The sequence below is a fragment of the Camelus dromedarius genome, chromosome 9, assembly GCF_036321535.1.
Source record: "Camelus dromedarius isolate mCamDro1 chromosome 9, mCamDro1.pat, whole genome shotgun sequence".
Classification (NCBI taxonomy): Eukaryota; Metazoa; Chordata; class Mammalia; order Artiodactyla; family Camelidae; genus Camelus; species Camelus dromedarius.
The window spans coordinates 20,444,916-20,559,414 of NC_087444.1; the positions used below are offsets into that span (position 1 = coordinate 20,444,916).

Consider the following 114,499-nt stretch of genomic DNA (forward strand, 5'->3'; position numbering starts at 1 on the left):
GACTTTTCCATCAATATTTAAGAGATATTGGCTTGTAGCTTTCTTTTACTTCAGTGTCTGCCTGGTTTTGATATCAGTGCAGTAACGACTTCATTGACTGAGTTATGAAGTTTTCCCGCTCTTTCTATTTTTTGGAGGAAAGTTTGTGAATCATTTGTGTTAATTCTTTCCTCAAGATTTGTTAGAATTCATCCATGAAGTGATCTAGGCCTTAGCTTTTCTGTACATGGGAAGGCTTTTTAATTAATAATTTAATATCTTTACATATTATAGATTTATTTAGATCACCTATTTATTCTTGAGTCATTTTAAGTAACTTGTAACTTTCTAGGAAATTGGTCATTTTTGTCTGTGTTCTCTAATTTGTTGACATACAATTGTTCATAGTATTTGCTTATCATCCTTTGCATTTCTGTAAGATTGGCAGTGATGCCTGGTCTTTCATTCCTGATTTTAGTCATTTCAGTCTTTCTTTTTCTCTTGCTCAGTCTAGCTAAAGGCTTGTCAGCTTTACTGGTCTTTAAAGAACCAACCTTTTGTTTCCTTGATTTTCTTTAATGCTTTTTAATTCTGTTTTACATTAATTGCCACTGTAGTCTTTATTATTAAAAAAAAAAGATACTTTTTGTCTCTAATAACTATTTTTGTCTTGAAGTCTATTTTGCCTGGTATTAATACAACCATTCCCTCTCTTTTGGGTACTGTTTATATGTAATATATTTTTCCAGCCTTTTACTTAAACCTATTTGTGTCTTTGAATGTAAAGTATGTCTTTTGTAGTGTATAGTTGGATTGAGGTTTTTCCTCCACTTTTCCAACCTCTGCTTTTTTATTGACTTTTCATTCCATTTACGTTTAAATAATTATTAATAAGACAGGATATCATTTGTCCTTTTGCTGTTTTTTTTTTCAATATGCCTTAGGGACTTTTTGTTCTTCTGTCCCTTCTTTTGTATTAAATAGATATTTTCTAGCATAAAATATTCCCTTGCTCTCTCACTCTCTCTCTCTCACTCTCTGTCTCTGAGGAGAGACAGACAGACAGAGGGAGAGATGTAAAAATATAGAGATATATATACACACTTACATACATATGTGTATGTGTGTTTTACCTTTTTTCTTAGTGGTTGGCCTGAGGATAATAAGATCTTAACATAAAACAACCTAGTTTAGATTAACACCCTGCATTTTTATAGCACATTCTCATTTACATTTCTTTATTTAATTCTCAGAAAGGAGAAAATAAAAACTTGTGGTGCTTCTCTAGGAGCAAATTATAGCCACTTGAGAGAAATCCCTTTCTGCTTCCCAGAGTATAGATTTTCAGGATGATCATAATACTTTTGTATGGATTCGCCAACTTCCAAAGTGCATTCACATACATCAGTGATTCTTAAAGTGTGGCCTAAGGATCCCTGAGTTTTCCTGAAACATTTTCAGGGGTCCCCAAAGGTAAAACTCTTTTCATAATAAGACCAAGATGTTACTTACCCTTTTAACCTCTCATTCTTTCACAAGAGTCCAGTAGAGTTTTATAGAGGTTACATAGCATGCGATATCATAACAGATCGAATGCAGAAGCAGGTACAAGAATTTACTGTCTCTATGAAGTCAAGCATTAAAGAGGTTTGCAAAACTAAAAGAATGTCTTTCTCTCTAAGTTGTTTTCGAGAATTTGGTGGTATCTCATAAAATGTGTTCTTTATGCTAATATAAAATAGTTTATTACTATTAATTTTAAAGAAGTTATTTGTTTTAATTTCTCAGTTTTAATTTATAATATGGTAAATATAGACAGATATAACACATGTAAACAAAAACTTGTTTGGGTTCTTGATAAATTTTAAGAGTATAAAGGGGTCCTGAAAACAAAAATTTCGGAGAGCTGCCGACAGATTATCTAACTTAACCATCACAACAGCACCATGTGAAAAATCAGACACGTTCAGTCCCTTAACACTATGGCTCCTTGGATGAGAAAACTGAGACTATGGGCCTGAGACTATGCCTGGGAGGACTGGCTTTGATGAGAATGTGGTCAGTGATTCTAAGGCCAGCACCAAAATGGTTAACTGGAATGACTGAATAGACACTATCTAGGAGTTATGACCTCTGGATGGCCATTGACAAGGTTGACCTCTCCCATGCTTTGAATGCTCTCCCTGCCTTGGTTGCCATGACGCTACGTTTCTAGTTTTGCAAATGGCTTCTCTTCTTCAACTTGCCCCTTAGCTATGGCTATTACCCAACAGTCTATCCTCAATCTCTTCTAGTCTCACCCCATGGTCTCCCTGGATGAGCTCACCCACCATTACATAAGATATTTCCCAAATGGGTCTCTCTAGCTTAAAATCTGTCCCTTGAGTTTCAAAGCTAAGTACTGAATGTGTCTACCTGGACATCCCTCAGATGTTTCAAACTCATATGCTCAAACTTCCCTAATCACTAGGCATTCAATATACTGTTCTAGGCACAAGTAACGGAACAGGGAACAAAACATAGTGCCTTGTCTTAAGGAAAGAACAATCTAGTAGAGATGATCAATTTGTCCAAAACCAACTTCTGAATTTTGGATCTGGCTATTGTTATCCACATTGGCCCAGTTACCCAAGACTTCTCCTTCTTCCCCATCCCCTCCATCCAGTGAGTTACCAGGTTTTATGCATTCTATTTCTGCAATGTCTTTCGAGCCTTCACTTCTCTCCATCACTACTGCAGCTTCCTCAGATGAAGTGTTCCTCATCTGTCTTATGAACTATCGCCATAATCTCCAAGCCAGTCTCCTGGGCTCCTGTCTCATCCTCATCAAATTCCTCCTTTACACTGCTGCCTGGGTGATCATTTCATAACCTCAGATCTGCTTTCCTTGGTACCATGCTAAAACTTCAATGGCTCCCTCTTCCCTATAAAACAAAACCTGAACTCACTAGCCTGATTTGCAAGGTTCTCTAGGAACTGACCTTTGCTTCACTTCCAGTTGCTTCTCTGAATGTATCCAAGAATTCCAAATGGTGTTTCTGATGGCAAATATGCCCTCCCTAATCACCTGGTCAGCCTTCATGACCCTTCAAGTATCTTCTCCTCTGTTAAAATGTGGATGAACTTCCCATGAAGTCTTAGTAATTCTCTCTTTTGGTCTACCACTGTATCTTGTACACGTTTCTGTTCATTGTAGTATTTATCACAATGTATTATCATATTTCTTATTTCCCTGGCTATCTCCCCCTCTGGACAGAACACTTTGATGGCAGGAACTTACTCACCTTGGTATCACCAGTCCAGGTGCAGTGCCTGGCATAGAGTGGGTATTAAATACATATTTATTGACTTAATGTTGAAGGCCTGTAAAATATGGATCACATCCAAATTTTTCCCCATTTTCTAAATTTACAATTCCCTTCCCATTTTCCACCCAATCACCCAAACCAAAAACCTGGGTATCTCTATTAATAAGCACCACACTCTTCCTTATCCCCTATAGCCAGAGTCACTGAGCCCAACTTACTCTGTCTCTGTAATCTCTCTCCAGTTTGTCAGTTGCCCTCTGGCACCACCTTTGAAAAAGTCACCTATCCCTTATGAACACTGCAGCCATATTTTCAACCTCCAAAATTAGGACATGGACTTTCCATGACACCACCAGATACGAGGTATTCTGAGAAACAGATGTAAGTTCTGAAAAAGTGGAGTTCTTTAAATGTTTCCATGATTTCCAAGGACAGCAGTAGAGAATATTTGAAATCAGAATGCTACTAAGAATTCAGGCTGGCCAGTCATTTAGCCTTGATAATAAGGTTCCTGGGCCTCTGCTTTAAGAGTCTCAGACCTTAAGCTATTATTTATCATCTGAATGACAAAGGACAAACGTACAGGCAAGAATAATTAAAAACACAATGTTGTAAATACCAGAGAAGCAAGAAGGTAACTGAGGAGAGAAATACAGAGGAGATGTGACCTGAGCTGGGCTTTTAGGTCCTTGTAACAGAGGTGTGCCAGCTACCACCTGAAGCTGCCCACGTGGAAACACCCCAGCTCCAGTCCCCACTGATGGAATTGGATCCTTGTCTACCAGCCACGGTTGACTAACCAAAGAAAGTTGACTCAAGGCCAGTTCTTCCTTGAACACTCCTGCATCTCTGTCTCGGACCAGCATAAAAAGATGAGCTGTTCTGATTCCCTTCCGGAATGGAACATCTGGCAACACAGGCAGTTGCTAAAAGACTTGCCGCGGGCATTAGCTTCAGGTAAAGGTAGGGCTGGAGGTTTCAGGGCAAATCAGAGCCAGAGTAGACAGAACCAGCTGTCAGTAGAAGAACCAACGATCAAGGGAAGCGGCAAAAGCAAAGGAAAAGAGAGACCTTGCACCTGAGACAAGAGTGGTGGAGCAGCCTGTCCCGGAAGCCACCTCGGAACTTAAAGTCTTGCCTTTTCCAGTCCAAATCTATATGGGTAGCCTACCAGCTACTCCTTAACCTTCCTTTCCTGGTGATTTTTTAAAATGCTGTTCCTTGCAACGTGAGAGCTAAACTGAAACACATTCAACCAAGCAGAGTGGAGGGGAAGAGAATTTCAGGAGCCCAGGTCAGCATGGATGGAGGCACAGAGATTGAATTTCTCATGGACTGCTCAGGGATGGGTGGAGAGGGATTTTTGGGGGTTTTTTTGTTGTTGTTGTTGTTGTTTTGTTTTGTTTTGTTTTGTTTTAACGTGGGAGATAAAAGTGACTGGAACTTCTTGAATTTTAAATAAGCCAAACTGGTATCTGGTAAATGAATGTAGGCTAAGGCCAGAAAATATATGCCTTTGAATAACAGGATCAAGACTTTAGACTTGATGCCACAGGCAACAGAAAACCCCAGCAGTTTGGAACAGGAAAGTGATACCATTGGTCTGGTACTTGCAAATCAGGACGTTCTTGGAAAACATTCCCTTCACCAACACTGAAGCATGCTTGCCTGGTCCCGCCATGATGGACTGAACACGTGTGGGTAACATATGGCCAAGACCAGTGGTTGGGAGGCAGAACTACTGATCAGGATGGCTGGAGGGAGGCAGACAGCCTAGAAGCTAGGAAAGAGAGCCAGAGACCCCCAGCCTGGCACAAAGCTATGGGAAATGCTGTGACGCTTCCTGACGGACCAGCGATAGCTATAAGATCAGTGAATGCCACCTCCATGTGCTAACCCATGCATGCTCAGTTCTAAATGGGCCCATTATGACAAGGACTGCTGGGACCTTTATGGACTTCCATGTGGAACCCAGATGTCAGCTGTCCCCTCATCCTTTCAACCAGGCATTTGCAGCAGCTGTCCGTTTCACACCACGTCAGCATGGACTTAGGTCTCAGCAGCTCCCCCCTCAAATCCACTCACATCATGTTAATGAACAGAGGAGACTCTCCCGACAGTTTCATGAGGAAATACACATGGCACAGCCCACAGCAAACAGTTAAAAAGAAGAAACAACCAGGGATCATGTTCTGTAAAGCCCTCCTTCGCTGGACAGCCACCAGGGGTCTCTTTTTCAACCCATCCCCCTGGTCTAGTCTCCTGGGTCCTCTTTCTCCTTCCCAGATTCCTCCTGCTCTGTTATGCAGAGTCATTCTGTTCTGCCTGAGCTGCCATTCCCCCAATTTGCATACTGAAGCCTAAGAGTTCGCAGGACCCACCTTCCCTGAAATGACAATTGAGGTTATAAACAAAGCATCTGTTGTTGCACAAACACAGCAATAAGCATATGGATTAGTAGTTTCCAACCTGGCACCAGCTGTGTTTCCTCAGGCCCCATCACTTCGCTCTCTGGGCTTTTGTTTCTTTCTTTCATCTAAAAGGCATAGGGGGTGCAGTCTGGGTGAATCCCATCTGCAGCCCAGCTCTCGGTTTGGCCTCTGGGTAAGAGTAAAATGAAAAGACCAGGGTTGGGGGGTGAAAAGAAGCCAGCTGTATAAACTGGGCCTTGTGTTGAGGGATTGGCTGCCGTAGTTGGATATGGGGATACTGGGGGCTAGGGTAGAAAGGATAGGGAGGATGGGGTCAGGCAGGGTCCCGGTGGCAGGGAGAGTGAGGTGTGGGGCTGCCAGCCTCCGGCAGGCAGGATGCTACCCAAATGCAGAGCACGGAGGAGAGATGACTTTGTCTCCGCAGCCGCCCACGCTCTGACTGCATTAAGGCTCACACTGGGCCCACGATGACTTTTTGATGAAGTGGACGCAGCATCCTGCAGTGAGCAACAGTCGCAGGGAAGAGAAAAGCTCAGCAGAAAGCACCCCCAGCTTTCCAATATGCTCTTCTCTCATCTGCTTTCTTTTTAAAGTGCGTTTTCTGGATGCTGATTTCATTCTAAGCTATCTATAGCTTCTCAGTAAGCGAGAATGGGGGAAAATCCAACAGCAGTGACAGCCAAGAGGTCAGTTTCTGTGGGAACACCTATGCATGTCTACTGTACTGGGCAAGAACGGAACAAAGTCACTTTTATCTCCAGCTTTCCAAAAGCCTTTGTGTGCTTTAGAAGCTGGTTATTATTGCATTATTAAAGCCCCAGTGAGCCGGAGCCAAGGCATGGATACGCCAGAGCTGTCCCAGGCAGCTTCAGCTAGTTCAGACTTCTCATCCTGTGACCTAACCTGACTCCTAGCTTGCCATCCATAGCATCCCAGGGAGGAGGGAGCAGGAGGGAGAGGCCAGGCCCTTGGAGAAGGTGCCTTGGGCTTCTAACCAAACTGGTCTGTCCAGTTCTCAGGAATCATTTCGAGCATAATCCATTTTGCCAATATTGTGTTTCTTAAAGCACCCGCAGTGTAAACTGGGGAAGAACTATTGCGTAAGGACATACATATCTGAAACCAGATTTTCCCAGGTTTCAGCCAGCAGGCTGTGCAGAGGTGGTTGGGAGGGCAAGGTGTTCAGCTTTATGTGTGTCACTGGGGGCGGGGGGTTGGGCTGGGGCATAATTTGCTGAGTACAGATTTGCTCTAGTTTGTCACAGATGCCTACTCACCTGTGCGCCTTGTCTTCCATCCCAACCCCTCCTCTCACAGAGAAGAGGAAGCCCAAAGAGGCAAAGGTGACTTGTCCAAGGTCACACAGTGACTCGGTGTCCTGCTGTGATATCCACAGCCTGGACACCTGCTGAGCATGCGTGGTGCTCATTCTCCAGACCTGCAGGCACAGATGCCCTTTCAACAACAGTGTCAGTTTCACCTTGGTGTTTGGGCAGCTAAGCCCCTAGAAGGCACAGACTGTCTATTTCAAGGGGCCTTGTGTGGCGTGCAGCAAGGCTCAGACACGGGTTGGAGCTTATGCTTCTGGACAAACCCTGAAAAAAATGATCAATGTCACATCCTCCTGATTAGGTCTAGTGCAAGTATTCTCAAGTAAATACAGGGAAAATGGTCCAGCTGGAGAGGGTGCAGAATGAGAGAAAGTCAGAGAGCTGCCATGGATGGTTGTGCAGTCCACGCACTCCACAAGAAGCCTGGATGAAGGACCAAGCAGTGGCCAAAATCCAGCTGCCTTCCACTAACCGGGCACTACCCTGGCAAAATGTTTCTCATCTTTTCAGTTTCATCAAAACTTCACCTTTGGGTAGAAAAGCTTCCCTCTCTGCCAGCCCTTCCTCTGTCCTTCCCTTTTACCTCATTCCTGTTTAGTAAAAGTTGCACCTTTTTTTTGTTTTGTTTTTTCAGGTTCACTTTTTAAGCTATAATCCTCAAACTAGTTCTGCTCACATCGCACTGTTTGAAGCCACTGAGCCCATCTTCACTTGAGCCCAATCCACTTCCTGGGCATGGTCTTCCCATAATGCATCTGGCCACCTCTGTTCATGTGTCACTTCCTCCAGGAAGCCTTCCCTGACCATTACCTTTTCCCTTCACACATCTATCGTCCACAACATCCTAGGCACACGTATGGGAGCTTTCAATACATTGTGGAATGATCTATTCATAAGCCCATCTTCCCCTTAGAACTGCCCTGGCCAGTGTAGTAGCCACCAGCATATGTAGCTATTGAGCATTTAAACTGGTCTAGTCTGAATGGAAATGTGTTGTAAATGTAAGATATATACCAGATGATGTAAAGTATCTCATTGATAATTTGTATATTGATTGCATACTGAAATGACAATAGGCTAGATATATTGGATTAAGTTAAATGGCTGATTAAAATGAATTCCACCTGTTTCTTTTTATTTTTTAATGTGGCTAGTAGAAAATTTAATTTACATGTGTGTCTTGCATTATATTTCTGTTGGACAGCACTGCTTAGATCATAAACCTCTTGGGGTCAGAGACCATGTCTTATTTAACTTTGTACCCCTAGACCTGATGCTGACACACATTTGGGTGCTGAGAAGTAGCAATACAGTTGTCACTGTGTATTGTCACTGTCATTAGCCAATGTTTGTCTTTACCAGGATGCTTGTCTGCTCTGAGCACAGAGACGGTGCCCCACCTATCACAGTGCTTGGCAAGAGGCAAATGCAGAAAAGAAGAATGAGGTAAAGAAAATATTTTAGCTAAATATGTAAGAAGGGTTTCTTTTAATTTAATCTTGCTTTATTTCTACAGGGGGACTAGAGACATGATAAGGAAACTTAGTATGTGGGAAAAAGCCAAGTAGCTGGTTGGACGTTTCTGTTAAGACAGAGGAAGTAAGTGGGGGAGGAGGTGGTGCAGCTGTGCCCCCGTGGCCAGCCCAGCAGTCTGTTAGATGAGGGGCAAACGTCCTTAAAAGTCAGAGATTAGATGGGGGGAGGGTCTAGCTCAGTGGTAGGGCGTGTGCTTAGCACGCACAGCATGAGGTCTGGGTTCAGTCCCCAGTACCTCCATTAAAACATACAAACAAACAAAGTCAGTGATTAGAAAAACCGTTCTGGGCTATGCAAATAAACACAGGACAAAGGACACAGAATATAGAGACTAATATTCACAATGACATCATTTAATAACTTAGCCTGTCCTCTTTGGTATTGATCAGTGTGCTGTTAATTCAAAATTTAAAAATCTGTAAACTTTTTTTTGACTATGGAAATCAAACTGGCTCATTGTAAGAAAAAAAAAAATTTTTTTTAAGCCAAAACCTTGTGGAGGGGGACAGGATATAGCTCAGTGCACAAGGTCCTGGGTTCAATCCCCAGTACCTCCATTAAAAAAAAAAAAAAAAGCCAAAACCTCACAATTACACTGAAACTTTTAAAATGAAAAGTGAAAGTCCTCTGGGACCCACTCCACAGAAAAACCCAATAACCACTAATAACGAGTTGGTCTTCTTCCTTCTAGGCTTTTCCATCATTCAGATACTTTCTTTGCTCACCTTTCCCCCCCCCCCCCATAAATCAGATTCTGTTCTAAATATCATACTGCAACTTACTTTTCAAACGTATAGGTATACTGTCAACATCCCCCCCCCACCACACCATGTCAGTGTATAAAAATCTATCTGTTCTTTTTAGCTGGAGCAGATTGTTCCAATTATTGAAACAACCCCCTTGTGTCTGGACACCAACAATAAGGACACTTTTTTGCTCTTGCAAACAGGCTGCAGCAAACATCCTCAGACATGTCTTTGCAACTGTTGTGTTTCTATAGGAACAAAAACAGTTTCATTTCTGTCCTAATGAAGACTGTGCTGCTAATCAGAATAGGACCACCCACATTAAAAACAACAACAACAGATTGGGGTTTGGGGGGGGTGCAAGGAGAAGTTGTTGGTGGTAATGGGGGATGTTGAGGCTTGGTTTCAGTTTTTTGTAGGAATGAAAGAACAGTCTGCTTAGCACAAATCTCATTTTCTAGCTCAAATTCTAATATTGTTACCTTTTTTAAAATTGAAATATAGTTGATTTAGTTACAATGTATTTATTTCTGGTGTGCAGCATAGTGATTCAGTTATATATATATTTCTTTTCATTATAGGCTATTACAAGCTATTGAATTTAGTTTCCTGCACTGTACATAAAACTGTTACTTTAAAACTTAATCTGAAAGTTCAGTTTTGGATCAGCCTGTGTGAAATTCAAGAATATTCTCTTACCTGTATCCCAGAAGAACTGTAATTGGATACATCCTTGGGTCTGGCATTCACTGGGTCAGTTTCCACTTTTTCCTATTGAGGGACTTACAGGTTCTTTAGTTACACAGGTAACTGTGGTGTGAAATTCAAAACAACAGTATGTCTCCCATACTTCTGAGAAAGAAAACTTCGGATGGTAAACAGTGCCCTCAGGGTTTGTCCTGCCCCACAGGGTACACCTAGATGCCCTCCCGGATTTGCCTTATATAGGGCCAGTGTAGACCAGTCACTCGTCTCTCCTGTGAAATGGTGCCGTGTACTTTATCATCCTTGTCAGGAATAATGTGAAGCATCACTGCCAGGATTACAGATAATGTGTGTAAAGCACAAGAACAAGGTAACTAGTATTATTTTCAATGGAAACTACTAGGATTAAGTAACAAACGAGAAAGATAGAAGTAAAAGGTAGTGAGGAGAAAAGATCCAAGGCGTGTTAGTCGTCACTCTGGACAATTTCATTGCAGCAGCTTTGACACCTGTTGTCTCTGGTGCCGGGAACTAACGTCAATCATGGGGATGCTGTCTGCCGAGTTCTGTGTGAGGGATTTTACATACATCATCCTGCTGAATGCTTGAGACAAATTTGTGAAGTCATCTTTCCCCATTTTATAGATGGAAAAAACCAAGACCCAAGTTTAATGTCTAAATGGCTATCTCAGACTTATCGAAGGAGTAAGTGGTTAAGCTGGTGTTACAACTCAGAGCAGTTGTCCCCAAACCCACGCTTGTCTGGGTACCAGGCCACTGTCCACAGCATCTACTGCCTCACGAAGCCTTAACAGTTGCATATCTTCTGCACATCTTTCTCCACCTGACCCCACTCCGATCTGTGCCAGATCCAGGGCCTCCCTCTTGCCTTGTTTAATTCTCTACTGTATCAGTCAGGACTCTCTCAGCCACAAGTGGCAGAAAGTCAAAGCAACCTGGCCTAAGCGCATTGACTCATGTACACGAAAAGTCCCAAGGTTGACTTGGGCGTCAGGTATGGCTGTACTCAGGGGCTCAGATAGTGTCAGTAAGCTCTGTCTATCTTCCCTGAGCCTCTGGGTTTTAGGACTGACTTTATTCTCAAAGGGCTTTCTTCTCCAGGTAGAAACCACAGTCCATGTCCCCCTTCCCCTTGCCCAAAAAGAGCACCCTACCTCCCTCTCAGCATCCATCTTGTGTGTCTGTCAAATGTTGGTGACAATTCATATGCCGATTTCTCAAACAATCACTGTGGCTGGAGGTATGGTGTATCCTGCAGGCCAGGCCTCCATCTCAGGCCCACCCCTTTGACAAGGGGATTGGGGGTCACCTTTACCTGAGTCACAAGGAATGATTCCCCACAGAACATAGGGTCAGTAATGAAAGGAAAGACAAAAGGAATCCTCAGTAGACCAGAGGCACAGATATCCTCTGCAGAATTCTTGTTTTTCACTCAGCAGTGGCTCATAAACCCTGTCTTTTGCCTGGGGAGGGGGGAGAACCTCATACTTTGGATATATAAGGATTCCATGATGGTTTCTTTTTTGCATATTTCTCTTGCATTATTATGTACAGTCTTCACAAGATGTATGCAATTCCCAACAGACATGGTGTATCCTGGCCCCTGTTTCCACCCAATTAGCATAACAGCACTGTCATTTTTGATGCTTTGGGCTGCAATTTGCAGAAAGCTTTAATCAAAATGGCTTCCACAATGAGGAAAGTCCTTGCCCACACATGAGGAAGGGCAGCTCCAGGTTGACTGAGTCCTTGGCTCAGATTCTCTCTCTATGTCTCTCTCTGCCACCCTCAAGGTGTCAGCTCTGTCCTCTGTGCTCCTGTCCAGCTTCCAGGATGGCCACACGGTCCTGGGTACCGCACCCAGATGTGGCAACATCCTGCAGGAGGAAAGACTCTGGCTGCCCTGTATTTCATTTGCCAGAACTGTCACTTAGTTACCTGGCCTGAGCTTTGCAATAGTTGTGGCAATTGAAGTTTACATTTTAGTTCACTAGAATTTGATAAAAGCCCAAGAACTTCAGTTACACTAGCCATATTTCCATGATCAGAGGCTCTTCTATGGGACACCTCCCTAAACCAATCACTGGCAAGGAGAATACAATTACTGTGGTTGTCAGGTAAAACATCGATAATGGAGCCCGTCATTGATTCTTACTAAGTTCCAGTTTTGTGCCTTGACTTTGCAGGGGGCTGGAAATGCATGAAATGTGTGCTCTGGGCAGGGTGATGATAGACTCATATACAGACAACCACAATGACGAGTGGCTTTCATACATGCTAGAAGACGAGAACCAACCAAAGGGTTCTGGGTGTTTGGACAGATTGCTTCTGCCAGGGGACAACAGGCAAGGCCAGCCTGAGAGCATTTATGTGGCAGCAGTGCATAGGGTAGATTAGAGAGCTTACTTAAGAGGCTGTTGGCATAGTCCAGGCAAGCAGAAATGAAGGTTAAGAAAGACTGGAAAACAGGAGACACAGGTCGGATGCATTGCCTTAAGAGTCTGAGTTCCCATATGTGGAATCCAAAAAAAAAAAGAAGGAAAAAAAAGAAGACACTAATGAACTTATCTATAAAACAGAAACAGACTCACAGACATAGTAAACAATCTTATGGTTAGCAGGGGGGAAAGGGGATGGGAAGGGATAAATTGGGAATTCAAGATTTGCAAATATTAACTAGTATATATAAAATAGGTCAACAACAAGTGTGTTGTATCACACAGAGAATTATATTCAATATCTTGTAGGAACCTATAATGAAAAAGAATATGAAAACGAATATATGTACGTATATGAATGATTGAAACATGATGCTGTACACCAGAAATTGACACAAAGGAAACTGATTATACTTCAATTAAAAAAAAAAAATGAACCTGAGTTCCATAGAAAGTTAAAAACCGGAGTGACTATAAAAAATCAGAATTTCAGAATATTTTAAAGAATTTTTTTTTCCTTCAAGTTCATGTTGTAAAACAAACCATTAGGATAAACTGGAAAGGGACCACAGGACAACAGACCTCCATGTGGGATCCGAGCCCTCCTTGAGAAGTTTACCTACAATGAGGCTTTCTCCCTTTGGTCACCAGACTGCCCCCTGTATTAGTTGATGTTCATCGCGGTGTATGTTTGTTATGATGCAGTCGTCCAAATTGAGATTCAGATGTCATGTTTACATTGTAACAAGAGTGACAGGGTTTTAGTGATGCCATTTCAAGGGATGACTGGTTGCTTTTTCATGGGTGGCTTGACCCAGAAACAGTGGGCTGCCATGGACGGAAGACATGATGCCACCACGTTAGCACCAACTGATCTCTCTCCAGAGCAGCCCAAGGTAGCGGGACACCTCTTCTGGTATGTGCAACTGCAGTTGCTTCTGCTGGAAACTGCTGACGAAACTTTTGGCCCTCCCTTGACCAGGCCAGTTGGACTCCCTCCTTCTCAGTTTGCCCAGACAACACCCCCAGTCTCAACCTGGTAAGTATGTGCCACACCCAGTCCAGCTTGCTGAGAGCTGTAGCTCTTTCTCTTCCGTGAACTAGAGATCCCCCTTCACCATGAAGTCAATGAAGCTTAACCTTCAGACCCTCTCATTGGCATTGACCCCTTCCAAAGCCCTGGCAGGAGTCTCACGAGTGTGTTCACATGGTCTTAGGTTTTTGAAAAATTTGCAAAAGTAGTGCATTTTCATTGCAATGGATTAAGAATGCTGCTTCTTTTGCTCAGATTCCCATGCCATCACATATCTCTAGGTGGGGTAACACTGGAGGGACCCCAGGCATTTTTGGAATCCAGTAAAGGGGAAGATGAATGAAGGATAAGTTTAGTCTGGGTTTATGAGACGATGTTTGTGTGGGTCACAGTCACTTCCATATGTAGTTTTAGTACTGCCAGCTGTCCCAGAGAGGGATGACTTTCCCAAACATGCTATCCGCCACTGTGCCAGCTCACCATCTTTGTTCTCACATACAGAGTCTGGGGTCACATGGAACTATGGACATGTCCTTTAGCCCCAGGTCCAGATATATAAAAAGAGTAGAGGAAAAATAAAGTTTGACATGTATTGATCCGGAGATAATATATGGAAATTCTTCCAAACATAAGGTATGGACTGTTAAGTGGATGATTCTGTTCTCACACCACCTAAATCAGACTAGAACTCCTCTCTTCTGTGATCAGGAAAATGCCTGACACCATACCGTATACAGTGACAAAGAAAATCAAATCCCTTGTGTTGTTATTTTTAATGGGCACTGTGAGAAATGGGATGCATGAGAATTTCTATAATCATAGGGTGTCCACTCCAAGCAGAACAACAAAAGCAAGTGTGTTCGAAATGGTTCATATGTGATAGAAACAAGAGACATTTATTCAAATTTGAATACAGTCATAAAAATGCATATGACACGAATAACGAGTTGGGAAGCTAAGAGAAAAAAGAATTTAGGTATCAAAAATAATTGTAAAAAATTGATTAACCATTCTGGGATCTTCCAAAAGGACAGAAATATCAAATTATCTTTTTCCTCCATTTAGGTGATGATATCACAAAACTTATCAAGTGAAGGGAATGAAACAGTTTACAAAGGATGTTTTTAAAAGAAAAACATCTTAAAGAAGTATGGTTAGTAAAAGGCACTAATAAGATTGATAATAAGAGTTAAAACTACTTTGTTATTTTTCTGGATTTATAATATTTGTGGTATCTATCAACTTAAAATTTGTTTTTATTGAGGTTTAGGTGATTTACAATGCTGTGTTAGTTTCTGGTATACAGCATGTTGATTCAGTTATACATATATATATATTCTTTTTCAGATTCTCTTTTATTATACGTTATTACAAGATACTGAATGCAGTTCCCTGTGCTACACAGTAGGACTGTGTTACCTGTTTTATATATAGTAGATTGTATCTGCTAATCTCAAACTCCTAATTTATCTCTCTCCCCAGTTTCCCCTTTGGTAACCATAAGTTCGTTTTCTGCCTGTGAGTTTCTTTCTGTTTTGTAAATAAGTTCATTTGTATCATTTTTTTAGATTCCACATATAAGTGACATCATATGATATTTGTCTTTCTCTGTCTGACTTACTTCACTTAGTGTGATAATCTCTAGGTCCATCCATGTTGCTGCAAGTGGCATTATTTTATTCTTTTTATGGCTGAGTAGTATTCCATTGTATATATACCACACCTTCTTTATCCATTCACCTGTCAATGGACATTTAGGTTGCTTCCATGTCTTGGCTATTGTAAATAGTGCTGCTATGAACACTGGGGTGCATGTATCTTTTCAAATTAGAGTTTTGTCCAGATACACGCCCAGAAGTGGGATTGCTGGATCATATGGTAAGAATATTTCCAGTTTGTTAAGGAATCTCCATGCTGTTTTCCATAATGGCTACACCAAACTACACTCCCACCCGCAGTGTAAGAGGGGTCCCTTTTCTTCACACCCTCTCTAGCTTTTATCATTTGTGGGCTTTTTAATAATGGCCATTGTGACCAGTGTGAGGTGATACCTCACTGTAGTTTTGATTTACATTTCTCTGATAATTAGCAATTTTGAGCATTTTTTCATGTGCTTATTGGCTGTCTGAATGTTTTCTTTGGAAAAATGTTTATTTAGGTCTTCTGCCCATTTTTCAATTGGGTTTTTCAACTTTAAAAATTTTAACTTATTGTGATCCTTCTGTCAATTTAAATAAACATTTATATTTGTAATAATTTTTTTACTCATAATTTTTATTTTTTTTCTGACAGAGGATCCCCTAAATCAAAAAAGCTTCAGGCTCCCCACAAAACCTGAATCCATGGCAGGTCAAGGGAGAGAGTGAGGAGCAGTAAAAGTTACTTTTATTTTACTCCTAGCCGAGGAGTCTGTGTTGCTGTGTAAGTTTCCACTCGAAGAAAATGGAATTTGTTCCCTTGGAACTGAAAAATTAGCTGCAGCCAGGCCAACAAAGGAGGCAGCGTGGAATGACAACAGACACTTGATTCGGGTTTAATTTTTGGCTTTCCAGTAGACTGAGAGAGCTTGGACATGTTACTTATCCTTGGAAGTCAGTCTCATCTGTAAAATGACAGATTTGGCTTAGATGAGCTGCAAGTTCCTTTCCAATGCTATTTCTGATTTTAACAGCTAAGAGTTGCTAAGTCAGGGTGCTCCACGACTTGCCTTGGAGCACACAGAGAAATGGCTCGTTAATTTTTAATTTGTAAGTGACTGCTGCGAAGTTTGTGGAACCCGATCATTCTCATAAGTAGGTTATGTATCCCTCATATATTAATTGCATTGTTCAATTATTTAATACATTCTTTCTTCATAACAGGGCAAAGGGAAATGTTTGCACTGCCCCTTCTACTCTGCGTAAGTGGAATCCAAAGCAAGTAAGTTTTACTGTTAAACCTATACCACCACCTTTATTTCTATATACTTTTTTAAGCTATCCTTATATTTGCAATCCTATTTTATCTCCACCAAATTTTTAGAGGGCATATGGAGCAGGGGTAATTATCTCTGATGGATTTGGAAACTGAGATGGAAAAAAGCTAAATCACTTTCCTGTTAGTTGACTAGAGGCAGAAACAACTGGTGGGGGAGGGTATATAGCTCAGTGGTAGGGTGAATGCTTAGCATGCTTGAGGTCCTGGGTTCAATCCCCAGTACCTCCATTAATAAATAAATAAAAAAACCTAATTACCTCCCCCCACAAAAAAAAAAAAAATTAGAAAAAAAAAGAAACAACTGTGAAGGTCAATATGCAGTAATAAATGTCTGGGATGGAGCGGTGGACACTCTGGTTGCCGGTATACCAGATACTGGCATATTTTGGCCAAAAGCCCTCGGATTTCATGACAGTGAGAACGTGGGTGGTAACACAATGCCTATGCAATGCAAGGGCAATATTTCTGTTGGGGACAGATGTGGAATTCATTTTAAATTTTAGAGGAAAGGCCGTTGAGACTAGCCAGTCCCTGAAGTTTAGTGGGACATTGTCCAGAAACCCCTGCCAGCCCCAGGGCACAGCTAAATGTGCTGGCCGAGCCACTAGCAACCGGCAGATAGCGCAGAGTCTGTAGAACAAGATAGCACGTCTGCACGCGGGGTGGCTGGCCTGCACCGGCTCCTTCTCCCCGACCTGTTCTCCACTGGGTGCCCGAGATTAGGCGGTTTATTCTGGGCAGCGTCGGAGAGGCCACACGAAGAGGACATAGGCACGTCCTGCAACTGTGCACCTCAGCACACGTGTACCTGTTCAGGGGCCTCTATTCAAATATTGATGGCCAGCAGCTTCGTCACCGAGGCTGCACAGCCACCCTTTCAGTGAAATAGGAGCTCCCTCTGAAGCAGGCTCGTGCAGACGAGAGCAGGGCGTCTGAGAAGTACCCCTATGGGAGCCCAGTCTGGGACAGATCCCGGGTGCGGGACAAGACCCTCTGAGATGAGTTTGGGATTGGTTGTCTTGCAATAGTTGCGGGCTATTTCCATGTATCCATACACATAAACCACAGAGACAGACGTCCTGAACACATTTTCGATGTGTAGGTGACATGGCACTGGACCCTGGGTCTGAGCCTATCAGTGAGCTGGCTGTGGACTGTCTGGGGTGTGTCCAGCCTGATTGTCCAATCGCCGTCCTCCATGACTACATCAGGCCACTGGAGACACTTGAAGTCACCAAATGCAATCAGAAGTTCAGCCCTTTTAGCCAAAATCAGATCCAAGTGTAAAGTGAGACTTGCAGTATCCGACTGGTGGTTCTGGCTTCTCAGAGTTTTTAACGGAGAACACATTTTGGTTTTATTAGCCACCCAAATGCTGCTTTGTAAGGATTCTTTCCACCTAACACTTAATATCTCTGGTGAAATTATTTTTGTGTGTGTTCCCTGTACATCTGTGTTATTTCCTGGCTTTTGTAAATCTACAGCTTCCAGAAATAAAGAAAGGGATGGAGTAGGAAAAGATAATTTATGCTTAATGAATGCCGTCTGGGATGGCAGGTCTGTACAATGTATATGTCTTTTATAGCTCCCTCCAACCTTAAGAGGTCAATATTAGAATCCCCATTTTACAGATGAATAAACTGAGGCTTTTTAAATGTTCTGCAGTTTGCCCAAGTTTACACAGGGAGTAGATTCTGGCCTGCTCAGCCACTGAGACCCATCCATCTCCAAAGTGCACATCTGTGAGCCATGTTTACAACAGCTAACAATTTATCAACTCTAGGGACTCTTTGGCAATCAACAAATGAAATCCATCTGCATTTGTGAGTTGCTTAAAGGTTCACAAGTCTGATATTTCACCACAGGAAGGCAGACTCATAAAATATTTCATGTGGTAAAGCTGCTAATAAAGGCAGGACCCTAAGAACTTGCAGTTAATTATTTTTCTAACTGTTCCTCACTATTAGTGGACCTCGATCACTATTTCACTAGCAGCATAAAGAATCTGGGAATTTAAATCAAAAACTTGATTTTCAAAATGTTTAAAAAAAAATACTTGCTTTTCTCCTGGACTGTCAGATGATCTTAGTTTTGTCATTTAACTTTGCTGTGCTCTACATTCCTTCTCTGTAAAATGGGCACAATAAATTATGCTAACGGTGTAATGAGACTATATACCTGAAAGCTCTTTGAAAAGATTATGTGGGTGTCTTGGCTTCTGTCTAAGTAATATTAGCAAGGTGTGAAATAGAGGCAGACTTGGATAATCACAGCTGGTGTTCATTGCGTATTTACTGCGCACAGGCACTATGCTAAGTGCCTTAGGGTCATTTCATTTAATCCTCCCGACACTATGAGATGAATACTAGTATTATCCCCATTTTACAGAGCGGAAAAACAGGCACAGACAAGTAAGAAACTTTCTAAGTTACACAGGTAGAAAGTGGCAGAGTCAGGTGGGATTCCAACCCAGTTAGTTTCCTTCCAGAGCCCGTGCTGTTAAGCACTACGTTATACTGCCTCCCAATTATAACAAAACAACACTCGGGGCATTTGTATAAACAACTAGGTTAATTATCAGAGAGTAACCATTTGACCTACACGTTCTTGCCAGAAGATTCCAGTTAAACCTATCCCTGACTAGGCTAGCATCCTGGAAGACAGCCTCGTTAGTCTCCAGCGCCAACAGGTAAGGTCTCTGTTCTGGGGGTTCCTGATCAGTCTCACCTCTTTCTTCCCTTCAACCATAATCACCCTCTGGGCTTTCCCTCTGCTGATTCTCAGTGTCCTGTGGTATCTACCCACACTGTTTCTCCTGCCTGAGACGTCCTTCCGGACCCCAGGATTAGGCTGCCTGTCTGCCTTCCATTGACCCTTAAAGCTCCCTGAGCTGCCGTCTGTCCTGGCCAGGCCCCACCTAGTGAAATCCTTTACTTCTGCATCTATTTCCCTGTGACGTGCTTGTTGAGGGCTGCCCTGCTTTTTGGTCATCTTTGTATCTTTGGCACTGCATCCTGCCCACATTCAAATTTGTCCATGGCGAGTCTTTAAAAATTGTTAGACAATGGTACCTTGGATTGGATCCTGGAACGGGTGAAGGACATTAGAATGGAAAAACAGGCGGAATCCAAATAAAGCCTGTAGTTAGGTTAATAGTACTGCATCAGCTTTAATTTCCTAGTTTTGAAAAATGTAGTACTGTTGTATAAGATGTTTACATGAGAGGAAGCTGGGGAAGGTTACACGGGGACTCTCCAGACCATCTCTGCAACTCTTCTGTAGATCTAAAATTATTTCACAGTTTAAGAATCAATCTTTAGATGACTTTCAGCATTGTATTTAAGACCATCCTTTTGGAGTCAGACAGACCTGAGTTAAATCCTCACTAAACCATTTACTACATATACTGTGTGATCTCAGGCGAATCAAAGTCACATGGTCCCTCCAAACCCCATTGTTAAAGGGCCTGGGACTGTGGAAACAATACATGGTAGTTGGTTTTGAATGTTATATTCATAATATTTGAATAGCATATTCATAACACCTTTCATAATATTAACATATTATTATGACAATTTATCAAAAAAAATGGCCCAAGCTTTCTTTTTCAAACTTACTCCCGCTGCACAGCTCCCAATACCCCTACGCACCCTACGCTTAAGCCACAGACACTCGTCTGCTCCACAGGTGTGACCGGGTGTTCTGGCCACTGTTCCAGCTCAAGATTTATAACAAGGAATGAAACAGATAAAAATCTCCGCCACAAAGAGCTTACATTCTAGTGGAGAAAGACAGGCAATAAATTAGTAAAAGTTATAATGCTTCGGTTCTCAAAGTGAGTCCCAGACCAGCAACATCAGTATCACTAGGAACTTGTTAAAATGCTCGTTCTCGGGCCCCACCCCAGATCTCCTGAGTCCAAGGCCAGTTGTAAAGTTTCAACAAGTTCTCCAGGTGATTCTGGTTCGTTCTCTCATTTAAGAACCACTGATATGGTAGGTCAGTGATAAGCAGTGTTTTAGAGAAAACTTAAGCCAGAAATGGGGTGGTAGGCTACGGTAGGGAGAGGGGTAGGTTACAATTTTAAATAGGGTGGTTAAAAAAGCCTTACTCCAAAGGTGACATCTGCTCACAGACATAAAGGTGAGGGAGCAGGCCTCCAGGATATCCAGAGGGAGAGTGTTTTAGGCAGAAGGAATGGCAGGTGCAAAGGCACTGAGGCAGAAGCAGGCCTGGGGGCCTGTGCAAGGAACAGCAGGGAGGCCAGTGCAGCTGGCCTCAGGTGAACAAAGGGGAGAAAGTGGGAGGAGAAGTGGGAGAGTCATGGCACTCCAGCCTGCAGAGGGACTTGGAAGCCACTGCAAAGAGTTTGACATTTATATAGTGAACTGTGATTCTTTTAAAACATTCTGCCTTTTCCTATATAGTCTAGAGGCCCCTGCCACCCTCCAAACCCACCTGGCCAGCCCCTTCCCTTCCTTAGGCTTCCCCATCCCATGCTGTCAGAATGAGCCTCTCCCATCGCTAACTTCCACGGGCACTTCGGTTTATCCCAAGTTACAGTTTCCCTTGGCCTGTCTTTTGCCCTATTGAAGTGTGTCCACCTGAAGTGTAAACCTCATCTTTTTCATCCTTCATTCCCACTACCTATCAAAGTGTCTGTGCTTTGCAGTACTACAGAAACATTTACTGCATTTCTCTTTAGCCATCAGGATGGAAACCAACCTAATATTGGCACTCAGTAAGTATTACAAATGCTGCTGATAATTGTGCAGTTCCTTCTATCAGAGATCATAAGAAAAGGAGCTCATAGATTTATTCTCAAGCCACCAAAGCACTTTGGATGTAGCTGCGGCATTCACCCAGAATTGGACTAAAACTGGCGCAGTCACTCTTTCCAACTGCTTCCCTTTGTGTCTGATGGCCTGCCTACCTAGTTCTGTGTTGGCTCTGTCTCTGAGTGTTGCCAGAGATTTACATCAGTTTACTGCTAGCCTTGAACCAAAATGGACCAGGATGGGGGCAGCACCAAAGGAAAATGGGTGTTAGAATGAGCCAGAGCTCCAGCACCCACAGAGAGCGCCTCCTTCCTTTCTCCTTTTCTCTTTCTTTCTCTCCATCCTTCCTTCCTATTCTTCCTTCCTTTTTTATTTCTTTCTTTTGTTTTCTTTCTTTCTCTCTCTTTCCTTCTTTCTTTTTCTCTTTCTTTCTCCTTTCCTTCCTTCCTTCCTTTCCTTCCTTCCCTTCCTTTCTTTCTATCTTGCTTTCTTGCTCTCTTGCTCTCTTTCCCTTCCTTCCTGCCCTTCTTTTTCTTTCTTTTTCCCCCTCTCTTTGTTTAAAAATCATGAATCCTTTTAGTATCTGTTGAAGCCTATGGGCTGTTTCCAGCTATGAAGTTTTCTAATGCATAAAATAAAATATATAAGACTAGAGAGGAAACATTTTTACTGAACTATAATTGAAATTGTGTTAAAAGCTATCAGGATATTTAAAAATTAATTCATTGCCGTAATATTTTCACCTCTTTATTAGTACATTAAATAATAAGGTCTAGAGGCAAGTTCAGTCAGTGCCAACATTTTGACATAATGATGAGCATGGAAGATATTTGAGATAGTCACAACTGTAACATGATATGAAATGATCTGAAATTCCTGTTACTGACATAGTACAGGTACTGCTATCACTCCAGTGGGTTGTGACTTACATTCATGACTGAAGGAGATGCCAAAGTCTAATATGACTCTGACTCTAATTGATAGAGTTTAGTGGGAGGAAAGTTTTTTTGCCATCCTATTTTATTCTGTATACTGTGCAAAGACCCCTTCATTGACCCAGAATACAAGCTGGGATAAATTACTTTAGTTCTCTAAATGTCAGTATCCCTATCTATAAAGTAATACTTAAAAGATGACAGTTATTATTATTATTATTATTATTATTATTATTATTATTATTATCATTATTATCATTATTATTATCATTATTATTTTAGCTACAGTGATAGGAGTTAAAGACTTCTCATAAATACTCTGGAATATACTCTGGGTCACTTCCTGGGCACAACCAGAGTCAGCTCTATAAGCTGATCCATTTGGCAGTCATCTTTTTAAGCTGAGGATTTCTATTCTCAAAATCTCTCTTATTGGCCTGAAGTGTCACCCTTAGAGAAGCACACATGCCTTGGGGCTGAGAGACTTTCAACTTCAAGAGACTCCTAACCAAGAGTAAGTACTGATGAACTGTCACCCTGAACGCCAGCCATGCCCGCCTACAGTCTCAAGTTAGGGAGTGGGACGTGGTCTAGCCCAGCAGCAGAGGTGGATGGCTGAAAAAAAACAAAGGTGATACATTCTCGGGGCAATCTGTCCCCAATTCACTCTATTTCTAGAGGACTCTTTACAAAGACCAAATTTTTGCCAAGTAAGATCATTTTTAGTCTTCAGCCATGGTCTTAAGGGGGATTTTCCCGAAACTCAGCGCTGTGTTTAATTATACCTTGCATGTGCCTGTATAAGCCTGTATTCTAATTCATTTCCCAGTTAATTTCCATCATAAAATCGTATTTTAACTCTTAGTGACATTAAATTAATTTTCAAGCACTTGAGAGAAAGGAGCCAGCCCCTCGGGAATTGCTCTCTTGATGGGCCCTGCCATTTCTTCAAGCTCTGCTGTGCTTCCCAAGTGTGGGTGTGTGTCAGAATTATCTGAAGAATCCATTAACACCCAGGCTGCTGAGCCCCACCCCCAGAGAGCCCGATCAATAGGCCAAGGGTGGAGCCTAAGAATTGGCACTTCTCAATTGCCCCCAGGTTTCTTTGTTTCTATGAGCTCAGAATTAGTTTATTACTTAACCAGAGGCATAATATCATCTTTACAGGACTACTGAAAGGATTAGAAAAAGATAAGATAGGTAAATATTCTCAAGATACTAAACCCCTAACAGAAATTTAGTAACTATTCATTCCCATGATGGGGCATTGTTGTGGAGAGAAGGACTTACAGAAATGATGCCAGAGCAGTGTTTCTTTGTCCCCACCACCCAATTATAAAGGACACTTAAATGTGCTTACACATATTTAAGAAATCAATAATCTAAGTTATAAATAATAAGTAGTTCATTTGTGTCTTTTCTTTTTTAAGATTTCACATATAAGTGATATCATATGGCATTTTTCTTTCTCTTTCTGGCTTACTTCACTTAGAATGACAAGCAGTCTCTTTTTTTTTTTTTCCTATTTTCCTTTTTCTTTTTTTTTTAATTGACATGTAGTTGATTCACAATGTTAGTTTCAGGTATACAGCAAAGTGATTCAGTTATACATCTACATACATACATATGTACACATATATTTTCAGATTCTTTTCCATTATGGCTAATTACAAAAAATTGAATATAGCTCCCTGTGCTATACAGTAGATCCTTGTTGTTTATCTATTTTATATGTAATAATGTGTGTCTGTTAATCCCCAACCTCTATAGTTTACTATTTTCTTTTTTTAATTTTAATTTTAATTAATTAATTTATTTCCCCAACAGAGGCACTGGGGATTGAACCCAGGACCTCGTGCATGCCAAGCACATGCTTTACCACTGAGCTCTACCCCACCTCACTAGAGCAGTCTTGAAGAAACAAGAGAAATTAGCCAGGGAAGAAGGGAGTGAGGGATGTTTCTGGCATAAAAAATAGTGTGCAAAGGTGGGGGAGCATGAAAAAACCCATAGCTAACTCAGAAAGCTGCCAGAAGTAACATTTGGCTAAAGCAAGTTCATGGGTCATATATACATATACAGGGACCAAGGGCATCCTCTGCTATTCTTAAGAGTTTCAACTCTCTTCTGAAGGAGATAGAAAACCATTGAGGTTGTTTATAGCAGGCAGTGATGTGAAGTAGGGACTGCAAAGGGGAGGAGTGGGAACAGGTCGGGGCTGATGGCTAAGTTTCTCTCTTGAGTTTATAAGTAGGTGATGGTGATGCAACCCACCGGAAGTACTACAGAAGAAAGAGCCGGCTGGGAGACGATCACGAGCTACATTTTGGATGTTAAATTTAAGGTAACTATAAGACACCCACATGGGCACACTAAGGGATAGTGAGATATGTGAATCTAGATATTTCAAAGAAATCTTGAAATATAAATTTAGACGACCTCTGCCCTTAGGTGGAAATTAGATCCACAGGAATGGATGAGATAGCTCAAGGAGTGTGTAGCATGAGAGAAGCCCTGAGGACTGAATTCAGGGGAACAGCCCTGTTTACGAGCAATCTCTAAGGGAGCTTAAGTCAACGTTAATGCCAGTCAGCAGAACCTCTGTTTCCTAGTCTTATATTATCTGTATACAAGCAAACTCTGGTTTAAATGGACACTGAGGTCAGCCTTGATCATTGGTACCCACAACATCCAATACAACATTTAGCAGTAGAAGTAATGCAAGGAAACATCACCACCACGGTCCGTAGGGACCATGCATGGAGTCAGAAGGGAAGGCACGGGCTGATAATAACAGCAGGTGAATGTGATCGTCACCAGCACTGCCCACTCCTCATTATCCAGGTGCCACAGTCCCTAGAGTAGCGAGTCCAGGAACAACTGTCCCAATTGGTCATCCTCTAGAGATGGGTCTCTTCCCCAGTGAGTGAGACCCCTGGATTTGTCAAAATTCAGACATCACCTGCTGGGAGACGGACATTGTGAACTGAGTCGTCACAAAAATAAATATTTCCTTTCCTCTTCCTTAAGATAAACAAGACCCACATGAACCCTATTTCATGCAGCCAGAACTCTCCTGCCAGGTTTGGTCAAACCACCACAAACCAGCAGGATCCCGCATCAACCCAGCCCTGTGTACTCGCCTTTCCTGCCACAGGCTTCTGAACAGTCTGACCTACGGGGAACAAACGCAAAAGCCTGCCCCGCCAGCCCAGGTAGGAGGAAGGTTAAGGAAAGTGGGCTAGAAGGGAGCCTGGGCTCTCTTTGGGTAAGAACAAACAGCAGAGGACCAACTGGAAAAGTTCTCAGGCAGAAGGAAAGGCTCTCTTATGTAGGAGGTCTACAATTAGACCACAGTTCAAAGGTATCCGTGTGTATCCTCAGCTCCCCTTAAAAAAATTCACTGCTTACAAAAATCTAAACCTATCAGATAAATTGGGACAATTTCAAGTATCTTTTCCTCTGTCCTTTGCTTAAGAGTGACTTTAAGTAGGAGCTCATGCTCTCTCGTTTTAGGGAATATATTATGCAAAAAAATGAGGCACACCTGCATGGGGGCCCAGCTCTCCTCCAATAATTAAGGAGCCTCGTCATCCTCAAAGATGTTTTCTTGGAGGAAGGGGACCTGTGGCCTCACTCCCGAAAGAACGGAACTCCATCCTGATTTCACAGTGTTGGGCCAGAGGTGTGGAAGTTCGGGAAGGGGACTGAGGCTTTGATAGGATTGTCACAGGCTAGGAAAACACAGGAAATGTTTAGTCGGGAGGAACGAAAACACAGTGTACGGATGGAAATCTGATCTCTGTAGGCCTATCTTTATTACAGCTGGGGTGGGGAGAAGCAAATCTAAAACCAGCAGACTGTTAAAAGAGAGCTGTAATGGGGCAAAAAGCCTCCCTTGAGACGGAACCCTCCTGTCCTGCATTCAGTAAACACCTGCGCCGGCCAGGAGCCGAGGCATTCGGGCTCTTAACTACCTTGGGCTGGAACATACCCTTCTCACAGGCTGCACCTGTGAACTTTCTGGAGGGCTTTGTTGCAGTTTGTGATGACTCCCAGGAATGTTAAGGCTTTAGCTCTGGGTCTAAAGAGACCATGTCCCATAGCAGCGTCCCATAACAAAAGAGAAGATAGAGGAAAGCCACAAAGGGCCTGGATCCAGAGAGGAGAGCAGGAGTGGGTGGGTGGGGGCTTAAGGGGAGTCCAGGGCCCACGTTCATTTCTGAACTTCCCTCTGAAGCTTCCCGCGTGGGCATGACCACCTGTTTGCCATCAAAGGCTGAAATTCAAGCAAGAAAGGCTTCTTTGCCATGTTATTTTGTCAAGTAAATCTGTCTACCCAGAGGAGAGGTGCTCTGACAAGTCCCTGTATTACCTGCGATGGAGGCGGACAGGAGCTGCTCTCCCCAGGACCAGATGCCGATTCGATCCTGATTAGCTGAATTAGGTAAGACATTCACTTTGGTGGGACTGGAATGGTTTGTTTTGTTTGATTATTTGCATGCACAGGATATTTCCCCAAAGAACTCCTACCCTGGCCACCATATCCAAGCCCAGCGGCTCAGACCGCATCAGGGGCCGGCGATTCTGGTTCCCTTGCTTGCTCCCCTCCTCTGGCCCCTTCTGAGGCCTCCTTGCCATCTCTCAGGACCCCCACACTCCTCCGCACTCAGTTGGGAGACACTGAATTGACCAATATCACTGCGCGTCGTCTTGGATTCCCTGGAATGATCAGGCTCAGTGCGCAGAGGGGCTCAGTTTGCAGCAGAGCCTCGCACATTTTAGCTGAATTGTCAGAGCAGGCCTCCGGCTCCACGGTGCCTTGGAAGGCCTCTGAGAACCTTCCCTTCAGTAAGCTGGCAGCTCCCACACCAGGGGCTATGGGTGGTATCTCGTCGCTACACTGTTCAAGCCCCAAATCAGTAAGAGCCTTCTTGGACTTCCTCTAATATTCATTGTCAGCACGTATGAATAACGCCTAAATTACATAATTACACTGCTGAGCTAAATTAATCTTCTCTAGAATGAGTGTATCCTTAATACTTACATCAAAAACTAATGAATGCGTTCTTTTTAATTGAAGTATAGTCAGTTTACAATGTTGCGTCAGTCTCTGATGTACAGTGTAATATTTCAGCCATACATATACATACATATACATACATATATTCATTTTCATTAGTTACTACATGAATGCATTCCGATTTGGGAAAAAGAGAAAAGGGTTGCCTTATTTCCAAGCATCTTGTGTCAACAACCCATTTTAGTTTCTGTAATTACTACTCCTGAATAATTTAAAGGCAAGGTCACACATGTCACTGAAGAAACCTACAATTAATGTCTAAGCATCGGCATTAGATTCTCTAAATTGACTCAGATTGTTCTTAAAAGGGTGGTGGGGAAGAGAGAGCGTGACCTAATTTTTTTTTTTTTTAGAAGAAACAGCCTGCTGTGTTTTCATAATTTTTGTTGATGAAGAGATAAGCACAAATTTCAGATAAACTCACTGATTAAATGACACAGCCATTTTATAGCTGGATATCGCCAAGGTTTTGAAAAAGTTGCAGTGACACGATCTACCTGGTAGATAACAGAAGGAATGTCAGACGTTATCAGACCCTATAACCGCGTTCTTCCTACCCATAAGGAAACTGAAGTCCAGGTGGATAAGAAAACATTTTTCGTATCATCAGCCTAGCTAGGAGGCAGACACAAACAAGAACCTCCGTGTTCGTGGCTCTAAATGCAGTGGTCTCATGTAGTAACAGCAAGGCAGGCAGTAGACATCTCTCAGGTCTGCTGCTTTGCTTCCGGCGCAATTCAGATAGCATTCATCAGACACATTATCTGCAGCTAACAGGGAAAGCCCGCATGGGTTTGTATCCTGCACACATTTGTTATAAAAGGAATGATCCTTAGACTTTCAGATATCTCCCTCATCTCTTGGGCCTCTGTGGACCAGCTGGATCAGAGTACTTCTGAAAAGTCGAAGAGAATGGAAGGCAGGACAGAACACAGGGGTTGGACTGTAACGGGAAGGAGGCAGTGTGGTGTAGCCCGGGGGTTCTTAACCCCAGATGCACGAGAATCACTCAGAGAGACGTTTTAAAGTACCAGTGCTGGGCTACACCTCCAGAGATTCTGATCTGTTTGATCTGGCCTGGGGTCCAGGTACCGGCATTTCCCCAAGGCTCCTTTGATGGTGTGTGTGTGTGTGTGTGTGTGTAGACAGGTCTGAGACCCACTGCGGAGCAAAGTCTTGCTGTTGGACAGAGCTGGGCTAAAAACCCTTGATCCTGAAACACATACCTATTTTCTCTTGAGTTTCCCTCATATATTTAAAAAGAAAGAAGGAAAGAAAAATCCTATCCCACTGAGTAGCTATAAGCATTAGATGAGTATATAAAACTTACTAGTTTCTCAGTAAATTTGACTCTCCTTTCTCCATTTAAATGGCAATAGCAAAGAAGTAGCCCCAAGGCAACCAGCAAAAGAGAACAGGAACGAGGGTAACTTGAGGGGCCTGACCCTGTGAAAGGTGCTTGGAACAGGATCAGTATATGTGAATTCTTCTCTGCCTTCTGCTTGCTCCTTTTTTTTTTTTTTTCCTGAAATAAATATCAATGTAAATCAATGGCTGGGCACACTTAATCCCCCAGGATGCGGTCTGTCCACTCAATGATTTGCATTACTTGGCTCAGGTTGGGCAGCTTCCCTGGACCTTCCAGTTTGTATAGGTTTTCTGCTGCTCATTGTTAAGCCATCAGGGGAATCTTTTTAGGAGCTAAAGTGAAGGCAGAAGGAGACTGGCTCAGGGCTCTTCTCTCCATCAGACGCACTTTGTGCCTCTTCTAATTGCAGGAGGCGATTCTGTGCCAACTCAGCCCTTGTAAGACATCTCAGTGAGTGTGCAGATAATTCAGCATGGCCCTTCCCAGGGGCATCAGGCACCACTTCCATTCTCGGAACACACAGCACATGGAAAATTCTGGTGCCACAGGAGGCAAGGCATGGAGCTAGAATACGTAAATTACAATGATCAATGCCTTTGAATCTTGGAGCCACCCTAGTGACAAAAGCAAATATTATTCTCCAGGCTTGGTTTTTCTTTATTCCATGTGTACTTGAAAAGCTGCAGGAGGTAAAAAGAAAAAACAAAAAAAGAAAGCAAAACAAAAAACCCAGGGCTCTTGCATCCTGGACCCTTGATTTCCGCTGGCCACCCTGCCCCAGACCACTGTTTGGCGTCAGCCCATGTCCAGTGATGGCATAGTGGGGGCCCCCTCCAGGCAAGAAAGCCACCTCTTGTGTCTTCTTCTTGGACCTGCCCTTGAGTGGGGCTCCTCCCCAAGCCCTGGCCAGCCCTCTGGTTTGGGGTTCTTTTCCATTACCCACACCTTTTGGTACCCACCTTTTCCCCACCCGGTGACTGGGTTTCCCAGTGTTCCAGCTGCAGAAATCTACCTCAAGCAGGAAGCTTTGTCCCCCAGACATGGTAGTCCAGCTCAGGGAGGTGGGGGGAGGCTGGCAGAAGCATGGTGTGTGGAGGCGGTGGTGGGTTTTGCTGCAGCCCCTTGCTAAGGAACTGCCAGTCCGCCATCCAGCTGCCTCCTCCTGCCGTCTCCCTTGTTGGGTGACCCTCTGCCATCGTTGTCTAGAACATTTCAATGGGCAAGATGGCACCAGGTACTTTCCCAGGGGTTCCTGGCCCATCTCCTTCCTTGCACCCAGCATTCCTGGGCCCTTTCTCCTGCAGTCATTGAGCACGTCAGCCATTCAAGCATGGAGCTATTTTTACTAGAGTGTGAAGGATTCTCAGGACACAAACTAAATTTAGCAGAGGGTAAAGTTCACATTACATGATCAGTAGGGCACAGGGTTAAATCATTAAATAGCCTGTTTTTCAGTCTTCCTGGTTCACTCCTCTACAAATGGGCTTTTCCAGTGCTAACCCTTCCCCTATCAGTTCAGCCTACAGGGACTTCAAGGCCTTTGTTTCCTGAAAGAAAGGGGATTCTTTTCTTTTTAGGCCTCAGGTCCCTCCTCCACCTCAGATGGGGATTTTCTTATGCTCAGCAGAACCTCTAATTGAGCAGATATCTATAAGGAAATGTTTAACGGAAGCTTTTCAGGGTTGAAAAATCGCCTAGAAATCCTTAAGAATGCAAACTACCCACCCAGTGGCTCAAATTGACACTCACTGACAACGGGTAGTTGACTTTTCAGGCCAAAGTACTAAGAAGGGGTTCCGTTTGAGGGTGCTTAAGTCAGCATGAGAGTGGAGAGGAGAGCGCTAAGAGCTAGCTCATCGCAGGAGAGGAACAGGAGAGTAGGTCCAGGACTAGGTGTGTAACATGACAGGAGGCCCAGCCGGTCCTTCAGCCGCAGGAAGTGCTGCGTCCAGGCAGCCGGCGCTGCCAGCCCTGCGCAGGAAGTGCCCCCACTGGAGTCACCTCGCTCAGGGTGACAGCCCTGCCTGGGGTGGCCTACATCCAGTGACTGGTCCGGGTTGGATACAAAGGCCCGGCCCCTTCACCTCGACTCCGGACAACCCCAGAGTAGCATCCTTGCTTCGGAGCTCTGGGGGGTCAACAGCATTTCGTGGAGACTGCTTCACCGCCTGGCTTCCCCTCTGCCTCTTGCACAGGTAGAAATCTCCAGAGCCCTTCCTAATGCAGTTCTGATGGATGTCCATCTCGGCCATCAATTCCCGGGGCACCCAACCTGCGACAGTGACCAGAAAAACCTAGTAACGAGTCTTCAACTATGGGACATCCTCATGATAAATGCTCTTGGATTGCCCCGTGTGGCTACATCGCTACAAACGTGCTGTCAGCAGACCCGGCAGCATCAGTGTCCCAGGTGAGGGGCAAGATCTCAATCCCCATCCCAGACTGACAAAGTCAGCGTCTCTATTTTAACACGATCCTCAGATGACTTATATGTATATTAATGTTTGGCGAGCACTGGCCAACATGGTAATCGGATGAGAAGTGATCCAGCAGGGGCGTTTCCTGGTAGCACAGAAGTCTCCTGACCCAACGAGAGTCACCTGTTTTTAGTTCAGAAGCTGTTTTTCCTATGAAAAGGAGTTAAACCCACTACTATGCCACAGTCCAATCACCAACGAAAGGGCAGAAAACAAAGGCAGTCAGCCCACAAACTGCTCAAGCTGGGAAACCAAGCTACAACATTAAGTAAACAAGGAAAAAGCAGGTATGTAAAGTAAGCACCAGGCTTTCTAAGAGTGCAGAGCAAAGGTGAAACACTTCCTTGCAATTCGACAGATGAACTTGGAACACAAGCAGTGACTTCGAACTTTCCCAAAAGACCACAAGGAAACTAGTATGAGAAAACCACCTCGTGGGCAGGCACACGCACACAGCTGGGCAAGGGGATGAATTCACACGCATTCTCTCGGCCACACCATCTGAAGAGTTCCACCGCGTCTCCAGTGAGAAGGAGCTAGTTTATATTAGAATGCAATAGTTTGTTGTAGGGAACATGCCAAAATGTTAAGATGTAGTGAAATTCTTCCCTGGTTCTTGTTTCACTGGGAGGATTCCATCATTCTCAACTGATCCTTTTGTGCATCTGAAGCACAGACTAAAACACTGCACTAAACTGTCTCTCTGGACTTCTTGAAGGATGGCTGTCTAGACTGAGTTTGACCTCTATATGTCTTCCAATAAAAGCCCTAGAACACAGAGTAGGTGAGAACAGGTTAAGTGTTGTCCTAAAGAATGTTGCTTCACTGTGGTTGATTTATGTCTGGCTGTGGTCTGTTCTCAGTGAAGCAGGGAAAAGGGGAGATGTCAGGTGACCGGAACCCCTGAGGGGAAATGTCAGTGTCTGCAGATGTCAAGGGAAGAGGCAGAGGATCCAGTTCTGGATGAAATGAAGTAAACACATTCCACCTTGCCTCTCCCGCTGAATGCAGCTGTCAGACCTGGACAGGAAGTATGCAACAGCCTATATAAGGACCCTGAAGGGTAAACGGTGGCAGGGGGCCTGGGGAGGAAGACCAGAATTTGACGTGCCACTGAAACAGTTGTGAACTTTCCACTTGTCCTCCATGCCCCGAGTTTGGATGCGAGGCAGCCCCCAGTCTGGAAACGAGCAGCAGGTGTGGATGGAAAGCACTCCCTCTTGTCCTGGTTCCAGGGGCAGTTGACACTCAGAGACAGTAGGGAAGTCCCCTGTTCTTCTTTGTTCTTTTCTCCGGTCTCCCACGCCCCAACACCCAGGCGATCACAGCAGTGGCAGTGAGAGTGGCAGCAGCAGAGCCCACAGGGGACCCTGCCTCTCTGTTCAGAGAAGCTGTTTTCCCAAGAGAATGGGAGAAATCCATTTCTTCCCTCCTCTCACTTCTCCCTGCACCACCGGGCGCAGTCATGGGAGGGGTGCAGCACAGCAGGGGAGACAGAGCACTAGCTTTCTGTCCGGAGGGTGGACAAGGGGGACCACAGAGTGCGGGAAGGTACTAGGGAGACGGCAAAAAGGGAGGAACTCGTGGGTAAGTGGCCCCATAATGTTGTTCATAAACTCAGGCTCACTCCTGTGCTGTATGGATGCGGATCTGCTCGTAATCAGCACACCAAAGACAATGAGGACAGATCTAAGGGGTAGACTGCCGCCCAGGTCCCAGAGTAACCCCCCACCCCCACCCCTAGTGCTACACATGTAGAGAAAACTAGCCGCAAAGGCACTGAAAACAAAACTGATATTGAAACTACAGCTTATAAAAGGCTGGCAGAATTTTCAGCCTGAATCCATCTGGGTTCATACCCTATTAAAGTATAAATATTACCCTTTATATAAGATGTAAGTAAAAACCAGGGTCTCAAAACATAATATTCAAAATATCCTAGATACAATCCAATATTACTCAGTGTGTTAGAAAACCACTGCTGCTACAACAAATGACTCCAAACTTAGTGGCTTAAAATAATACATTTGGGTTTTTTTTTTAAGTTCTATCTGTCAGAAGTCCAAAATCAGTTTCACTGGGCTAAAGTCCTGGTGTAGGGAGGGCTGACTCCCTTTGGAGGCTCTTTGGGAGAATCATTTCCTTGCCTTTTCCAGCTTCGAGAGACTGCCCTCATTCCTTGGCTCATGGACCCCTTCCTCCAACTTCAAAGCAAGCAACATAGCATCTTCTTGACCCTTCTTCCATTGCCACCTCTCTTTCTGATCAGAACCAGGAAACATTCTCTGCTTTTAAGAATGCTCATGATTATATATGTTCCACCAATATATCTCCCCATCTCAAGATCCACACCTGATAAGCAATCTTAATTGCACCTGCAACCTTAATTCCTTTTGCCACATAATATAACGCATTCACAGATTCTGGAAATTAGGATGTGGACATCTCCAAGTTTATTCTACCTTCCACCCTCAGCGTGTGAAGAACCATCAAATATCAGCTCACCTGAAAATAGACAATCAGCAGATGCCTGCACTAAGGTGATGAAGATGTTGGAATTTTCTGACAAGGACTTTAAAGCAGGAATTATAAAATATTCCAAGAAGTAAAGGACAACATTCTTGAAATGAATAGAAAGAGAAACCCTTGGCAGCAAAGCAAAGTATATAGGAGATCCAAATGTAAGTTTTAGAATTAAAACACGTAATAATTGAATTTTTGACATTTAAAGAAAATGATAAAAGGCCTATCTATGTAAGTTTCATTGCAATATCCTCCAGTTCTCATCTTAGGAATTCATTAATTAGTCTTTCATTCTTTTTAGGGAATTTAGCATTTTATTCATTTCCCTTAAGGGAACCCAATCATCATATTCAGCATCACCTAGTGTATAAGTTTTCTACTGCTGCATAACAAATTACCTCATATTTTACCATCTCAAAATAACCAAAATGTATTACATAGTTTCTGAGGATCAGGAACCCAAGAGTGTCTTGGCTGGATGCTTCCGGTCAGGGTTTCTCATGAGGTTGTAATTAAGATATTGGCCAGGGCTGTAATCATCTGAAGGCTTGACTGGGACTGGAGGATCCACTTCTATGTCCCTCAAGGAGCTGTTGGCAAGAGAATTTGGTTTCTCACTGGCTATGGTCAGAGGCTCAATTCTTTATCACACAGGCCTTTTTGTAGGCATATGGCAACTGGCTTCCCCTAGAGTGACTGGCTAAGATGGAAACTGTAATGACTTTTATACCCTCATCTTAGAAGCGACATACTCTCCCTTCTGCTCTAGTCTATTGGCCATGTACACTGACCTTGGTACAATGTGGTGGGAGACTAGACTAGAATGTGGATACCAGAAATCAGAGTTCATTGAGGGCTGTCTTGAAGACTTACTACCACAATTAAAATTTCCCCCCTCAATCTCCCCTCCCTGTCTAAGTTCATAGACCTTCTAAGAACTTGTAAAGTGTAACTCCATCCCTAGAGCACTACTGGTGAATTTAGGGGTCCTGGAGCACCCAATCCTTCATCCAAAGGAAACCATGTGCTCTAATAGGAAACTTCAGTTCACAGAGCCCCAACCTGCTCCTGTGAACAAGGGAATTTTGATGCCTCTAAAATGTGATGATTAAGAAGAGCTGAGAAAACTGCATATGTAAATAATTGATCAAAGCCAAAAACATTGGGGATAATCAGGTGCCTCAAAAAGAATCCCTTCAGCAAAGGATCATGTCATTTGTTCCCACCCCGTAGCCCAGCCTTGAATCTTCACAAGTCGAGACAATCACCTCTTCTCCCAAGAGGAAATTCCCGTAAGTGGTGGAGATGAGGAAGTGGAAATGCTTGCCAGCTTGTAGATCAGCATGAAGGCTACAGGACTCATCTGTTACTGAAAAATGTTAGAAGGTGATCAATAACATCTGGGGGTTAAAAGACATCTATTTCTACGCAAAAACAAAATGAATCACTCCAAGGTACAGCGTATCTGAGAATTTGGAAGAGAATTTTCTGATATGTAGATGTGCCTGATTGCAAAAGATGTGTATTGTATTCTTAGGCGTATATTTGAATGTATCCTGTATAATGTAGGTTTACCCAAATGTGCAAGTCTTTGGTAATATGTAAATATGATGGAGAAATAAGAGTTGATTCATCACAGGTAGAGCAACGCTTATGCAAATGGCGTTGATTAAATCAGTGCTGTGAACTTAATAGAAGTAAAGTGCCTCGGGGCTTTGAATTTGGCCCTGTCTCATTCAACTTTTTCATAAACTATGTGGACAAAGGCAAATAAAAATGTGCTTATTGTATTTTCAAGTATTATAAAGTTAGACAGGAGAGCCAAGAAACTGAATAATAAAATCAGAATTCCCAAAGGTCTCCAACAGATTGAAATGACAGGCCAAAACCCACGGCATAAAAATGAGTGGGAAGGAAATGGCATAAAATCTGCCCAAGTACAAAAAAAAATTGAGACATGGCACAATACCAGTTAATGCAGGAAAGCTTTAAGCAAACTACAAGCTTAATATGGGTCAGCAGTTTGCCAATTCTGCCAAAAAGGCAATGCAGAAAATTAATCTGCATTGTAAAGAATAGGAGTGCTCAGAACTGGGGAGATCTTGATCTGATGAACCGTTCGCTGTGAATATGTAGATTCCTGGAATGATTGACAGATCCTATATCATGTGTCCCTTCTAACTCCAAGATTATACAGTTCTCTTTTTATAATATGCCCCTGAGTGACCAATCTAGTAATTCTATCAAAAAAAAAAAGGAAGTGAGTTTATTTTACTCTTTTCTTTAGTGATTCAAACAACATTTATTGAGAAAAAAATATTTGCCAGGTACTCTGCTAAAAGCCATGAACACAAACATGCTTGGGACACGCATATTTTTCAGTTATTTATCCAAACACTAATACAGGTGCTGATGTGATGGGATTTGGTCAATGTAGTCAAAGTTCCAGATCAGCTGACTTTAATACAGATTATCTGGGTGGACCTGACCTAATCACATGAGCAATTTAAAAGCAGAGAGTTTTCTGTGGCTGATAGCAGAAGAGTAAGTCAGAGGCTCAAAGCATGAGAAGAAGGGTTTGATGCACTTTGCTGGCTTAAAGATAGAGGGGGGCCACATGGTAAGGAGTGTGTGTGGCTTCTGGGAGCTAAGCTTGGTACCCAGCTGAAAAGCCAGCAAAGAAACAGAGTCTTACATCCTCTAGGAGATGAATTCAACCACAAGACTCAGCCTGGAAGAGGACCCCAGAGGAGACCCACAGCCCCAGTCAACACTTTGATTTCAGCCCAGTGAGAACCTGAGAAGAGCATCCAGCCCCACGACACCCGGACTTCTGATCTGCAGAAACTGAGGTAATAAATCTGTGTTGTTGTAAAATACTAAGCTTGTGCCAATTTGTTATTCAACAATAGAAACAACTAACACGAGATAAATAAACAGCAGCCACACAGTGAGATCAGATGGGGCAAATCTGCCGTGTATGTGGTCGGTTGTTGACTCTGGACCGATTTTCCGCCTTCTCTTTCCGAAGTGCATCTCAGTTTTGTTCACTGCTCATCCATACATACACTCACCACCACTACCTGTGCAAGTGTGGGCTGATTCGTCTAAATCAGGCTTTCTTGATTTTGGTACAATTGACATCTTGGCCTGGATAATTTTATTGTGGGGGAATGGTCTGTGCATTGTAAGGTGTGTAGAAGCATCCTTGGCTTCTACCTACTATTTGCCAGTGACACACACTCCTCTGACTCCCAGCAGTGACCATCAAATATGTCTCCAGATATTGTTAAATGTCCTGGGCATGGGCAGGTGGGGAGCAAAGTCACACCCAGCTGACAACCTTGTAAGCTCACCCACCCTGCTAACAATTGGTTCAAGAATAGGTATGTGATCACTTTGGGAAAATGAGCTGAAAAAAGAGGTTTGGGGGGAAATTCTAAGAAAATCTCATCCATCAAGGAATGTCACTGGATGTAACCCTGTTTCTCTGCCTGTAGACATTATTGTGTACAGATTGAGTCCCAGGGATGCTGCAGCCAACCCTGAAATCTACCTTACCTTTAGACTTCTCATTACGGGTGCCAGCTTCCTTATTGTTCAAGATAGTTTGAAATTGCTGGAAAGAGTTCAACGGATATTTGGTTTTTGCAGTCGAGAGTTGCCTGGCTGGTGCCAATGTACAAGGTGCTTTTGAAGCTGAGGGCGGGTGCACTTCAGGAAGCTGAGTCAAGAAATAAAAAGGTGAATCTGGGAGAAAACAGTCACAGAGGGCTTTCACACTCTGTTTTTTTTTTTGTTGTTGTTGTTGTTTTTTTAAGAGACCTACTCCCTTAACAACTGTCAAATATGCAATGCAGGATCATTAACTATAGTCACCATACTATATGTTACAGGACTTCTTTATCTTGTAACTGGAAGTTTGTGCTTTTTGATCCCTTCAGCCATTTCACCCACCCTCTACCCCCCACCTCTGGCAATTACCAATCTGTTCTCCATAACTACAAGCTTGGGTTTATTTATTTATTTATGATTTCCATATACAAGTGAGATCATACAGTATTTATCTTTCTCTGTCTGATTCATTTCACTTAGCCTAATGCCCTCAAGTTTCATCCATGTTGTCACAAATGGCAAGATTTCATCCCTTTATTACAGCTGAATAATATTCCATTGTGTGTGTAAATATATATGTGTATATATCTATATGTTTTCATGTTTTCTTTATCCATTCATCCATCCATGAACACTTAGATTGTTTCCATATCTTGACTGTGGTAAATGACACTGCAGTGAACATGGAGGTGCATATATTTTTCGAAGTTAGTGTTTTCATTTTCTTCAGATAAATACCCAGAAATGGAAGTATTGGATCATATGGTCATTCTACTTTTAATTTCTTGAGGAACCTCCATACCATTTTCCACAGTGGCTGCACCAATTTACATTCCCACCAGTGATGCACAAGGCTTCCCTTTTCTCCATATCCTCACCAACACTTGTTATATCTTACCTTTTTGATAACAGCCATTCTAAAAGGTGTGAAGTGATATCACATTGTAGTTTTGATGTGCATTTCCCTGGTGATTATTAATGTCAAGCATCTTTTCATGGACCTGTTGGCCATCTGTATGCCTTCTTTGAAAAGATGTCTGTTCAGATCTACCCATATTTTAATCAGATTGTTTGTGTTTTGGCTTTTGAGTTGAATGAGTTCTTTATATATTTTCAATATTAATTCCTCATTAGATATGTGATTTGAAGCTTTTTTGTCTCATCCAGTTGGTTGCTTTTTCATTTTTTTGATGGTTTCTTTTGCTGTGCAGAAGCTTTTTAGTTTGATGTAGTCACACTTATTTATTTCTGCTTTTGTTGCCTCTGCTTTTGGTGTCAAATCACATCATTATTTGATCCTAACTACACCAGAAGAATGTACTATTACCATCATCTTATGTCTCAGGAAAGTTAATGCTTGTCCATCCTTACAAGGCAATGATGAGTCAAGATTCAAACCCAGGTCTTCTGATACCAGTTATATTTCCCTCCGTGTTTCCTTGAACAATGACTCCTTCCTGTCATCCTCCTGCTCAAAAATATTCAACATATTCCATTGTGTCTAAGAAAAAATCTCAAATTTTTGAGCTCAGAATTTAAAGTTTTCCATAAACCTACCTCTACTCATCACCCCAAAATAAGTAAACTCATCACTCCAGCTCATCACTCCAGTTGGGTCTTTTCTTGGGTATCCCCCATCTATAGAAGTATAGAGGACTGCTGTTTCTTCTCCACTTGTTTTAGCCCATTCTTTTATAAAGTCCAAGTTTATTCCTGAAATTATGCAAAATAGCCCAAGTTTTTCGTGAGGTTTCTTCCTCTTTCCTCTCAGAGCATCTCCTCAGCACATGTCACCTAGATGATCCTGTTTCACCAGATGGGGCTCTAATTATAGTCATCATAATTCTAAGAATTTGGTCCCCACCTGCTTATATGGACCCCATCAGCATACAGCTTCTTCTCAGGACCCCTCCCTCAGGTCTTCCTTTTGGAGAGCTTCGCCCCCGTACCTGAAACCCCTCTTACTCTGAGAACTCCAACATCTGGACCAAGAGTGCTGCCTTCTCATGCCCAGATTACCTCTAGGAAAAAGCTCAAACTTTTGAACTAAGAATTCAGTTTTCCATAAACCTACTATGAGTCTCAACACTCACAGTCCTCACATGGCCAGCTGTGGCAGTCCACACTGAAGAAGGAAGGATGTGTTTCCTGATCTAGGTCACCCTTGGTTACTTGGAGGCCAGAGCAGCTTGCCTGGTGCCTCTGCTCACCCATCCTATCCCTGAAAGACAGAGCCCAGCAGAAACAGCTTGTTCAGCCTCCTTCTGCAGCTCCTTCCTAACATGGCTCAGTTCAAATGGACAGTAGCCCCATGCTGCTCCCTCTCTTCTTTGTCTCTATTTCTAGACATGGTATCAGCCGCCAGGTTTGGACTGCTTACTCTAAGCGGCATTATGCTAAGCACCCGACAAGTTACCTCATTTAATCCTCATCCCCACCAGATGGGATAGGCATCCTTATTCTACCTGTTTTACAAAATGGTCCCTTAGAGCTAAAATAGCTTAAGTAACTCGCCCAAGGGCACACAGATTATCAGAGTCTGGACTCAGTGAAAGTCCTTGCATAATTAACACATATATGGCTCTCAAGGTACCAAAGTCACAACCTCTTCCTCAGTCTTTGCCAATCAAAATCAAAACCCCCTTAAAAACAAGCTCCTGCAAGTTTGCACTTGGTCTGCAGATGCGCTCAGACCCACGACATACAGTATTACAAGTCATCACTGACACGGACTGAATGCTTACTATGTGACGGGCGCTATTCTAAACACTTTGCATTGTTGATGCATTTAATCCTCAAAACAACCCTGTTAAGTAAGCACTATTATTATCCCCTGTTTCACAGATGGAAAAAAAAAAAATAAAGAAGGCACTAAAATGTTGAGAAGCATGCCTGAGGTCACACAGCTAATAAGTGGCAGAGCTGGGGTGAGGACACAGGCAGTCTGATGCCTGAGCCCACGCTCTCACACCTGCTACCAATTACTGAGCATCTGCTATGGGCCAGGTACTGGACTGGGTCCTCTGCATGCACTTTCTCTAATCCCACCTCATTCCTGCCAGAGACTGATGTCCCCAGGTTTATAACTGAGGAACCTGAATGACAGATTAAATTAACTCGCCTAAGATCTTGCTTAGGAAATGTAAACATCCAAGTCTCTGCTCTGTTGTAAAGTCATTTGCCTTTTCATGCACACGTTTCTTCTATTGCCCCAAGCAGTTCCCCTGCTCCAACTTCCCAGGACCTCTCTGAGAGCTATGGCTCAGGTCTGGGCATAAATAGGAGGAGGGAGAGAAAAGAAGGTGGTGGCTGCCAGCTGCTGCTTCAAACAAAATATATCCACATTTACAAAGGCACCAGGTCTGCTGTTGCCTAGCAATGGCTTTCTGCCTCCCAACCTGCTCCACCCATCCTTACCCACCACACAGTCCACACACCCCTTGGCCCCCAGTGTCCTCTGAGACATCCCCCTTCAAGGCTGCCTTTGTTCATTTTAACCTGATTTGCTAGGCAAATGCTTGCATCTTGCAGGGAGTCCAGGAAACACACAATTTGGATCGCAGATGGCCTTCGAGCAGGCAAAGCAGAGCTGTCCTCCCTGCACGGCCCATACCTTGGTGCTCACAGGGTATCTAAGGCTGTGGGAAGGAGAAGGTCTCATTTCAGGCTCTTTGTCATATCCCTGAAGGTTTAAAAAAAGAGTTTTGTGTTTCACATATGTCAGGTCCTTTAAATAGTTCTTTGAAATAAAAGTTTGATTGGGATGGAACTAAAGTAGACTGTCTGGATTTTTTTTTTTCATCTTATCTCCCATGTTTGAAGTTGAGAGCCTCTTAAATTTAAACTTATCTGCAGTTCAGCCAGTCTAAAATGCCTTGGGGCTATTTTTGTCCTAGAGTCTTAAAGGGAGGTAGGACAAGGCAGAATACACAGTTCTCTGAGCTGTTCTTTCAAGCATAAATAAAAAGGGACAACAGTACAGCAGCCCCCTGGCAAGCCCAGAAACTTCCAACTTCATGGTGAGAAGGTGATGCTGACTGACCGGAGAACTAAGGCTGTATTATCCCTCTCATGGGCCCCTTTGCCATCCTGGGCCCCTTTGTCCACCAAAAGAAAGAAAAAAGATTAACAATTGTATTTTACAATTCTGCTGGTCTGAAGATGAGTATAAACCAGACTGAATTCATTCTGTACATTTATTACTTTTATTATGCTCTGTTCATCTTTTTTTCTGATTAAAAAAAATTAAAACATTTTCATGGACCCTGAAAGGATTGTGGGTCCAGGCCACTGCAGAGCTCTGCCTGATGAGTAAGACGACCTGCTAAGAGCACACCAGCCTGCGCAGCATTATTGGGATTGGTACCCAGCCCCACGCTCAGAGCAGAGAGGCTAGAAAAAGTGTGAGGTGTGGTGCCTTCACTCAGGAGGCTTGCAGCTAGCTGGGCAGAAGAGCAAAGGCAACAACAGCAATCCCTCAGCCACAGAAACTCACCAAGAAAATCATCAAGGCCCCTTCCTTACTTGGTTGCATTCCCATTTAAACAAATAATGCATTGTAAAAAGCTGATTGAGAAAAGTCCAGAAAGGTGGGAGGTGGCTCTGGCAAGCATGGTGATGATTGGATGTTGGGGTTAAAGAAAAGCCAAGGATCTCTGGGTCATCTACATAGACAGGAAATACAGACAGAGGAATGGAGTGGAGGAGGCAGCAGTGATTCCAGTGTAAGGCAAGTTGAGCTTAGATGCCCTTAGAGACCAGGGCTGTTTCACTCCCCACTGGAGTCCTAGCTCCCTGTGCGTGGATCCAGGTGGAGAAATCTAGTGACGAGTTGCTTTTATGGATCTAGTGCCCAGAACAGACATCTGGGCTGTAGTTAGACCCTGGGGTGTTGCAGCAGATGCTGGCCTCTGACATGCACTCTCTACCTGAAGTCTATTAATATGAACACCTGCAACTCCCTGCCTGTTCTGCCTTCAGGAATAGCTTCGGCCCATACACAGGACACACTGGTATTGCCAAAGGGTTAATGCCCCAGAGCAGCCCTCAACCAGTGATGGAAATGAGGTTGGTAGATCAACAACCCAACTTCTTCATCCTTAAGTTGGGATAACTCTAAGGCGTGATCTGTATCATCTCCCAGAATTCTCCAGTGAGATTGAGTTTCTAGAGCTTTGGTTGAAACAAAGACTAGAGACATCCTGGCCACACCTTTTTTGGGTATGAGGCTTCTTTGGGTGAGGGGCTATGTAGCCAGCTCCAGGAGCATGTACATATGGAAAGGAAGAGTTGAAATTCTTAACTGATAATAGTCAACTTCTACCTAAATACTTATTGCTTACACACAGAGAGCTTGCCAACTCAGAGACAGCTCATTCTATTTGCAGGTAGATCTGGTTACTGGAAAGTTCTTTCCCCAAATGAAATAACATAAGTTTTTGACTTCTGCCTTTTGGTTCTACTTTTTATTAATTAAAAGCTTTATTTTAGTTAAGAAAAGTTTATAATTCAATGATTTTTAGTATGTTCACAGAGTTTTTCAACCATCATCACAATCAATTTTAGAATACTTTCATCACCCCAAAAAGAAATACCATATCCATTAGCAATCATTCATCAGCACCCGCTAATCCTCCTAGCCCATCCCTAGTCCTAGGCAACCACGAATCTATTTTCAGTCTCAATAGATTTGCCTGTTCTAGACTTTTCACACAAATGAACTCATATAATATGTGGTCTTTTTTGAATGGCTTGTTTCACTTAGCATAATGTTTTCAAGGTTTATCCATGTTGTTAGCATGTATCTGTCCTGCATTCCTTTTCATTGGCAAATAATATTCCATTATGGATAGACCATATATATAGTTTATTAATTCATGAACTGATGACCATTTGGGTTGTTTCTACTTGTGGATATTATGAAGAAGGTTGCTATGAACATTTATGTACAGGTTTTTGTGTGGTTGTGTTTCAATTTGGTGGGGAGTGAAATTTCTGGGTCACATGGGAACCCTATGTTTCTCTTCTTGAGGAACTGCCAAACCGTTTTCCACAGTTACGCTCCAATCAGCAGTGTGCAAGGGCTCTACTTTTTCCTGATTCTTACCAGCAAATGTAACTTTATGTCCTTTTATTACATGGAACATAGTGGGTATAAAGTGGTATTTTGTGGTTTTGATTTGCATTTCCCTAATAACTAGTGATGCTGAAAATTTTTTCATGTACTTATTGGCCATTTGTATATATTTTTGGAGAATTGTCTATTCAAATGCTTTGCTCATTTTTAATGAAGACATTTGTCTTTATGTTATTAAACTGTAAGGCTTCTTTATATATTCTAGATACAGATCCCTTGTTAGGTAAATGATTTGCAGGTATCTTCTCCCATTCTGTGAGTTATCTTTGCACCTTCTTGATTGTGCTTTTTGTAGCAACAAACTGTTTAATTTTAATGAAATCCAATTTATCTATTTTTTTCATTCATTGTTTATTCTTTTGGAATTGTGTCCAAGAAATAGTTGCCTGATTTAAGGTCATGAAGATTTACTCATGTTTACTTCTATAATTTTAGTTCTCCCATTTAGATCTATAGCTCATGTTGAACTAATCTTTGTATATGGTGTGAGGTAATGGTCCAACTTCATTTTTTGGCTATCCAGTTTTCCCAGTACCACTTCTTGAAAAGACTAGTGTTTTCTCCATTGAATTATCATAGCAACTGTGAGGAAAATCAACTGAGTATAAATGTGGAGGTTTATTTCTGGACTTTCAATTCTATTCCACTGATCTATATGTCTATACTTATGTCAGTACCACACTGTGTTAATTACTGTAGCCCTGTAGTAAGTTTTGAAATGGAGAAATGTGAGTGCTACAACTTTGTTCTTCTTTTTCAAGATCACTGTGGCCATTGTCAGTGCCTTGCCTTTTCATTTCCATATGAAGTTTAGAACTTATTTGTTCACATTTGCAGAAACAAAGCACCACAAAGGTATTTGAGATCTTAAGTAGGATTGAGAGGACTCTGTAGATCAATTTTGGGAGTATTGCTGTCTTAACAGTACTACATCTTCCAGTCCATGAACCTAGGATGCCTTTCCATTTATTTACATATGACACCCCTTTTGTTAAATTTATTTCTAAGCATTTTATCTTTTTAATGCTATTTTAAATAGAATTGTTTTCTTAATTTCATTTTTTTTTGGATTGATCATTGTTACTGTTTAGAAATATAATTCAACATAGATATACAATTTGTGTTTCGATGTTATACCTGCAATATCATTTATTAGTTTGAACAGTATTTTTGTGTATTCCTTGGATTTTCTATATAGAAGATTATAACGTATACAAATAGTTTTAATTCTGCCTTCCAATATGGATACCTTTTATTTCCTTTTCTTGTCTAATTGCTCTTGCTTAAACTTTAATTACAATGTTGAATAGAAGTTGTGAGAATAGACATCCTCATCTTAGAGGAAAGCTTTCAATTTTTGAAATTAAGTATAATATTAGCTATGGGTGTTTCCTAGATGCCTTTTTTTTTTAATTGAAGTATAGTCAGTTACAATGTGTCAATTTCTGGTGTACAGCATAATGTCCCAGTCATGCATATATATAAATATATTTTCATATTCTTTTTAATTAAAGGTTATTATAAGATATTGAATATAGTTCCCTGTGCTACACAGAAGAAATTTGTTTTTATCTATTTTTATATATAGTAGTTAACATTTGCAAATCTCAAACTCACAGATTTATCCCTTCCCATCCCCTTTCCCTGGTAACCATAAGATTGTTAATTATGTCTGTGAGTCTGTTTCTTTTCTAGATGAGTTCGTAAGTGTCCTCTTTTTTCTTTTTTCCTTTTTTTTAGATTCCACATATGAGTGATATCATATGGTATTTTTCTTTCTCTCTCTGGTTTTCTTCACTTAGAATGACAATCTCCAGGTCCATCCATGTCACTGCAAGTGGTATTATTTTATTCTTTTTTATGGCTGAGTAGTATTCCATTGTATAAATATACCACAACTTCTTTATCCAGTCATCTGTCTGTCCACTTGTCAATGGACATTTAAGTTGTTTCCATGTCTTGGCTATTGTAAATAGTGCTACTATGAACATTGTGGTACATGGATCTTTTTTAATTAGGGTTCCCTTTTTAATGATAGCCATTCTGACTGGTGTGAGGTGATACCTCATTGTAGTTTTGAGTTGCATTTCTCTGATAATGAGTGATATTGAGCATTTTTTTCATGTACCTATTGGCCATTTGTATGTCTTCAATGGAGAATTTCTTGTTTAGGTCTTCTGCCCATTTTTGGATTAGGTTATTTGTTTTTTTATTATTAAGTTATATGAGCTGTTTATATATTCTGGAAATTAAACCTTTGTCAGTAGCATCATTTGCAAATATTTTCTCCCATTCCATAGCTTGTTGTTTTGTTTTGCTTATGATCTCCTCTGCTGTGCAAAAGCTTATAAATTTAATTAGGCCCCATTTGTTTGTTTCTATTGCCTGGGTAGACTTCCCTAGGAGAACATTGCTAAGATTAATGTCATATAATGTTTTGCCTATGTTTTCTTCTAAGAGGTTTATAATGTTTTGTCTTATATTTAAGTCTTTAAGCCATTGTGAGTTTATTTTTGTGTATTGTCTATGGTCCCTCATCAATGTCTTTTATCAGGTTAAGGAAAGTATCTTCTATTCCTAGTATGTTGAATGTTTTTGTCATGAAATGTGCTGGATTTTGTCAAATATTTTCTCAGCATCTATTGAGATGATCATGTAGCTTATGGCCTTTATTCTATTAATATAGTGTATGAAATTAATTGATTTTCATGTGTTAAATCAAGTTTGCATTGTTTGGATAGATCACACTTGATAATGATGTAGAATCCTTTTTAGGTTGTAGGATTTAGTTTGCTATATTTTATATAAATATGTTTATATTTATAAGATATATTGATCTGCCATTTTCTTCCTTCCTTCCTTCCTTTAGTAGTGTCTTTGGTTTCCATATCAATGTAAACTGATGCTCATAGAATGAGTTGAAAGTGTTTCCCTCTCATCTATTTTTGGAAAGAGGGTATAAATGATTCATAATAAGTATTCTTTAAACCTTTGGTGTAACTCATCAATGAAGCTATTTAAGCCAGTGTGTTCTGTTGTAAATAATTGCTGGGGTTTTTCTGTTGTGCTTTGTTTCATTTTGTTTTGTTTTTTACCTGATTCAATCTCTTGTTTTAGGTCTATTCAGATTTTCTAGTTCTTCATGAGTTAAGTTTTGGTAGTTTGTGTTTTCCTAGGAATTTGTTCATCTCATTTAGATTATCAAACATTTTGCCATACAGCTGTTCATTGTAGTCCTTTATAATCCTTTGCATATCTGTAAGGTTGGTAGTGATGTGCTCTCTTTCATTTCATTTTCATAATTCTTTTAATATTTTATTTATTTACTATTGTATTATTTAATTATTTAATTTTGGCAGTGGAGGGGAGGTAATTAGGTTTACTTATCTTTAGAGGAGGTACTGGGGATTGAACCCAGGACCTCATGCATGCTAAGCATGTGCTCTACCACTTGAGCTATTCCCTCCCCTCATTCAAGTAATTTGAGTCTTCTCTTTCTTTTCCTCCTTGGTAAGTCTGACTAGAGGTTTGTTCATTTTGTTGATCTTTTCAAAAAACCAATTTTTGATTCTGTTTATTTTCTCCAATACTTTTCTATCTTCTATTTCATTATTTTCCACTCTATATTATTTCTTTCCTTGTTTCCTTTGGGTTTAGTTTGCTCTTCTTTTTCTAGTTTCTAAGGTGAAAAGATGGGTTATTGATTTGCAATCTTTCTTCTTTTTTACATTTATAAATTCCCCTCTAAAACACTAGTTGCACCAAGAAGTTCTGGTATGTTGTGTTTTCATTTTCATTCACCTCAAAATATTTTCTAAATTCCCTTGTAACTTCTTCTTTGACCCAATGGTAATTTAAGAGTTTGCTGTTTAGTTTGCACGTATTTAAGAATTCCCCCAAATTTCTTTCTGTTATTACTTTCTAATTTCATTCTCTTGTAGCTAGAGAACATATTTTGTATAATTTCAGTCCTTTTAGATTTATTGTGTCTTGTCTTATGGCCTAGCAAATGGCTATCCTGGAGAATGTTCCATGCGTACTTGAGAATATGTATTCTCTGCTTGCTGGATTGAGTGCTCTATAGAAATCTGTTCAGTCTAGTTGGTTCACAACATTATTCAAGTCTATTATTTCCCATTGATCTTCTACAAGTTGTTCTAGCCATTATTAGAAGTGGAGTGTTAACATTTCCAAGTATTATTGTTCAATTGTCTATTTCTCTTATTAATTCTGTCCATTTTGCCTCATGTATTTGGGGGCTCCATTAGGTGCATGTATGTTTATGATTTTTATATCTCCCCAATGGATTGACCTCTTTTCATTATAAAAGTCTTTCTTTATCTACAGTAACATTTTTTTATTTTAAAGTCTATTTTGTCTGAGATTAGTATAACCTCTTGTATAAGTTTCCTATTGCCTCTGAAACAGATTACTCCAAATTAGTAGCTTAAACAACACAAATTTATTATTTTATAGTTGTGTGGGTCAGAAGTTCGAAAATCAAAGGGTTGGCAGGGCTGCGTTCTTTTTGGAGGCTCTAGGGTAAAATCTATTTCCTAGCCTCATTCAACTTCTAGAGGCTTCTTGCATCTTTAGCTTGTGGCCTCTCCTCCATCCTCATGGTCGGCAGCATAGCATTATGAAATCTCCTTCTTTCCTCCTCCCCTGCTGCCCCTTCATCTCCTCTGCTTGTCATCCACACTCCTGCTTCCATTTTATAAAGACCCTTATGATTAAATTTGGCCAACGTGGATAATACAGGATAATCCCATCTCAAGAGTCTTAATTTAATTACATCTGTAAAGTCAATTTTGCCATGTAAAGTAGCACTTCCACCGGTTCTGGGAATTCATATTTGGGCATCTTTGCAGAGGGGCAGGGACATTATCCATCCTACCCCACCACTTCAGCTTTGTTCACCTGCTTACATGACACATCTTTTGGTTTTACTTTTGACTTTCCAAAATAAAGAGTCATGATATTTCCCCTTTTTCTTCGTCCAGGTGAATCAATTCCAGTGACCATTAACCATTCCTTACATGACATGATTTTGGATTTTTCATCATCTTGAACTTTCCATTCTTGTATGCCTTAAAGATGTTTGAATAATAATCACTGTAAATCAGTAATAAACACTTGCTGAATGCTTGCTTTGTGCCAACTGCTATGCTAACCTCTTGACACAAATTGTTTCATTAGGCCTTACAGTAAACCTGTAAGACAGCTAATATTATCTGCATTATGTGTAAATGAGGAGACTGAGGCATAGAGAGGTTAAAGAACTTGCTAGGGTTTCTTAACCAGCAAGAGGCAGAGCCAGAATTTGAGCCCAAATGGTCTGACTTGGGAGCCTCCCTTTGCATCATTTCTTAAAAATAATATACCTATTCCATTAAATTCAAGTAAGATCTGATTTAAATTTAACCAAAAAAAAAAACCCAGCACATATGATATGATACAATTGTGCAAAAATTATTTTTCTCCCATTGCCTTATTATCTCTCCTTCTGGTTGTCAGTGTGAGTAAAGTAGTATCTAGAATGATATTCCCCAAGTGTTGACCATGGTTGTTCTGAATAATGGAATTTGGGAGATTTTTGTTTATGGTTTCTTTGCTATTGTTTTTATTTTATTCTCTTGACTTTTTATGTTCCTTGTCTCCTTATAATAAACATGTATTATATTTTTTGTCTTTCTCAATGACCTTATGGAGATAGAATTCATATACATAAAGTTCACTCATTTCAAGTGTATACTTCAATGCATTTCAGTATATTGGCAGAACTGTCAACTATCACAACAGTCTAATTTTAGCACATTTTCATCATCCTAAAAAGAAATCTTGAGCCCATTTACAGTCATTCCCAACTTCCCCCTCCCACTCTATGCCAACACTAATCTACTTTCTGATTCTATATATTTCCTTTTTTGGATTTTTTGTATAAATGAAATGATACAATATGTGGTACTTTGTGTCTGTCTTCTTTCACTGAACATGTTTTTGAGGTCCATTTATGTTGTAGCATGTACTGGTACTTTGGTCTTTTTTATTGCCGAATAGTGTTCCATTGTATGGATATATGCTATGCTACGTATCCATTTATCAGTCTTTAAAGTTAATTTTTCAGCCTTAATGAGGTATAATTGACAAATATATATATATAGTGAGGAGCTGGGGAAGGTAATTAGGTTTATTTATTTTTAGAGGAGATCCTGGGGATTGAACCCAGGACCTTGTGTATGCTAAGTATGCTCTCTAACTGCTTGAGCTATACCCTCCCACTTAAAATAGTATATATTTAAAATGTACAATGTGATGATTTGACATACATACAGTTTGTGAAATGATTACCACCATCAGATTAATTATCACATTTATCACCTCACATGGTTACCTTTATTTTTTAAATCCACTCATCAGTTGGATTGTTTCCATTTTTTGAGTATTGTAAATAATGTTGCTACGTGTATCTCTGTAAACAAATTTTTATGTGGACAGATACTTTTATTCCTCTTGAACAGATACCTAGGAGTCAAATTGCTGGGTCATAAGGTAAGTCTATGTTTAAGAAACTGTTTTTAAGAAACTGTCAAAATGTTTTCCCAAGTAAGTGCGCCATTTTACATTTCCATCAGCAATTTATAAATGTTTCAATTCCACGTTCTCACCAACACTTGCCATTGTTCATCATTTTTATTATAGCTGTTCCAGTGAACGTGAAGTGGCGTTTCACTATGATTTTGATTTGCATTTCTTAATAACTAATGTATTGAGTTTTCTCATATGCTTATTGGCTATTTATAAATCTTTTTTTCAATATGTATTATCTTTACAACAAATAAAACTATTGTTTAAAAAGACTGCTATCTAGCATTGGACATAGTCATGCTGATGACATCTGACCAGCACAGAGGACAGTAAGCGTGGATGCCTATGACTCACACGCTGCACTTTTACTAATGCAGGCAACACGTTGGGCAACTTTTGTAGCGGACACATTTTATTATAGCCTCAAACTAAGCCTGCGGTCAACTAAACACCCCAGATCCTGTTCTCATTCATTACTGTGGAGCTGGGTTTCTCCCATTCTCTTTTGAGCAATTGATTTTATTGAGCTTAAATGCTGGAGCTAACATTTATCCCCATTGAATTTTATCTTGTCAGGGTAGACCCATTGTCACCTATAAAATTATTTTTTCTTAAGTCTGTCATCTCATTTTCTCTGCCTGGCAACCTCATTTTTTATGTCAGAATATCTAAGAAGGGGGATTTTTAAAAATCACTACCTTTTTGTCTTTTCAGAGTCAAAATGAATTCATGCCTTTCATAAGCAATACAAAGACAATTACAGTGCATGAAATTTGTAAAAAAAACTAATAAGTACTTCAAAAATATAACTAATGTAGGAGATCTATAGAAGTCTACCTTGTTATTTTTCATAATCAACACAGGGACATATCTCTAATATATGAAAAGTTGTTAAAAGTAAGCACCAACATTCAACTTTGCTTCATAGTGATAACCACTTTTAATGAATTTATGTCTTAAAAATGAGGTTGACGAGAAGAGAAAGATATACAATGTCACTGCAATGCAAACATTTCATATATAGGGTATTCTATTACATTTTGAATCTTTCTGACTTCACTCATAGTGGGAATTTTTTTTCTGGAGATGCTGGAAATAATTTGCTGTCACTTTATGCCCTAATTATTTTACCCATAACCCCTTTGCATCTCACCTCTATTTTTGAAAAGTCGTTTGGGTCTTCCCAAACCACTTTGATCTTTTCCCTTCTCTGAAGTTCCTATGCAGAACTGAATTCCTCATTCTTCTCAGTCCAGAGCGTATCCTCCATGGTTTACGCATGGCCCATCTTTGTTTTACTTTCTCCCTTTCACCCTCATCTTCAATTCCCACTTCCTTCCTTTTTCCAGCACCCTCTCTGGTGCATTTAATGTGTGTCCTTCCAGTCTGACTTGTGTATGTTTGTTTGGATAAATGTACATCCACAAGAAACTGTTTCTATGTCTGAGTTTTTAAATTACATAAATAGTATTGTGCTACAAATCTTGTTTTATTTCTTTAATCCTCCAACCTGTTTTTTGAGAGCTACCCATGTGCTACACATCAGTGTAGTATAATACTTCTGCCTGTTGCATACTAGTCTATCAAGCACACATTCAGAGTGTACTTACCCATATTCTTCAGGATGGACCCTCAGGATGCCTCCAAAACACTTCCATGAACATCCATGTAAACTGACTATACTTACAGTGTTCTCTATGCTGGTCACAGAAACTAACCATAAAGAGAAATTTGCAGCCTCTCCTTGCGGACAGTTTTCTCTATGGTACGTTCCCAGAAGGGAGGTCTCTGAGTCCATAGGCTCATGAGTACATAATTTCAATAACAATTACCATATTACTCCTTCCGAGAGCTGCAGTAGTTCACCTTCCCACACCAGTGGTGCAAAGCTTTGTTTCAACTCATTCTCAACAGCACTTGTCAGACTTTATGGTTTTTGCCAGTCTGATGATGTGAAGTCACATCTCAGTGATGCTCTATCGGGCTCTTCTCTGATTGCTGGTCAGATTGATTCTCTTCTGTGACATGCCTATGTATATTCATTGTTCTTTTTTTCCTATCTTTTTACTACTGACTTGTACTAATTCCCTGAACATGTTGACTGTTAATATCTTACAGATTTTAGGTCTTGCAAATATCTTCTAGGCTGTCACCAGCCACCTGTCGCTGTTAACTTTGTCTATGATGTCCCTCCTCTAACCCAAGCCTTTCATTTTTGATTGTTGTCAAATTCTTCAGTTTATTTCTTGTCACCTTGAACTTGCGAGGTTTTATTTAGCAATTTCTCCACCATCCAAGGGTAAACAGATAGTCCCCAATATTTTCTTCTATTAGTTTTATAGTTTTACTTTCACATTTTGAAGTTTTGTTTTTTTTAATGAATCAAGATAGGGATTCAAGTTTATTTTTCTCCATATAGTAAGACTACTTTCTCCCAAATTGTTTTAATAGTCTATCCTTTTACTACACACATCATATACTTCTCATAGATACATAGTTTCATTTTGAGACTTTTCATTCTTTCCATTGATTTGTTTGCTGGTTCGGCACATAAACCTCTTAACTTGAGGTGCTATATTTTTCTCAAATGTCTCATTTTCAAGTAGGATTGTTCCTTCCCTTTGTTTTTCTTCTTCAAAGTTGCTTAGTTACTCAAGAGCCTTTATTCTCCCATATAAAATTTAAAATCAGTTTATCATAGTCCCAGAAACTCCTGCTGTGATCTTGATTGGACTTGTAATGAACTATAAAGCAATCTAGGGACAATTGACACCAGAGCAATACTAAATTGCCCCAGTCATTCATTTAGGTCTTTTCTTTTTTCCTTTAATAAAGCAACAAAGCTCATTTTTTTTTCTCAATAAAGGTCCTGTAAATTCTTTATTAGGATAATACTAAACACTTTTCTTGCTTTTGTAAATTATATCATATATCATATATATGATATAATTTTATAAATTAATACTGTGTTTTCTATTTGTACTCCTGGGACCTCTTCAGGGTTGCATTTGAGGAGAGGCAGCCAACACTTGAGGCTATATTTAATATCAGTATATTCAAGTACACATTCAATGTCTCTAACCTAATGTTTCACTGGTGACTAGTGGCCCCAGTGAGATCATAATCTTCATTAATATGGCTACTTGCCCATCACATTTCACATTACTTTTCTCAAGATCTAGCCCAGTGCTGTAAATATGCACATAGACAGGAGACAGCTTCAGCCTCAGGGCACATAGTGGACTTGGAGTCAGAAGGCTTGAGTGTGGTCCTTCTATGTCTGACTTTGAACTAGGCCCTAATCCCTGTAAGTGTCTCCTTCCCCATTCCTAATGCAGGATTAAGTTAGCTGTCACAAAAAATTCAGAGGAAATAGATGTATCTTGCACAGAATTTTGCATGTAGAAAAAATACCTGCTATTTGAATCTAAAGGCAAAAAAGATTTAAATCAGCTATAGCCAAAAGAAGAGCACTGGTAAGAAAGAATTATGAGCTCCAAACACTGTTCCCAGTGATTAAAGGTTCCTACCAAATTACTCCAGCCAAGGACATCAAAGACAATTTATAATCCTGTCTCTGAAAACCAAGTGATTTCATCAGAGGTTTTAAAAATTTGTGGCTGAAAGGAGAAGCTCCCACCCCTTGAAGACCACCACTGGTGCTGGGCTTTCTAAAGCAGTCCAGAAAATGTTTACTCTGGGATCTGGTCTTTTGCGTACAGGAGAAAGCTGCTGTGGGTGATGAGACACTCTTCTGCAAAGAGATAATTTGAGCAGAATCCCAAATACATAGAGTTATCTGTATTCAAATGTTGCAGCTCTTCAAGGCATGGTTGAAACAAATGGAAATTCCCCTAAAGCTCTGTTATTGTTCATCTTTTCCACTAGGCTAGAAACTCCATAGGAGCAAGGACCTGGTCTGTCTTCTACATGTGCCTAGATTGGTGCCATGCAGAGTGGACGCTCAGTGAATGCTTTTTGAATGAATGAAGGGAGCCCAGACCCAGAGTGATAGCTCCTTTTAGTTTCCACACATCACACATGGGCATCAGCTGACCTTTGTGGCAGGAAGTGGAATAGCTGGGTGGAACTTGCTATTATAAGCAACTACTCAGTTAAGTGCCATCTCAAGGAGCACTTTGAATTGATCTTCCTGGAACTCCAGCATTAAGAACACACATTAGCCCTGACCTGACTTAACCCCTTAGTTCCAGTGACTCCACACATTCTTGAGGTTATCTTTCAGATAAACTGAATAATCTGAGATAGAGAGTCTATGGCAATAGTCTTGAACGAGTGAGTAATGCAACAAGTGACAAAGTTCTTAAAAGAAAGTTTGAGGCTGTCTCCTTCACATTCTCTTGGGCTACTCCAGCCTCTGTTCATTGCATACGGTGGGTGGGGTTGGTGGGGAAGGGTTTGTATAAAGTAAGTATCAGTTGTTCTATTTTTCCTTTGCTCCTACCCCTCTCACTTTATTTTTTGAGAGAAAGAATGAAAAGGCTAAGACTGGAAAGATGGTGGCAGGTTTCTAATGAAATCAAAATTCTTTTCTTTTCTTTTTTTTTTTTTTTAAGAAAACGATAATGCTAAAACGATAAGGCAAGCCAGTAGGGGGTGTTAAAGATAAAATTACCAGAAGTCAATTGAAATGTAATTATAGGTGATTATTGCATGTTCTCTGTGTCCCTTGTAAGTGAATTGACCTTTAAAAATGAAATTGCTCTTGATTGTTTTTTAAAATCTCATTTTCTGTGCTTCTGAGATTGTTTCCAACTGTTATGTGTATATTTTTAAAATCTCCAAATATAGTGTTATAAATAATACTTGTTATAAATAATTCCTTGGGTTATTAACTTCCCCTTATATTTTTAAAATATTCATATTGTATATATCACCACGAATAAACAAATGACATTGCCATAAAATGGAATATTATGCAGAATGGAAATAGTATTTTTAAAGGAAAATTTAAAGATATATAATGATGTCCATTATATAACCTTAGGTTAAAAAAATAGGATATAAAACTGCATATAGAGAATGTTCTTCATTTGTGTTTTTTTATGTTTATAAAATAATGATTGTGGGAGTGTGATTACAGATGAGTTTTATTTTCTTCATTATATTATATAACTATTTCTCTGTAGTTTCCAAACTGTATTCAATAAATGTCACTCTTAGAATCAGAAAAAAAATGTATTAAAACGCTCAGATATCTTTTCAATCCAATTTAATTTGTCTTTAAAGTATATTTTGAGGTAGGCAGGGGATAGCTATAATTTTTCTACTTTAAAGTGGATATACTGAGCTATCAGGAAATGCCCTGCCTCAAATCACATAATTCATGGTGGAGAACTGGAATCAGAAAGAGAAACCAGCCTCTTGGATTTGTATGAGCCCAATGCAGAGTGCACAGGGCTGGTCCCTTCTTGGAGCCTCGCAGTGGCTGGCTCTCAGGGACTGCCTTCCTGCCACACTGGTTGCACCTGGAGGAGCCCCAGAGGCTGAGCTGAGGGTCCCCTTCCCAAGTCAGCTGTCTCCAGCCTTTTGCCAGGGAAAGGGAAGAATCCTGAAATGTATCTCTGGATTATCACAATTTCTGAATAACTGGATCTATTTGGTTGAGATCCTTTCAGATACAAATGCTGTTGTCAGCGAAGGCCAACATTGCTGTGTTTCTAAATTGCTGGAAGCCTAACTTCAGAATCACCATGCTCTTCTCTCCTTGATCATCTCTAAAGAGTAAGGACTGTGTCTATTCCTTTCCATAGACTCCCCAGGAAATCCGCAATACAAAGACACTACACATTCTCAATACTCATTAACTCACTAACCATCAGCCTTAGAACATTGTACCTTGAGGGCACTAGTTCACATGCAGAACTTGGTGGAAAGTAGATGCAGTAGGCAATGTTTTATTGTCATGTGAGAGGACTCATTCATCAATGTGGGATCTCTAAATTTCCACTTGGAGAATCAGTAAGTCTTATGATTTACTTTCAAGTGGCTCTTTTAATTTTTTGAAGTGCCAAATGACAACTATCTCTTTTAGTCATGGCTCTTGATTTAAAACAAAAAAATTTGATTACCTGGGCTCACCTTCATACATTTGGCTTCAGCGGGTTCCCAGCATGGCCCAGACATTTGGTTGTTGGTGTATTTGTTTTAAATCTCGTTTAATAATTCTAATGCACAGCCAGGGGTGAGAACTACCAGTTAAACTCTGATTCTTTGCCTCCATGACATATTTAGTATCTAGATTTATCTGATGCCAAGTCTTTGGTCAAGAATGCAACATCCAATTATAAGACAGATCCCATGAGTTAGATCAGATTTAGGATTTTCCATGTGGTTTCCGGAAATGTACTGCAGCAACAGTCAAGTATTGTTGAATTTTGTTTTGTTTTGTTTTGTTTTGCTTTGGCAATTCGGAGTCTTTTATGGTTCCATACAGATTTTGGAATTGTTTGTTCCAGCTCTGCGAAAATTGTCATGAGCATTTTGACAGGGGTCACACTGGATCTGCAGATTGCTTTAGGTAGCATGGCCATTTTGATAATGTGGATTCCTCCAATCCAAGAGCACAAGATATCTTTCCATTTCCTTTTGTATCATCTTCAATTCCTTTCACCAATGTTTTACAGTTTTCAGAGTATAGAACCCTCCTTGGGTAAGTTTATTTCTGAGTATTCTGTTGTTTTTGATGCAATGAAAATGCTTATGCCAGTTATAAAATTCTGGTTTTTGAAGTGCAAAAAAAAAAAAGAAAAAAAGAAAAAGTGAATGAAGGGCCACAAATGGCAAAATATCCCTCTTTTTATGGGTGAGTTGTATTTCATTACACACATATGCTGCATCTTCTTTATGCATTCATCTACTGGTGTGCACCTGGGATGCTTCCATATCGTGGCAACTATACATAATGTCACTGTTAATAGGGGGAGTGTATTTATCTTTTTGAATTAATGTTTTTATTTTTCTGGGATTTATGCCCAGGAATGGAATTGCTGGGCCATGTTGTGGTTCTGTTTTTAGGTTTTGGAGAAACCTCCATATTGTTTTCCATCATGGCTACACCAATTTACATTCCTACCAACAGTATACAAGCATTCCCTTTTCTTCACATCCTTGCCAACATTTGTTATTTGTGTTCTTTTTGATGATGGCCATTCTGACAGGTGTGAGATGATATCTCATTGTGATCTTGATTTGCATTTCCCTGATACTAGTGATGCTGAGCAACTTTTCATGTTCCTGTTGGCCACCTCCATTTCCTCTTTTGGAAAAATGTCTGTTCAGTTCTTCTGCCCATATTTTAAATGGGTCATTTGTTTACTTGTTTGCTTTTTAATTGAAGTACAGTTGACTTTAAATGTTGTATTAGTTTCTGGTATAGAGCATGGATGGACTTGGAGGGCAATATGCTGCATTACTTATATTCCTGTAGGTATGTAAGTTGACGACTCCTGGCGTAAATCCTCTCTATTTCCTTTCCATTACACTTGTTAGTCTGGATATTTTATATTTATCTAATATCCCAGCACCTTCCAAAGAAGCACCTAGGAGAGGCCTGTTTTCTTAAATGTATAGCTCAGTTTAGAGAGAATGACTTCTTTGCAATATTGAGTTTTCCAATCTATGAACATTATTTTTGCATTTATTTAGGTCTTACATCAGTCAGAGTCCAGTGGAGAGATGGAAACCAGACCAGTACTTGAAACAGAAAAAACTTAATATAAAAATTTGTTAACAACTAGTAGGAAGGTGGATAACTACTCAAAAGGGTAGAAGTTGCCTCTAAGGGAAGGAGCCACTGCAGAGAGCAGCTACAACCTCTGGGGCAGAGGGATAGTGAATAAATGAAGATACCTGGAAACTTCAAAGGGCCGCCTTAAAAGGAGCTGAGATTCAGACCTGTTTGTTTATTTGTTGTTTGAAGTATAGTCAGTTTACAGTGTTGTGTCAGTTTCTGGTGTACAGCACAATGCTGCAGTCATACATATACTTACATATATTTGTTTCCATATTCTTTTTCATTATAGGTCACTGCAAGATATTGAATATAGTTCCCTGCGCTATACAGTAGAAACCTGTTGTTTATCTATTTTATATGCAGTAGTTAGTATCTGTAAATCTCGAACTCCCAGTTTATCCCTTCCCACCCCTTTTCCCCCTTGGTAACCATAAGTTTATTTTCTATGTCTGTGAGTCTGTTTCTGTTTTGTAAATAAATTCATTTGTGTCTTTTCCCCCCCAGATCTCTTTGGAGGTGTGGCTGCCATAGAAACATTCAGTCCACCAGTGATGGAGAAACAGGAGGGTGTGAGCCACAGGTGAGTTGCAGGAATGACCCACCACTGAGTGGAGAAGGAGGCTGTCAGAGGCATGGGTAGAGCAGCTGGTCCCAGGACTTCCATGATGGTGGGAGAAGTGGTGGTGATGGGTATCACTCACTCGTTGCCAACCTCAGGGTGAAAATTTTCCATATTTCACCAGACTTGTTTTTTCGATGTTTTTAGAGGCTGTGGGCATCACCCATGGAAAAATCAGGATAAAGTTCGCCCATAAAAATGCAACTTTTTATTATCAGTGGGGTATGATTTATGGTAAGAAGGGCATCCTTCAAAAGGAAAATGAGGTTACCAAAGAAGTCCTTGATACCTATGTTGAAAAAGGGAGGAGTTTTGCCGCTAAACCAACAGCTCTTGCTCAGAAGGCACCGGGGTCACAGATCCCACCAGCCCCTCTGCAGAACCACCCAGAATCAGTACTTCACTGCCCACCACCACTATTCCAAAGTGTGGGGATCTGATTTTCTGTACATTAAGCATGATCCAGAGGCAGGAGTTTTTCTGATGAGACTTTTCAGAGGGGCCAGGAGCAGAGGCTGTTCTGTGTAAAGGCAGAGCCGTGGATAGACAGATGTGGCAGCAGAGAGGGAAACAAGGGTGGGCAAGGGAACAAGGAGATTTGAGAGACTGTCCATTTGGCAAGAAAGATGAAAAGAAAGAGAGAGTAATGCCTCAGAGGCTACAAAATATTAGTGATTCTTGATCAATATGGAAAGAGCCCCATTACACAGAATCTGGTTTGGAAGAAGAACTTGGAACGCGACTGCTTCAGGACAGGATATTGTGGATGAAATAATCTTAGGGCACCTTTTCAAATTTAGGCAAGTGCCCCTTTATTGGATTAAGAAAAGAGATGTGAGCCAGGCCGAGCAAGCAGAAGTGAGCCTGCTGGGAGTTGGAACAGGCCACCCCAGGCTGTGCTGGCTGGCTGCCGCCCCCTTGACCTCTGTTTGTCATCTGCCCAAGCCTTACCCCAGCTCCACACCCAGGCCCTGGCCCCCAAGCTACTGCCCTCTGTGTTCTCTTCCAAGTGCTCCTTCTCCAACAGCCGGCAAAGGAGGAGAAAAGTCTGAAGATGTTGGAGCCAAGACAGCCATGGAGTGGGGCTGGGCACATCACCGAGCAGCTGGAGAAACCCCATATGGGTATGATGCCAGGGCCAGGACCCTGTCACTGGACACAGAACAGGCTTCCCAGGAAACCCTGAGCCTAGGAACCCTGCAAAAATTTTTAATTTAATTCTACCTTGATTCCATTTTGAAAAAAAGAAGAGGCTTCCTTGAACTCACTCAAATTTAAAACAGTAACGTGTGCGTTTGTCTATGTGTGTATGTATGTATGTATGTATGTATGTATACCTGTGTGTGTGCGTGTTCGGATGCAGCTCCCTTAGGTGAGTGAAAAGAGGTTGAGTGAGATTTTTTAGAATGAACCTATATGAGTACACACAGCATCATGGAAAATTCTATTTTAAAAAAGCTGGTCCTTTAAATTACATGTTTTGGATAACCCTCATCTTTTTTTTTGGAAGCAAAACATCTCTGTCCTTGAGTGGATGTTTTCTAGTGGTCCTAAGGCTCAGGAAACAGCATGGTGTGGTGGAAAAAGTAAGGGCTGGGGTCTTGCTGTGACATTAAGCAGGTGGTCTGTGATGCTGGGTACAGCAGTGCAGCCTGGCAGACTCAACTCAAAAGAGGGCAGACCAGGTTATTTGGGGTGTAGAATTCTCATTCCATAAGCTCAGTGTCCTTATGAAACCCATACTCCCCTGTGAGCAAGATTTCTGTCCAGTGCAGAACTTTCCTCGCAACTCAGAAATCACATGTTGCCTGATCACGGCCCCTAACTGCACTCAATTCCGTTGTAGACATTTTAGATTCTGGGAAATGGACTCAAAGGAAGGCATACGGACTTGCTCAAGATCACTCAAGTTCCCAGCCTTCTTCCGTTTCCTTTTAAATCTTGTCCTCGCCAACCCTTCTGCTTGCTACCAGCTCTGGCTATGCATGTAAATGGAAGGTACACTTGACCCAGGCAGCCTGGGCTGCTAGCTGCATGCAGAGCTCCTGACTCCTTTTCTTGGCATGTGGGAATCTGAGGTAGGGGAATAGGACTAACCTCATTCCTGCTGCTTGATGGTGCCTCCCTTTGGAGAACAGGGGTGGCTGTTGACCGAAAAGTTTGCTGAGAAGGGCAGGGTGTAGCATCCAGCCTATAGAGAGACCCCTGACATTCCCCTCAGGCTCCCCACCCCTCTCTCCACTGAATAGCTGGAAAGACTCAGCCTCCTGAATCCTCTAGGAGAGCAAGGTGATTTTACTCACGCATATTTTTATGACATGACTGTCCAAACAGGAAGCCAAAGAATACTGGCTTTCTGTGGTTTTTTTTTTCTTCTTTTCTTTTTAAGACAGCATGTGGCTAGGAACAGATGAGACCAACATTACTGCTATAATTCTAAATGTCTGCAGCCTAAGAAATTCACCATGCGTTGATAAAGAACGGCTTTTGCTCTTCAGAAATTAAGCTTTCTGCGCTGCACATGGACGGTGAGCCTGTGTTTAGAAGTCAGTGCAGGACCTTAACTGACACTTCCATACCTACCAGGAGCCGCTGATGAGAACCAGGTGTCCTCCTTCAAGCAGAATTCAATTACCCAGATGGCAACTGTTTCTTAATTCAAAACTTTAACATAGCCTTTTTTTTTTTCCATTATGAAAAAAAATGAAAGGGGGAAGAGAGTACACTGAATGTGAGCACTTCTGGTTGATGAGAGTAAACGCACCAGAGGGAAGTGGATCCCTGGTCCACGCCGACTCCCTGCAGCTCCAGCCTGCAGCCCAGTGCCTGCAGGATTCAGCTGCTAATTCCAGGAACAAGAGTGATGGTCCTGAAACCCAGCCTCCTCTTGGGTCTGTTCTCAGGAAGGTGTAAGAACTCGCCCTTGCCAATTACCGGTTGCATTAGCAGATGGTATCTTTCTTTTATTAAGTAAAAAGGAAAAAAATAAGAAAGCCTTTAAATGTGTTAAATTGCATTTGGAGACAATGCTTTCTCCCCCGCTGCGCCAACCCCCCCCCCGCCCCCCCCCCCCCCCCCGAGGTTGTGTTGCATCAGCCCCTGGAGTCCAGCACATGGATATTCAGGCTTCTTATCCTGAAGGCGCAAATTTTTGGCAAGGCCAGTGCTGTGTTTATTTCCCTGTCCTCACCTGCGGTTGGTGATAACCAGGCCAGTTCAGAGAGGTGCAGGGTTGCCCAACCTCTGCTTATCCGTCTCCTGCACTCCTTACTCTGGTTTCTGCTACAAGCTGGCTGTATATCTGCAGTCAGGCCCGCTGTTGGATACAGGAGGATCCTGTATGGGGGAGAGGAAGGCCAGCCTAAAGCAGACTCTGCTCTCACTCCCTCCTCCTCTAGACAAATTTTCACAGATGCCTTCATCCTTCCTTGAACCTTACTTCTCCCAGGAAGAGTAGGAATTTAAAATCATGACAAGATCATTCCTTACACTTTTTGAAGAGTTACTATGTGACAGGCAACATTTCATTGAGAATATCACGTCAATTAATCTTCATATCAGCTCGGTGATATGGTTACTGATAAAACAGACTCAAAAGCTTCATGTGAGTCAGAAAGATGCTATTGCTTGAAGGAGGTGTTTGACTGAGATCCTGTTATTTGATCAACTGTTCTGAGTCTGCCATCTTTACCATCACTGCCTCCTCTCCCCCACACCCCCTCCAGGACCGCCACCTCACCATTTCCACCATCACCTCTGCTGCCATTCCCACTACCAGATGCTAAATGTCAAATTGACAGGGAGTTGTCAAAAAAATAAAGAGCTGAAATTTGTTGGCATGGAGACATCTTTTACTTGAACGATATGGACCACTGAAGCCAAACATTCATTCATTTGGCCTCTTACTCCATTCTCTTTATCCTCTAGAGTCCCAGTCTTTATACATGAGATTGGGAGCCAGGTGGCCTGATTTTTCTTTAGTCAGTGAAGCTGCTTCAAGAACCCATCTCTGAGAGAAGGGGAAGCCAACAAAGTCCTTGGTCTGTTTAGAATTCGGTTCAGCAAAAAATTTAGGAAAACTGGGTAAAATGCTGTACCTTCCCAGTAATTGAATCACCTTCCAGGATCAGGGACTTGTAGACTAACAGATTGTTTAATTTATGTCCAAATCCCAGTTTTTCATCATATCTGGCAATTTGAAAACCTCTGGGGAAAGTAGTGGATAATTGAGATGATAATGGGGATCAAGACATGTATGTATATGCACAAAAAAGGAAGAAAATAAACTTAGCATGCCATCTGAAAGATAGATGGGGAAATGCAGGTGTCTTGAGATTCTGAATTCAATAATACGATTGGAAGAGCTTTGGTAAATGCGCTGACTGTGAAATCTTACCCCTGGATTCTGGTACTCCCAGAGAAATCTTTCCAAAGCACAAATCTGATCATGCCACCTCCCTGCTTCAAACCCTGCAGTGTGCCCTGTGGCCTACAGGATAAAGTCCAGGCCCTCAGAGGGCATCGAAGTCCTCCACAATTTGGACCCTGCTCACCTCTGCAGGCTTCTCTCCTGCTGTGTCCTCTCTCACAATCTGTGCTCTAGCGATTTTAAACTACTAGCCAGTCCTCCAACAGACTGAGTTTGTTTAGGTACCAGAGGTTTCACTCATGCTGCCACTTTTGCTTGCAACTACCCCCATGACAGAAACACGCACACGCACGCACACACGGCTCCATTTAATGAACTCCCATCCATCTTTCAAAAGCCAGCCAAAGAAGCCTTTCCAGCTCTGTGGGCAGAACTGACCACTCCCCGCTTCATGCCCCCACGACACACTGCATTGATAAAGCACCTCTCCCTGGGTTACTAGTACCTCTTTGCATGTCTTTCTTTATGCCAGATGGTAGACTATTTGAGGGTAGGGAATGTGTCTTAGTCATGGTTATATGCCAGCACCAAGCACGGTGCTAGGCTCAGAGTAGCTGCCTGATAATGGCTATTCTGCTTTTTGTTTTTGTTTTTGTCTTGCCTGAACTAGCTCTTACTTCTGTTAAACAGTGTAGAGTGCCAGAGGTAGCAGCTGGAGAGGGGAAGAAAGAGAGGGAAACTTTCTTAGGGGCCTATCAGTAAGAGTCCACATGTGGAGGTTACCCATCAACCAATGGCAGCCTCTGGAGTAAAACCTAAGCTGTTAAAAATGAATTGAGCTGGTTACTATTTTGGTCCCTGACCTACTTTTTGGTTACTTTCTACTGCTGTTACAAAAGCTCTCAGACTTTTATCAATGAACAAAGCCACTTTTTGATGGTTTTGTAGTCTCACCTGTTTAGGTAACTTTTCATTCTACGAAAGGGAAAATCTTGCACAGTCCCTGAAACCCAGTTTTAGTGCAGACTCATCTATGGAAGAGTCCTGTTCTCAGCAGGACCAGCTTCCACAAGACTTTCTCAATTGTTTTTCCATAGAAGACTTAAAGGCCAAGAATAGCAAATCCATCCACCCGAAAGGCAACACTCATCTCCTTAGTGCTCATGGCTGTGTTCCCCTGAGAACAAGAAGGGTTCCATGACACTTATCTCCTGCCATCTCTTCGCCTCCAGCTCACCCACGTCGGGTTGTAAGCCTGCCTGAAGCGATGTCTCTACTGTCTGGGTGCAGATGGAACTCCGGTAATAGAATATTTTTCGGTCCAGATTTCCTCTTTCTTGCCATTTAATTGTTGTGGACCTGGGGTAAAACACTTGGGAAACAACCAAAGAATCCTTTCTAACTGTTTCATTGGCAAAGACTGCTATTAATAAGCGCAAATTATTTAAGTGGCAGTTGCGTTGAAGGAGTGCTGAGGAAAAAGGTGGAGGACTTGACTCTGTGTGTTTGATAACAGCTCCCAGGACAGGTACCAAGTAAATGTTGACTTTTCTAAATTTCCAGGGGCAAAACTGAAGGGCTTCAAAAATCATTAACAGAAGAAAATATGTTTACAAGCATACTGAAGAGCTTTAAAAGGGAGCTAGGAGAACGGAAAAGGGAGTCAGAGAGGAAAAGTTCAAGAGTCAGAATTATTTAGCCAACAGATTTTTGATGGTCTAGGTCTGCCTAGAACTGTGCTTTCATTTATTTACTTTATTTTTATTTTTAATTGAAGTATAGTTGGTTTACAACGTTTGTTCATTTCTGGTGTACAGCATAGTAATTCAGTTATACATAAATATATATTCCTTTTCATGTTTTTTTTTTCATTATAGGCTATTACAAGGTATTGCATACAGTTCCCTGTGCTATACAGTGGGAACTTGTTGTTTACCTACTTTATATGGTAGTTAATATCTGCAAATCTGAACTCCCAATTTATTCCTCCCCACCCCCTTTCCCCTTTAGTAACCACAAGTTTGTTTTCTATGTGAGTCTGTTTCTATTTTGTAAATAAGTTCATTTGTGTCATTTTTTTAGATTCCACATATGAGTGATATCATATGGTATTTTTCTTTCTCCTTTTAGCTTATTTCACTTTGACAATCTCCAGGTCCATCCATGTTGCTGCAAATGGCATTATTTTATTCTTTTTTATGGCTGAGTAGTATTCGTGTGTGTGTGTGTGTGTGTGTGTGTGTGTGTGTACAGCACATCTAGAACTGTGCTTTTAAAGCAGGTCTGCTGCTAGATGGGAAAAAATAGATTTGCAATGGTGGGATAGATATTGGCAAGGAGGAACTTTGGAATGGTGAGAAGAGTTGGCTTTAATGCAGTGACAGTGGCAGCTAGGTGGCTTTTTGGGGTACCAAGCCAATAGTAAAAGACAAAGGTGCATGCTTAATATTGTTTCACGCTACTTCTATAGAGTGCAAGCTGGGCCACAGAGACTTCTGTCCTTCCAGATCCCTCACTCATCGGTCTCCCAAATACTTGTTTCCTATGGAAAATGCTAACTTCGTGTAGTCTTCCAAATCTTATTGTAAAGCCCTTAATTGCAAAAGCATGTTTATTCATTTCAGCAAGTACTTACTCAAAGTGCTAGCACTCTTGGCTCAAAATATTGACTTGCATCATATTTTTCATACAACTGCTGACTGTTCATAATGACTGGGCCAAGCCTCCGTGGTTGTGTCAAATCCTCCTCGAAGCCATCCACATTTGGCAGCCTTGAAGGCTGCAAACACTGAGTCTCTGGGCCCATCAGTTTAATTGTTTCCCAAGCTGGGAGCTTAATAACAGCTGATAGGATAAGAGGCAGATAGGATAAGAGGTAGAATTCGCCCCATCTTCTCTTCTGGAAGTTCCTTTTATCCTCTGCACTGCTCTGGGAGGTCGACAAGGTGCACAACAGTTCTGCCACCGTCCTGGGACTATCCAGTGCCAATCACTCCCTGGGCATCAGTTTCTTCATGTAAAATGAGGGGAGTGTTTGATCTCTAAGGTTCCATTCAGAAACCTCTCCCAAGAGGAAAGAAGCCAGTCCCCTCAAAAGGACTTCTCCCCCATTGGTCACCTGTGTTTCAAGGCAGCCCTCTCTCATCTGAGACCTCTGCCCGTCAGTTCTGACCATGGCGTCCCTTTGTCTTAATTGTACAGGCATGTCCAGGGCTCCATATTACAACCCGGCAGGGATTCTTTCCATCGTTCTTTCCCATAAAACATTTGCAACTCCTGCTTCTTTACCATACTTTTCCCCTTCTCTTATTTTTGTTTTAGACTTTTATTCCCCTAGGGGAGGTAGGTGATTAGGTTTATATATCTATTTCTGTATTTAATGGAGGTCCTGGGGATTGAACCCAGGACCTCACACATGCTAGGCAAGCACTCTACCATTGAGCTATACCCTCCCCACACGTCTCCTATTAAATACTGTCCTCAACTCCCAGCAATAAACTTTACCCCTAAAAACACCCTTGAAAAGTGCCCAGAAATGCCTAGACCTTACCACTTGGGTGTAGCATTTATAGAAACATCAACTCTAGAGGAACAACAGCAAGGCCCTTTCTGATACCCCGAAATGTTTTTGTTGAATTATATTTCTTTCAATAGGACTGAAATGAAAAACACGGCATAATCAGATGACTTGCAGATGGAGCGGGATTCGCCTCCAGAGGCAGGACCAGGTGGGTCAGAACAGGCGGGAGGAGGGTTTGTTGATCTGTATCGGGCATTTCTGTAGAAGAAACCGTCCTCTGCCTTACGGCCATGCACATAGTAGACTGATGAAGAGTAGGAATAGGGGGAAAAGGCCCTCGGTGAGGTCTTCTTGGTTATGAAAGAGGAGAGGCATATGGAAACCCGCTGTATTTGTACAGAAAGCAATGTTGAAAGCAACTGCTAGTGTCCCACCAAAACTTCCTTGGTGCTATGCTCAGAGACCAAACTTTACAAGTCGGAAAACGGCTTTCATTTTGCAGTTTTCAGGCCAGGCTTGTCTACTCACTGGCTCAGTGGCCTTGTGAGAATAAAGTCCTTGAGCCTCCAGTTTCCCTCTCTGTAAAATGCAGCTAAAGCCCTTTACCTCCCAGACTTGGGAGAATCCCACAGGATTTTTATATGTGGAAGTGCTATGCAGAGGTGAAGATAAAAATAATGGCTTTTAGTTACCATTTCTTGTCTTTTTTTTTTTTTTTTTTTTTTGCCTTTTCCCCACTCGAATAGAACTAGAGCCTTGAGGTCAACCTGTAAGGAAAGTCAGTAATCCTCAGCTGTCAAGTAAATAGCTTTAGAGACCAAAGGAAATGCCTTGGTATATCAGGGTTATGTGGTTGAATGAAAAAAATGATAATTTTATTTTTTCTTAAAAATTATTTTTATTTGTATATTTCTGGGGGGAGGTAATTAGGTGTATTTATTTTAGTGGAGGTACTGGGGATTGAACCCAGGACCTTGTGCATGCTAAGTGGGCACTCTGCCTACCACTGAGCCATACCCCTCCTCCCAATAATTTTACTTTTGAAGGGAGGAAAAGGTGATCAGCTGGCAGGGGAAGTCTACATTGTTCAGACTTTTGCTTCCTACATTTTATTGTCCTTGCTGTGCTTTTTCCATTCAGACCAGGGCCCAAGGGATAATTAATCTCAAACGAGCTGAGAGATCTTCAGCAAGCAAAAGCCTCCTGCAGGTTAGCAGTAATGGTGGATGTAGGGCATGAAAATCAAGCATTTTCTAGACCCGTGGAGACAGAGCCCTGATAGCACTCCATAAATTCCTCCTGTTGAATTAGCAGCGTTAGGAACTCAGCTCTGGATTCGAGGGCTCTTTCCCCAGCAGTCATGAATTTGATTTTAGTTTACAATTCCTCGGCTCCTCGGGGCCTGCACTGATTTAACCAAAGCCGAAGATCTCTGGCGGAGGCACCAGCCCTTAACAATGCATTCTTGGGCAAGAGGAAAGAGACTCATAGAAGAAACAGAGTAAGAACTACCCTAATGGCCTAACTGATAACACAGTTGCTAGTTTCCCCCCCACACCCCTTTTTCTTTCTTCCTTCTCTCCTTATTTCTTTCCAGCTTCACATCTTTATCTATTTGTGTTAAATTAGTACTTGAAGTTGGTAGGGCCAGCCTCAGCTTGCTTAGAACGTTAATATTTTCCTTGTTTCTTGTTGGAATTCCCAGACATGGAGTGACTTTCTCCCGCGAATCGTGTGCTTCCCCAGGGTATACTTGACATCCTGACATCCTGAAGACGTTGTTAATGATACTTGCTTTTCAACTGTTGGAGACCGTCAGCCACCGTAGCCTCTGCAGAAGCTACAATGGGAGGAAAGCCGCACAGCGCAGCCAGGCCAGGGCTCTTGGGGTTGGAGGGGCCGGGGTGGGGTGTGGGGGAGGGAGGTTCCTGGGCTCCTCACCACAGTCCAGGCCCAGGTCCCTTTGAGCACCAAAGCCTGCGCCCCAAGAGGCCTTGCTGTGCCATGTGGGAGGCAAGGAGAGGTACCAGACAGGTCCTCAAACATCTCCCCTTCAGTCGGCCCCTGTTGCTAAAGATACGCATTCCTTCAGGTTCCAGGTATTCCTCTCCTCAAAAGCGAATGAATCCCCAAACTGGACAAGCAGGATTCGTTCACACAGCAGCATGAATGAATTCATTGCACGCCCTCTGGATTGTCATTTGGGGGGTCTTGAAGCAAAAGACGGAGAAGGAGCTTGGAACCACTGGTAAGGCCAGCTCAGGCCCTGTAGGAAGTGGATAACTGGGGTCCCAGACCAGAGGAGGCATTCAGGAGGGCACCAAGAGGCTGGCTGGGGAGGCCATCCGCAGGTGGGTGCGAGGCCTGGACTCTGCAGGGCGGCCTGGACTCCGCAGGGAGGCTAAGTCCTTTCTGCCGGCGCTGGCTGCAGTCACACCCGCACCGCCCCCCACCTCCATCCCGGAGCTTCCCTTAGTCCCAGAGGAGCTCCTTGAAAAACAGAAAGGCTCCTCCACGCGAGATGCCTCTCCCCGGTCCGCGGAGATTCGGGGGCCCAGTTCGGAAGACGTACCCGCACCCACTGCGGACCTTGCGTGCCCTCCAAAGCAGGCCGGTCACGCAGGGCGGCGGGAGGAGGGGCACGGGAGCTGCAAGCCGGCCGAGTCCCAGCCGGCCAGCCAGCCGGCGCGTCCCGCAGTGGCGCGGCCGCAGCCTCCCGGGACTTGGGCACGCGCGCCCCAGGCCCCGGCGCCCTCCTGCCGGGAGCCCCGACCAGCAGCAGCCGCGACCAGCAGCAGCCGCCTCAGCCCCGGCCCGGGGGTGGGGCTTGGGGCGGGGGCGGAGCCAGGCCCGCGGCCGGTGTCAGGTTGCTCCGGTAACGGTGACGTGCCGCTGTGTGGGCGGGGCCAGCACGCAGGTTGCATATTTTAGGAAGTGAGGAGGAGGCGCGGGCTTGAGCTGCGGCGGGGTCTGGGGCGCAGAGCAGCGGCGGGAGGAGGCGGACACGTGGCAGCAGCAGCGGTAGCAGCCCCGGCGGCGGCGGCGGCGTCTGCGGCGGCAGCGGCAGCAGCGGCATCGGCCTGAGCCGCCGGCCGTCTTCCCTCATTCCCGCCCGGCGGCAGCCCTAGCTCCGTCCTCTCTGCTCCCCCGGCCGCACTCGCTCGGCCGGGAGCCGCTCTCTTCTTTTCCCCTGATTCTCTAGCGACAGGACCCGGCGCCAGGCACGGACCACCGCCAACATGGGGAAGGGGGTGAGTGTCCGGCGAGCCCGGGGAGGGGCGCGGGGCTCCCTGAGGGGCGGAGAGGGAAGAGGAAGAAGTCAGGAGGGCGACCGCAGCCAGCGGGAGGCGGAGGAGGAGGAAGCGGCGCGGCGCGGAATGGGTTGGCAGAGCGGCGAGGCTTAAAAGACGACGCACTTTGGAAATGTAGGGAGCGCAGTAATGGGGGGCGGGCGGGCGGGGGAAGGGAGCGCCGAGGACCCTCGAGTGGGGCTGCGGGCCCCCTAGTCCAAGTGCGCCGCCGGCCCGGGGGTTCCTGGAGGCGGCGCCTGGGAGCCTCGGGCCCGGGAGGAGGAGGGAGGACGGCGGCTGGGCGGCCCAGACCAGGAGCGGGCCGCCGGCGGCATCCCCAACCCGCTCCCCTCCCTCCTCCCCTCCCCTCCCCTCCCTCCGCCCGCCCTCACCTCCCGTCTCTCGCCTTCCTTTTTCCCTCCGCCCTCCGTGCCCCGAGGAAAGGCGTGCTCCTCCCCTTCCCCTGGGGCCCTCTCCCTAGCCCCATCCCTGGCTGTGGTTCCCGCCGCGGTTCCAGCCTGGGCGCTGGGGGGCTTCCGACGTGAGGGCGGCTTTAAGGTCCCAGGTTCCTTCTCCTGGAAGCGCCGGTGCTTAGCCAGTAGCTCGCAGAGGCGGCCGCCCTCCCCCCAAAGGAAAAAGCTGGCTTCGCCTTACTGCGGAGCCGGTCGGGCGGGCTGGTGCCAGAAAGGGTGTGTCTTCGCCCTAAGATGGCCTTTAAGGTATACTTTTGGGAGCTTTAATGAGCTATTTTCCGTAAACACGGGATGCACCCAGGACTGCTGGAGCAACTGGAGTGGTCATCTTCCTGGTGGGGAGGGTGTGTGTAGATTTTATTTGGAAGGATGAGCCTGGAAGGAGGACAGGCTGATCCACGAGGGCCTCTGGATACAATAATCTCGAGAAAGGACGAGAGGCGGGGTGGGAGTGCTGACCCGCGGAAGAGCGGTTTCCCAAGGAAGGAAGGGTCCACGGGACAGGGGAGGGAACGCTGTGGGGATACCAGACAACGGGAACTGTGATGACCCGCAGCTACGCCAAGAGACTGGGTCCCAGATCCCAACGGGGCCAAAGTCCAGTTGAGAAAAGTTGATACAAAATAACAGCCGAAAATATCACCTGATGAGATGAAAGGACCAGGTTGTGGGAATACTGGTAGGAGAGAATGTGCTCCATTGTATCCAGAGCTTGCACAGTGCCTCGCACTTAGTAGGTCTTTGAAGGTTCTGGGGGCAGTAGGTCTTTGAAGGTTCTGGGGGCTCCTCCATGTGGTGATGGGCGAAGAGAGAGGGTGCATTCTTTGGGGACTCTAAATGGGTTTTGAAGGAGGTCATTGAAAGGCTTGGACCTGGTAGAGAGGATTAGAAGTGGGAATGCACAACTTGTATCTTTGAAAAGCACAAAATGCGGAGGAGGGCTGGCTCAGGTCAAGTAGCTAAAGTCAAAGAGCTGAGTGCCAGCCTCTGTGCTCCCGGCGATGAAAACTGGGTTAGTGGCCTGTGCTGGTGGCACACCATCAAGCCCTTGGTCACGCCGGTAAACAGGCGCTTCAAAGCTCATTCCTTCATCTCTCCCCCCTCAAAAGCCGTAGTTCACGTCCTGAGCCACACGTGACTGATTTGGGGGGCCGTGGAGCTCATAGATATGTACCCGAGGCCTAGGAAGGTGAAGTGATTTGCTCAAGGTCAAATGGTTGGTTAGTGACACACCAGACGTCCCTGATTCCTGAACAGCCTGTGGTCTCCCCAGCCTGAATAGTCACCCAGTCCTTAACATTGCCTTATATGCAGAACTCTAAAGTTATTTTTCAGATGAGACTGGGGTGTTTGTGGTGCTGAATTAATGGACCAGAGAGACGTTTGACTAAGTTATGTCCATAGATCCATATATCCCTTTCGTAACCACACACATGAACAGTAGTGGTAAAGACAGCAACACACCTGGGTTGTGGAGGCTCAACCAAGATGTCTTATGGATCCTAAGAAAACATCTAGCAGTTAGCAAACACAAAAGTGAACAGTAACCGGTTAACACAAGCTGATAATGCCACTTATCTGCTGGTTGGTAGTTAGTATTTTGGGGACTCTGATAAATTGAACATGATACATCGGTGGTTGTGTATGTATATGTGTGTGTGTGTGTGTGTGTGTGTGTGTGTGTGGTGGTGGTGGTGGTGGTGGTTCTCCTTGGGTAAAGTTACCCCTTTTGTCCCCAGTGATTTACTGTGATAGTCCAAATGTTTAGAAGGATATTTTATGCTGAAATGTTAGGATTTTTCCACATGGGGATTAAAATGTGGGTGGAGAGGTGACTAAAGCCCTGCTGATAATTGGTTAACCAGGAAGCCTGTGTTGGCAGCTGATTTTTAAGGTCATTGTTAATTTCTTCACCTCCTCTTCCCACTACTGTTGGGGGCCTAGATTTTGATGATGATTTTTCAGGTGATTTTTGTTTCTCCTTAAAAATCGATTTCCTGAGCTTTTGGGAAGGAAATGAAAGAACAGCTCCTGCTGAATCATTCCTGGATGAAATAGGATTTTGTCCTTTTTTTCATACTGGGTGTTTTTGCCAGTGACTTGGCTTAAATCCACAACCAGGCCTACCACCCACAACCCTTTGGCTCACCAAAGGTACGCAAGAAACTCTTTTTTTCCCTCAAGTTCACAAAAGATGAGGGGGAGGGGGGATGTCACCAGGTCCTCTACTGCAGTTTTCCATTGTTTGAATATTAACTTAGTTACCAAGAAAAATCACAGCTTATGGGTAGTGATATAAAGAGCAGGGAAGAGGGTTCAGGTGAAGATTGCACAAGGGGTACACATGTCAGCAGAAATCCTGGTTGTATGGTAACATTATCAGCTGCCCTTTTGGAGCTCAACTTGAAAGTGTGACTAAATCCCCTCTGGCTGCTATAAAGCTGGTACTTTAGACTGAAAACATTGTCAGGGAGAGTCCTCAGAGTGGAATTTTGCCCAGGCCCGGCCCAAGCAAGTGGCCTGGTTACGGGAGGAACTAGTGACTAGCCCTGGGGACAAAGAAGGTCAAGGTTGCATCACACCCTTTGCCTGTTAAGTGGCCCCCACTCCCTCCCAGTTCTGTACCCTGTTCTGAGGGTGTATTCTCTTTGGGTAATTTACTGTTTGTTACTTTGTAGTGTTCTCTGCCAGTAAGTTTGTAACACTCTGGTGACTCACCTTTGGGTGGGAGGGTAGAAAGGGGGAGGTCTGCATCATAAGTCTGAGAAGATTGAAAGTAGGCTAAACCTGACACCCCCCACCCCTAAAGGGGGGGGGAGATTTTTTAAAATCCAGTAAAGTGTTGATCCAGGGACAGCTAAAACATAAAATATCCAGACCCCTGGAAATGCTGTTTCTAAATTGCATTTAAAATAAAAAGTGGTGAATTCAACATTATAAAGCACCATAGGCTTGGTACTGAACATTCTGCATTCTGAAACCCTTCTAAATCATTGTTTTCTGGTTATTTTAGCAACAAATCAGCAGATAAGTGACTTTCTGTCCAGAGAGACTCTGTTCTTTTAAGCAGAATACCGAAACTGCAGAATGAAAGAGGCTTTAAGGAATAGTTTTTGAAGGATTTTGTATGGAAAAGTAAGTAAAATTAGTTTCTTGATTTAAAACAAAAACTTAAAAAGCCCTGAAGTGTCAGTTTCCCCATCTGGCCATTAGGTTGAATACTCACCCAGGGGAAGTCACCTGTTTTGTTTAGAGAGAGTACAGAGCACGTGTGAGTGATGGTCCAGCTCTGAGGGAAGATCTGGTCTTTATGAACTGTGAATTTGCTGTTCATCAGTTAGTCCTAAGCCTTTTCAAAACTAGAAAACCATTTTTCTTTCACCTGAGCATTGAAAAGAATGGGAAATATTATGAATTACTTTCCAAAGGGCAGCTGAGTGGAAGTGTCAGGGGACAGTGCTGAGATGCAGTGGAACAGCATCTTGGAACTTTCGTCTACTTTCATTTTTCAAGTAAAGGGCTTTACATTTTTAGAGTGTGTGTCAAAGTCTTGCGAAATAAAATGGGCTTTTCAGCCCTCTGTGATGGGCGGGAGGGTGAACATTTGTGTGCCTTCTTCTAGCCGCCCAGGGCGCTCTGCCAGCCAGCAGGCCAGAAGAAGAAACACGAGTGTCAGATCAGATGGGCTCACGGTCATCAGAGTGGCTGCTTTTGGACAGCAAAACACTGGGCAGAATGTTTCCCCATCCCTGCCAGAGCTGTCCGATTCTGGATTCTGCTGAAATTACGTGTCCAGCAAGTGATAATGTGGAGGACAGAGAATTTTAAAAAGCCCAGTAACAGTCTTTTTAAACTCTCTTTCGTTTTTATATTTTGGGAAAAGGAGACATAACCTAGTCAGGTTTGAACTTTTCTCACATTGCAGTGAATTGAGTGTGAGAGGAAGTGTGTTCTTTGGCTGGAGTCAGAGGCTGTTCTTTGCATATGAGTCACCTCCTTAGTTGTGCTTAAATCTGTTGTCGGGAATCCACAAGAATTTCTTCACGTGTGTTTGACTGACTGTTGGGGATAGCACGTCCTGTCAGTGAGAAGAGAGGCACCCCAGTCCACCCCCCGACCTGCCCTGCAGTTTTTCCAAGGGAATTTTGGCTGGTAGACCCCATTCCTTAGTTCCTTTGTGACTTTTCGATGAATTATATCTGAACGTGAATGATCTCTGTATCCCTACTTAGTAACAAGTATCAGGTGTTTTCTGTTGGTGATCTGGAGAGGTGATCCTTGATGGCTTGTCCTGTCGTCTCTGGGGCCCCTGTTGTTTGGGGGCCGGATGATCAGAGTCTTAAGGTTTTATGGCTCCAAACACCTTGGTGTTTATCTTTCCAGTTTGTCATCATGGTGAGGGCAGGGCCTCACACACTCTGGGGTGTTATCCTCTTGTGTTTTTCCTGTACCCTCCACATGGTGCTTCCATGGTGCCATATTTGTTTTATTTCAACTCAGGTGACATTTCTCTAGGGCCTTGCACTGCCTTTGTCCCCTTTAGCTCGGCAGCCGTTTTACATCCCACCGTAGGCTTCAGGGTGCCAACTGAGGCATGATCAGGACTTACTGGAAATTGATTAAGTCCCCTGTTAATGCCTGTGTCAGTCATTAATCCATTGTCTCTTAAACCCTCAACTTCCTTTGAGTAGCACTAGCCAGAGTGGTCTGACAAAATGAAAAAGGGGTGAGGAGGGCCGCAAATTGGGGAAACGGGCAGAACATTTTAACTCTTCATAAGATAACCCCATTGGAAAAACAGGGTTTTTTTTTTCCCCTAAACTGAGAAAACAAAGCACATTTTTAAAGAGGTAGTAAATCTAAAATATGTTGATCATTTAGATGTTTTAGAATTTTTTTGAATGGTCATGGACATACGATTGCAGGGAGGGTGGGCTGGCAGCCTGGTTAAAAATTTACATTTGGGGAGAGGGGGGAGGAAGGTTAAGCCTTGTTCATCTGGGGCCGAGGGAACCCGCTGGCTAGAGCTGGAGCTGTTTTCTTTGCCCCCTGCCGGCTGATGGGCTGCAGCCCAAGTTTGGAGGTACTGAGCTGGGCTCATAAAGAGACCCAGTGCTTTGGCCTTGCTACTTGATACTGCAGCTCACTGCTGGCTTAGGTGAGTGAGTGAAGGAATGTGAAGGCATGGTGGTCCCTCGATCACCTCCTGTTCCTTCCTTGCCTGCCCCCAGTGCTGCTCTGGGCTGTCTTCCCTCAGCCCCAGCCATCTCTAGCCTCAGATCCCTGGCTAGAAAATTCCTTGTACATAAACTAAACTACTTAAGTCATTTAGGAGCAATTGGAGGTGTGATGAACTGGGCGTGGTCATTTCTCTTATCTTTTAAGTTTCAATTGATGATGAAATTAAAAATGCCCAAAATGAGGTGGGTTTTTTTGTTGTTGTTATTTTTTTAAGGTTTAAAAAGACTTTCGTACTGAGGAATGATAGTGATTTATATGTTAATTAAAACCAAGTTATAATAACCCATAGCGCTTTTTGCAGAGTGCCTTCACATATGCGATTGTGTTTGATAACGATTTAATAATATATCACCACAGGAAGATTGGAAAGCCTGTCCTGTAGCAGTGCCTCTGGGCAACTGGCAGGACCAGAGACCATCCCACCCCTCTGCATTCCCTGCTAAGGTGGAATTTGCCAAATTGGGTTCAGAGGTGCCGTTTCTACAAACCTCTCGGCCAGCTTTGACGTGGGCCACCTTTGGGGCAGTGGCTTGGATCCTTCTCCTGGCCCTTCTTGATAGCACAAAGCTTTTGTTTGTCTGTCAGCCTTGAAAACAGTGCAGTTTTTTGGTGTTTTGTTTTCAGGTTTGACGGCGGCCCCTCGAGTAATCAGGCTATCAGGGTGCCTACCCTGGATTCTTTTGTAGTTACACCAGGCATTAGGCTGACTGTTCAAGGTCCCATCCCTGGCACATGACAGAGCGAGAGTGACTCGGGCTGACCTTACAAGCACCATCAATAGTCCTGACTAAGGGACGTAGACATCTCAGCTCCCAAGTACCCTCTAGACTTTTATCAGCAGCAATTTCTGATGTCGGAAGAACTCCAAGCTCCCTGCTGGCCACAGGGCATTTTGCTGATATGGTGGGAAGTGTGGCCAGACATGCACCCAGACAGCACTGTCAAGAAAGCCTCTGAGGCCGGCCCTGAGGGAGGCTGGTTGAGGTGGGTCTGAAGGCCTCGGGGCGGCTTCAGCTTACACAGACCTCTAGTGACTCACCTCTGGGATGGAGGCTGCTCTCCTAAACTCCGTGCACCTTTTGATGTGTGCCTTTTTAGAAACTGGGGGATAACTTTCCTTTTCTGCACCTGTCATGTCTACCTCCCACTCCACCCCCTTAAAATCATTAATCACTGGAGAAGAGGGAGGGGCATCTCCAGCCCCAGCAGGTCCCCGGGGGGCCTTGCTCATTGTAAGGATTCAGGCTGTGTTTTAAAGGAGCGATGGTTAACCATGGTTCCTCCTGTCAAGCGTGTTCCCTCCTCCTCTCCTGGGCACCCTTTCCGGCTACTCAGATTGAGTGGTGGCACAACTCAGAGTCAGTCTGAGGAGATGAAACCCCTGGGAAGCACAGGGTGAGGGGATGACACACTGGAGGCTGTGTCACTCTGGGCAAGCCCCTGCCCTTGCTGTGACCTCCCACTTCCCAAATTAGAATGGAAAAAAAGAACCGGAACCCAACTGACTTCTTGTTCACAGCGGAGGCCTTGAGCCCCTGTTGTACCTTTCCTCAGAGACACCACGGTGGTGCCCGAAGGGTGCCATCACCTGCAGCATGGTGGGGCCAGGGGTGGGGGAGCTGATCTGACTTTTCTAATGAAAAAAGCAGGAGTTGTGTACCCCACCGCCGAGAGGAATGTGGAGGTCACTGCAGTAGACTGGGGAGACCAGTTATCTTTCCCCTTGTCATGACCTTGTTTTTTTTCAAAAGCTTTTAAAAGAATAGAGAAAATGTTGTCTTAATCCGTTTTTAAGTTGTTCCTGCACCCTCCCTCCAAACACACACACACACACACACACACACACGCGCGCACACACACACAGATTTTTTTTTTTTTTTGAAACTCTAGTCATTGAGACTGGTAGAGGCTGAATTAATACTTGGTTCCCATCCAGATGAGCTAGCATTATTCTTTTACTTGGAGGAAAGAACCAAATTATATGAGCCGCCTGATCTTCTTGACAAATATTGCCTAGTGAAATAATTAAAATCTTGAAGGAAAGGAAATTTCACTTGTGATTACTTTGTGTGTCTTTCACAAATGTTCTCATTGAGGCTCCCCCTTAAATACCATGAATTGATGAAGGAAGGGGAGGGTGATTAGGGAATCCTGAATCCCAGATACCTATTTTGTAAGTGGGGATAAGACTTTGGAACGAGTCCAAGGCCTGGCTCCTCCAATAGTTCTCGCCCCCTCTTGGAGTGAAAAATATTGAAAGTCTGAAAATAATGAAAGCACATAAGTGGCAAGGCCGAGGGATTTTCAACTCCGATTTCCATATATTGAAATTAAATATATTTTAATGATACTCAACTTGCTGAAAGAGAATTTGCGAACTAGATTTTAAAAATCAATACAAACTGGCCACATAAGTCTTTAAGAGATCCCTAGTCAATGTCTCGGAAATGATTTTTAAGTGCTGTGCTTCCTCATGAAACAGACGAAGGAAATCCCACTCAGACCATGGTTCCCCTCTGGTGGGAGCCTCACCTTTCCATTTTGTCCTGTCTTCCTGTTTGCTTTCAGCGTGCATGATGATTTTCCATTTCAGCTCTGGCACCGAGGGCTCTCCCAGAGAGGCACTCACAGATGTAGTTGCTTCACAGTGGAGAGAATGTCAAGAATGCTGACTATCTTTAGACCTGCTTCATTCTTAGCAGATAAGATATTATTGACACTAAACAACACTCTGGAAAAAAATTAATTGTCAAGGAACACGGTAAATGTGACCACACGAGTCTGCTCCAAGTGTCTCTACAATGTGGGCAACACCAGCTGACTTGGGGCAGATCTCTTGACAGTCTTAAGAGCATATTTTCAAATTCAAGTGAATACTGTATTTCTTTGGCATAGCCGTGTCAGCTATGACTGAAAGACACCTGTGCTGTTTGCTTTTTTAATTTATTTTTATTTTCAGCTCAGTGAAATTTTAATCCAGACTCACTTCTGCTTGTTGCTTTTAGTGGATGGTCATGTCCTTCTGTAAGTTAGACATGAGCCAGGGAGAGCCACAAATGAATAGAAATAGCACTGTGTTATCATCCATTATAAGTAAACTGTTCACATCGCCTTTCTTTGCCCTTCTGAGGCGATAGCGGTTGCGGGAGGCCCTTGGTGGGGTGGGGGTGCCTGCAGTGAGGGGCCTCGCCTGCTCCGGGGTGGCGCTGTGGAGCGCTAAGTTCAGCCTTTGTGTAGCTGAGCTCAGACATTTTAAACAGGAGGTGGGGGAGTGGAGCAATCTAAATTTAAACTATAGAATCAACATTTTCTCTCAAAATTGTTCCAGTTTTTAAGAGGCGTGGGTGGATCCTGTGAATTGTGTGATAATGCACATGCTTTTTCCTCCCTCCTGCTCGTGGCAAAACATTTCCAGTGACTTGCATTTGGGGGCTTTATTCTCAGACTGCAGGCTGGGGCGGGGGCTCCCTTTTTTGTCTTTCACTTTTTTAAGAATTTTAAGGACTCTTGGGCTGGCTTTTTTTTTTTTTTTTTAAAGAAGAAGAAAAGCTTAGCGCCCTTAGGTGATCCCTAAAGATGTTTAAACTTGATGTCACCACTTCTTTGCAAAGATAAGAATTTAAACATGATAAAAGTAATTAGCATGGAGGTGTTGATCAGTTAATCCTGTCAAACTTTTGAGGAGGTAGGCAGTATTACATGCTCCACCCTAGGGAAGAGAAACTTGGAACTTGAGAATTAGTGACTTGCCGGAGGACAGGCAGCTGGTGAGTGGGGAGCCCAGGATTGGAACTCAGGCCTGTCTGATTCAGAATGCAGTTGCACGTGTTGTCCTCGAAGTTAGGATGTAAACATAGTTTCATTCTTTCATTGGGGAAGATGGGAGGCCAAGGTATGGAGATTTTGACAGCGCAAACCCTCTCCCCTCCACCATTTACCCCAAGTGGAAGCAACTGGCAGGGCCCTTCTGAGGCCTGGCATGACTTTCGCACTGGTGCAGGTGGCCTGTCTCCAGTTAATGATGAGTCCGTTTGTAGTAACACTGCTCTTGAGTATGCGGCGTAAACACACGCTTCCATGGATATTGCCCCAGCCACTGTTCAAAAGGATGCTGTCCTAACATGGCTGAGATTCCTTTCCTCACAATCTTGAGTTTTGAGATGCTGCTCCTAATTCACAACCACACCGTTCCCACGTTCTCCTGTAGGTTGGACGCGATAAATATGAACCCGCTGCCGTTTCAGAGCATGGCGACAAAAAGAAGGCCAAGAAAGAGAGGGATATGGATGAGCTGAAGAAGGAAGTTTCCATGGTAAGTACTAGGAGGAAGGTGGCCTTTTGTTCTTCTTAAAAATTAATTGTCTTAATGTTTTGAGTCTATGAGCCCCTCCACCCACAAGCTATCCTTCAGGTGGAGACTTGCTTCATTTTCAAAGTAAAGAGATAATGGCAGTTGGACAGATCTCACTGGGTTGCACAGGTTAATGTGGAAAGTTTTCATTTAAAAAAAGCTATTAGAAAAATAAATAGGTAGATAGAGCAAGCTGTTAGAGAGTTGGGCACATTTTTTTCAACACTCTGGCATAACCAGAGGTCCACAGAGGAACGACGGTGGACTCCCTGGGCCTTTGCTTTTGTGTCCCTGGGTCATGTTCAACATGGGGAACTTCCGACGCCTCCAGGCTTGGAGGCCTCCCTGGAGGCAACCCATCTAGACTTTGGTCTTCAGAGAAGGCAGGTGAGGTCTTAGTCTCTAAGACGGATGGGTTTCTCCAACGACATGGGGCGGCAGTAGGGCTCCCACCACACAGCTCGGGCCGCCCTCCAGTGGAGACAGCTCAGGAGGTGGCTGTGTGGTCGCCAGGCCATTGGGCAGCGGGGAGAAGTGAACCAGCCGTCTGCCGAGGAACAGCTCGTTCTGAGCCTAGTGATCGTGATGCGTGACACTGAGACTTTAAAATCCTTCCATATCCATACGGTACCGTGTTTAATCCTGTTCTGTCTCTTTCCCTCAGGATGACCATAAACTTAGCCTTGATGAGCTTCATCGCAAATACGGGACAGACTTGAGCCGGGTATGTACTAATTAATCTGTGTTGTCCAGCGCCCTGGTTTCCCTCTCACGTTTTCCCCAGTGTCCTGGGCCTAACCTTGGGGACTCGAGGAGAATAATGACCGCCACCAGCTGACAGGCACAGAGCCAGGGCTTTTGTATGCTGTTGTGCTGTTTTGCTTCCCCCAAAACTTTTTCAAAATGGACATTAGTTCCCCCATTTTGTAGCAGGTGACGGACTGCCAGTTAAGTGGGAGCCCCAGGATCTGAAATTGAATTGCTCCAAAGCCGTGCTCGTCCCCTGACCTTGTGCTTACAGATCTTCTACGTTTGTTAAATTGAGTTGACAATTTTCAACGAGTTGAACCCTCAACAGTTCAGATTTTTGCAGTTGTATCGGCCAGCTCGTTGCAGTATGTCAGGACCTTGGCTGGTCTGTCATTTCTTTGAAACTTGTTTTTTTCACGTTTCAAAGAAACCTTTCAATAAAGCATCTGTTGTGTGCCCTCATTATCTAGGGCATTTTGATACTAACTTTGCTACAAACAATATAAAAGTAAACAGGGCTACGTAGGGGTGGAGTTTGTTATTTTCTAGACAATCACTAAAAAGTCCGGGGAAGGACTTGTAGCCATTGTTTCAGTAGATTATCCAGCTGTTCTAAGGCGGGGCGGTGAACTCTGAGAGGAGGCCTGATTCTAAGGCCTAGCAGGCAGCTAGCTCTCTGAGCATGTCACACGGGCCGTGTCACTGGAGTTTTCAGTAGATTCCTATGAAGTGTGTTCTCTGAGATCCCAAGTCAGTTACTCAAATGCTGTGGGTCTGTTTTCTTAAACGGAAAGTGGGGTTAATAATACCTACAAGGCGTTGAGGTGAGAATTAAACAGTTAATCTGAAGCACTGGGTTCAGTGCCTGGCATGTGAGACAGCCTGGATGGCTGGGGTTGGGGGTTTTATTCTGTCCGGGGATTGCACCATGAACTGGAAGCAGAGGAGGGTCTTCCTGTAACTGCTTGGAGTTCTTTTTCCCTTTCCCCCATACTCCCTAGTTAACTCCAATATGAAAATAACATGAAAACAAAGTATTTATACACACTCCAGGCAAAAATGTGTTTTATGTCTTTTTTCTGACTTGGCATTGTATCATGAAAGTGATCGCATTTTCCCCTCATGGCGGGAGCCTTATGTCTCCTGTCTGCTGTCAGCGCATCTTGGCTTTAAGGCCCATTGGAAAACAGCAGGGCTCCGTACAGTGGACCCTTTCAGGGAATACTTTTCAACTGACAGGTGTACTGGGGGCTAGCTAAAGTATGCCCATGTGTGAGCCCTGCCCTGCCCGACAAGTGTTTTAATTGCTATCCAGAGAATGAAGTTCTATACTAGAGCTTGGCAATTAACCCAATAACAGGCTGGATTCCTACGAAGATTTTTTTTTTTCCTCCTTTGGTATTTATAGAGTGGTTTTTTTTTTTTCCCCTCTTCCCTGACAAATTCAATACATAGGAAACTCAAAGCTCTTCATTTGCAAAACTGAACTGATTCGTTAAAGTTGATATCTTTTTTGGTAAAAATGGAATTTGGAATGAATCCTTCATCTGAAACTCAGAAGAGACCAGACGCAATTCAAATCTGTCCATGGATCAATTTTAAAAGAATTTTAGTCTGGGTGTTGTAGGTTCCTCTGGAAACTTGGGCTGTTATTGGCCTGAACCGTGTCTGGGAGGGGGGCCCATCATGAGAATTTTCCAGCTTCTGTGTGGGCCTGGGACATAGAGTTTTCTCCCCAGCTCCCTTCCTGCAGCTTTCCTGCTGTCAGGTAGGTGTTTTAGCTTGTAAGTCCTGGAGTAGTTTGACTTACTTATTCCTCTGTTTCTCAGGGCTTAACAACCGCTCGAGCTGCTGAGATTCTGGCCCGCGACGGCCCCAACGCCCTCACTCCCCCTCCCACAACTCCCGAATGGGTCAAGTTCTGTCGACAGCTGTTCGGGGGGTTCTCAATGTTACTGTGGATTGGAGCAATTCTTTGTTTCCTGGCCTATGGCATCCAAGCTGCTACAGAAGAGGAGCCTCAGAATGATAATGTGAGTGCTTAGTTCCTCACTGGGATCAATAGGGATGTTCAAAGCCAGCTTTGCCACTCAGTTATTTTCAGTTACCCCTGGTTATTTGATGGTTTTTAATGGGGAAAAGTAGCGTCAGCCACTGGTGCCCTCAAGGCCCGTCCATCCCTCCTTCTTTCTTTCAAGTTCTTTCTCCACCTCCTGTCCCGTGTGCAGCGCTGCTCTTCCAAGCTGGGCGTCCATCGTGCAGGTGGCTGCTGTGAACGGGCAGCTCTGCTCAGGCCTTGGCCCGGGCCCGGCTGCCCCTCCCTGGCAGAGCACAGCTTGTAATGTGGGAACATCACACGTGTCCAGAAATGTTTGGTAGCCATGCTTCAAAAGTCACAAGTTTCAAAAGTCTTCGTTTCAATAAAGCAGGAGAAATCGATTGATTTCCGTTCCCAAAGTCTAAGTTAGTGGCCAAGTGTTGGTGTGACTCCGTTTCTGACCCTCCTGTCCACCATCTCCAGGACAATAAATATGAAGATATGAATTCTGTCTTTCTGAAGCCCTGATCTCTGTTAAAAGTCTGTTTTTAATTCAGTTGAAAATGGACTGGATGTTCCCAGTTCTCGGAGAGCCGTGCTCCTAACTCGTTTGTTCTGCCCCAGCTGTATCTCGGTGTGGTGCTGTCAGCTGTCGTCATCATAACTGGGTGTTTCTCCTACTATCAAGAAGCTAAGAGCTCAAAGATCATGGAGTCCTTCAAAAACATGGTTCCTCAGGTACCTGCCACTTCGTCCTTCCCCATCGGTGACTTGACAGCCCCAAGGACGTGAACTAGTGTGAGGTTAGGGTTTTCCGAGTATTCAGTGACTCCGTCAGAGGGAGAGAGGGGTGCTTTCTCCCCCCGACCCAAAGCCAGACCTATCTTTCCTCTGCCCCAGAAAGTGACTGTCTTTTCCCTCTGAACTTACACTGAAAGCGCACCCCTGATGGGAACAGGACTGCCGCTTAGATAGCCTGAGCAGAGCAAGCTTTTGTAACTTGTATAAATAAAAAGATGAATATCTCTGTTTACACGTTCAGATAATCAGGATTACAGATGGCGTTTTGTGATTTGATTTGCTTGTTTTGACACTCTCTTCTCATTGGTATGCGTTTTTATCTGATGGAATGGTGAACTGTTTTCCCCTTCCAAAGCAAGCCCTCGTGATTCGAAATGGTGAAAAAATGAGCATAAACGCAGAGGACGTTGTAGTGGGGGATCTGGTGGAAGTGAAAGGAGGGGATCGAATCCCTGCTGATCTCAGAATCATATCTGCAAACGGCTGCAAGGTAGGTCTGACCAGAACCTCCGTGAGTCGCGGCAGCCTGAGACAAGGCCGTGTGCTCACAGGATGTGTCTTCCTCACGGGCAGGTGGACAACTCCTCACTCACGGGTGAATCAGAGCCACAGACTAGGTCTCCGGATTTCACCAATGAAAACCCCCTGGAGACAAGGAACATTGCCTTTTTTTCAACCAACTGCGTGGAAGGTAGACCATTTTAAAGCACTCTTTATCTTTAGCACGGTGTGGCGCTTATCTTGGGCACCACCAAAAAGGACCACAGGCACGATTTCCCTCTTCGTTCTATTGGCCCCATTTCTGACCACATCGGTCAAGCACAGAGCAGAAGCAGAGGTTTCTTTGCTGGCAGGAAAGCCCAGGGAGCCTTGGGCTGTGTTCCCTGCTCCCTCCCTCCAGCATGCCTCATCTGTTGGCAGCACTAATAGCGTGGGTTTGGGAGCCTGTGTCCTGCTAGTGGAGAGAACGCCCCTGCCAGAGTCCCAGCATATACCACCCAAGAGCTGGCCCTTAAAAATATGTGTGTTTCTGTCTGTTTTGTTTTGTTTTAACTCTGCTAGGTAGTCATACACATTCTGTGGCTTCTTTGGTAACATGTGGTACAATTCTGCCTCCCCCTCTTCTTAAGGCACCGCACGTGGCATTGTCGTGTACACTGGGGATCGCACCGTGATGGGCAGAATCGCCACGCTGGCTTCTGGACTGGAAGGAGGCCAGACTCCCATCGCTGCGGAAATTGAGCACTTTATCCATATCATCACGGGCGTGGCCGTGTTCCTGGGCGTGACCTTCTTCATCCTTTCTCTGATCCTGGAGTACACCTGGCTTGAGGCCGTCATCTTCCTCATCGGTATCATTGTAGCCAATGTGCCCGAAGGTTTGCTGGCCACTGTCACGGTAAGAGGCTTGGGAAGGTGACGCTCGCTCGCTCAGATCTTTGGTCTTCAGCATGAGACTCTCTGCTGCCCTTTCCTGGGGGCTGCCAACTTGGCTTTATTGCACGTGTCTGTACATGGGTCGTCTTCAAAGCCACCCGGTAGGGTTAGATGGTGGAGCAGACCCCGGCATGTCTTTATACAGAAGATAGTAACCCAGAGTATACTTTGTTTCTTAAATGATCACAAGGCCCAGAACGGTGTAGCAGAGAAAGGAGATCTTCAGGGTGAGTGGGGGAAACAGAATATGATAAATCCTAGCCATTTTCACTTTTCATAGACTGCTCAGTGGAGGAGGGCAGGGGAAACCCCATAGACATGTTACCATGATTACTTCTTCAGACTTGAGAGGAAGGTGGGAGAGATACAGACAAATGGCTTCCACGTTAGGGGGTACCAGCACTTGTGTAGAATCTCAGCCTGGTTGAGTTTGAAGTAATCAGGCTCCCGACACTCGCAGGTGTGCCTGACGCTGACCGCCAAGCGCATGGCCAGGAAGAACTGCTTAGTGAAGAACTTGGAGGCCGTGGAAACCCTGGGCTCCACGTCCACCATCTGCTCAGACAAAACCGGAACTCTGACCCAAAACCGGATGACGGTGGCCCACATGTGGTTCGACAATCAAATCCATGAAGCCGACACAACGGAGAATCAGAGTGGTAGGACCAGGGCCCACCGCACACTGCAGCCTTACCTGCTTGCTTCTGTTTTTGTTTCTTAATTTTTTGATTTTGATCATTTGGTTAAGGAATAAAGGGTTTTAGATTTTTTTTTTTCCTCTGCATGTCAGTACAAATATGGCTGAAAAATACCTAAAACCCGACTAGTTTCACTTAACTGGGAAATGAGATGTGGGGTTTCACATTCTTATGGGACTTCTAATACAGAGTTAGCGCATTCTTTTCCTCTCCGCTTGCCTCCACCAGGTGTCTCGTTCGACAAGACCTCGGCCACCTGGCTCGCTCTGTCCAGAATTGCAGGTCTGTGTAACAGGGCGGTGTTTCAGGCTAACCAGGAGAACCTCCCTATCCTGAAGGTATGCTCGGGCGTTCTGTTAGGCTGCCTTTGTAGTGCACAGATGCCACACAGGAAGCACCATCCGAGTGTTCTTTCTAATGGCACGTGGCCTTTGGGGGCTGTGAAATAACTGTTCATCGTAGGACACTCAGAATGGTCCACGGAGTGCTTTGCGATGTGTAACTTGAGTTGTGTTATCTGTAGATTGCAAAGTACTTGGAGTGCCCCGTGGTCCATACTGGCCGGTAAAGGCAGAATATACAGTAGAAACTGATCAAGGGGGGTTGGGGGATGCAGCCTTTACTGGTGAAAAAAACCTAACTAATGAAATCTAGTCTTACCACTCTTGAGTTTATATGATAATCACGTAACCTCATAGACAGCGAGGGCTAGTTTTGTGACTCGATAATCGCATTTGCATATTAGGATATAGTGGATTCCAGTAAATCCCTTAAGCCATTTACTTTCTTAAAATAGCTCAGCTATTTCTCTTGTCTTATTTGTTCTTAGCTTGCTTACTAATGATGCAGAAATAAGCTCAGCCTCATGGAATTCACATGAAATTTGAAAGGACTGAGATTTTTCTCTGTTGCCCATTACGTAAAGACGTGGTCCCAGAAAGGTCACGAGCTGCACAAGGTCTTTGAGGACGGGGACGAACCATACAAGGCCCTCTGGGCTGGCCCACTCTCAGGGAAGCTGCCTGGGGTGGGTCTGGGTAGAAACCACGTTGTCCAAGCGGATGTGGCTCAGATGGAACGGGGACGGCTTGTGTTGTGAAGCTAGGGTTCCTTTATTCCTTAGAGGAGATGAATTGACGTTGATTTGAGGAGGATGTTGTTTATCTTGGGATAAAACTTGAAATGCCTGCTTCATGTTCTTTACCTAAGAGTGGAAATTTTCTAGGCTCTGAGCACAGGGACCCACAAGTATCCAATCTTTCCTCATTTAAAAGCTCCAGAAAGGTAGCATGAGATGTATTTCTAAGTATTTCAGGAGGTTGGGGCCATGCGATGTTAATGGCATCATTTTAAAAAAGAAAAAAACACAGTGCAGCCCTATTCTGCTTTAGTAAAGCTGGTCTTTATTAAAATGATCCCACTTATGTCATTTTCTTACCAAACCTGTCCACGTTTCTTATTATCAGAGCTACTGCGTTTGGAAGCGACTGTTCTGTTAATCTGCTCATTTTTGTGTGCAGCTTGGCACACCAGCATTCTTAAATGTTTATCTGTACAAGTTGGCTGCAGCAGCTGAAAATGTTGTTAGTATGTTCAAATTCAAGTGTGTCACACCAAATATCAGTGTGTGTTACCTGAAGTGTGGGCTTTAACTAAAACGTTGGCTGATTACATTACCAATGGAGCTAATAATAGCTTTCAGTTTGCATCATTCAGGCGCAGATAATTCTGCTCAATTGAATTATGTTTAGAACGTAAAGTCCTCTGCTTTGCCCTTGACACAGGCAGTTTGCCCTCAGTCTCGAGAACCCAAGGCGTTTTCTTTTAAACTGCAGGGCAATGAAGGGTACCATAAATATTTATATTCTCCCTCTGTGTTTTCAGATTCATAACCAGGAATAGGTGGTTGGGAATACTGTTAGCTTTGAGATTTCTCAACAGGCCTGGGGAAGGTTAAAAAAAAAAAGAGAGACTGAAGTAAGTTGGAAGGGTGTGTTATGTTTCTCCCAAGGGTAGGTGACACCTTTGTGCACTGATTCAGGTGGGGAGGCTGACAAGGAGGAGGTTGGGGTTGGAGTCCTACAGGCTGTGATGCCATGAGCCACTCGCCACCACCGTGCTCCTCCTCACCAGACCCTCCTGTGCTTCTGATGGGATGGGAAGACATTCTGAGTTTTCTGCTGCTTTTCAGTGATGCCTCAGTGAAGCGTTTTCAGGGTCATTAACAGAGAGCCTCTGTTCACAGCGGGCAGTCGCAGGCGATGCCTCTGAGTCCGCACTCTTGAAGTGCATTGAGCTGTGCTGTGGATCTGTGAAGGAGATGAGAGAAAGATACGCCAAAATCGTTGAGATACCCTTCAACTCCACAAATAAGTACCAGGTCTGAAGAGCTGGGGGCATCCTGGGGTGGGCGAGGGGACAGAGGGAAGGACAGAAGTGAGCGGGAAGAGCTGCTCACCCTCCCTTTCGGACTCTTACAAGTTAAACACTTTCTAAAAATGAATTATTCAAACTTTTTATGAAGGATTTAACTGTAAATCCTAATCCTGACCACATACCGAGAATCCTAATTTATTTGAATATCAGTAGAATAAATGAAGCTTTTTTTTGTTTTTGAGGAGGGAAGGTAATTAGGTTTATTTATTTTGATGGAGGGACTGGGGACTGAACCCAGGACCTCGTGCATACTAAGCACACACTTTACCACTGAGCTGTACCCTCTGCCCCAAGTGAAGCCTTTTCTAAAATGCTTTCTGGGTCTTTTGAATTCTTGTTTGTGTTTTGGAGTAGGTGTGGGTATGTGGGGAGGGGGCTAGGTAGGGCTTTAGGTGCTCAAGCATGTACCAATCCCTTGTTCTGAATTTTCTTCAGGAAAATTCTGTCCATGAACATGTGTCAGGGATGTATGAGTACCTCACCAAGCTTGGTTTTTACTGTAGCATTCAAAGTATGCCCCAAGGTGTGAGGCACTTCAAAGTTCAGAAATGGGATTTTGGTTTGTTTTTTTTTTCCCCCGAAACAAATACTAAACAGTAAGGAGCTCAGCTTCCCTCCATGGGCTGCCATGGCCAGCCATCCAATGTTCACATCTCCACAATCCTTTTCAGTTGTCCATTCATAAGAACCTCAACACAGCTGAGCCCCGGCACCTGCTGGTGATGAAAGGTGCTCCGGAAAGGATCTTGGACCGCTGCAGCTCCATCCTCATCCACGGCAAGGAGCAGCCCCTGGATGAGGAGCTGAAAGACGCCTTCCAGAATGCCTACCTGGAGCTGGGCGGCCTTGGAGAGCGAGTTCTGGGTATGTAGATCACCCGGTAAAAAGGCCAGGAGATGATTGCCGTTTATTGGGTTAACATCTGTCTCCTGTTAACCTCCCTACAGCCTTTTTGGGCCAATCCTCCTTCTCCTTTATTTGCCCCCTATTGCTTTGAAAACAGTGCTGGAGAAACTGGGCAACAGAATCCTGCTGGTTTGCTTCTGACTCGAACTTAGACCTTTGGTCTTGTCCTGGTCAGTTCTGTTTGCTCAAAAAAAAAAAGGAGGGGAAGAAGAGTTCTATTTTCTGACTTTTGTTGCAATGTTTGTGATCTGTAAAGTTAGTGAAATTGTAATGAAATCAAAATTCCTGGGGCACCTAGATTAAAGCCATTTCCTGACTCCCATAGAATGGTTGTGAATTTACACGGGCACTTACGCCACCAGCTCATAAAGTAGATAAACAGTGAACGTTGGGCCTAGAGTGCCACCTGTCCTTTCTGCTGTCAGCCACTGCGAATAAGAAGTACGTTCACCCATTGCATCCTTGGGAAAGTGGCATTTACAGTATTTTGTAGGTTGACAGGTAAAAATTTATGTAATTCTGTTCTCCTTAGTTTGGATTACTTAGAACTGGTCCCATTCTTTGCTCATACCTGCTCCTTCATCTAACATGAAGTGTCTTAGGTCTTTGTCCAACTCAAAGTTCACTCGAAAATGTTCTGTGTCTGCACCTCCACCCTCCCAAAGGAGAAGCAAGCTCGTGAACCTGCCTGATACCACTTAACGTAATCTTCCAACAACATTGAAAGAAGTGTCTTGAGTATCATGATTCTTGTATTAATAATACAAGATGATAACCCCCTTGGGCAGAACATGTCTGATCTGCATTTATCCTCAAAGAAGCTGGCATCGTGGCCCGCATGGGTGCTCAGGGATAGATTTTTGTTAACTGAACAGTGAGCAGAGATGCAGCCTTGATCCCCCCCCGCCAAAGGAAGGGAAGCTGAGACAAATAATTACATGATTTGCCAAATCTGAGTAACTCGGCAGGTCTAGGAGCCTGAAACCCTAATGCTCAGAATCCGTCTTTTCCACATTAAACCAAAACCTCTTCCCTTGAGGCTTGGGGACAGGTTCTGTCTTTTGCCTGGTTTTTCTTCCAGTGACTGTGTCATTCATCAGTGTTCACTAAAACTCATGTGGTTATCAAAGTAGACTTTAAAAAAATATTCCAAACTCAGCATCCAGCAAGAGGCAGGTGGTCTGAATGACAAGGCTCTGTTGTCCTGCTGCTGCCTTGGTCACTGGAAGTCCTCACAGGCTTCCCGCCCTCCTGCAGGTTTCTGCCACCTTCTCCTGCCAGACGAACAGTTTCCCGAAGGGTTCCAGTTTGACACCGACGATGTGAATTTCCCTCTTGATAACCTCTGCTTCGTGGGGCTCATCTCCATGATTGACCCGCCGAGGGCTGCTGTCCCTGACGCCGTGGGCAAGTGCCGAAGCGCCGGAATCAAGGTAGTGCTCGGGCGCCCTCCTTAGTGATGTTGCCCGTGGGGTCCACGTGGCAGCTGGTGTTCTCACCTGGACTATTAATTTCTCATCTCCCAAGCTTTAGTTACCACCAAAGAAGATGGTATTTAATACCAAATGGTATAAAAATGTTGGTGTAAATTGCAGGTGTGGGATTAAAAAACAACAACACTTAGATGTAAGCAAATTAAAAAGAGCAAAAGGCTTTAAGCTTTTGAATTTTGAAATATCTGCCTTGTTCTAAATGAATGTGCTCCTTGCAGTGAATGGCAAGTCTTCTGTGTTTTCAGTTCGCTTGGTGTGCTCTGTCTTAATTCAGGTGCGGATACAGTGTGGTTTGTTTAGTGTCCCTTGTTGCTGGCTGTTTGATTTGTTTCCACTTCTTCGTCCCCATGAGTATGGAATGGAATGCAGCCCTGAAAAACTTTGTAAAAATTATTTTCCCACCACTTTGACCATAGTCTTCCAGCTATAATCATTGTGTGAAAAAAGAGCAGTAACGAGTTTGAATTCTTGCTCCTTACTGGTTTCCCTCCAGATTGGGCCAGTGTAAGGATGCTGACCGGTGATATATGGCGCCTTCGCCTACCAGCATCAGATTTTATCATTTTTTTGTTGGTTTTAGTAAATTTGAGTATTTTTTTGTGCTAGTGTAAAAGGAAAGATACTCTAAGTGACCCTATGCAGAGATGAAATCTGGGTGTTACTTTGTGTCTTCTGTGAACATGTGTTTATATTTTTGGCTAGTTAACATCTATCAGTTTCACATTTGCATTTCTTTCCCTTTGATAGTCCAAGCTGAGTCATCCTTAACATTTACTCTTGCCGACTGAGACTTCTTAAGTCATTTGCTTGGCAGCTGCATTCAGTAAATTGTCCTGTTTCTTGTTGCAGGTCATCATGGTCACTGGAGACCATCCCATCACAGCCAAAGCCATTGCCAAAGGTGTGGGCATCATCTCAGAAGGCAATGAGACCGTGGAAGACATTGCTGCCCGCCTCAACATCCCAGTGAGCCAGGTGAACCCCAGGTAAGGCAGAAACTCAGCACAGTCTGCCTTGAATGTGCAAATGGTAATGGTTGGACACCTTCAGCTTGGTTCTACATGGTTTCCTCCTAGGCTCCCTCTGGGTAGGGATGCCCCTCCAGGGCCAGGCAGCAGCCTTATTGTTCCCAGGGAGGGTTTTCAATAAGAGCAAATCGTAATAAGCACCACTTACATGGTGCTTGCTCTTCTAATTACTTGATACAGTAACCTGTGAAGGTAGGTGCTATCCCCACCTTGCAGAGCAGGGAAGCTGAGGCCAAGTCATGAAGTTCACCCAGCAGTCTGACTTCCCATCTCATGCTGTTAACCGCTGGGCTCCACTGCCCAGCACCTCGTACCCTGTCAGTTTTCAGGTCCACACTAACAGAATAAAATGGGGAAGGCACGATTGTCCAGGTAGCTCCAGCCAAAAAAGGAGAATTTTGGTAATGAAGTAAAAAATAATTTGAGACAAGATAGTTTTGTTTTTAACATTTCATTAAGGTTTAGGGCCACCCCCACCTCCCACCAAACTCTGGTCTTTCCGTTAGCTTCTGCCGCTATCTAAAACTTAGTCACGTTATTTCAATGAGTCTTACAAAGGTGGGGAAAGGAAGATGACAGATACAGGCCTGCCCACCGGTTGTTGTGAGTCTTGAATGAGATACTATATATGAAAATATATAGTAAAACACTGCTCAGGTAAACGCTTTTACCTGGGGGGCAGTGTCCTCTGGCTTTTGTGTTCTGTGGCAGTGTTCTGCATAGCGTGACAACATGCCCTCGTGGTGACGGGCACCGAGCTGGTGAAGTGACTGGTGACCTTTTTTTTTGGTTGTAATCGTAGGGATGCCAAGGCCTGCGTGGTACATGGAAGCGATCTGAAGGACATGACTTCTGAGCAGCTGGATGACATTCTGAAGTACCACACCGAGATCGTGTTCGCCAGGACCTCTCCACAGCAGAAGCTTATCATTGTGGAAGGCTGCCAGAGACAGGTCAGCACCCAGCCAGGACCGGGCTCTTCCAGGCGCCACTGACCTCAGTGGTGGCCGTTCCAGTAAAAACAAAAAACAAAGCAACAGTGGTGGAAACACGACCCAGCTTTTCTCAGTGTCAGTCTACGCGTGCCAGTAAGAAGCTCCAGGCACACAGAGAAGAGTGACTGGGTCATGGTGTAGCGGAGACACGTCCTCTCCTCCCTTCACCGTGACCCAGTCAGCCTCAGAACTCGCCTGGAGTAGTAGAGCGGGCCTCCCGTCCACACTGGGGGTGTGCATGGCCAGGGGACTCTCATCCCATACATTGAAAAGGCCGGGGTGGGGGCCTGGTGCATAAAGGAATGGGGCTTTCCAAAGTGCGCATGACTGAGTAGCTCTTGTTAACAAGTGGGGAACATGGGTGTTGTCACTTACTGGGCTCTGGGGTTTGGTAGCAGCTGTTGTGCGTTCTTGGCCAAGATGGTTCTGAGTCTCTGCAGAGTCTTGGTGGGGATGGAGCAGTGTCTGTACCAAGAGGTGAAGGGAGGCTACACCTCATTCATCCCCCTCTCTAGGCTGCGCTGTCCCTAACCCACACCCCTCCCTGTCCTGGCAGGGCGCTATCGTGGCCGTCACTGGCGACGGGGTCAACGACTCTCCAGCTCTGAAGAAGGCGGACATTGGGGTGGCCATGGGGATCGCTGGCTCTGATGTGTCTAAGCAGGCTGCCGACATGATTCTCCTGGACGACAACTTTGCCTCAATTGTGACTGGAGTAGAGGAAGGTGAGCATGCTGCCTGGGAAGCGTTCACTGCAGCCTCGTCCAGATGCTGCTGAGCAGAGTGATCATTGCTGTGCACTTATGGGGATGTTGTCCCTCTCGTTAAAGCTACACAGTTAAAAAAAAAAAAATTCTTGCTCTCCTATTTCGTAGGTCGTCTGATCTTTGATAACTTGAAGAAATCCATTGCCTACACCCTCACCAGTAACATTCCAGAGATCACCCCCTTCCTGATATTTATTATTGCAAACATTCCACTACCCCTGGGGACTGTTACCATCCTCTGCATTGACTTGGGCACGGACATGGTGAGTGCGTGTCCCAGCTTCCGTACCTCACAGTGTTCAGGTGTGGCACTGGGCTCCCTGCGGTGCTCCCAGGAGCCGCGTGGCCACTGTCAGAAGAAATTCTCAGCAAAGGATCAATGTTCATCCTTCCTCAGGACAGCTGTCAACACCCATTTATCAAATAGGAATCTTCCCTTGTGTATAACTTTTTTTTAAGTGGGACTTGTAATATCTGTTATGAAAAACATAAAAACAGATTTTTTAAGGGAGGGCAAGAATCTTAGACTAGAAGGTTCCCAACATCAGCTTGCTGGTTTCTGATGACTTTAAATCCCTCCTCCCCAGGTCCCTGCCATCTCCCTGGCTTATGAACAAGCAGAAAGTGACATTATGAAGAGACAGCCCAGAAACCCCAAAACTGACAAACTCGTGAACGAGCGGCTGATCAGCATGGCCTACGGACAGATCGGTGAGCCGGCAGATCTCCTGTGTCTATAGCGGTGGCGTCTGCCTCAGATGTGGGGTGACTTTCAAATCTGGGATGAGCCATGACCTTGGGTGAGAGTAGGGATTTTTTAGATTCCCTTCCATGTGAGAAAAACTCCTTTGCTGTCTGCCCAGAAACCGGAGTTCTCTAGACCGAGCACCCTGCGATGGGGCTCGCCTCTGCCTGAGAGCAGAGGCTGCCCCTGCTCCTGGGGCCTTTCACATGCCAGGCCCGGTTCTAGGGAGCTGCACTGTTAACCGAGAGGCGGCCTTTACTGGGGAAACACAGTATCTTTTGCTAATGTGGATGAGAGTTAGGCTTTGAGGGTTTGGCTTTGGCTTGATTTCTGTTCCACCCATAAACATGACCAGCTAACAGGAGGTCTAGGTGGTAGGCAGTGGGCGTGCCCTTTGATCCTAGAGCCCATGCCTTTTAAAACTTGGGGAAGCCACCAGCTAGTTTGTTCTCTTCTGGAGTAATGGGTTGCATCATTGTGAGCACTTGGGTAGGAGGGAACAGAAGGAGTATGTTACGGAAATATGGTAAAGATTGATTTGACTGCTTCCGACAACAGAGTACCTGGCTGATGGCCAGAAAGACCTAATTTTGAGCAGAAGGAAGACTGTGTCCAGGCCAGGGGAGGAAATCCCACTCTGGGGCGTTGAGGGTTGTGTGGTTGGATTGGATCCCGGGGGAGAAAGGTCCTGAGCGTAGGGGAAGATAAGGACTGGGTCAGAAAGTGCCACATTCACCGTTTCCACAGAAGCCAGCAGGGAGGTAATGTGTGAAAACTGAGAGATGGGGGGAAAAGTTACAATTTCTCAGACATGAAAAAAGGAGGGAAAAGGATTTTTACCCCCAAGGTCCTACCTTGACAGAAGCAGAGGTGATCGGATAATAGAGGTGGAAGTTTAAGAGCCAGGCCCGGGTACCCCCTTTTAAGCCCTAGAAAGTGACTGAGAGTGGAGCAGGCCTGGGCGAGGAGTGTGCCCCACGTCCTCCGACCCACCATCCTAGCCTGTGAGTGATGGGCCACGGCGATCGCGCTCCCTCCAGTCCCCTCCCAGGCTGCTGCCGTGATCAGATGAGGCGTGGGGCAATGCCCTTGCACCAGGCCCTGGCGCTTAAGTGGTCTTTCCCACCTCTCAGGTATGATCCAGGCCCTGGGGGGCTTCTTCACTTACTTTGTGATTCTGGCCGAGAACGGCTTCCTCCCAATTCACCTGCTGGGCATCCGAGTGGACTGGGATGACCGCTGGGTCAACGACGTGGAGGACAGCTACGGGCAGCAGTGGGTGAGTGAGGGCCTCCCGCCTGACCAGTGCCGGACGGGACTCCTCCAGCCCCGGGGATGGCTGGCAAAGAGCCAGGCTCACCTGTCTGCCTTGTGCGTTTCAGACCTACGAGCAGAGGAAAATCGTGGAGTTCACCTGCCACACGGCCTTCTTCGTCAGTATCGTGGTGGTGCAGTGGGCCGACCTGGTCATCTGCAAGACCAGGAGGAACTCGGTCTTCCAGCAGGGGATGAAGTGAGTAGGCTCAGCCAGGGGTCCTGGCTCACAGAAGGGGTCAGGTGATGTCAAAGCCTTTTGCAAAAAACCCAGCACCTAACACAAGGCAGAGTTTCTGGAATCTTGTTTTGAGAGCGCATGTAGGAAGCAAAATGTAATTTTCTAGGCTTTTTCCTCTGACCCCGAGTACCTGAGTTCAGTAGTAATACATGAAGATGCTAACCTGCCATGCAACATGCAACTTTAGAAGATATACTTCTGTTTGCATTTTTAAACTTTCCCCCCAACCTTGTTTTTAGGAACAAGATCTTAATATTTGGCCTCTTCGAAGAAACGGCCCTGGCTGCCTTCCTTTCCTACTGCCCTGGAATGGGGGTGGCCCTGAGGATGTATCCCCTCAAGTAAGTCGTCTTCTAGCTCCAGAAAGTGTGAAATAGCCAATGTGGCTTTTCCTCTCTGACACGCATTAGTAGCCGTTACTCTCAGAACCTTTGGGTGATGTGTACAGGAGAAGTTCCTCTGTCCTGGAAAGTGAGGAAATGCTGACTCATTGGTAGCACAGGCCAGCGAATCTAGCGCTTAAGATTCGGCCTCGGTGTGGCCACCGGGCTCTGTGACCAGGGATTGCTCGCCAGCTCACTGTGCCCAGCACTCGAGTCCACCACAGTCCCCTTGTCCTGAGAGGCCAGCGAGGGTAGCCTGGAGTTTGGCGGCAGGTTCAGATCTTGATCTGCTGACCCAGTCACTGTGCGTCTCACAGCAAAGCCCCCCCACCTTTGGGGGGCTCTCAGAGGAAGCAGCTGGAGCAGCAGATCTGAGGTCCTCTCGCTTCACAGGCGATCCCAGGTAGTGTTCGTGGATCCCAGGCAGAGTCAGTCAGAGGAAACTGGGTGTTAGTCTTTGGTTACTTTCAGGATGAGATCAGTGAAAGGAGGCGAGGGGAACAGGCTAATGAGAGAGTCCAGATGGACCAGAACCTGACTGGCCTTAAATGCAGTGAACAGCTCTGCACTTGAATATTCAACAGACTTGAATTTTTACATACAGGATTTACCACACACTCCAGTAGCATTGTGAGCACTGAGTGTGTTTGTGGTGTCTGCTAACTGGTTGCGGTCAAGCAGCTGCAACCTGATTAAGCCACAGAATGTGGGACCCTGTGAGTCAAGCTTCTTGCCCAGACCCCTCTGGACTCTCACTAGTCTGTTCCCCTCACCCCTCTTCACTGATCTCATCCTGAAAGTAACCAAGTGCCATTGGCTTCACCAACTTCCCGACTATGGCGCTGGGGTCGCCTAGCGCCCAGGGGCTCATCGTGCCAGCCCGTCCCAACACCCATCCAAGCTGATGCTAGTGACTTCGGTGCTCTTCCTCTGCCTGCATGTTTGGGAAGGCTGTTCCCGTCCCACCCCATCAATCCTGGTAGTTCTCCTGGGGCTTGTCCCCACGTGGTCCCGCCTCCTGGGCGCGTGCAGCTGCACCGCTTTGCCATTGTTGTCACCCCATAGATTTCGAATCTCCAGAGCACGGACCACTGCATCTTTTTTGACTTTGTATCCCCAGCCCCCTGCCCAGAGCCGGCACACAGGTCAAGCCTTGTCCAAGCTGAACTCTGTCATCACAGGCCACTGGTTACTCAGAGGAGGCTGGGAGGCCTCTAAAAGGCCAAAATCAAAACTCTCACAACAGCAGGCTGGTGCCTCCGGTCACCTCTTGCTGCGACTAGACAACTTGTTCCCAGTAGGTTCTGTCCAGCGTGGAAGGCGGTTTAGTCACTCTGGTGCCCAGCTCAAACGAGGTCATCTTCTCGTGGCTGTGGGGGACACACAAGACAGGAGGAGGAGATGCCAGGGCTCTGCCCTGGGACAGCCTTCCCCGCGTGGCTGCTGTGGGGAGCTGGTAGTCAAGAAAGCATTGGCCTCCATTGGAGGCTGCCCATCTCCAGGCTGGAGACAGTGGCGGCACCCCCTGGGCCCCCAAAGGCCCTGATCTCTGTTAGAGCTCAGCGTCTTCATTCCCCATGTTTGGAACTCAGTACTCACCTGACTGTCCCAAATTCCACTGTCAGAGACCAAGTTCAGGGGATGGTTAAACTATTTGTGACCCGCTCTGGCAGTTCTTTACCTAATGCCACAGGTATACTTGAGCATCCTCAGAAAAGTAAGGGAAAAAAAGGTTCAATTGCTCTGAGATCATCGCCAAAAAACTCTAAGCTGACCTACAAGCCCGTTCTCAGAGAAGCCCAGCTACAGCTGGGCAGGCGGTCTGCATCTCCTGCCCCTGAGGGCCCTGCGCACACAGAGCAGCCGTCTGTTTGCATTACGCGCTCTGTTAGGGCTCGGCCGCTCTGTTAGGGCTCGGCCGTTGCCTGGGCTGGGCTGGTTCTCCTCGTTGTCAGTGTGCTGATGCGCGGTTCCTCTTTCTTCCTTTGACTCGTGTTCACATGTAAATTGGCCCCTGATTCCATTTCCAGACCTACCTGGTGGTTCTGTGCCTTCCCCTACTCTCTCCTCATCTTCGTGTATGATGAAGTCAGAAAACTCATCATCAGGCGACGCCCTGGCGGTAAGTACAGGCATTTTTAGTTGGGGGGAGGGCGGGCGGGGGGCCCCAGCTGCAGTTCTGCTGGCTTTTGCTACATTTCCTTTTGTAATGTCTGGGCTCCTCCACAGTCAGCCTGCTTGGCTGAGTAAGTCCATTGGAAGCCAGCAGTAAACTGACTCCCGGGACAGCCCATCCTCAGCACGGAGGTCCCAGCTGAGGAATCAGAACTGACCAAACACAAACCAAATAGGACGCAGTGGAAACTTGGTCCGAAATCCAAACCATCTCTCCAATTAACACATTCCTCTTAAAAACACTCTTAAAAACACTTAACTAAATACAGTCAAGGGTCCCATATTGAATTTGGTTAAACACCTCACCCCACCCCATTGGCCCATTCTTCTTTTCTTTCCCTCCCTTCCCTGTCTTTCCTTCCCTTCCCGGGGGAGGAAGACTGACTGAAGCTTCTGTCTGTCTCTCTGCTGCCCGCAGGCTGGGTGGAGAAGGAAACCTACTACTAGACCCCCTCCTGCACGCCTCGGAGCATTATGCCACACACTCTGCACCCACCACCCACCCCCTTTTTGTGTACTTCAGTCCCGGAATTCCACCCTGGTAGGAAAGCACCGAAGCATGTGGGGGAGCCAGATGTCCTGGAATGAAGCATGTGGCTAAATGGGGGGCGGGGGGTGGGGAGGGCTGCCTGAGAAACATCGTCTGGGAACGACTGCGAGGAAAGTTTCACGTGCCTTTTTGTTTTTGTAAAAAGGAAAACTTGGAAAGACTGAGAGAATACATTTTATATCCGGATTTTTACAAATAAAGATGGCTATTATAATGGAACTTGTCTAGTGCCCGCATCACTTCTGGGGTGCAGATATCTGTGCAGGGTCCAGCTGGAATGGTGGTTCCCCACACATGCATCCCCGGCTGGCAGTTCAGCATCACCTGGGAACTTGTAACAGCAAACACTGATCCAGGAGCTACCCAACCAGCGGTTCAGTAAGTCCCCGGGTGATTCTGACTCACATTCAAGTTTGAGAACCCTGGGTTAAGAGGAAGCTTTCTGCCCACATTCTTGTAGTCTGAGTAGATGAGCTTACCTGACCCATGTTCCCATGGGCTCCTGTGGGTGCTGTCGCTGCAACTCCGCCTGCTGCCTTCACATCTTGCTTCTTGATGGACATACCTGTCATATAAAGAACTTTCAGACCCTCAGAGGAGAGAGACCCTTCTCTTCCCGTCCTGGTCACAGCCCCACCTGCAGTTTCTCAGATCACCACAGCCCCATGTGTGTCTAGACCAAAGTTTGAGAAGCAGAAACCGACATCTCTACAGTCAATCAGGGCACATGTGCATCTCGCAGTGTACTCCCTTCCATGGATCCTGCTCCTCCTGGCACAGCATCAGACAGCTCCGCTTCAGAGTGGTGATGTGCCAGAGGGTACTTAGGAATAAAAAGGTAAAAGAGAGCTGTTTACTTCAGGGTCAAGTCTAAGACTCCCCCCTGCTTTTGAAGAGTTAGTGTAAAAGGCCCCATCGCTCAGTAATCCATCCTGAGTGCTGTTAACTCCCTACACTTCAAGGCTGTCCTTGCTTCAAGCAGATACAATGAGTCCTTACGTCTGGGTCCAAACAAAAAGCACGATCAGCCAGATGATTGTAGATGGGGTTCAAGTTGTTTGTTCTTCTCTGAAAAGCCTAATTCATTGCTCATCCCTCTTGTGCTGCTCATGTCCATGTGCAGGTGGGAGGGCAACAGGTGACTCCCACATGCTGGCGGGTCATTGCCTCCAGCCTCTCCTGCGAGGGGAGCTGGGAAGGCAGGAGGTCTGTGCCTTCCAAACCCAACCCACCAGGTCCTCCCGTCTTGTCTTGGGATGCCTTCTTCCAGAATGATCTCCATGCCTGGAGTGGAGGGAAGTCTTTTTTTTTTTTTAAATGGAGGTACTGGGGATTGAACCCAGGCCCTCGTGCCCTCGTGCATGCTAGGCATGCGCTCTACCACTGAGTTATTTTCCTCACTCCTACCTCCCCACCCCGCCTTTTTTTTTTTTTTTTTTTTTTTTGGTGGCAGTTCATTTTTAAAGAGTTGTTCAGCCCAGCATAAGGAAACTAGGATGAAGCTAAGCATGACAGCTCTCAGGCTAAGCAGGCTGGGAGACAAGTGGTAACCAGGCCCTCCCTGAGGATGTCCTGCACATCGCTGACTCAGCTCTGAGGCCAGGAATGAGGCTACCCTGTGTGCCTAGACCTGTGGCACAACCTCCCCAGGGATTCTCTGTCCCCTCCCTTAACTCCCCATACACCTGTTTCCGGCACCTCTGGACAGCTGACCGGCGAGCACACCGCTGAGGAAGGTCATGGGTGTTCCCTGACTTAAAGGCTTTTGAAGCACCCCAAAACCGTAGGCTTGGAGGTGACTCCAGACAGCTCCCTGCCCGGGGCTGCTGTACACGGCCCTGGACTTCTGGGAATACGCGGGGAGGGAGGGCAGAGCAGGACGAGGCCAAGCCCGCCATCCTGGCTTCTTTCCACCAGAACATCTGCCTTTTTCTGTTCAACAGTCGTTTGAGTAAGAAGTATGACAGCCAAACGGTTGACCTGGAGACCACAGATAAATGATGGGCAAAGCTGGCACCAAAGCCAGGCCAATGAGAGGGCCAGGTCTTCCCAAACTTGCTACAGGCAGCAAGAGTTGGTACTGGGGCCTCATATCAACCCCTTCACACTCAAACTCTTAGCCCTGTCAGTAGGAACTAAAATTCGCTCCAAAACAACAGAAACAGTTCCTGAAAACCGACCGCAGCTACTGTCAACCCCTGTAATCAGCGGAGCCCTCCTGAATGCCCCCTGCCATGCCCCCCCCATGCCCTCCAGACACTTCCAGAGTAATGCCCTCTTGACCACCCTCTGAGGTGCCCTCCTGACACTTCTGACCACACGTCCCTTTGGCCATCAGTATCTGAGTTCTTGCCAGTCATTTTCAACGTCCTTGCTGTTTGCTTATCTCTTTAGCTCTCACCCTCCTTCCTTTCATGGACAAGCTTCTAAGAAGAGTAACCATCACTTCTTCCCTGCACTTTCCATCCCTCCCTCTCCTGCTGGCTCCCATTAACACCAGTCCACTGAGATTGTCCTGGCTGAGGTCGCCACTGACCTCCTGATTGTTAAATCCATCCGTGGTACTTCTGACTCCATCTCACGCCTCCTAAGACCAGAGGCCTCGTCTTTTGCTCTCACCTCTGGCCATTCCTTCCCTTTTGCCTCATCTTCACCTGTCCCTTGGCTGCTAGTTTTCTCAGGGAGGTCCCCACCCACTTCCCGCCTCATTCCTCCTGGCGGTTCATGACACGTCATCCATATGATGCTTTCCAACTCTCCGATTTGGTCCTTCTCCTGGACCCCAGGCCCATAGATCCAGGTGTCCCCTGGGTACCTGTGCTCGTTCAGAAAGAGCACAACACACAATAGCATCCTAACCCCAAAGACAGACCTGAGGTCCCTCAAAATGAACACGCTCCACTGCTACCCTGTTGCCCAAATCAGAAGCCTAAAAGCCCCAGGAGACTTCTCTCCCCTCCCTCGCTGCAGGGGCCCCCGCCACCCCCACCAGCCACCAACCACTGCTGGACCCAGCGTGGTGGCTGAGAACACGGGCTTTGTGTCTGCAGCCTGGACACAGTGGCCCTGTCACTGACTGACCGTGGGCAGAGAATTTGGTCTGTTTGTGCTTCATTTACTCTAGAACAAGGATGGTGTTTCAGAGTTGTTAAAAGGATTATGGGAGATTATCTGTAAAGGGATTAGCACAGTGGCTGGTGCTATAAATCCTTCTCTGCCGCCATTGTCCTTCACATCCGGACATCTGCCACAGCCTCCTGGCCGTCTCCTTCCTTTCTGCCTTCCTCTAATTCAGTGGCTCTCCAGGTGTTATCCCTAGGCTGTCATCACCTGGGAACTTGTTAGAAATGCATGTTCTAATTCCAATCTACTGAATCAGAAACTCTAGGGAGCAGGGAGAGAGCCGGTGATCGGTTTCAATAGGCCTCGCAGGTGATTCTGGTGCGTGTCAAAACCAAGACCATCGCTCTACCCCATCTTCTAAGCTCCACTTGGTTGCCTCTCCCTACTCATGTCTTCACCTTGACCTCAGCCCATAAACCTGTCTCCAATCAGCCACTCAACCCCCGGGGCAATCTCAGTGTGCTCCACACAGCTTCCTCTGCCATCTTCCAAGTCCTCATTCCAACTCACCCAACGTTGGCCTGACTTGCCGTCTCCTGGCTAATTGACTCACCTGTCCAAATACCATTCAGGCCTTGCTCCTTGGGAAAAGCTCCGTGGGCCCTCTTTTTCACATACCTTACTGTAGCCCTGAGGCCTCTGTTTAACGATGCATCCCCTTACCAGGGAACTAGACTTCCTGAGCACACGGACCAGACCTCCCCTCCCCAACATCTGGCACAATCAGTGCTTATTGAGTGAATAAATGCTCATTACCAGACTTTTTCTTCTGCTGCCCAAGCAGCCTTATGCATAACATTTCACCCTCCCCTTCAGTCTCTGATTTTGAATTGGAGCTGACACCACCCAAAGGAAATCTACACCCAGAAATTTGAGTTAGGGCCTCTCTCCGTCTCTCAAGACTCAAGTTGGAAATTAGACAATATTAAGAATGAGTCACAGGGAGGGCCTATAGGCTCAGTGGTAGAGCACATGCTTAGCATGCATGAGGTCCTGGGCTCAATCCCCAGTACCTCCTTTAAAACAAACAAAAGAGTCATGAATGGAATTACGATGTCAAGAAATGGACTGGGAGACCACGGCAAGTGACCCAAGAAGGCGGGGAGGATGAGGAGATCTACACACAGACACCGAGACACAGAGAGACACAAGTCCTTGGACTGGCCTAGGTTCCAGAGCTTTCCAATCCCCGTTCTGGGCCTCAGTCTCGCAAGAAACCCTTCCTGCTCTCCAGCTAGGTTGGAATCACCTACTAGGTAGTTGACTAGTACTCCGCTTCACAGAACTCACAGTTCTAACTATTTATTACTCAATTATGTAATAATTAACTTAATACCCATTTTTGCTTGCTAACCTATAAGCTCCATGAAGTCCGGGAGCTGGTCTGTTCTTTCCCATTTTATCCTTGGTCTCAGCTCAGTGCCTTAAAAAGAGAAGCTGGCGCTTGGCACAGTGGCCAATGCTCCATATTTAAAGAGAAGGGCAAGTTCTGGCTTAAGATGATGATGCTTGAAGATTCTGAATTCACCTCCTGCCACAGACACTGAACCTCCAGGTACATATGGAACAATTTCCTCTGAAAAAAAACCTAAAAACTAGCTGAGCAACTCCTCCATATCAGGCAAATGAGGGAAAATTCACGCAGAAGCAGGTGACAAAGACTGAGACACAATCTCGACATAAACTCCACCCCCCAACCAGCAATGACAAGGGAACCCAAAACCCAGAGCTACCCCCTGAGGAGCAAAGGGTTTGAACCCATCAGGTCCCCCCAACTTTTAAGATCTGCACCTGAGAGATAAGCTCCCTAAAAGGCCAGCTTTGAAAACCAATGGGGGTTCATGTCTGAGACCCACGAGGTGAGAGTGAACTGAGAAGCAGCTCTTAAAGGGCTTGCATGTTTGGACTCACTCACCCCAGAGACCAGCACGGAGGCAGCCCATTGAGAGGCATCCAGACCTCGTGTGAAAGAGGCTTGTTTGCGGATCTTAAAGCATCAGCTGGAGGGTAGGCAGCTCATTTGACACAGGTCTGGGGGGCTGCCTGTGTCCCTCTGGAGATGCAGGCTGGCAGGCACCATCTTTGCGCTGTCCCTTCACCTTGCTCCAGCTTCGACCCTCCTCTGACACTCTGATCTTTGTGGCTGCCGCCCAAGGGACACCTCTAGACCACCTGGCTCTGGGGACTGGTGGGGCTTATGCTCAAGGGTCCCATACAACTGTAACCAAAGGAGAAAGAGTTCTTAAATAGCCATCACGCCCCAGGACCCAGCAAGAGGCAGCAGTCCAAGGAGCCCAGTCTCCCTGTGAAAGAGTCCTGCCTGTGGGCTTATCTTGATAGCTACGGTCTGAGCGTCAATCTTCTATCTAGACACACATCCCAGATCCTACAGGAACCTGGAGACCTCGGAAGATGGCATTATCTTTGCTCTCTCCCTCTGCCACACTCTACAGCATCAGTATCCCCTGAGGGGGGCTTTTGCACATGTCCGGTGCCCCAGGTTTTAGGTCTGGCGGCCAGGGGACACCCCTGATCGTCTGGCTCTCACGGCCAGGAGGGCCTGCATTTCTAAGTCCCACGGGACTGCAACAACCAGAGTTTTTGGCTGGCCAGCACCCCAGAGCACAGCACAAACAGCAGACTGAAACACACCCCAAGTCTTTCTGAGAAAGAGGCCTGTTGGCTTGTCCTATTTGACTTCTGGTTTGGCACACTTCTAGGAACCCACTAAGATGCACTCCAGGAGCAATGGAAGCCGCATTTGCCCTTCCTTTTGCCTCGTGTCTAGTGACTGGTTTCTCCCAGGAGGGAAAATACAATCTAGGAATTGATTTTTGCAATGGTATCCACATCCCCTGGTGTTAATGGTCAATGGGACTCGTGCTTGCAGTCCCACTGGACTGGATACTACTTGCATACTTCAGAAGCTGCTGCCTGAGGGCCTGGCTTTCAGTCAGCCTGAATCAAGGTGCTGAGATCCTTTCCTCTGGGGCACTGACAGGTCTTGGCACACCCTCAATTACTGAGAGCCACTAAAAATAAGCTGCTTAGACAATCTCAAAGGTTTGTGAGACAACCAAGACCTAGGGCAAAGTTTAACAATAAGGTTCATCTCCTACAACACAAGGCCCCTTTTTCAAGAATGGGAGAGGTGGCTGTTTTATCCAATGCATAAAAACCAACACAGAGGGTCAAGGGAAATGAAGAAAACAGCAGAATATGTTCCAAAAATGAAAGACCAAGATAAAACCCCAGAAAAAGTCCTCAGTGAAACAAAGATAAGTGATGTACCTGACAAAGAGTTCAAAAGAGTGGTCATCAAGATGCTCACCCAACGTGGGAGAGGAGTGGATGAAAACAGTGAGAACTTCAGCAAAGAGATACAGGAAAGTACAAAAGAGAAGTCACAGAGCTGAAGATATATACAATAACTGAACTGAAAAACACACTAGAGGGCTTCGACAGCAAACTAGACGAAGTAGACTCAAGATCACTGAACTCAAAGACAGGACAATAGACAAATGCTAAATGCTGGAGAGGGTGTGGAGAAAAGAGAGCCCTCCTACACTGTCAGTGGGAGTGCAGTTTGGTGCAACCACTGTGGAAAACAATATGGAGATTCCTCAATAGACTGAAAATAGACTTACCACATGACCCAGCAATCCCATGCCTGGGCATATATCCAGAATGAACCCTAATTCAAAAAGACACCTGCACCCCATTGTTCATAGCAGCACTATTTACAATAGCCAAGACATGGAAACAGCCTAAATGTCCATCGACAGATGACTGGATAAAGAAGCTGTAGTATATTTATACAATGGAATACTACTCAGTCATAAAAATGACAACATAATGCCATTTGCAGCAACATGGATGTCCCGGAGAATGTCATTCTAAGTGAAATAAGCCAGAAAGAGAAAGAAAAATATCATATGATATCACTCATATGTGGAATCTAAAAAAAAAAGAGAAAGAGAGAAGAAGACAAATGAATTTATATATAAAACAGAAACAGACTCACAGACATAGAATACAGACTTGTGTTTGCCAGCAGAGAAGGGGGTGGGAAGGGATAAACTGGGAGTTTGAGATTTGCAGATACTGCCAGGTATATATAAAATAGATAAACAAGTTTATACTGTATAGCACAGGGAAATATATTCAATATCTTGTAGTAGTTCATGATGAAAATGAATATATGTATATTCATGTATGCTCTACACCAGAAATTGACACAACATTGTAAACTGACTATAACTCAATTTTTAAAAAAAAAGAAAAAGAAAGAAAGAAAGAAAGAAAGAAAGAAATACATACATACATACATACACACATACAGGACAGCGGAACTCACCCAACCAGAGCAGAAAAAAGAAAAGAGAACTTAAAAAATGAAGATAGCTTAAGGGACTTATGGGAAGACATCAAGTGACCTAATATTCACATACAGGAGTCTCAGAAGGAGAAGAGAAAGAGAAAGGGGCAGAGGATATATTTGCAGAAATAATGGCTGAAAACTTCCCTAACTTGTGGAAGAAAATAGACACCCAGATCCTGGAAGACCAGAGAGTTCCAAATAAGAGGAACCCAAAGTGATCCCCACCAAGACACATTAAAATTAAAATATCACAAGTTAAAGATAAGAGAGAATCTTAAAAGCAGCACAGGAAAAACAATTTGTTATGTACAAGGGAACTTCCATAAGGCTACAAGCAGGCTTTTCAGCAGAAACTCTGAAGTCCAGAAGGCAGTGGCATGATATACTCAAAGGGCTGAAAGAAAAAGGCTTCCAAACGAGAGTATACTACATAGAAAAGCTGTCATTCAGAATTGAAGGAGATAAAGAGCTCTCCAGATGAGAAAAAGCTAAAGGAGTTTGTCACCACAGAACTGGCCTTACAAGAATTGTTAAAGGGAGTTCTTTAAGCTGAAAAGGAAAGGTGCTAACTGTAACAGGAAAACATATGAAAGTATAAATCTCATTGGTAAAGGTAAACATATGGTAAAATTTAGAAAAATCTAATGTTGTAAAGGTGGCAGATTAATCACTTATAAAGCTAGTATAAAGGTTAAAAGGCAAAGGCAGTAAAATGACTATAACTACAATAATTAGTTAAGGGAGACACACGATAAAAAGATGTAAAAGGTAACATCAAAAACTTAAAATGTAGGAGGGGGAGAGTAAAAATGTAGAGCTTTAATCTTGTGGTAGCTCACAGCGAAAAAAAATGTGATAATGAATATATGTGTGTTCATGTTTAACAGAAAAATTGTGCTCTACACTAGAATTTGACACAACATTGTAGAATGACTATAACTCAATAAAAAAAGTTTAAAAGAAGAAAAAAAAGTAGAGCTTTAGAATGCATTCCTACTTAAGTTACTATTAATGTAAAATAGATGGTTATAAATTTATGCTGTTGTGTGTGAGCTTCATGGTAAAGCAAAAACATATCCCAGATACACAAAATGTAAAGAGAAAGGACTGTTAAGCATAGCATTAAAGGAAATCATCAAATCATAAGAGAGGAAAAGGACAGAAAAAAAAGAACAGAGAAAGTACAAAATAGCCAGAAAATAATCAGCAAAATGGTAATAAGTACATACTTATAAACAATTACTTTAAATGTAAATGGACTAAATGCTCCAAACAAAAGACATTGAGTAGATGAATGTATTTAAAAAAAAAAAAAAAAAAAAGACTTGTCTACATACTACTTATAAGACACTCACTTCAGATGTAAGTAACTGGAAGTGATGTAATGGAAAAAGACAGTCCATTCAAATGGAAACTAAAAGAAAGCTTACATAGCTATCCTTATATCAGACAAAGTAGACTTTAAAACAAACACTATAATAAGAGACAAAGAAGGATATTACATAACAATCAAAGGAGTCAATCCAACAAAAGGATGGAATATTTGTGAATATTTATGCACCCCACATAGAAGCACCTAAATATTAACAAGCCTAAAGGGAGAAATAGCAATACATTGATAGTAGGGACTTTAATATCCTACTTCCATCAATGGATAGATCATCCAGACAGAAAATCAATTAGGAAACATCAGCCTTAACATGTTAGACCAGATACACTTGACAGCTATATCCAGAACGTTTCATCCTAAAGCAGCAGACTAAACATTCTTCAAGTGCACATGGAACATTCTCCAGGATAGATCACACATTAGGCCACAAAGCAAGCCTTCATAAATTTAAGAAGGCTGAAATCATATCAAACATATTTTCCGGCCACAATGGTATGAAATTGGAAACCAATTATAAGAAGAAAACTGGAAAATTCATAAATATGTGGAGATTAAACAACATGCCACTGAACAACCAATGGGACAAAGAAGAAATCAAGTGAGAAATTAAAAAATACAACACACCAAAACTTATGGAATGCAGCAAAAGCAGTTCTAAAAGGGAAGTTAGAGTGATAAATGACTACATTAAGAAACAAGAAAAATCCCAAATAAAAATCCTGACTTAAACCTCAAGGAACTAGAACAGAACAAAGCCCAATGTTAGTAGAAGAAAGGAAATAACAAAAATCAGAGCAAAAGTAACATAAAATAGAGAAAAAGGTATCACAAAAGATGAACAAAAGTAAGTTCTTTAAAAAGATAAACAAAACTGGGAAAACTCTGCTAGACACATCAAGAAAAAAAAGAGGTTTTAGATAAATAAAATTAGAAATGAAAGAGGGGGCATTACAACTGATGCCAGAGAAATACACAGTAGCATAAGAGATTACTGTGAATAACTATACTCCAACAAATTGGACAACCTAGAATAAATTAATAAGTTCCTAGAAACATAGAACCTAGCAAGACTAAATCATAAAGAAATAGAACATCTGAACAGACTACTAGTGAGGAGATTGAATCAGTAATCAAAAACCTCCCAACATATGTCCAGGACCAAAGGGCTTCACTGGTGCAAATTCTACCAGACACTTAAAGAAGAATTAATACCAATCATCCTCAAATTCTTCCAAAAATAGAGAAGGAGGGAATACTTGCATTTGCATTTTATGAGGCTAGCATTACCAGGATACCAAAACCATACAAGGACATCCCAAGAGAAGAACAAGTCAATATCCCTGATGAACACAGGTGTAAAAATTCTCAACGAAATTCAGCACCTTGAATTCAATAGTACTAAAAGGATCAGACACCACGATTGAGTAGAATTTATCCCACGGATATAAGGATGGTTCAACATCCACAAATCAATAAATGTGATATACCGTATTAACAAAATGAGGGATTAAAAACATATAATAACCTCAGTAGACACAGAAAAGACATTCATTTGACAAAATTCAACATCCATTTATGATAAAAACTCTCAACACAGTGGGTAAAGAGGGAATGTTCCTGAACATAAAAAGAGCCGTGACAAGCCCACAGCGAACGTCATACTCAGCAGTGAAAATCCTTCAGCTAAGGTCAGCTTTTCTAAGATCAGGAACAAGACAAAGATGCCCATTCTCATCATTTTGACTTAACATGGTATTGGAAGTCCTAAACAGAATAATTAGGCAAGAAAAAGAAATAAAAGCCATCCAAATCAGAAAGGAAGAAGTAAAACTGTCACTATTTGCAGATGACATAATACTACACATAGAAAACCCTAAAGACACCATCCAAAAAACCTGTTAGAACTAATAAACAAATTTAGTCAAGTTGCAGGATACAAAATCAATATATAAAAAAACCTGTTGCATTTCTATACAGTAGTCACAAACTATCAAGAAAGATAAATGAAGAAAAAATCATCTTTGCAATTGTATCAAAAAGAATATCTAGGAATAAACTTAACCAAGGAGGCGAAAAGACCGTACACTGAAAACTATGGCACTGATAAAATTAACGAATTGAAAGAACCAATACTGTTAAAATGTCCATACTACCCAAAGCAATCTACAGATTGAATGCAATTCCTATCAAAATTCCAATGGCATTTTCCACAGAAATAGAACAAGCAATCTTAAAATTTGCATGAACCACAAAAAGACCCAGAACAGCCAAAGGAATCATGAGAAAGAAGAGCAAAGTTGGAGGAGAAAAAATTCCTGATTACAAATTATGATATTACAAAATTAAATTAATTACTATACCTTTGTAATACAGTAAATAGTATGAAACGGACATAAAACAGAAACATACGTCAATGGAAGAGAACAGAGAGCTCAGAAATTGCATTTACGGTCAATTAATTTACAACAAAGGAGCCAAGAATATACGATGGGGAAAGAATAGTCTCTTCAATAAATAGTGTTGGGGAAACTGAACAGTCACATAGAAAAGAATGAAACTGGACTACTATTTTAAACTATACACAAAAATTAACTAAAAGTAGATTAAAGATTTGAACATAAGACCTGAAATCATAAAACTCCTAAAAAAAAAATCACAGGCAGTGGGCTTCTTGACATCAATTTTGGTGATGATTTTTTTGGATTTGACACTGAAGGCTTTTGCTTTTGCTTTTGCAACAAAACTGAAAATAAACAAGTGGGACTACATCAAACTAAAAGGCTTTTTGCACAGGAAAAGAAACCATCAACAAAATGAAAAAGCAACCTACTGAACGGGAGAAAGTATTTGCAAATCAAATATCTGATAAAGGGTTAATGTCCAAAACTCATACAATTTGATAGCAAAAACCACAATCCAACTATGAAATGGGCAGAGGACTTGAATAGACATGACAGAACAGATGGCCAATAGGTACATGAAAAGGTGCTCATCACTAATCATCAGGGAAACACAAATCAAAACCACCATAAGACATCACATCACACCTGTTGGAATGGCTAAATCAAAAAGACAAGCAATAGCAAGTGTTGGTGAGGACATGGACAAAAGGAAATCCTTGTGCACTGTTGGTGGGCATGGAAATTGGTGCAGTCATTATGGAAAACAGTGTAGAGTTTCCACAAAAAATTAAGAATTGAACTACCAAATGATCCAGCAATTCCACTCCTGGGTATTTATCAGAAGGAAATGAAAACACTAAATTGAGAAGATAGATGCACAACCTTGTTCATCACAGCACCACATCTGACCCTTGAACAACGTGGGGTTTAGAGGCACCTCTATAGCCATAGTTCCACATCCACCAAGTCAACCAACCACAGATCACGTCATACGGTAGTACGTATTTAGTGAAAAAAAATCTGCACGTTAAGTGGACCCACACAGTTCAAACCCATGTTGTTCAAGGGTCAACTGTATTTACAATAGCCGAGATATGGAAAAGGCCTAAGTGTCCATTGACACCTGCACTCACAATGGAATATGACTCAGCCGTTAAAAAAAGAATGGACTCTTGCCATTTGCAACAACACGATGGAACTTGAGGGCATTATGCTAAGTGACATTACCCAGTGAAAGATATGTGGAATCTGAAAGCAAAACAAAACACTCCAGCTCATAGACACTGAGAATGGAGTAATGATTGACAGAGGCGGTGGGGTGGGGGTGAAGTGGGTGAAGTTGGTGAAGGGGGTCAAAAGGTACAAACTTCCAGCTATAAAATAAGTCAAGAGGAGGTAAAGTACAACATGGAGATTATCGTCAATAATATTGTAGTGCATATTTGAAAGTTACTAAGACAGTGTATCTTAAAAGTTCTCATCACAAGACAAAAAGTTCTGTAACTGTGTGTAAGTCTAAGTAAACCAGACTTACTGTGATCATTTCCCCCATATACAAATAGCGAATCATTATGTTGTATACCTGAAACTAATGGGATGGTCTATGTCTATTATACCTCAATAAAAAAATATATTAAGTAAGATCACTCAGTGTGTCAAAATGAATGAATAAAGAGAAGGGCAAAGAGGTAAAGGGACTTGTCCACAATTTCAGGTAGCTGAGAACAGAAGGCAAGGCTTAGCTGGGGGTGTCCCGCTCCCTGCCCCACCAGAGGCAGACCCTGGCGTGCAGAGCTGCAGAGCGGGGTGCCTCCTGGCTGGGCTCAGGCTTGGTTGCGGGGCTGCCTGGTACTTGGGCTCAGAGTTTCAGGTGCTGGGTTTCTTTTTACTTCTTTGTTCCCTGCGGTCGGTGTGCCTAGAGAGAAGGGGTCTCAGCAGTGGTTTGGGAAGCCCGTTTCTTCAGTTTATTAAATGGGCAATCTGGACAAGGAACTGACTTTCTCCACAACTCTGTCTGCAAAGTGGAGGCACCTGCCGCCCCTACCATATGAGGACGCTGTGAAGATTCAGTGAAGCAAAATGCAGACATGGCTTGGCACAGCGCCTGGATCTTTGTCAGGGTTCATTAAAGGCCCCTGACTCACTTCCTACACTCGCCCCCAGGCATGTCGGCCCTGTACCTGTGCTCCACGTGTCCCCAAACCTAAGAGAGCATACTTGGTGTTCCAGGATAGAAATAGCTCCTTGTGCCAGGCAATATCCTAAACTACAACCATTCTACAAATGAAAAAACTGAGGCACAGAGAAGTGGAGTAACTTGTCTGAAGTCACACAGCTAAGAAGTGGCAGAGTTCGGCGAGTCTGCCTCAAACCCAGACAGTTGAGATCCAAGCGCGGACTCCTAAGACTTTGTACCTGGCCCACATAAGCAAGCGTTAGGGACGCGTTGGCGTCGTGGCGGAAGGCTAGTGCCGGGGCCAAGAATTGGAGAAGGGCAGTGTTTTTATGAAAAATAAAGGACAGGGAAGGTGAGAGTTGGTGTTCAGACATAAGATCATGGAAAGTTTCTTGGAAATTAAGCACAGGCTGTTGAATAGTTACTCAAATGGATTTGCCCCCAGGAGCTGCTGGGTGACCAAATTGCAGTTTGCATAATTGGGCAGCGTGAAGGCAGGTGGCTCTAATCCCGGGCCAGCGCTGCTTCTGCCATTAGGCTAGTGCAGGGCTGTGAGCTAAAGGGTGGCAGGCCCCTTACTTCCTTCAGGCTCTGCCTTAATGACCTCTTGTCAGTGGTGGGGGGTGCTAACACTGCCCTTCCCTGCTCTGCCTTCTAGAGAAAGCAGGGATCCCTCCCCTTCCAGCGTTCTGGACGGCCCGGTGTCGTTCATTTGTGCGCAGGAAAGCAGAGCTGTGTAAGGAGGCTGTTCAGTACCACGCAGAATATTCTGTAGTATAAATAACTGCTCCACTTAAAACTGACAGCAAGGTTTTAATTTCTTCCTAAAATAATAGACATATGAAGACACTATTGCCAACCAAATATTGTCCCAGAAATGTAGTTTCATCCTTTACGACGGAAGTCTTCCGTGGGGGTTTCTGTCCCTAAGAACAAACAGCCAAACATGCACAGCCAGTGCCTCACTGCGCGTGCGTGTGCGGGACGCGCTGCCCAGGGTCTTGGCAGATCCAGTGCCCTAATCTCTGGCGCCAACAGGGCAGTATTTTCCAAAACAAAGGGAACTAACATTCACTGAACCTGTACTATATGCCTACAGCACTGTCTTTGGACTTTGATTTCATTTAATCCTACAAAGTAGCCAGATAGTATTCCCACTTTACAGAGAAGGGAAACTGAGGGTCGGAGAGATTAGTAACTTGTGAAAGGTGGCTGAGGAAGGGAGCACAGACTTGTAGGCACGGAATCTTTCCACCACATCAGGCTGCCTTCCTCTATGGACAGAAAAGCATCCCGTGTTGCCACTGGTACTTTTCCCCTGGAAACACTCACCCTAAAGCCAGGAACTCCCACGTGCTCACGTCGGCTCCCAGACTCTTGTGCATCCATCTGGGCATACTTGTTCCATAGCAGCGGGGAGTAGGTAGGTAAGGCAGCAACTCGCTAGCTTTTCAGCAAACCGTGCCCCTCTCCTCCTGAGCGCCCAGTGAAACCATACTTCCCAGCCTGCCCTGCAAGGCGCGGCCGTGCACCAGATGGATCACTTCCGGGCCAGGCCTATTAACCCTTCCACGTGAAGTCCTCACTCTCTTTCCACACCCACCTGTGAGTGGAGGCAGCGATAGTAAGGCCCCAAAGCAGGGCCCTCATCCTCGGCCCCACAATGCAATCACCTGGGGAGCTTTAATGATCTCCATGGCCATGCTGCCTCATCAATTAAATTAGGAGCTCAGAAAGGGGGACCCAGCCATCAGTAGTGTTTAGAGCTCCCAGGTGATTCCTCTGTGCAGACAAGGGCAAGAACCATTGCCCGAGGTGATGGCCTGGTTCTCAGCATGTGCCCCCTGTCCAGCAGCATCAGCATCACCTGGGAACTTGCAAGAAAATGCACATTCTCAGACCCCATCCTGGACCTGCTGAACCAGATCTCTGGGGAATCACGTCTTCAGCTCTCCAGCGGGTTCTGATGCATGCTGAAGGTTGAGAGCCACTGCCCCAGAGGAAGGTAAGTCGCAAGACAGAAGCAGCCTGGGTCCCGAGCTGTTTCGAGGAGGGTCATGTAGGAGAGCTGCTGAGTCAGGAATATCCGTGTTGGAGTGTGAGTGGGAAATAAAATTATTTTGTTAAGTAAGCCTATTGGTTCAGTCCATCAACGTTTGTGTAGCTTACTAGAGAATATGGAAGATTTGAAGGGGGAACTAACTCAGCAACGGTATGTGAGAGCTGGCTTCTACCAGCTCGTTTGATTGATACATTTTCAGGGATTCTGCAAGCCCCTGAATTCACACCAGTAGCTGGAAATTGGCCAAGGCTGGAATATTTACACCATGGAGATCGTCAAATGTTGCAAACCAGGGCTTGTTTTCTCAGAGAGGCAGCTGTTAAACATTAACCCACACACTTGTTAGGACCGAGTACCAGAGCATGAGAAGACAGTGTGGTGCACAAGCCTTGGACTGTAATGAGCCATCAGAGAAAATGCCATCAACATGTGAGGCTTCCTAGGCCCAGGCCACACTCAGGCTTCTCTTGACAAACCCTGTCTTGGGCAAATACTTGTATTTAGAGCTTCTGGAAGCTGAGAGAGGATGGTAGGAAGCAGAGGGGGTGAATGGTTAGAACTTTCTTATAGGTTGAGAGTG

The 114,499-nt window shown here is 44.1% G+C and overlaps 1 protein-coding gene and 1 long non-coding RNA gene across 2 annotated transcripts; both read left to right on the forward strand.

Moving 5' to 3' along the window:
• The first annotated feature begins 24,428 nt into the window (after positions 1-24,428).
• On the forward strand, positions 24,429-68,167 carry LOC135322018 (uncharacterized). Its single transcript, XR_010382250.1, has 11 exons — positions 24,429-24,562; positions 25,249-25,433; positions 26,459-26,665; positions 30,866-31,080; positions 36,375-36,522; positions 58,270-58,345; positions 59,395-59,508; positions 61,095-61,293; positions 63,986-64,054; positions 66,408-66,481; positions 67,979-68,167. It is a non-coding gene; the product is annotated as an uncharacterized LOC135322018 (long non-coding RNA).
• A 1,061-nt stretch (positions 68,168-69,228) lies between these two features.
• Positions 69,229-98,604, forward strand: ATP1A1 (ATPase Na+/K+ transporting subunit alpha 1). Its single transcript, XM_010980699.3, has 23 exons — positions 69,229-69,524; positions 79,485-79,589; positions 80,293-80,352; positions 82,208-82,411; positions 83,041-83,154; positions 83,573-83,707; positions 83,791-83,908; positions 84,348-84,616; positions 85,115-85,313; positions 85,581-85,690; positions 87,598-87,732; positions 88,460-88,652; positions 89,952-90,127; positions 91,037-91,173; positions 92,018-92,168; positions 92,767-92,935; positions 93,086-93,240; positions 93,565-93,688; positions 94,856-95,001; positions 95,105-95,235; positions 95,517-95,618; positions 97,691-97,782; positions 98,254-98,604. Exons 1-23 carry the CDS (start codon positions 69,513-69,515, stop codon positions 98,280-98,282), a joined length of 3,066 nt encoding a protein of 1,021 aa, XP_010979001.1. The 5' UTR covers positions 69,229-69,512; the 3' UTR covers positions 98,283-98,604.
• Positions 98,605-114,499: the final 15,895 nt, after the last annotated feature.

What these genes read in the sequence shown, in the direction of transcription:
- ATP1A1 (XM_010980699.3), top strand. An exon ending in GTGAGCCAGGTGAACCCCAG is followed by an intron (nt 91,174 to 92,017) that starts GTAAGGCAGAAA and finishes TTGTAATCGTAG; the next exon opens with GGATGCCAAGGCCTGCGTGG. An exon ending in CTGAGGATGTATCCCCTCAA is followed by an intron (nt 95,619 to 97,690) that starts GTAAGTCGTCTT and finishes TTCCATTTCCAG; the next exon opens with ACCTACCTGGTGGTTCTGTG.